This window comes from Neovison vison, chromosome 3 (genome assembly GCF_020171115.1).
Source record: "Neovison vison isolate M4711 chromosome 3, ASM_NN_V1, whole genome shotgun sequence".
NCBI lineage: Eukaryota > Metazoa > Chordata > Mammalia > Carnivora > Mustelidae > Neogale > Neogale vison.
In genome coordinates, this window is record NC_058093.1 from 2684881 (window position 1) to 2810209 (window position 125329).

General features: G+C 41.7%; 3 protein-coding genes across 4 annotated transcripts; all 3 read left to right on the forward strand.

The window, feature by feature from the left end:
• The first annotated feature begins 44722 nt into the window (after positions 1-44722).
• On the forward strand, positions 44723-48240 carry ASDURF (ASNSD1 upstream open reading frame). Its single transcript, XM_044241145.1, has 4 exons — positions 44723-44861; positions 46138-46191; positions 47409-47484; positions 48152-48240. The coding sequence occupies exons 1-4, from the start codon at positions 44772-44774 to the stop codon at positions 48229-48231; spliced, it is 300 nt and encodes a 99-aa protein (XP_044097080.1). The 5' UTR covers positions 44723-44771; the 3' UTR covers positions 48232-48240.
• A 3-nt stretch (positions 48241-48243) lies between these two features.
• On the forward strand, positions 48244-53168 carry ASNSD1 (asparagine synthetase domain containing 1). Of its 2 annotated transcripts, XM_044241144.1 has the most exons (4): positions 48244-49710; positions 49997-50178; positions 51110-51153; positions 52800-52933. In XM_044241144.1, the coding sequence occupies exons 1-4, from the start codon at positions 48244-48246 to the stop codon at positions 52835-52837; spliced, it is 1731 nt and encodes a 576-aa protein (XP_044097079.1). In that variant the 3' UTR covers positions 52838-52933. The 2 variants fall into 2 exon arrangements, with proteins under 2 accessions (XP_044097079.1, XP_044097078.1); XM_044241143.1 differs by lacking the exon at positions 51110-51153 and having other exon boundaries at positions 52800-53168.
• Positions 53169-58566: 5398 nt separating this feature from the next.
• ANKAR (ankyrin and armadillo repeat containing) lies at positions 58567-121668 on the forward strand. Its single transcript, XM_044241146.1, has 22 exons — positions 58567-59167; positions 63134-63571; positions 65363-65526; positions 66160-66263; positions 71453-71633; positions 73552-73771; positions 81479-81680; positions 84208-84416; positions 87732-87836; positions 91043-91284; positions 95266-95434; positions 103155-103396; positions 104531-104684; positions 104769-104930; positions 107187-107293; positions 108984-109106; positions 112995-113153; positions 113836-113953; positions 116313-116422; positions 117930-118126; positions 119992-120038; positions 121421-121668. Exons 1-22 carry the CDS (start codon positions 58567-58569, stop codon positions 121666-121668), a joined length of 4302 nt encoding a protein of 1433 aa, XP_044097081.1.
• The last annotated feature ends 3661 nt before the right edge of the window (positions 121669-125329 follow it).

Consider the following 125329-nt stretch of genomic DNA (forward strand, 5'->3'; position numbering starts at 1 on the left):
GGTGCATGGGTGGGTACGTCCAGCCGCACTGGTCCCCGACTGCAGGATTCGGGGTACTCGAAGCAGAATGAGAGTACTAAAGCCGAATCCATCGTCTTCTTCCTCTTTCTTGTCAGGAGGAAGACAAAGAGAGGGAGAGCAGGCTGGGAAGGAAAAGAAGACCTGAAAAAGCAATTTGTATTTACTGCCACGCAACACTCAGGTCACTTTCCACCACCGAAGTGTGAAATGGGATTCCAAGCTTGACGCCAAAAGCTAAGTCCTGGCCTGGGCTCTCCCTACCTCATCTCTACTTCCCCATCCACATACCAAGAGAGCCCAGCTCTGAAGTAGGTGAGGGACAGAACATTTTTCCTGAAAACTGTGGCTTTTTGCATTTTAGACATCATCTCCAGTGTCCCTGAACCCAGAGCTATGTACACACCAGGTGGGCATTTGTATGGTAGGGAATATTCTATTGCTGTGTGGGATCCTGGGCTGGCTCAGAGTACAACCTAAGATTAGGGCAAATTCACCTCAGAATCTGCCATGTCTGTGGTGAAAATATGTCTGGAAAGCAAACTTTAAACATGACACATAGGTCTCCCTCCGGAGTAGGCACCCCAGGGAAGGAAAGCCCCTTTCCAAGTCTTCAAGGTTCCTGATACGATGACGCATTGCTGGGTTCCCGTATTGTCCTGCTATCAATGGCCAAAGTCATCATGGTGCAGCCTCTCTGCCTGGGGGAAAATGAGGCAAAAAGTGAGAAAACAGTTTAGACTTTGGTAAATAAGGAGAAAGAAACAATAAAACGGGAGAATGATCCAGCTGGTTGGAAGGAATGGGAATGTTCCTGTCATCCTCAGCCACGCGCCTCCCCCACACACACACCCTGATCCAGTCCCCACCTTCTGGGTTCTTGAGGCTTGTCAGGCACTGTGAGCACACTCTTGCCATCCTGGAGGAAATGTACACGTATCCTCTCTCTGAGCACAAGATAATGTTTGTAGAAACACTGTCATGCAGGTATCCCTCTTTCCCCAATCTGGGGGATGCAACCTGAATGTGCTCCTTCAGGCCACGCTTGCTATCAGGCAGGATGTGCACACAGTCTGATGACCGGGGCTGAGGTACTGTCTTGTGATTTTCAAGCTCCTGGTAGACCCTGGTACATCTCCAGGGACGTCCATGGTTCATACAGCAAAGTTGAATCTGACACGTCTCTCCCCAAGCACAGGGGTTCGACAGATTGCCTTGGCCCCTAATCCAGTGCTCTGAAGCCAGAATGGTCAAGGATACCAAGCAGGTCCTCATCCAGGCACATCCATGTCATCTTGATCAAAGCCACAGACTTGCACAGGGGAGTGTCTGGACGCAAAAAAAGACATCAAAGAGACAGTACCACAGAGAAAGAGGCTAAGGTGACTTGTGGGGCCCAATGAGAGGTAAAGTGAAAGGATCCCTCTGAGGCACCTGATGTGCCGCCACCAAATCGCAGGCCTGGACTGAGAAAAACGGCTCAGCACGTCTCCGTCCCAGTCTCATCCCCTTACCCAAGCACCCGATTCACGGGCCTAGAACAGTAAACTTCCTCTTACAAAGAATGCCCGTCTTGTAGGGGAAGCACAGCCCACGGATGGTCAGGATTAATTCCAACTCTTAATATAGCAAATAAGAGTGCACATCCCTCATTTTGCTTGATTCTCATAACATTCAGAGAAACTGAGTCAACCCAATGAATGAAAAATCCAGTACTACAGAAGTTCAGACGTGACCGTCAGTCTGGGGACCTTCGCCATGAATCCACAGACCAAGAACACCTCGCCAAGGGCTGAATGACATTCTGAGGACAAATCCAAAGATCCTGCTCCCCAGACTTTTCCTTATCTCTAAAGATACACAGCAGATGAAGTGCCCGGACAGGACTGAAAGACACGGGGGGCTAGTAAGAAGGGATCCCCCGATCTTACTCTGCTTCTAAAGGACCAGGTTTCTCCCTTCCAGGACCCACCCCATATGAAAAATCAGGAGGGCAAAATCCATTAGCTGAATAGTGAAGGACCTATTGCTCTTTAAAATAATGTTTTCAAATACTCTGGGCTCACTCCTCAGGCTCCCAGTGCCGCCCAGGGTTCCCAAGTGTCAGTGTGCACTTTGTTTATAGAGTTGTGCTCTGGGAGGCGATACTGGTACAGAACACAATGAGAATGGGGCCCGTAGAATGAGAGAATCCCAAGCCCTGTTCCCTACCGAATAATACCGCTAATACAAGGCCAATCAAAATGCATCAGTGGAATGGTAGCTTGGAGTGGAGGGACTCTGGTCTACACATTTTTGGAGACTGGTGTTTTAATGTAAAAACTTGTGGAAAAAAAAAGATGTACGTTGGTGTTTTAAATTATAGATCCCACAAGTTTATTAGCCATTTGTACTTTTAAATTAATTTCTTATTCATTACTTTTAGCTTATTTTTCTTCTTTAAAAATTTTTATGGTAACTCAATTTAATTAACTTATAGTGTATTTTTCGTTTCAGAGGTAGAACTTAGTGACTCATCAGTTGCATGTACACCCGGTGCTCATTACTTCAAGTGCCTCCTGAATGTCCATCATCAGCACCCAATTACCCGATCCTAACCCACCTCCCCTCCAGCAACCCTCAATTTGTTTCCTATAGATAAGAGTCTCTTATGGTTTGCCTCCCTCTCTGTTTTCATCTTCTTTTATTTTCCCTTCCCTTCCCCTCTGTTCACCTGTTTTGTTTCTTAAATTCCACGTATGAGTGAAATCATATGGGATTTGTCTTTCTCTGACTGACCTATCTCACTTAGTAGAATGTCCCCTAGTTCCGTCCGCATTGTTGTGAACGGCAAGATTTCACTGTTTTTGATGGCGAGGAAGATTCCACGTCCTGCCTCTTCTATGTTTCAAGTACTTTTCCCTGTGTCATTTGTACTTAACTTCTGTTTCTGCAGTATTTTTGCCTTGTAAGTACTTTACGTTTTTTGGTATCAATGCTGCCAAACATTATCTTTTTAACATTTGGCAATGTTAAAAATTCAGATGGTTTTAAACACCAGACAGATAACACCACTAAATGAACTAAAAAGCAACTTTTTTGTAGGAGGCAGAAAGTATTTATTTAATCAGAGGGAGAAAACTCTTAGATTATGAACATGCCTGAGGAGGTTTACATGTGCTCTAAGAGTTTTAGCGAAGACGCCACCGGCCTTGATAGAGGCATTCACGATGAGGGCTTGAGGGTTCAAACTGTAGCTCTGAAAGGAACTTCTAGTGACTAAAAGGTCGAAGATGGGGACGCCTGGGTGGCTCAGTTGGTTGGACGACTGCCTTCGGCTCAGGGCGTGATCCTGGAGTCCCGGGATCGAGTCCCACATCAGGCTCCCAGCTCCATGGGGAGTCTGCTTCGCTCTCTGACCTTCTCCTCGCTCATGCTCTCTCTCACTGTCTCTCTCTCTCAAATAAATAAATAAAATCTTTAAAAAAAAAAAAAGGTCGAAGATGTTACTTGCCCAAAGTGGGACTGGCCAATTCTCACATGTCCACTTTGGTGAAGAAGTCCTTGTTGTTCACCCAACTTTCCTGCTCCAGGTAGCAGGAGAGCAACGTGAGGGCAGATCACCAGGAAATACCCCAGAAGCAGAGAAACCGCATTGTCTGTCTGTGGTGATTACGAGCAAATACTTCTATTCTCCCTTCCTATGAAACCCATTCTTTCATCCTTTGCCTAGCTGATTTGTACTGATTCTAGTCTCATCTTAAGGCTTCCTGAAGGTTTCCCTGACTTCTCTGTGTCTGCCCCACGGGCCATCTGTTTTGTTGCTTCTCAAATGTTCCCATAGCAAACCGTGCTTCCCACGTCACAGCATTTATCACTCCAGAAGATAATTATCTGCTCACCTCTCTGCCTCCCTAACTACATCACATGCTACTTGAAGCAAAAACAGCAGCCTATCTTGTTCATAATTATGTTCCCAGCACCCAGCCCAACACAAGGTAGAAGCCAGCATTTATCTGTGGCACAAACAAAGGACGTGTGTACGGCTCGGTAGGAAGTGCTGCATCGGTCTCGTGTTTTCTTTCTGCACAGGAACTTAGCAGGCTGGATTAAAAGTTGTCTTCCACGTGGGCCAAGAAATGCCTCTGGTTGGGCAATAGCTCAGCATTTGTCTCCAAAAGAAATATGGAGAACTATGAAAACAAACTTGTGGTCATTTGAATCTATCTCCTCGTTAGCTGGGGAAGCTCAATTTTCATTCCAGAGAATCATTCCTCTTGTTTATTTATTTTGTTTTAACTTGAAAAGGAATCAAAATGCTAACATGGAATGCAAATTGTTAAACAACATCAAGGGGTAGGGGCAGGGAGGAAGAGATGGAAATAGAAAAAAATAACAGTAAAAATAAACTGAGTAAAACAGCATTTCAAAACACAGTCTTATTCTGAGACAACAGAGAGCTACCTGATGGTTCTTATGATGTAAAATTTCGACAAATTTTTGAACTTCAAGAGGAAAGCATAAAAGCAAATACTTGGTTTGAATTGGGAGTTTTTCTTAGATATCAAACAAAACAAAATACTCCTTTCTTTTTCCTCAGTAGGGATCTCAGCCAAGAAGGCAGAAGGAAGGAAGGAGGAGGGAAGGGCGAGAAGGAGGGAGACAGGAAAGGAGGGAGGGAGGGAGGGAGGGAGGGATGGGAAGGGAGGAAGGGGGGAGACGAAGGGAGGGAAGGAGTGGGCAGGGGAGGGGGAGGAGAAAGAAAAAAAATCTTGAAATTTAGTCTTCTTGAATACGAGTATGCCATATAGGCTGAATATAAAACTAGGAATAGGGAAAATATTGGACGAACAGACCACCAACTCCGGAACAAAAAGAAAAACTGTGCCTGTTAATCTTAATGATTTTTTTTTTAATGTTCTCAATCCTGTTAGGGAGAAAATGGACTTCTCTACTTAGGCTGAGCAGTTAATATTATAGGCATTTCAGGGGTGTCTGTATAGCTGACCCCAGCCCATTCTCTCCCTACCCACCCCTCCCAAACACACACCCATCTGCTACCACCATAGCCCCATTGAAAAGACGAATCTTGGGCGGCACATCATGTCCCTTTCCTGACCACAGATGACTGAACCAAGGTCAACTTCTTCGCCCACTATACCAATCAAATAGAATCTCTCAATTTGAAACAACAAACGCTGAAGTTAATTTGGCTTTAATTCATCCTCCTTTATGGACAGAATACATTTCCACCGTTCAAATTACTAATTTCAGTCTATTCCACTGCAACACAGCAAAGACAGACAGACGTGGGAAAGAAAGACTGAAGGAGGAGGAAAGGAGGAAAAAGAAACACACTCAGGAGTTCCACGGAGTTAAAATAATAGTACATTAACCCTAGATATGTTTTCAAAGTGATTCAAGAGATTTTGACTTATTGAAAGCCAAACCTTGTTATTGGGATTGAATATTTATAGATACTGAAAATATATACTTCAAAGCAATTTACTGGTCTTAACATTTCTAAAATGGGTTTCAACAGCCTCAATTAAAAAACTGCACTACCTCGGGGCACCCGGGTGGCTCAGTGGGTTAAAACCTCTGCCTTCGGCTTGGGTCATGATCCTAGGGTCCTGGGATCCAGCCCAGCATTGCTTTGGCGGGGGGGGTCTTTGCTGAGCGGGGAGCCTGCTTCCCCCCTCTCTCTGCCTGCCTCTCTGCCTACTTGTGATCTCTGTCAAATAAATAAATAAATTTTTTTTAAAATTGCAAAAAAAAATTGCACTACATCATTCAGCCATTATGAAAGTAGCTATGAATTTTGAATTTAGTATAAATCAAGACAGAAAGAAAAGATATAACTCACTTTCTTTGGAAAATATGGAATAAAACTGAAGGAAATAAAGCCATTTTCAAGAGTATTAAACAATTTTTTAAATATAGAAATCCATTCTATACAATTATATCTATGTACAGTTATAGCACATTAGTAGGTAACGATAAGAATTAACTGATAAGAACGATAAGAATTAACTGAATTCTAGGTAGTCTAATATAAGTAATTACAAAAATCATGCTCATTTATTCAACACTTACTGAAATCTCCTATACCAGGCCTCTGCTAGGCACTGAAGATACAGCAGGGAACAAGATAGATGTAAATTCTGCCACATGGAGCTCACATTATTCTGGGAGAAAATAAGCAACAAAATTAATAAAATATGCAATGTAGTCTGTTAGATGGTGATAAAAGAAATATAAAAAATGAAATTAAAAAGGGGATTGCCAGGGAAACCCTTAGAGAAAAATCCACATTTGAGGAAAACTCTGAATGGGCCTTTTCAATGTATCCATTTAAATTATTAAATGAAAGCAATAGTGGTTTTATGAGAACCAATACACGAAGGGTACATTTTCTGTTCCTAGAGTGAGCAGCCTTTCAAGGTGAGGTCACTGAGCCTTGGTCCACAGTCCTCAAAGTCCTGTGATGCCTTCCCACACTCCCAGACTCTCTCCCGCAGTTAATAACCCCTCCTTGCTATGTACAAATATTTGTGAATACCAGGCTTTCTTCCCTGGTATAGTGCATTCTTCCTGGGTTTTTGTTTTTTGTGTTTTTTGGCTCTATTTCCCCCATGTGTAACACAAGAACTTATTCATTATAGGCACTTAACATTTTTTTTAAGATTTTATTTCTTTATTGGAAAGAGAGAGGGAGCATGAGGGAGGGGAAGGGCAGAGGGAGAAACAGACTCCCCACTGAGCAGGGAGCCCCACGGGGCCCCATCCCAAGACCCCAAGATCATGACCTGAGCTGAGGGCAGACGTTTAACCCACTGAGCCACCCTCAATTCTTTTTTTTTTTAAATTCAACACCATCTTTAGAAAAATAGCAAAAAGTAAGTACAATTGGAAAACACACATCTCAGCATTGGCTAGACTATTCCTGAGCCAGAGAATAAAACTTTTTCTGCCTATAAATCCTTCAAAGGCTTCTCTTGGCCAACAGGAAACAGGTGTCCGGAGACCTCAAACAGCCGTTCCAGGCCTGGAGCCTCTGGGCCTTGCTCCCCAGCCTGTCCCCCGCCAGCACCCCCTCCGCCCACGCCAGACCTGCCGACCTGCTTGTTTCCTGAAAGCCCAGGCTCTGAGCTTCTGCAGAGGCTGTTCCCTGTGCCAGAACTTCTTGTTCTCCTCCTGCGTCTGGCAAATTCCTACTCATCTTAAGAGTCTGTTCTAGTTTTACTTACACTGAAAAGCCTTCCTTTATTTCCTCAAGAAGAATTACCCTTTCTGTTTTGTAATCCTCAGCTACCACATTTATCACGTTATGGTGTAACTGTTTTCTTATCTGCTTCTCTGCTTGACCGAGAGCTGTCAGAGGTTAGAGACTGTCGCACTCACCTCCGCGCGGCCAGCGGCCCGCGGTCGTACAGGCGCACAGGAGTTACTTAGTGAGTCTCAGATGAGTGAATGTTGAATAGATTTTAAATATTTGCTTAAGAAACTTCAGCAAGACACTGTCAGAGGGAACACAAGAGAACAAGTCTCTGTTGTCCTTTTCTCTCTGTATCGTTCTGCACATGGAAATGGTAAGGCTTCCACTGTAGAAGCGTACACGTCCAAACCGGGCACATTATCTCTTGAGAAGCAAGGATCTCTTGAACCCTTGGTGATAAAACACATATGTAGCAGGTGCTATTTCATATGGTATTAAAGATTTAAAACACATTCAAAATTAGCATTCTGAATCACTAAACGGAAGAATTTAAGTACCTGGTTTTCAGTGGGGACATCTGGCATCATCTGGAGTTTTTTTGGTCACATTTTGGGGGATGGAGCTGCTACCATCACTTAGTGGGCAGAGGTCAGGGATGCTGTTAAACATCCCACAAATCACACGACAGCCCCCACAGCAAAGATTTATCTAGCCCTAAATATCAATAATGCTGAAGTTGAGAAACCCTGAAATACCCCATTTACCTCAAGAAAATATAACTTCCTTTTTTACAAGTTACTATAACGACACTGAAAGTTATTCAGGCTCTTACATGGATATGGCTGCTTCCTAGCCTACTGCTGGGTGTTCAGCTTCGAAGGCTAATTATAAAACATTGTACTCTGACCTGAGCAAAAGGTCAGTGTCAGGGAAAAGGGAAGGGCCTGGTGTTCGTGCTCCACATTCCATCAGCAGCCGTCTGAACCCCGTTGAAACAATTATGTGGTAATAATCATCACACTCAATCTCGGAAACATTTCGATGAACTATTAATACACAGTAATGAAGGCATTAATGCTGATCAAATGGGCAGAAACTATGGAGAGAATCCCTGGGCCACTGCGCCATGAGATCACCAACCTTTGTAATATTTTAGTAAAGCAGACAAGGCCGAAGTAGTTTTAAAATAAGGAAATACATGGAAGCAGAACCAGAAAATATAAAAATATTCTAAACGAAGACACCTAAGGGTGACGAGTCACCTAGACCCCAGAAATAGGTCAGTAATAAGATGAGGGGGACAATATTCCAACCCTACCTGCTTCATGCAGTGACACAATAGCAATGTGGCGCAAAAACAAATTCCTACTTCCGTCTTCAACTTCTCACTTACTATATGTTGATTGTCTAGGGGTGATCTTCACTGAGATTTCCCTTTGACATACAAAGTCTAACATTTCAAAAACTGAGCTGATCATTTTCCAGTCATAAAAGGAAACTTGTGTGTTACGTTCAGTGGCGTCACCCAAGTTCTGAGCACCGGGGGTCACAGTCCTGTTCTCTCATGTGTCAGTCTGTACCCGCACGTCACACCACACTCCCTTCTGGATTTGCAGGACGCAGCATCTTTTAGATGTGGTCTATTCCCTTCTACGCCTGCCTCTAAAGCCGCTACCTTAATATAGATCCGGATCATTTACGCCTAGATTTCTGTAACGGCCTCAGACTGTCTCTCACGTTTAGAGGTTCCCTAATCCCTCTGTCTCACACGACATCGTGAGAACGACAGTCACAACAACACTAATGACGACCCTAGCTGTAGTTTGGGTGTTTGCAGCTGAAGGTCGGAGTCAGACTGCCCAGATGTTAAGCACTTAGATATGAAAGTCATTTCCTCTTTCTAACAACCCAGTGAAGGAGCTACTATGATTTTCCCCATTTTAAAAATGAGAAAACAGAAAGTAGAGGCTGGAAATCCCTTGCCCGAAAATGGCCCATCTACTAAGCACTAAGCCAGGGTTTGGTCCGAGTCTATCTGACACCACAGGCCGAGCCCTAACCACTGCCCATCCCCCAGCCTGAGGCTACCAAAGAGTTGAAGTTCTCCACCCCCCGTGAGGCCGCACTTCCTGTAACTGGGTCTTATGAAAACGTCCTTTGTCCTTCTGTAGCCCTTCCACGTGCCCGCGGCCAGCCGCCTTTATTTCATTCGTGTGGGCAGTGATGGTGCCACTGCCCGCAGACCTGCACGCGCTTACATCCACGAGGCGCAGGTCTCTTCAGGGCTTGTTACTCTGCCGTGTTCTTCCACGGTCGCTGCCGACACACTCCTGAGTATCGCGAGCTCCAAGATTAATCTTTCAATCACTCACGTGAAAACCTTTCACACATCAAACATATAGTGAATATAGGTGGATACTTTATTCTAGATATTATGAATGTAAAGAATCAGACTGAACATTTCCTAACAGATAAGCAAAGCAAGCCAGATTTAGAGATCCTGAAAATGGAAAAATCTTAAAGCTTCATTTATTAATTCCACATATAGGGACTGACAAACCAAAGACTTTATTTTCCCAGTCGTCTAAGACTGGCCTAGTCATGTCAGAGTGCGGCCCCGCTTAGAGCATGAAGTCTCCCAATTCTTTCGGTTCCATACGCCACGGAAACTGCAACCTGGAGTGGAAGTCAGTGGGGGTAGGTATTTCCTATTCTTTGCAAAATAGCAGAACTTGGGCAAGCGTGCAGGAGATGGTAGAGATTAACAACTCGTCCATTCAAAACCATGATCACCCCTGTGGCTTCCATTTAGAAATCTCTAATTGTTATAAACTGCAACGAGTCATTATCATAAGTCTTTGGTTTGGTTTGTCCGTCTTCAAAAAGGGAAACATACAAGAGGCCTAGCTCACCACTTAATGGAAGCTAGCCTTGCCCATCGCTCTAGTAAGTTGATATTTGCCTGTCTGTGAACTTAGACCTGGCGCAGAGGCACTCAATTTGTTGAATTGATGGGCTCAGAAATTTATATTTGCCTTTGCACAATAGTAATAACAGCAGCAATATCTATCACATATTGGATTGACGATACAGGTGGTTCCAACCAGATCTCTAGACCCAGGCTGCCGGAGTCCGCACACGGGCTTTTTGCCATCAGGTCAGTCACCCAACTTTTCCGACTCCTAGTCTCTTTACCTGGAAAGTGGGCTCCAGGAATGTAGCTGCCTCCCACAGGACTTTTGGAAGGAATGATGTAGAAAATAAATGTTACACACTTAGCATTATCTTCTACAAATCAAGTACTTTAAGAATTGTAGCTATTTTTGTTTTTGTTTTTTAAACATTTTATTTATTTATGTGACAGACAGAGATCACAAGTAGGCAGAGAGGCAGGCAGAGAGAGAGGGGGAAGCAGCTCCCTGCTGAGCAGAAAGCCCGATGCGGGGCTCGATCCCAGGACCCTGGAATCATGACCTGAGCCAAAGGCAGAGGCTTTAACCCATTTTTTTGAGTGCCTCATATTTTTGAGTGCCTACTCTAAGCCAGGCGTTACACCAGGGAATCTCGATCTTAGCATGACTGACACTTTGGGCCAGGGAATTCTTCGTTGTGAGGAGTTGTTCTGTGCGTTGCAGGATGTTTAGCACATGCCTGGCCTCTATTCATCAGATGCCAGCAGCACCTCCCCAGGCATGATGGGTGAGCAGAATCAGTCCTGGTGGAAGCTAGTACACAAAACTGAGCTCTTTCTAAATATTTTATTAATTTCTCAAAATACTCTGACAACCGAGTACGTCGACGCTATTACCTCTACTTTACAAGTAAAGAAATGCTGGGGGAGCTGGCCGGGGGATGGGCTAGACGGGTGATGGGATGAAGGAGGCACTTGGTGTGGTGGGCGCTGGGTGTTCCACGTAAGTGATGAATCACTGAACTCTACACCTGAAACAATTATTGCACTGTACGTTACATAATGGAATTCAAATGCAAATGTGGAGGGGGGGGGAAGAAATGTCAGCTCAGAGATGTTACCAACTTGCCCAAGATGACCCAACATGCTGAGGGTCAGCTGACCCCAGAGTACTGACTGCATTACATCCCCATATGTGACTCTTGACTTCATGCCTCTCCCTTGGCTTCTCACCCAGAAAGGCACTAACTGTACGTAGAGGTCACAGGAGGACCTCTGGAGCATAACAGTGAAGCAAAACTTCACTTCTACAGAGTCATGAGATAATCTTAGGAATCCACATCTCACATCCATAATCCTTGAGCCACAGGATTTCTATGCAGAGCAGAAAGTTTTGGTAAATCCCAAAAGTGGGTAAGCAAGCAAAAATGGCATTATTCTAAAAACACACTCAAGAATGTGAACAAAATATATATATATATATATATATATATATATATATATATATATATATTAGGACCCATCTTTTATATATATATATATATTAGGACCCATCTTTTATTCCCCCTCTCCCTCCATTTCCCTGTCAAGTTCCTCTCCAATGACACAGATGCCCTTCCACTCAGCTCTCCTTTCCGATTCTCTGAACTCCACCGTATCCCTGTCCTCACTATAACCCTTGTTCAAGATGCTTCAGGGGTCCTCCCTGTCCTAACCCAATTCATTCGGCATCCTGCTACCAGACCAATCTTCTGAAGTAATTAACTGCACCAAGTTACAGCCCCCACTAGAAAAGCACTAATAAATCCTTGTTTTCTGAAGCATCATGTTTAAATTTCATGATCTAACATTCAGGACTTCTGAAATGCTATCTCTCTCTACCCCTTGTCAAATTGTCTCTCACAGGCCTCTCTTACCCCCTGAAACTCCTCACTACCTTACCAGTTGGCTGAGGGGAACCTGGCTTCTCTGTGTCCCTCATCCTGGGCCTTTCATGTTCAGCGATGCTTATCCCTCTCTATGCCTCTCTATCAAAATCCTGGCCTTTCTTTCAGGCCAGCTCAGCCTGAAGCCCCTCCATGAAGCATTCTCTGCCTACTGGGGGTCTCTTCAAAACCTTTCTATTTAAAGATATTCACAGCCCCGGCAGTCTGTCCTAAAAACCCAGCACTTAATTTAACTCTTTGGTATCTGCTGGAGTTTCAGGTTTGCCCCAGTGGATTATAATTCCATTAGATGCTGTTACTACATCTTAACTATATGCGCTGTGCTCAAAGAAGGCCCACTGTGAGTCCCTACAAACTGACTCCATGGAAGGCTCCTGCTGGTGTAGGAACACCGGCCGTCCTTCACAGAGACGCACACTCCTGATCTTATCCGAACACAGCCTCCACCCTACCTGAGGTCACCGCACAGGGTTCAGTGCTACTTGGAGGCACAATCACCAGCACACCTGTCTTTTGCCAACTCATTTCCAGTCCAAGCCCTCTGTTGGCCCTTTGCTTTCAAGACTCCTGATCTCGGTTTCTTATCAGCACAACTTAGCTTACTTCTGCATCATGGTCTTTGACATCGACCTTCCTTGGGAGTAAACCCAAACCACCATGCTGAAGTTAGCTCTTATGGCCTCATTACTGCACCTCTGGAAATGGAAATTATGACTTCATTTAAGCCAATGATTCCCAACCGTAACTGAGGATAAGATCACTTATGGGATTATAAACCATTCCGATTCCCAGGCCCTGCTCCAGACCTACTGCTTCAGAATGTCCAGGATATGGGTGTGGGAACTGGAATGTTTAACATGCATCCCAGGCAGTTCTTGCATCAGAAGAATTGAGGAAACACTGATCCAAGCTATTAGGTTTATTTTACCAAGTGACCTAATGAGATCTTCAGGCTCGATTGCCAATCAGAAATTAGACATCTTGAAGAAGGAAATCATTGATTTCAGGAGCTTAGCAACATTCTTCTGTATCATTGCCATTTTTATTTTTTAAAGATTTTTAAAATTTATTCATTTGAGAGAGAGACAGAGAGCATGAGCAGATCTGAGCCACCCAGGCACCCCTCAATTTCCATTTTTCTAGCTGTTAATATAAAGAAATACGTTCTATTAAATGGACCACTAATACAGACACTAACTGTGTGGCCTTGAGCAAATCACTTAAGAACTCTAAGCTTTAATTTCCTGTTTATTGAAAAAGGGAGGGTTGGGCCATATCAGAGGTTCTCTTTCATGGATACACATTAGAATCATTTCAGGAGTTTTTAGAACATACTGTATCCAGGGATTCTAATCTAATTGATCCAAGTGATTATGTTGCTTAATTAAGGTTAAACTAAAGAGAATGGGTGATTGTTAAGATGCCCTTTGGCTCTGAAATAACTCTGATTTAATAACTCTATCACTTTTTAATTCTTGTGTCAACTCTCAAAATTTACTTCATGCTATATATAAAAACATATATATTCTTTATTCCATTTTTTTCAATAACATCTTAGGTATTGATATTCATGTAGGAAAGAGACTGAATAATTCTAACATATTCTTATGAGTTATTATTACCACATAAAAATATTAGGGAATATAATAAAGTCTTCTAAAATCTGTAGGCCCAGACATGTGAAAAGCAACAACCCAGCTGCTAATTCAACCAGACATCAGAGTACACCTATCCATTCCTTCAGCATTTCAAGTAATATTTATCACTGAGCTCCTGCTCTCCATCAACCCCCGTGCGGGTTACTGGGGATACAGAAGGGTCTAAGAAACACAGCCCAAACCCAAGTGGAAAGATAATCATCGTACAGATAATACAACTGTGATTAGAACCACATGGCGTACCGAGAGCTACAAGAATGCATAAAGGGGACTTAACCTATTCCACACAGAAAATGCTTGAAAGAGGAAGTAGGAGTTGAGGTGAAAACCGAGAAATGAACTAGAATTTCTTGCACTTGTTGGTGCAGGGTGAAGAATGCCGGAAGGAATGGAGGGGGAAGGAATTGGATTGTATTAGGAACAGAAAAAAGACTGGAGGCTGGAACTAGTAAGCCAGAGGGGAAGTGACCCAAATGAAGGGCCATGTGAGAGAAAAATTTATTCTAAAATACCATATTCTAAAATGCTAAAGTGCGAGAGTTTAGAATTTACTCTGAGAGCACTGGATGTTTCAAGCACGGGGCTGAAGTGATCTGATTTAGTGCTTGGAATGCAGAGACGGCAGAGATGCCTGAGTGGCCCCGGAGAACGCAGGCTAGGGCAGTCGTCAGGGGAAATATTATGGACTGAAGTGGTGTTTGCAGAGAGGGGAAAGGTGAAGAGACCGGAGGTATCCGTCTGAGGCTGAGGGACTCTGAAGGAATTGGTGATTGATAAGCCGTGGGACGTCAGGGAACTTCATGAGTCAAGTTTCGGGCTTGAGTAACTGGGTGAGTGGCCACACCGCTTACTGAGATAAGGAACCTAGAGGAGGAGCCGGTGCAGTGGGAACGCGAGTTCAGTCTGAGACACAGTGAGTGTGAAACACCTGTCGGGTCACCAAGCGAAGATCTTGAATTAAATGGGTCTGCAGCTCAAAAGGGAGGCCCAGACTAAAGTTACAGATTGAGAGCTGTTAGCCTACAGACAATAAGAGAAGTCACCAGAGGTGGATGAAATCATCAACTGTGTCAGCCACCACGGTAGGTAGGAGGGCAATAGATCCACCACATTCAAGTGACTCATAGTCCAGTCGATGCAAACATGAATGACCAAAGCCTGAATTTTAGTTTCACTGCCATGAAAATGACCCTGAATATCCTAGTAGGTGTACTTTTCTCTGTTCTACTCCCTGGAAGTCTATCTCCCAATTCAACCTCAAACTATAAATTCATCTAAAAGTAGACTAGTCTATACTTTATCCTAATTAAATGGGGCTTCAACCAAGAGTACTTCTTAAGCCACTAAGAGATTTCACTTAAATCTTAAAATTAAAATTTACAAGTTGAAATACACTTAACATCAACATCACACCCTTTTAAATATCATTGCATACGGGGCTCCTGGGTGGATCAGTGGGTGAAAGCCTCTGCCTTTGGCTCGGGTCATGATCCCAGTGTCCTGGGATCGAGCCCCACATTGGGCTCTCTGCTCAGCAGGGAGCCTGCTTCCTCACCCCTCTCTCTCTCTCTCTCTGCCTACTTGTGATCTCTGTCAAACAAATAAATAAAATCTTTAAAAAAAAAAAAGATATCACTGAACATGAAAATCCAAGAAGCAAACAGCAGATTTTGTGCTTGGTCATTGTCATGGTGCTGTGAACTTTACAGTTTACCGGGCTGTGGTCACAAAGCCCAAGGTCTGTCAGGCCTGTGCCACATGTAAATAAGTCCACAGTCTAAGGGGTTCTTGGAAAAGAGCACTGCACCCATCAGCTAAGCTTTCTGTTTGAAAGTTCACTTGATACCAGGAATAATTACCAATAAACATAATGGAGATTGACATTTCTCAGATTTGACCTTTCTCCAATTTTTTTCTTTCCTCCTTTCTTTTCTCTTTCTTCCACCACTTCTTCCCTCCTCCCTTCCCTGTTTCTCCCTTGATTGCCTGAATCCTCCCTCCCTTCTTTCCTTTTCTCTCTCTCTCCTTTTTTTCAGTTGTCTTTCTTTCCACAAATAGTTTCTCCCTCAGAGCTTTTATGGAATGAGACAAGGCATACATACATCATCTGCGCAGCACACACAACAGTGTACGTGGCTCCTCTCCATGAGGCACTTCCACAGAACCACAGCGTTGGTCTCAGACATGAAAGAGAACTTGCCCGAGTCACTCATTCTACAAATCAACACGGTGAAACTTCTGTACCTCTGATGTGTTTGAAAATCATCTTAAGTTTTATTTGACCATCACGTTAGACTTCACAAAATAATAACAGACACTCTTTTGTATTATTTTATTAAGTCAGCAGACCTAGAATTATACTGACTAATAGTTAGCCCCTAGGCACATATGGCAATCAAACCTTGAAATGTGCCAAGTCTTAAGTGAGATGTGTTGTAAAATACACAGTGGATTTTAAAGATATCATAGTTTAAAAGGAGGCAAAATACCTCATTAAGATTTATATGGATTATGGGCTTTGAATATCTAGGTTAAATGAAACATACTACCAATATTAATTAATTAATTAATTTTACCTTGTCTCTATTTTTTTAATGTGATTACTAGAAAATTTTCTATTAAATATGTAGTTCATATTTGTGACTCATTAAAGTTCTACTGAACAGAGCTATTCCAGAATAATAGTACCTATCTCATAGAAGGTTATTTATTGGTAAATTAATAATATCTATTATGCTAATATTTCAGGCCCAATACTGTAAGTTCCTAAGCTCATCCAACATTGATAGATAAAAATTCATTTATGAACAAATATAAACAAATATAAACAAGTGGATTACATGTCCTAGAAGGGCCCATGTTGAGAATCCACTGGTCATAGCTCAATAAAGCCAAATAATTTAATGATTTGTCCAAGGTCACATAGCTTATTAGTACAGAGATGATACCAGGACTCAGGACTATTTGCTCATTGACCTTTTATCATAGAACAGTTCAATAAACAAAATTGTGAAATGGTTTTCAATGGCTGAAAAACTGATTTCAGTTGACTTGAACAAATATTTGAATGTCTCATAAGTGCCAGACAGTTTGCTACACAGATTGGAGGGCTTAAGTTTTTTTTTTTTATTTAAGTTTTTTGATTTTAATTCCAGTGTAGTTAACATACGGTGTTATATTGGTTTCAGGTATACAGTGTAGTGATTCAACAGTGCTATACATCACTCAGTGCTCATCATGACATGTACTCTTTAATCCCCATTACCTATTCCACGCATCCTACACCCGCCTCCCCTCTGGTAACCACCCCTTTGTCCTCTATAGTAAAGAGTCTATTTCTTTAGTGTGGAGGTTCCTCAAAAACTAAAAAGTAGAGCTACCCTACAACCCAGAAATTGCACTGCTAGGTATTTATCCAAAGGATACAAACAAACACAGTGACTTGAAGGGTAACCTGCACCACAATGTTTATAGCAGCAATGTCCACAATAGCCAAAATATGAAAGAAGTCCAGATGTCCATCAACAGATGAATGGATAAAGAGGATGTGACATATATATACACAACGGAATGTTGTATATATCAGCCATCAAAAGGAATGAAATTTTGCTGGGGTGCTTGGGTGGCTCAGTTGATTGGTATTAAGTGTCTGCCTTCAGCTCAGGTCATGATCTCAGGGTCCTGCAATTAAGCCCCACAACGGGCTCTCTGCTCAGCAGGGAGCCTACTTCTGCCTCTCCCTCTGCCAGCTGCTCCCCCTACTTGTGCTCTCTCTCTTTGTGTCAAACAAGTAAATAAACTCTTTTTAAGAAATAATAATAAATTTTGAAAAAGAATGAAATCTTGACATTTGCAACAATGTGGATGGAACTAGATGGTATTATGCTAAGCTAAATAAGTCACAGAAAGACAAATACCATATGTGGAATTTAAGAAACAACACAGACTAACATAGGGAAGGAAAGGAAAAATAAGATGAAAATTGAGAGGTAGAGGGAGGCAAACCATAAAAGAAGCTGAACTCTAGGAAACAAACTAAGGGTTGCTGGAGGGGAGCGGGGGAAGGGATAATGGAGAGATGGGCATTAAGGAGGAGACTTGATGTAATAATGAGCACTGGGTGTCATATGCAACAGGAGAGTCACAAAATTTTACCTCTGAAACTAATAAAATATTATAAGCAAAAAATTTTAAGAGTCACAAAATCATTGAAATCACATTTTAGCACTAACTACACCATTTTTCAAAATGTTTAGCAAGCCCATTCAGTATAAACCTTTATACTGAAACAGTGAAATTTTAAAATAACATGAGTTTTCTAAGCCAGCATTGTCAAATAGAAATAAATGAATCACATGAGGTACTTTTAAGTTTTCAAGTTAACAATAAAAATGTAAAAAGAGGTAAAATTACCTTGATTTTAATAATATATTTTACTTAACCAACAACAAAAGAGAATCTGTTTCTTGGTTTGTCTCTCTTTCTTTCTCTCTTTTTTTCCCTTTGATCATTTGTTTTCTTATATTCCACATATGAGTGAAATCACATGGTATTTGCCTTTCTCTGACAGATTTATTTCACTTAGATTATACTCTCTAGCTCCATCTATGTTGTTGCAAATGGAAAGATTTCATTTTTTATGGCTAAATAACATTCCATTGTGTGTATGTACCCCTTCTTTATCCACTCAGCTATCAACAGATGCTTGGGCTGCTTCCATATCTTGGCTATTGTAAATAATGCTACTATAATGCTACTATAAATACTCTTTGAATATACCCCTTTGAATTAGTGTTCTTGTGTTTTGGGGGTAAATAACCAGGAATGAGATTACTGGATCATAGGGTAGTTCTATTTTTAACTTTTTGAAAAACCACTATGCTGTTTTCCATAGTGGCTGTACCAGTTTGCATTCCCACCAACAGTACGAGAGGGTTCCCTTTTCTCCATTTCCTCACTCACACTTGTTTCTTGTGTTTTTTTATTTTGGCCATTCTCACAGGTGTGAGGTGGTATCTCACCACAGTTTTGGTTTGCATTTCCCTGATGATGAGTAATGTGGACCATCTTTTCATGTGTCTATTGGCCATCTCGATGTCTTCTTTGGAGAAATGTCTTTTCATGTCTTCTGTCCATTTATTTAATTGGATTATTTGGTTTTGGGGTGTTGAGTTCTTTATATATTTTGGATACTAACCCATTATCAGACATATTATTTACAAATGTCTTCTCTCATATAGAAAGTTGCTTTTTTAGTTTTGTTGTTTCCTTCACTGTGCAGAACTTCTTATTTTGATGTAGTCTCAATAGTTTATTTTTGCTTTTATTTCCTTGCCCCAGGAGACATATCTAGAAAAATGTTGCTATGGCTAATGTCAGAGAAATTACTCCTCGGGCTCTCTTCTAGGATTTTTATGGTTTCAGGTCTCACATTGAGGTCTTTAATCCATTTTGAGTTTATTTTTTTAATTTAAATTCAATCAGCCAACATACAGGACATCATTAGTTTCAGATTTAGAGTTCAATAATTCATCAGTTGCATATAACACTCATGCTGATCACTTCTCAAGCCCTCCTTAATATCCATCAGCCGGTCACCCCATTCCTCCCCACATCCCCTCCGGCAACCCTCAGTTTGTTTCCTATAGTTTAGCATCTCTTGTGGTTTTTCTCCCTGATTTCTTTCCATTCAGTTTCCCTCCCTTTCCCTATGATCCTCTGCGCTATTTCTTATATTCCTCATATAAGTGAAGCCACATGATAATTGTTTCTCTGGCTGACCTATTTGGCTCAGCATAATACCCTTCAGTCCATCCACATTGATGTAAGTAAGATTTCATCCTTTATGATGGCTGAGTAATGTTCCATATGTATATATACCACATCTTCTTTATCCTTCATCTGTCAATGGACATCTGGGTTCCCTCCACAGTTTGGCTATTGTAGACATTACTGCTATAAACACTGAGGAGAAGGCACCCCTTCAGAGCACTACATTTATATCTTTGGGGAAAATACTCAGTAATGCAATTGCTGGGTGGGTCTATTTTTGTGCATGGTGTAAGAAAGTGTTCCAGTTTCATTCTTTTTTCTTTCCAATTTATTTATTTTCAGAAAAACAGTATTCATTATTTTTTCACCACACCCAGTGCTCCATGCAAGCCGTGCCTTCTATTATACCCACCACCTGGTACCCCAACCTCCCACCCCCCCGCCACTTCAAACCCCTCAGACTGTTTTTCAGAGTCCATAGTCTCTCATGGTTCACCTCCCCTTCCAATTTACCCGAATTCCCTACTCCTCTCTAACGCCCCTTGTCCTCCATGCTATTTGTTATGCTCCACAAATAAGTGAAACCATATGATAATTGACTCTCTCTGCTTGACTTATTTCACTCAGCATAATCTCTTCCAGTCCCGTCCATGTTGCTACAAAAGTTGGGTATTCATCCTTTCTGATGGAGGCATAATACTCCATAGTGTATATGGACCACATCTTCCTTATCCATTCATCCGTTGAAGGGCATCTTGGTTCTTTCCATAGTTTGGCGACTGTGGCCATTGCTGCTATAAACATTGGGGTACAGATGGCCCTTCTTTTCACTACATCTGTATCTTTGGGGTAAATACCCAGGAGTGCAATTGCAGGGTCGTAGGGAAGCTCTATTTTTAATTTCTTGAGGAATCTCCACACTGTTCTCCAAAGAGGCTGCACCAACTTGCATTCCCACCAACAGTGTAAGAGGGTTCCCCTTTCTCCACATCCTCTCCAACACATGTTGTTTCCTGTTTTGTTAATTTTGGCCATTCTAACTGGTGTAAGGTGATATCTCAATGTGGTTTTAATTTGAATCTCCCTGAGGGATAATGATGATGAGCATTTTTTCATGTGTCTGATAGCCATTTGTATGTCTTGATTGGAGAAGTGTCTGTTCATATCTTCTGCCCATTTTTTGATGTGTTTGCCTGTTTCGTGTGGGTTGAGTTTGAGGAGTTCATTATAGATCCTGGATATCAACCTTTTGTCTGTACTGTCATTTGCAAATATCTTCTCCCATTCCGTGGGTTGCCTCTTTGTTTTTTTGACTGTTTCCTTTGCTGTGCAGAAGCTTTTGATTTTGATGAAGTCCCAGAAGTTTATTTTCGCTTTTGTTTCCTTTGCCTTTGGAGACGTATCTTGAAAGAAGTTGCTGTGGCTGTTATCAAAGAGATTACTGCCTATGTTCTCCTCTAAGATTCTGATGGATTCCTGTCTCACATTGAGGTCTTTTATCCATTTTGAGTTGATCTTTGTGTACGGTGTAAGCTATGGGCATATTTTCTTAATTTCTAAAGTCTAAACTGTGTATTTGATCAATGTAAAAAATAGTCATTAAAAATTCCCTAAAATGCAATTATATTTAATAAAAATTAATTTTGACTTTAAGAAATATACATTAAAGCCATTACCAAATGTTTTCCCAAAAAAAGTTTTCTTTCTTTTCATTATAATTTAAAGTTTAAAACTGCATTGTACTGGGGTGCCTGGGTGGCTCAGTAGGCTAACCCTCTGCCTTCAGTTCAGGTCATGATCTCAGGGTCCTGGGATGGAGCCCCACATCAGGCTCCTTGCTCAGCAGGGAGCCTGCTTCCTCCTCTCTCCCTGCCTGCTTCTCTGCCTACTTGTGATCTCTGTCTGTCAAATAGATAGATAAAATATTTTAAAAATAAAAATAAAATAAAATTTCACTGTACTACTATATTCTTTCCTTAAAGGGCCAGATATTTTTTTAAAAGATTTTACTTATTTATTATTTTAGAGAAAGTGAGTGGGGTAAGGGGAAGAAGGAGAAAAATCTCAAGCAGACTCCAGCTTAGGATGGAGCCCAATGCATGGCTTGATTCCAACCCCAAGATCATGACCCAAGCCAAAATGAAGAGTCAAACACTCAACCAATTGAACCATCCAGGTACCCCTTAAAGAACCAGATAGATGTTGATACCGTTATATGGCCATGTGGCTTATAAATGTTCATCTGTTACTAAACAGTAAATTTTAGACTTTTATAGGCAATTTTTCCAAATATCCTTGATGACTTTATATTAATTGCATTTTACCGAGGTCAGTTCTTGGTTGTAAGCATATTGAAGGAATTACTTTAATGACTTGCTTTAAACCCTGGAGACTGTTACTTAATTCTCTAACATCTGGGCTTTATCCACTTGACATTTAGGTTATCAACAAGGAAACCCATTCTGGTGAGCTTGGAACAAGTTCTATTTTGCTATGGTCTTCTTCCAGTTTAGTGATGGATTGAATTTGTTTATACTTACATATTTATCTCTATATTTTTAAAAATCAGGTTTTATTATTTAAGCCATACTAAATAAATATTCAAATTTATTGCTATTGAATTACAAATAATATCCGCTTAAAATACTAATTGCTGGGGTGCCTGGGGGCCACAGTCAGTTAAGTGCCTGACTCTGTTTCAGCTCAGGCCATGATCTCAGGGTCCTGAAATCCACCCCATGCTGTCTGGCTCCATGTTCAGCATGGAATTAAGACTCTCTCTGCCCCTCTCCTCCACTCCCCTGCTCTCTCTCTCTCTCAAATAAATGAATCCTTTAAAAAATACTAATTGCCTTGCCCGTGATAGCATTGTTGTAAGGATTAAGTTAGTTAAAATATGTTGTTAAGTTCTTATATTAGTGCCTGATCTGTAATTTTAAGTCCTAATAAATTTGGCTATTGTTATTTCTATGTGCACATTCAAATATCAAGTATAAAAGCACATTAATTGTATAGTTGGGATTGATCATTCCTGATTGCTTTTGAGTGATTTTATTGGCACAGACAAATGAGAGTACATTATAATTACTGCTTAAGTGTCTCATCATATTTTAGTTACTAAGAAATAAAATACTACTACACATTGCATTTCCAATTATTTCATTTGGTAAAAACAATAGATTATAACAGACAATTGATCTTGAAAATAAATACTGTAAATATATATTTTTCTATTCTAACACTTTCCTTATTACCTTCAATTTGTTATACAATTTAATTTTATATTAGAAAACCCAGTAATTCCAAAAATAGAAACTTCTGGCAAAATTATATTATCTTACTCTCTCTGCTCTAAGAAAAGACCCCGAAATCTAATTATATGCACATGATCCTTTGCCATTAAATACAAAAACACCAGCATTCAACTGCTTTCCAGTTGCACAATAAGAATAGCAAATATGTTTGCAACTGTGTGGACTATTCCATTCCTTCTGTCTTCTCTTGTCCTTTCTACATATTGTTTTTTTTCAAATACGTTAATTTTAGCAACACAGAATTGTTAAGAAAGCTGTTAAGTTGCTTGTAAAATCTAGGTTATATTTTCCTAGCAGTCATATTGGTATATCAAATCTACTCAGCTGTACTTGAAACACTTTGGTTGATTATTTAAAAACATATCCTAATAATTTGTTTTAGAAGCTCTAGGTTCTCTCTGGAGGGCTTTTTTTCTTTCTTTTTAAAACATGCTTTTCGCCCACCAACCTGTCTTCTTTCCAAATCCCTACCGCTACAAGTATAAAATTCAGGTCGGTTAGGAAATAAAACTATTTACTCAAACTTCTGGCAAAGGGTTAACAATGACCTATGTGCCAGACAGAACAGGTACAATCTCTGCCCTCATGGAAGTAAGCTAAACAAGTGAGCATACATATAAACGTGTCGTGACCAACTTCTGTAAGTGCACAGGAAAGAAAGGGAGTCTAATTTAAATCAGAAGGTCAGGAAAAACCTCTCTGGGTCTCACATTTAAACCCAAACCTAAAGAACAGGAATTAGCACTGAAAAGAATGACCGAATGCCCTGGTCCAGAGTGAGTAAAAGCCTTGGGATGCTGTGAAGCTCAATTTGTTGTAAGAAAGAAAGAAGGAAAAAAAAAACAAAAACAAAAACAGTTCAACCAGAGTATAGAAAAGGAAACGTGTGGTGGAAGTGAGTCTACAGCCATAGGTGGGACCTTGTAGATCATGAAGGATTTCTTATTTTATCAAAAGCTATTAAACGGTTTTGAGCAAAACAAGAACGATGCTGGTAGTGAGCGATGGCAACCGTATTCCCGTTGCCCCACTAAGTGCTTTAAATGAACCCTCTTCTTTGGTTCTCGTCACCTCTCTGAGGCTCGGCTATTCTCACCTCCGTTTTACGGTTGAAAAAAAACTGAAGTTTCAAAGGATTTGGTGACTTGCCCAGTAAATAACTGGCTGGAATTCAAGCCCAACTTGAAAATACCTCGCGGGGTATATTGCTACATTATGTACCATACGTGGCGTATAGAAGTCTATAATCCCATAAATAATGTAGTAGTATTGTTCATAAAAACAAAATGTGCCAGCACACTGGGTGGCTCAGTTAGTTAAGTGTCAGACTCTTGGATTTGGCTCAGGTCATGATCTCAGGTTTGTGAGATCAAGCCACATGTCAAGTTCTGTGCTGGGCATGGAGCCTGCTACAAGATTCTCTCTGTCCCTCTCCCTGCTCTAAAAATAAAATTTAAAAATAAAAAGCAAAACATGCTCAAGATGATCAAGGAAACTATGTCAATCTAGTAGCAGTTATATAAGCAAGAAAAAACAAATTATATGAACTACACGTGTATGGGGACGTTGTTGGTACATGAAAACTCTGGAGTTAGTTTTGTTTTTAAAAAACTGAATATAAAAATAATGTGTGCAAACTAGCTACAAGCACTTAATATATTACATAGTCATACATATATACACAGGCATATACATATAGAATATGTTAATTAAAATGTTAAATGTTCTAAGTGTTAAACATATAAATTAAAAAATCAAAATGAACTCTTTCTTAAAATTTTACACAGCAAATTAATAAGATAGAATTCTTTTTTTTTTTTTAAGATTTTATTTTATTTATGTATTTGTCAGAGAGAGAGGGAGAGAGAGTGAGCACAGGCAGACAGAGAGAATTCTAACAACGTGGAGACAATAATCGAGGGACTATTCAGTGCTGGCTCCTCAGGATATTTTCAATGCTTAAAAGGACACTATTAAATAGGAACTTTATGCCCATTCTCCGGAGAAGAAGACATAGATTTAAAGAGCTTAAGTAACTTGCCCAAGTTCACACAGCAAGAACGTCAGTAGGGGTGTTGGGTACAACGCTGGTCTTCATAGCTCTGCTCAGCTATTGTGCCCCACGCTGCCGTACATGCCGCCACTCAAGTTACTCCTTCCCATCTGCTAATTTAAGGCTGTATGAAAATGCTTTTCTACTGATGTGTACATTCCCTTTGCCTTCATAAATCGTGTTTACATTATGGCCTTAGTATTGCTAACAAGACTACATCATTAGAATATATAATTACATGCCCTGATACGGACATTTACAAATAAAAATAAATAATTTCTCCCAAGGAAAATAAAAGACTTGACCTACTCATTCCCTTTGCAGTATGCTTTTGAATGAGTCACTGAATCTATTTGAGGTACAGATTCCTTATCTATAAAACAAGGAACGTAATACCTAGTTCAATTAGATGAAATGACATGTGTTAAAATGCTTGTAAACTGTGAAGTGTCTTAAAAATTTACAATTATTAGGGTTAGTGTTGTAGTTTTCAAGATCATTATAAACTCTTTCTACCAAGATCACTTAAGTTTTCTTAGTCTCATAATTCATCTCTTCAAAATAGCATTATAACAAGAAATAAATATAAAAAGCCTTTCTTTAGAGTCAAAGAGGATATGTTGGGTTCAATATATAAAATAAATGAGAAGGGGCACCTGGGTGGCTCAGCATCTGCCTTTGGCTCAGGTCATTATCCCAGGGTCCTGGGATTGAGCCTCACATCAGGTTTCCTGCTCCACAGGAAGCCTGCTTCTCCCTCTCCATTCCTGCTGTTTGTGCTCCTGCTACCGCTGTCTCTCTCTCTCTCTGGCAAACAAATAAATAAAGTCTTTTTTAAAATAAAATAAAATAGGGGCGCCTGGGTGGCTCAGTGGGTTAAGCCGCTGCCTTCGGCTCAGGTCATGATCTCAGGGTTCTGGGATCCAGTCCCGCATCAGGCTCTCTGCTTAGCAGGGAGACTGCTTCCCTCTCACTCTCTCTGTCTGACTCTCTGCCTACTTGTGATCTCTGTCAAATGAATAAATAAAATCTTTAAAAAATAAATAAAAAATAAATAAAATAAAATAAAGTAAATGAGAAATCATTGAAACTAAAATAAATTTTGGATGTAATATGCCTTCACCTAAACAAAATTTAAAATTTTTCTGGGACATTTTCCAGTCTCTATCCCTCTATATATAAAATTTTCACATAATTATAAAAATTTCAGTCAACATTGTTTTATATCTCCACAGTAGTCCATGTGTCTAGACATCCTATGTGTATTACAAGGACTGATAGTGTTTCAGAGAGATAAACCTATAAATCATTAACCAGTCCTGACCTGTAATTTAAAGTATTTTCAGTCCTTTTTTTTTTTTTGCAATGAATAATTCTGCCACATTTCTTCAGGCATAACTTTTTTATTTTACCTTTAAATTATATCATAAAAAGAACAACGGCGTGTTAATATTGTTTAAAAACTGCGCACTGTGAGGTGGGGAAGGGAGGAGTGGAAGAAGCTCTGATTTGTTTCATTTTCCAATTTATGGAGTGTACTTACTTGAACCATGGCCGATTTCAAGTTCCAACGGGCAACCAAACAGTGAATAGAAATCAAGGCAAGAGCAATAGTCATACAGTAAAACTTAACAGGTAACAAGAACCTGACAAAATAAATATGAACCAAAAAATTCCCATGCCCTTTGATCCTTTAATTTTATAACTAAAACTTCAGCCTCGGGAGGAGAAGTGGCTGGGGCCAACCCAACCTGGCTGATTGTTAGGTTTTCAGAACTTTTATAACCTGAGAGTCAAACATGACCATTATTTAAAATTAATTATGTAAATTTACAATGAAATAAATTATATTCAAAACAAAGAGTAAGTACTAAAAACTCATCACATCCTTATTTTTTCCCCTATATTTTACTGCTATCCATGCTTTTTAGCTTTTTACATCTATAGTATGCAACTGCTCCTCTGTCTCCAACTCTGCATTCAGTGCTGTCATGCTGGTCATAAGGAACAAGATATTAATAAGATTTTTTTTCCCTTTCTCCACATCCCCTCCAACACATGTTGTTTCCTGTCTTGCTAACTTTGGCCATTCTAACTGGTGTAAGGTGGTATCTCAATGTAGTTTTAATTTGAATCTCCCTGATGACTAGTGATGATGAACATTTTTTCATGTGTCTGATAGCCATTTGTATGTCTTCATTGGAGAAGTCTCTGTTCATATCTTCTGCCCATTTTTTGATATGATTGTCTGTTTTGTGTGTGTTGAGTTTGAAAAGTTCTTTATAGATCCTGGATATCAACCTTTTGTCTGAACTGTCATTTGCAAATATCTTCTCCCATTCCATGGGTTGCCTCTTTGTTTTCTTGACTGTTTCCTTTGCTGTGCAGAAGCTTTTGATTTTGATGAAGTCCCAAAAGTTCATTTTCACTTTTGTTTCCTTTGCCTTTGGAGACATATCTTGAAGTTGCTGTGGCTGATATCGAAGAGGTTATTGCCTATGTTCTCCTCTAGGAGTCTGATGGATTCCTGTCTCACATTAAGGTCCTTTATCCATTTTTAGCTTATCTTTGTGTACGGTGTAAGAGAATGGTCAAGTTTCATTCTTCTACATATAGTTGTCCAGTTTTCCCAGCACCATTTATTGAAGAGAATGTCTTTTTTCCACTGGATATTTTTTCCTGTTTTGTTGAAGATTATTTGACCATAGAGTTGAGGGTCCATATCTGGGCTCTCTACTCTGTTCCACTGGTCTATGTGTCTGTTTTTATGCCAGTACCATGCTGTCTTGGTGATCACAGTTTTGCAGTAAAGCTTGAAATCAGGTAACGTGATGCCCCCAGTTTTATTTTTGTTTTTCAACATTTCCTTAGCGATTCGGGGTCTCTTCTGATTCCATACAAATTTTTGGATTATTTGCTCCAGCTCTTTGAAAAATACTGGTAGAATTTTGATCGGAATGGCATTAAAAGTATAGATTGCTCTAGGCAGTATAGACATTTTAACAAAGTTTATTCTTCCGATCCAAGAGCATGGAATGGTTTTCCATTTTTGTGTCTTCTTCAATTTCTTTTATGAGTGTTCTGTAGTTCCTCGAGTACAGATCCTTTACCTCTTTGGTTAGGTTTATTCCCAGGTATCTTATGGTTCTTGGTGCTATAGTAAATGGAATCGATTCTCTAATTTCTCTTTCTGTATTTTCATTGTTAGAAAAAACATAAGATTTTTTAAAATTTATAATTTCAAATTTTGAATTTAGGAGTTTCAAGAATTGTCAGTAGAGTAGTACTGTACTCCACTGGACTGAGAAAGTGATTACACGTATAAGGAAGTAAGGGGATGGAAGGTGATTTTCTAGCCTAATAGAATGGACTCAGAGTTGAGACTTTGGGGTACAAAATGGCAGAAGGATAGCAATAGAAAATGAGAAATGATGTGTGACCATTCTAATATGTTCAGAAAGTAGAATGTTGTTGCTAAATTTAAGAGGACTATCCTAGAAATGGAAGTGATGAGAGGGCATAGGTTTTTAAATTGTCTATGATGACTATAGCAGCAACATGGCAAGGCCTACATTCCCAGACAGTGCACTAAGGTGCTCCAGGGTGTCAGACTGAACTCACAGGGGCACTGTACAATGTTTTACATTTTGGAGAGAAACAGGGGTATATGACATCTGTTGGACATGGCTTGAGTTAGTCACTCAAGGTATTGACAGTTTCTTCTTTTTTTTTTAAGATTTCATTTATTTAGCTGAGAGAGAGAGTGTGTGTGTGAGTACAAGGAAGGGGAGGGGGAGAGGGAGAGGGAGAAGCAGACTCCCCACTGAACAGGGAGCCTAATGCAGGGTTTGATTCTAGGACCCTAGGATCATGGCCTGACTGAGCCATCCAGGTGCCCTGTCTTTTTTTTAAAGATTTTATTTATTTGAGAGAGTGGGTTGTTGTTGTTGTTGTTTTTTAAGATTTTATTTATTTATTAAGTATTGACAGTTTCAACATTACCTTCTACTATATTTCTTTTGATGATGCCAATTCTTTGCTCAGTTGTTTTGGTGGCTGCTGGGATGAAAAACAAGTATCTCATGAAAATCAGTGCAGAACAGGAAGAGACCCTATGAGACACCATAGAGTTCAAGATGGAGAATTCAGCTAACATGTCCATGAATTGCTAAAAGGCAAATGGGAATGAGAATGAGACTATAAAACCTCTGGAAGCCATAAATAGAAGGGAAATGCACAACCACCAGTGCTCACAAGTAAGATTTGAAGCAAGGCTGAAGGAGGAACTCGTTGAAAATAAAGACAAAGCCCAAGAAGAAATATATAATTTGAACAGTCCTATATCTATTAAAGAAATTGAAATAATAGTTTTTTTTAAACTGTCCAGAAGAGAAAACTCTGGGCACAGATAACTTCACTGGCAAATTCTGCATAACATTAACAGAAAAAAATAATATTAATCTTATACAAATGCTTCCAAAATACAGACAGGAAAGAACAATCCCCAACTAATTTCATGAGGCCAGCATTACCTTGATACTAAAATCAGGCAAAATAGGTTGCAAAGAAAATACAGCTTTTTACAAAGTGACCAGCAGCACTCATGAACCTAGATTTTTTTAAATCCTCAACAAAATATTAGCAAATTACATTAAAATACATTAAAAGGTAATACTTATCAACCAAGTAGAAATTATCCCAGGAATATAAGATTGGCTTAACATTTAGAAATTTAATTCCTTATAATGACAGACTAAAGAAACACCATATGATCACCTTGAAGAATGCAGTTGATAAAATTCAATATCCATTCAACAAACTTCCAGCTTTCTCATTCTGATTTTAAAAACCTATGAAAGGGGCACCTGGGTGGCTCAGTGGGTTAAGCCACTGCCTTCAGCTCAGGTCATGATCTCAGGGTCCTGGGATCGAGTCCCACATCGGGCTCTCTGCTGAGCAGGGAGCCTGCTTCCTCCTCTCTCTCTCTCTGCCTGCCTCTCTGCCTACTTGTGATCTCTCTCTGTCAAATAAATAAGTAAAATCTTCAAAAAAAAAACAAACTATGAAAGTTCCTTTTGTTAATATCACACTTAATGGTAAATAACTGATTGCTTTCCCCCTAAGATTAAGAACAACGAAAAGATGTGTGTTCTCACTATTCCTATTCAGCACCATACTAGAGGTTCTAGCCAGTGCAATCAGACAAGAAAAAGAATGAAACTGTTTATTCACAAGAAACATAATTTTCTACATAGAAAATCCTGAAGGAGCTACAAAAAGGTTTCTAGAATAAGTGAATTTAGTGAGGTCACAAGACATAAGATCAATCTACAAAATCAAACATTTGCATATATTATCAAGTGATCAATTAGAAAATAAAATAATAACCCAAACTACATTTACAATACCACTAAAACCCATAAGATATCTATGCATGAATAAGTGTAAAAATATGTATTGTCAAAAGGTGCAAAATATGTATGTGGAGAAATAGAAAATATTGATGACATAAGTAAAAAAGACCTAATCACTTTACAGCATAGTAATTTAACTATACTTATTTAGTAAGATATTCCCAAAAGGCAAAAATAACTCATATTCTTGGTAGCAGCATTGGTATTTTTATTCTGAGACCATAAGGTTAATGAGACTAAGTTAAAAACCTATAATCATGAATTAATTGGGAGCTCCAGGTGTTAACTTTGGGGTTTTTGATTCCACGATGCTTGATGCTTCAGATATCTATATTATAAAACTTGTCTTCCCAGATGGCATATGAAATTGTGTCCTTAGAGATGAACTGAGTCCTCAATTACAGAAGAGGTTTTAAAACTTAATTCCTGGAAAACTTATAAATGACTTTCCTTTCAGTATTCTGTATCCAAGAAAGTTTCAATGTAGTTTCTGTTTCTTCTTTTTATTCGAGTTATGTTTAAGTTACCCTTTAGGGAGCTTCATAACGCACTTATAATGCAGGTGCTTATTATTATCCTATTTTGTAGGTAAGGAAACTGAGGCACAGAGTTCTTGAAACTTATTCAATGAATTAGAACTATTTAGTAAACTAGCAAATTGGAATTATCTCAGCTTTAGAAGCTAGGATTCCACATTTTAGACTAGAACTTACTTATCTGGGGTGTTGAGTATTTCCTAAGTACATGAAAGAGGAACAATGAAATACCATAAGATTTTATTAATGCTGTTGTATTTTGTTTAGCTAATCAATAGGGATCAGATTTTTTGATGAGGCCCTTTAATCAGAATTTATAATTTTAGAATCAGAAGCAGCTAAGCACAAAAAGTAAAGAAAAAAAGTGAGATACTATAGAGCTCAAAAACAGAGCTTATCACTCTAATAAAGGGCTATAAAATATTACACCAGTTTGAGATAGTTGGTTGCAGGAGCATTTAGTTCTCAGTAAGGATATTCCTTTCCTACCAGTTTCTTTCTGGTTCTTTCCTTAATAGTAACCTTCTTCATATATCATAAGGATATAATATTTAAATTACTACACTTAGGAAATTTATGAAATATTTTGTTCTTATTTTTTAAAAAATTAAATTTATTAATAAAAGAATTCCTAAGTTGAAAAAATGGTTCAGGGTCCTGTGAGTCTCATGATAGAAGTTTTCATGCCAAGCTAAGATGGCAGAGTAATAGGAGGACTCCAGGCTTGCCTTGTCTCTTAAACATGGCTAGATAAATATCAAATCATTCTGAATACCAAAGAAATCGATTTGAGGACTGACAGAATGAACTGCACAACTAGAGAAAGAGAAGAAGCCACATCACAGAAGGTAGAAGATAAAATGACATGGTTTGGGGGAGAAATGGGTGGTGGGTGTTGTGGAAGGGAGGAGGCTCTGGCCAGGGGCGGAGGGAGAGAGAGGAGGAGAGAAAGGAACACACAGGGGATGGCACAAGGAAAATGCTTCCCTAAAGCCATTGACTGTGAAAGTGAGAGGGGCTGATTTTCACAAGTTTTTACAACCAGCAGGGCCCAAAGACTGGAGTTTGAGAAGTTCACACTGTGGCAGGTGTGGAGACTGGCAGGCATAGCAGTGTTCCTGTGAGGAAGGAAGGCAGATAGTGGGGAGGGGGAGGGACAGACTGTATAATCTGAGGATCCCCTAGGTAGCACTGGAAGAGACAATTCCCCCTTCTTGGAGTGTACCTGGGAAAAGTGGCATTGCCTCTCCTGGGACAAAAGAGCTGATAGCTGCCATTTCCATCACTGTCCCTCAGCATAAGGACAGAGACACCTACTGAGGTTGGTTAACCTGTATACTGGCTCTTTGTTCTGCTTTACTACAAAATCCTCCCACTTATACTTTGGTGTGACTAACCTTCTGGAACAAACCGGCACCAGCCCCAGTATGGCTGAGACCCTCCCCAGGGGACTAGCACAGGTTCCCACCATAACAGGTCTTGAAAGTTTAGAGTTTTAAAGCTCAGCCATCCAGTCTGGGATAGAGCCCAAAGTTCACGGTACTGTCAGGCAGGCAGACAGCTTAGACACAGACAGGGTGAAGGCAGGGATCTGAGGAAAACCTGGGAACATGAGGGGAGATTGTTGGCTCTTCTGGGAGACTTCTTAGACACCAAGTCCCCTCTCTGGGATGAGGGAGGAGGCTCGTGCCATTTCTTTCCCCTGTCCCTCACTATAAACTAACTTCAATAGGCAGTGCAGTGCTAACAGTGGAAGCTCCTGCACTCTGCTGGTATTTCTTTACAGGACAAGTGTGTCTGAGAACCAGATCAATAGGCCCCTCCTGCGGAAGAGCAGCACCAACATCACCCCTCCCCCACCCAACACACACACAGTCCACACCGCAACTGCCCAACCCCTCCCTGCCCTGCATGCACCACATCTACTGACCACAGAGTTCTGCAAAGCTTCAGCTCTGGTGGAAATAGTATCAGGTCTCTTTGAACAAGAAGACCAGAACACACCTAGTTAAAACCTGTCACACTCTGGCCAAGGTCCAAACACTCCCAACTACAGGCAAGGGGAAACTCCACAGAGGACTGACTTGAGGGAAAAAACAGACCAAAAAAAGCAGCAGAGTGCACTGAGCATATGAGGGACATTTCTTGAAGCACCAGGCCCTGTACAGAAGACAGAGACCTAGACAAAAATGCCAAGATGGAGGAATTCATCCCATAAGAAAGAACAAAAGGTCATGGCCAGAGATCTAATTGAAACAGATATAAGTAATACCTGGGCTTGAGAAAAGCACAGAAGATACCAGAGAGTCCTTGGTATCAGAGATAAAAGACCTAAAAACTAGATAGACCAAAATGAAAAATGCAAAATTGAGATTTGAAACCAACTGGATATAATGGCCACAAAGATGAAGAAGCAGAAGAATGAATAAGTGATATGGAAGACAAAATTATGGAAAATAATGAAGCTGAAATGAAGAGGGAAAGAAAAATATTAGATCACAAATGGAGGCTTAGGAAAATCAGGGACTCCATAGCACATTCATATCATAGGAGTCCCAGCAGAAGAAGAGAGGGAAAAGGAGGCAGAAGGTTTATTTGAGGAAATTATAGCTGAAAACTTCCCTAATCTGGGGAAGGAAACAGACATCCAAATTCAGGATGAACAGAGAAATCCCATCAAAATCAGCAAAAGCAGGCCAACACCAAGATATATCACAGTTAAATTTGCAAAATACAGAGATAAAAAATCCTAAAAGCAGCAAGACAAAAGAAGTTCCTAACTTATAAGGGAAGACAAATAAACTTTGCAGCAGATCTCTCCACAGAGAGTTGTCAAGCCAAAGATGGTGGCATGATAAATTCAGTGCACTGAATGGGAAAAATATGCAGCCAGGAATACTCTATCCACCAAGGCTATCATTCAGAATAGGAGAGATAAAAAGTTTCCCAGACAAACAAAAACTAAAGGGGTTTGTAACCATTAAACCAGCCCTACAAGAAATATTAAAGAGGATTCTTTGAGGGAAAGAAAGAATAAAAATGACAAAGACTAGGAAGGAACAGAGACAACAACAACAAAACAAGTAATAAAATAACACTAAATTCATATTTATCAATAATTACTCTGAATGTAAACAGTCTATATGCTCCAAAAGACATAGGGCATCAGAATGGGTAAAAAAAAACAAGACCCATCTATTTGCTACCCACAAGAGACTCATTTTAGACCTAAAGACACCTGAGATTGGAACTGAGGGGCTGGAGAACCATTTACCAGGCACATGGATGTAAAAAGAAAGCCAAAAGAGCAATACTCATATCAAACAAACTAAATTTTAAACTAAATATTGTAACAAGAGATGAAGAGAAAATTATATTATATCATAATAAAGGGGTGTATCCAACAAAAATATCTAACAATTATAAATATTTGTGCCCCCAACCTGGGAGCACCCAAATATGTAAAACAATAACAAACATAAAGGAACTCATTGATAATAATACAATAATAGGAGGGGACTTTAATACCCCCACTTACCTCAATGAACAGATCATCTAAGCAGAAAATCAACAAAGAAACAGTGGCTTTGAATGGAATGCTGGGCCAAATGTACCGTACAGATAAATTTAGAACATCTCATCTTAAAGCAGCAGAATAAATAGGCTTTTCAAATACACAAGGGACATTCTCCTGAATAGATCACATATTAGGTCACATACCAGGCTTCAACAAGTACAATAAGATTGATATCATAGTGTGCCTATTTTCTGACACAATGCTATGAAATTTGAAGTCAAACAAAAGAAAAGAAAAAATTTGGAAAGACCCCAAGTACATGGAGGTTAAAAAACATCCTACTAAAGAATGAAAAGGGCAGAAATTTAAAGCAGAAAGGAAATTAAAGCAGAAATTTAAAGTACACAGAAAGAAATGAAAATGAAAACATGGTCATCCAAAACCTTTGGGATGCAGTAAGAGCAGTCATAAGAGGGAAGGAAGTACGTAGCAATACAGGACCACCTCAAGAAGCAAGAAAAGTCTCAAATACGTAACCTACCCTTACATGTAAAGGAGCTAGGAAAAGAACAACAAATGGACCTAAAGGCAGAAGAAGAAGGGAAATAATAAAGATCAGAGAAGAAATACATGATGCAGAAACTAACAAACAAAAAACAGTAGATCATATCAATGAAGCCAGGAGCTGGTTCTTTGGAAAAATTAATAAAATTGATAAACCCCTAGCCAGACTTACTCAAAAAGAAAACAGAAAGGACCCAAGTAAATAAAATCATAAATGAGAGAGGAGAGATCATAACCAAAACCCACAGAAATACAAAGTTATAAAAGAATATCATGAAAAATTATATGTCAACAAATTGGGCAACCTGGAAAAAATTGATAAATTCCTAGAAACACACAAAATACCAAGAATGAAACAAGAAGACAAAAAAAAATGTGAACAGACTGACAACCAGCAAAGAAAATGAATACGTAATCAAAAATCTCCCAACAAAAGTCCAGAGCCAGATGGTTTCACAGGGGAATTCTACCAGACATTTAAAAAGAATTAATACCTATTCTTCTCAAACTATTCCAAAAGATAGAAATCAAAGAAAAATTTCCAAACTCAGTCTAAGGGGCTGGCATTACCATGATTCCAAAATCAGACAAAGACCCCATTAAAAAAAGATAATTACAGGCCAATATCCCTGATGAACATGGATGTAAAAATTCTCAACAAAATACCAGCAATTTGAATCCAACAATACATTAAAAGAATCATTCACCATGATCAAGTGGGAATTATTCCTGGCTTTCAGGGGTGGTTCAATATCCACAAATCAATCAATGATACACCATATTAATAAAGGAAAAGATAAGAACTCTCAATAGATGCAGAAAAAGCCTCTGACAAAGAACAGTGTCCATTCTTGATAAAAACCATTAACAAAATAGGAATAAAGGGAACATACCTTAACATCATAAAGGCCATATACAAAAGACCCACAGTTAATATCATCCTCAATAGGGAAAAACAGAGAACTTTTCCTCTACAATCAAGAACAAGACAGAAATGTCCACTCTCACCACTGTTATTTAACATTATACTGAAAGTCCTAGGCTCAGTAGTCAAACAAAAAGAAATAAAAGGCATCCAAATCAGTAAGAAAGAAGTCAAACTTTCACTATTTGCAGATGACATGCTACCACATATAGAAAACCAATAAAAGTCCACCAAAAAATTGCTAGAACTGATATATGAATTTAGTGAAGTCACAGGATACAAAATCAACATACAGAAACCTGTTGCATTTCTATACACTAATAACAAAGTTTCAGAAAGAGAAATCAAGGAATCAATCCCATTTACAATTGTACTAAAAACCATAAGATATCTAGGAATAAACCTAACCAAAGAGATAAAAAATCTGTACTCTGAAAACTATACAACACTTATGAAAGAAATTGAAGATGAAACAAAGAAATGCAAAAACATCCCATGTTCATGGATTAGAAGAACAAATAGTGTTAAAATGTCTATACTACCCAAAACAATCTACACATTTAATGCAATCCCTACCAAATTACCAATAGCAATTTTCACAGAGCTTGAACAAACAATCTTAAGATTTGTATGGAACCACAAAAGACCTTGAGTGCCAAAACAATCTTGAAAAGGAAAAGCAAAACTGGAGGTATCACAATTCTGAACTTCAAGCTATATTACAAAGGTGTAATGATCAAGACAGTATGGAACTGGCACAAAAACAGACACCTAGATCAATGGAACAGAATAGAGAACCCAGAAATGGACCCATAACTTTATAGCCAACTAATCTTTAACAAAGCAGAAAAGAATATCCAATGAAAAAAAAGATAATCTCTTCAACAAATGGTATTGGAAAAACTGGACAGCAAAATGCAAAAGAATGAAATTGGACCACTTTCTTTCACCATACACAAAAACAAATCTAAAATGGTTGAAAGACCTAAACGTGAGACAGGAAACCACCAAAATCCTAGAGAAGAAAACAGGCCTCAGCTGTAGCGACTACTTACTAGATATATCTGCAGAGGCAAGGGAACAAAAGCAAAAGTGAACTATTGGGATTTCATCAAGATAAAAAGTTTCTGCCCAATGAAGGAAACAATCAACAACACTAAAAGGCAACCAATGGAATGGGAGAGATATCTGCAAATGACCAATGTGATAAAGGGTTGGTATTCAAAATCTATAAAGAACTTCCCAAACTCAATACTCAAAAGATAAATAATTCAGTTAAGAAATGGGCAGAAGATATGAATAGCCATTTTTCCAAGGAAGACATCCAGATGCCTAATAGACACATGAAAAGATGTTCAACATCATTCATCATCAGGGAAATACAAATCAAAGCTATAATGAGATATCAACTCACACCCATCAGAATCGTCAAAATTTAACAGGAAAAAACAGAGGTTGGCAAGGATATGGAGAAAGGGGAACCCTCTTGTACTGTTGCCAGGAATGCAAACTGGTACAGCCATTGTGGAAAACAGTATGGAGGATCTTCAAAATGTTAAAAATAGAACTACCCTATGATCCAACAATTGCACTATTAGGTATTTACCCAGATACAAAAATACTGACTTGAAGAGATACACGCACCCTAATGTCTATAGCAGCATTATCAACAATAGCCAAATTATGGAAAGAGCCGAAATATCTAACTACTGATGAATGGGGAAAGAAGAGGTGGGGTGTGTGTGTGTGTGTGTGTGTGTTGGAATATTACTGAGCCATAAAAAAGAATGAAATCTTGCTGTTTGCAACAACATGGATGGAGCTAGAGTATATTATTCTAGGCAAAGTCAGTTGGTCAGAGAAAGACAAATACCATATGATTTCACCCATATGTAGAATTTAAGAAGTAAAACAGATGCATATTGAGGGGGGCAGAGAGGCAAACCATAACATAAACTCTTAATTATAGAGAACAAACTGAGGATTGCTGGAGGGGAGGGGGGTGGATGATGGGTTAAATGCATGATGGGTATTAAGAGGGCACTGGGTGGCTCAGTGGGCTAAAGCCTCTGCCTTCAGCTCAGGTCATGATCCAGCCCCGCATCGGGCTTTCTGCTCTGCAGGGAGCCTGCTTCCCCCTCTCTCTGCCTGCCTCTCTGCAAACTTGTGATCTCTCTCTGTCAAATAAATAAATAAAATCTTTAAAAAAAAAAAAAAAAAGAAGGCACTTGAGATGAGCGTGATAAATCACTAGATTATACTCCTAAATTATACTCCTGAAACTAATATTACACTGTATGTTAACTAAATGGAATTTATCTTTTTAAAAGATTTATTTATTTATTTGAGAGAGAGAGAGTTAGCATAGCGGGGTGGGGAGATGCAGAAGGAGTGGGAGAGGCACAAACACACCCTGCTGAGCATGAAGCCCCAACGGGGCTCCATCCCAGGACCCCCAAGATTATGACCTGAGCCAAAGTCAGATGTTTAACCTACTGAACCACCCAGGCATCCTAATAACTGGAATTTAAATAATAACTTGAAACTAAAAAAAAAAAAGGAAATAAACAACAACAACAAAAGAAATTTTCATGCCTTGATAGAAATTTTCTTTAGTTGAACTAAACACTTTAATTAAACCACATAACATAGAAAAAAAGCCAAGGCCCCATTATAGGTTTATATTAATAGACAACTGTACGTAGTTACATTTTGTCTTCATTTACTTAACTCTTAAGTAAAATTACAATTAGTTCAAATATTACTACCACTGGTATGATCATAATTTCTATTCTCTGAACACCAGTCTCTCAAGTTCTAACTGCCCAACTACCTCCATATTCTCACCAACTCCCTCTTCCCCTGTCCCTTATATAAATTCTTTCTTCTGCAAAAATTATCTTCTGCTCCTTCTTTCAAGAAGGCTCAACCACACAGGCCCAGCTGTGGTGGCAGCCACACCTATGACACAGTCCATCGGCACTGAGTACAGCTTTAGTCATCCGGGAGTTATTCTCAGGCTTGCACACTCAACTTCCACTATAAAACCCCTGGGAGCTGTGGACACATACCCATGTGTTGTTTTGTTTTGTTTTACTAGGGCCAGCCAATAACCACAGTGTAGCAATGCTTTTAATACTAAAACAACAGAACCTACAAGCAAAATAACTGATAAATTGAACTAACTTGAACTAACTTGTTTGCTTGTTCATACTGTGATAATACAAATAGAATTTTCCTGGTAATTGCTTCATAAAGAAAGGAAAAATAAAAACAAAAACTTAAGACACCAAGGAAGAGTTGCACTGTTACCATAAACAGATCTGAAGTAACAGCTTTATAAAACTTTATTACAGCTAACAATCAGAACTGGGGTAAAAATACCTAGCTCTGCATTATAAGGAGGGCATATAAAGAAACACTATGCAAATATATAAATATATATTTTTTAATGATTTTTAAGTACACAGTTTAATGGTATCAACTACATCCATATTGTCATGTAACCATGACCACCAAACAACTCCAGAACTCTTTTCATCTTGCAAAACTGAAATTCTGTACCCATTAAACAGTAATTCCCCATTCCCACCCGCCCCCCCAGCCCTCAGCAAATACAATTTCTTTTTTTTAATTTTTGTTTCATTTATTTATTTTCAGCATAACAGTATCATTATTTTTTCACCACACCCAGTGCTCCATGCAATCCGTGCCCTCTATAATACCCACCACCTTGTACCCCGACCTCCCACCCCCCCCACCACTTCAAACCCCTCAGATTGTTTTCCGAGTCCATAGTCTCTCATGGTTCACCTCCCCTTCCAATTTACTCCAACCCCCTTCTCTCTAACTCCCCATGTCCTCCATGCTTTTTGTTATGCTCCACAAATAAGTGAAACCATATAATTGACTCTCTCTGCTTGACTTATTTCACTCAGCATAATCTCTTCCAGTCCCGTTCATGTTGCTACAAAAGTTGGGTATTCATCCTTTCTGATGGAGGCATAATACTCCATAGTGTATATGGACCACATCTTCCTTATCCATTCATCCGATGAAGGGCATCTTTTATTAATACATCATTTAGACTTTATTTGTTCCTATGGATTCACTCAGATGGATGCATTTCTGCATGTTTTAAAAGCACCTAAATGCAAATTTGGTAACAATAAATGACTAATCACTTTAGCACTCTCCAGATATTAAGCATTTCATAACTTTATTCAATTGACTTAGCCATTCACTGTAATCTAGCTCACAGAGATGGTTACATTTAACCTTGCTTCTTCAATAATGTAGAACAAAAATTTTTAAGCATATCCCTAGTTTTGAGAAATGAGGTGAACATATCACAGAAATTATGGCAGAAGCTAAGATCATTTTAATCAGCCTTTTTCTTAACTGTCAGAGATGGAAAGATGTATGGGTACCATAAAAAGCAACCTCCACTGCTGTCACTGACAAGCCACACTGAGCCCTGCACTGTAAGACTGTATCACCAATAATGAGATGTTCAAACCCAGTAGATACAAGAGCTGGGCCCACCTAGAATGAGGAGTACAAGATACCTAGGGATGAAATCTACAGAGGTGCTCACTGCAATACCCTGAGTGTGTGTGCATCCTTAAATTTTCCACCTGGGTGTCTCATTTATCTTCCTCCAATCCCTGCCCTGCACAAGAACCCCATAGTGATGCAGCTGTAAGAGTCAAGTGTGTCCAAGCTCCACATTCCATACCTGAAACTAAGTTGCAGAACCCACCTTCTCTCTAGTTGAAAGGGTTTACTCATCTCCTGCCCAGTGCTTGGGGACTCAGCCATTCCCCTTAAGTGACCAAGATCAGGCTGATGTGGTTCTCTACAAATCTAAGACACTGTCTCCTCCCCCCAGTGCCTGTATGATAAGACCCAGTAGTCTGCCTTCTGATACTAGAACCCTGCTTATAAACACCAGCCGTATTTCAGGCCTTGTCACAGTCTGACAGAATTCCTGATGCAAATCACCTACTTGTATTACAATATTACCTCATCCTTGATTTTCTCTCTTTGTTATTTAGAGCCAGGCCAAAATCCCACCCCATGCAATTTCCAGTGCTGTCTCCTTGCTAAGACCACTGTTTAGCCTGCTAGTCTAGACTTCTTAAAAGTCTGTGGGTCAGTCTGTCTTCTTTCAGTTGGCTTCCAACTAGTCCTACCTCATCAGAATTAACAGAACCATCCATTTATTGTGACAACCAAGATAATCAAAAACACCTTCAGCCTTAGCCCTGTTGGGGTCACTGGAAGTAGAAGAGAAGACAGACGTTCAACGAAAATCAGGCCAAGCATCTGGAACCTGGTTCTTTCCGTTCCATCGCTTGTGTCAAATTCACCTGGGGTAACTTCTAACTTATCTTCTTAACACACACTTAGATAGTGCTTACTATATGCCTATATATAAAAACATCTTATAAACACTAACTCACCCAGTCTTCCTAACAACCCTTTGACTTAAGCACGCTTACTACTCCCATTCTACAGATTAGGAAACTGGGGTTTGAGAGGTTAATGACTTATCCAAAGTCACACATATAATAAATATAAGCCTAAATTCAAGCCCAGCCATTTTGATTATAGGGCAAATCGTAAACACTAAGCGATGTAGCAGACAACCATATCCCCGTTCCAAAGATTTGATCCAGTAAATCTGAGGAAAGGACTGAGAAATCACTATGTATATGAACAAAACTTTCAGATGATTTCACATAGTTAGAAGGGCACCCAGCTCCCATAGTATGTGGGAACCACAGCACTATTCCACACTTCATTTGGGAAAGACAGAGAGGACACTTCTGTGTCTAGAAACGATTGTGTGTTGCAATATACCAAGAAAGCAAGGGAAGGCAGTGGTTGGGGAACCATCATTCAAAACCTTGGAAGGAAGAGTAATAATGCTTTATGCTTTCATAAAAAGGTCAGTAGTGAATTATGTATTGTTAAACAGAATGAAATACATTAAGAATGCAGCACCAGAGCAAGAGTATCACAGCTTTAATAAACATGAAGTTATCTTACCAGGTAGGGTGCATGACAGGAATGGACTTAAAGGAAAGAAGGAAGCAGAGTCTACTTCATTCTGTGGTGGGCTGCACATGGTCAGTCCTGAGCCAGTCACACACGACAAATGATGCCAGGTAACCCCAAAATGTTATTTTAAGCAGTGTAGGAATTATAGCAGTTGAGGGAGGAAATAGAAACAATAGGGTATACATGAAAAAAAAAAGATAAAATGTGAAAGAACTTTGAAAACAGTTTCTCACCACACAAATATGAATACCACTCCTTTGTTAAGTGGTATGCCACCTTGAGAGGCCCCCAGAAATTTAAAAAAAAACCAAAACACAAAAAATATCCAAGCCAAACACAGCCATAAGCAACAACCCACCACCAAAAGGGGGTAAGCAGCTATAGACTGGCCTGCGGTGTTTCTGACCACTCAGTATGGACAAAATCATGGATCAAGGAGTCAATGCAAAGCAGAGCTAGAACACCCACCCTGCCAGCCGCTGCTACCAACCGCGGAGTACGAGGAAGAACAATGTCCTGGGAAGCTCGGTCTCTAGCTATAGAGAAAAGCCACAACTCTGCCTCGGAGCATGAACGAAAATAACACCCCATGTGTCAGGAGAGGTGTGTTCCCAGGTTCCCACCAGCTTAACTGTATGTAACCCTAAAGGTTTTGGGGAATGCAACCAGGAGTTGAGTTACAAGAATGCCAAATTTTAGTTTTTTAATTAATACAATAGTTGGTAATAAAAATAAAACTGTTAAACACTGGGCGCCTGGGTGGCTCTGTCAGTTGGTCTGCCTGCGGCTCAGGTCAAGATCCTAGGGTCCTGGGATCGATCCCCCATCGGGCCGCTTGCTTGGCAAGGAGTCAGCTTCTCCCTCTACTCCTTCCCCCTGCTTGTGCGCGCGCTCGCTCTCTCTCTCTCTCTCTCTCATGCGCGCTCTCTCTCAAATAAAGAAATAAAATATTTTTAAAATTGTTAAATATTATTATCTTGTGCTAATGTACTTTGCCAAAATTTTAATATATTTCATAGCTTCTTTTCGGACCCAGGTATTATAAAGCAGGTAAATAAAATCCACCTTCATCAAATCTTGTCCAGTTTACTCCATCTCCTCAAGTCTTGCCTTTCACTGTGCTCCTTCGCATTCTGGAATAAAGCAACACTGTACCTGGAACTCTCTTTTTTCTTGCAAAACAAGATTCATCCCATTACCTTGCATTCTCCACTACTCTTGCCTCTACTGAGATCTTCGCCACCCATACTAATTATAACTTTTAAGCAATTTAGTAACTTCTATTTCATAGAACTGGAGGTAGGTAATTGAGAACTGTCATATGCAAATATTTTAGCAGACAAATAATGCTCATAAGTAACAACAAAATACAACTATCTACAGCCAATCACTTTCTTTTTACACCTTCTGAAAATGGCAAACAGAAGGTGAGTTAAAAGAATGCCAAATGTTAGGGGTTTTAGTTAATATAATAGTTGGTAATAAGATTGTTTAAAAATGGGCATCTGGGTGGCTCAGTCAGTTAGTCTGCCTTTGGCTTAGGTCATGATCCTAGGGCCCTGGGATCAATCCCATATTTGCTCCCTGCTCAGCGGGGAGCCTGCTTCTCCCTCTGCCACTCCCCCTGCTTGTGTGTTCTCTCTCTGTCAAATAAAAAATCAAATTTTAAAAAATAAATAAATAAAACATTTTTTAAAAAGACCCAAAAGGACATCCATTCTAAAGTGTATAAAAACAAGAAGCAAAAGTATATAAAATTAAAATTATGTTTCTACTAATCAGTGTTTCTGTATTCAATTTTTAAAAGTAAGTTATCTACTTACCTAATGATTAATCATTAAATAACCCAATTTCTTATCTCAGGATTTCAAGTTACCTAAGGATTTTGGAGTTATGCATAAAATTACATGATACGGAACATAACTATGTTGATATAAAAAGTCTGTCTGAATAATTATTCATTTTAGTAGATATAAATATACATTTTTCATAAATTTCCATATTTTATAGCCATAATGCCAGCTTATTTCATCAGTAAATCAATAAAAGAGCTTGGGAAATTCAGATTAGCTAATCTCTTCATAAAAAGACAAATTTAAATGTCATTAAAAATGTATCTGTATTTTATTTATCATTGACAAATCAGCACAAAGACATATAAGTGCTTTTTTCTTTCTTAAACCAAAAATTTAATCTAACTTGATTTCTCCAAAGACTCACATTAATTATATAAATTTGTATTCTTCAAATTTATCTAAGCTAGCAGTTTTTCTAAGAAGAAATTTCTCCCATAATAGTTCAGCACATGAGGAATTTGAGAGGCAGGTTGGGGGGTCATGGGGGAAGGGAAGGAAAAAATGGAACAAGATGGGGCCAGGGAGGGAGACAAACCATAGGAGACTCTTAATCTCAATAAATAAACTGTGGGTTGCTGGGGGGTCAGGGGGAGGGATAGGGTGGGTGGGTTACGGACATTGGGGAGCATGAGTTCTGTGAATTGAGTTCTGCGCATCCTTCCTCGCCCCATCACCGCGGTCCTTTCCGCCCCGCTTCCATTCTCCCGCTTACCACTGGAGGGCGCACGGGACGCACAGTCCACCGGGTTCGCGGACGTGCGGAGGCCGCAGGAGCCTCCCGGCTCCACTAGGGGACCCTCCGGAAACCTCTCGAATCGCACAGCCGGGATCACGCGCTCCCCGAGCATCTGTGCGCACGCGCACAACTCCTGCACGCTCCATCGGATTGCGCAGCCGCTCTCGCTGAGACTGAGGGGAGGGGGGCGGGGCGGGGCCCCGGGAACGCGCACGCGCGGAGGCCGAGGCCTGGCGGGAGCGGGCGCCGGTGCGGCCCGCGTGGCCCGTGTTCCCCGCGCCGTGGAGATGCCCAGCGGCGGGTGGCGGCCCGAGGACGGCGCGGGGCTGCGCTCTGCGGACGGCGCGGGGCTGCGCAAGGACGACCTCGGCAGCAGGGTGAGTGCGGCCCGGACGACCGCTGAGCCCCGCCGCTCGCCCCTCGGTCGTCGCGTTCGGCGGCGCGTTAAGCGGAGACCGTGAGGTTCGCCCCGGATAGACGCGGGCGGCGCGGGCACCGAGGCGTGCCGGGGTCTCTGCGCTTTCCGAGCCGCTGGCAGCGCCTCCCCCGACCCGTGACCTCGCCCCCGACCCGTGACCTCGCACCCCGACCTGCGCCGCGGCCCGGCGGCCGCGCCGTGTCGGTCGCGAAGACCCGCGCGGTCCGTGTGGAAGCGCCGTCGTCGAGCCCGTCCGTCCGCGCACCCGCGCCCCGCACGCGCCCCGCCTCGCCCACCGGGGTCCGGCCGCGCGCTCGGTCGCGGGCTGCCAGAGGAGGGGCGCGGAGGCCCGGGTGCGGGGGCGCGGCCTGCGAGCGGCCTCGGGGCGGTGCGGCCCCGTCCCGGGCAGCGACCGGTCCGCCAAGCCGGACCCCTCGGGGCCGTCCCCTCGTTAAGGGACGAGCGCGCCCGCCGGCCCAGGGGGACGGGTCTGCCCGACGCGGGTCCGAAGCCGTCCACACGGGCTCGCCCGGGAGTCAGTGGCCGGTCAGTGGCCGACGCGGGGACGGTCACGCCGCGGGGACTCCGCCTCGGAGCGCAGCCGCCGCCGCCGGAACGAGCGTTTCTGCCTTCGGACGAGGGTCTCCGCCGGGCGCCGGGCGGACCGGTCCTGCTGGGGAAGACGCGGCCGCCGCCGGGACGGCTCGGCCCGGTTCCGCCTCGGAAACGGGACCAGGAGCAAAGCCCGGACGGGAAGCGCTCGGCCTCGTGCCCCGTGAGGGCGATCGCACGACCTCCTCGCGCTGGGCACCCGGCTCCGCGCGTCTACACAAACCGCGAAACCATCGTAGTCCGTGACGCGCTCCTTTCTTAAAAAGCAGAAGTGTGACTTGAAAGAAGTCATTGAAAACGGATACTATTTTTGATGCATATTGTCTGTTTGAAACAAAAAGCACAGACTTTGTTGAGTAACCGGGGCCCTTGCAGGAGTGCTGGTGACCCTCGCGAAACCCCCGGTCTGGGCTCAGGGGCTCTCGAGCACCTGTCAGGTGTAGTCACGGTTTCCTCTCCCAGCTTGCCCGGCTGCAGCCCACACGCTGCGGTTCAGAGAGAGTCGTGTGTTTGCGCCACCGGCGAATTCTAGCCCCTTGTCCCATCTCTCCAAGTTTAAAAGGCCCTCAGTTGAGCACACGTCACTAGGCTCTGATTTAAGAAGTTTTTCTTTATTTCAATAGATTAAAGAACAAAAAATTGTGGTGGATGAACTTTCTAACCTGAAGAAGAACAGGGTGAGTTATGAGGATAATTCTGAATTGTAAGTGGGAAGGTTTGGTTGTATCTTATTAACTGTATCCTAAAGTAAGAAGAATTATATGTAAGATTTATATTTACATTAAAATTTGCAAGGTCTCAGCATCTTTTTTTACTTACATTGCCGAAGTGTAAAGTGCCCAGTATTTTATACACGTATGTGGATGTCTGTGTTGATTATAGTTGATAACGTTTTCTTCGCATCATATGAAACTCGCAGTACCTTTGAGCCAAACGACATTAATTATGCAGTGCTATCTTGGATCTGTAATCACTTATGGCATTGACTTATCCTTGAATTTGGTGTTTTCTTTTGAAATGAATAACTTTTAAATATATTAAGAAAGGAAACTATGCCTTTAAGTGACTGTAGATAATTGTTGAAAAAACAAAAAGCATAAATTGCTTCCCCCTACCTGAAATTATTTTACACAAGTCTTCCATATATTTAACATGGCTGTTTTAGGTCATGTGCATTAACGTATTCATAAACAAGCAAGCTACTGCTGTATGTATAGTTATACTGTCAGAAATTACATTTTAAAGGTCAGGAAGAAATTATTTTGAGCCCTTTAAAGCCTTTGATAACTAACAGGTTGTTTAACATTTCTGGTATTGTTCCTTTTGGAATTTTAGAACTTAAGTCACAACTGATACAAACTTTCTAGAGGGCAAGTTGGCAGAATGTATCAAAACCTTAAAACTATGTAGCACTTTTACCCAGTTCCATTTATAGTAATTGAGTGAACAAAGATTTAGTTACAAAAACTTCATTGCCACATTGATTTATAAAGTTGGTAATGTTTTAAAGGTCTAAAACTTGAGGACTTACGGAATAAACTGTAGTATTACACCCATACAATAATGTTGTAAAAGAATACTTATTGATAAGGAAAAGTATTCCCAATATATTGTTCATTGATAAAAGCAAATAATAAATCGATTTATAATAAGAGCTGTTTTGTTCAAGGAAACTGATAGTTTGATACACGCAGACAAAAAACATTTCAGCTCAGTGTTAATGGTAGCAGTTTCTAGGTTGTAAGATAATGGGTGACTTTTATTTACCTATATTTACTAAGGTATTGTTCTGAATATGTTACTAAAGTTCAAGAATATGCAATAAAAGGATTCAAAGTTTTGACATAGGCTTTTTAGATCAAATCCTGATATTAGTCTAAATTATGTTTTGCAGAAAGTATATAGGCAGCAACAGAACAGCAACATATTCTTTCTTGCAGACCGAACAGAAATGCTTTCTGAAAGCAAAAGTAAGTTTTTTTTTGGTATATTATATAGAAATGCATGAAAAGCCTTTTCAAAGTTTTCTGTAGAAACTCATGGTAGTGCCTAAATTATGCTGTCTACATCTGAGTGCTCAAATATATATCCGAAGATCAGATGGCGGTATGTTAGATGAAAGTAATACTGTGGTCTGGTTTTTCTTTAAGTTAGCTTTCCAAAGATGGAAGTCTACAGTAAAAAAATGAAATAAAAATATATATGATGTATTAGAAAGCCATAATTATTAATGTCTGCTTTAGAATTTTTTTGGCAGATCTAGGTATGAAAACTGCTCTGCCACTTTCTGCCTTTGTAACTTTGAGTGAATTACTTTGAGTCTCCGAAGTTTTTTGGGATTCAAACAAGAAGGAATAAGGTGTCTCCGTGGCACAATGAGTAGAGCATTGGACTTCTAGAGGCTGAGGACATTCAAACAAGAAGGAATAGGTAAAGTTCATAGCCAGTGCCTGGGCCAAAATAAGCATTTAATAAACAGAAATTATCTTCCCAAAAGATAGACATCCGTTATTAGAAGCCTTTTGAATGCAGTGCGTATACTCTAGTGGTTTGATCTTGGTAAGTGCTGCTCTATGAATTACTAGGGAAAAGTCCGAGAATTTTAATTTTACTTATTTTTTCTCCCCTCCCCCACAGATATACTGGATGAACTGAAAAAAGAATACCAAGAATTAGAAAACTCAGAGAAGACCAAAATCAAGAAAGAGTCAACTTGATTTCACATAACAATGTGTGGCATTTGTTGTTCTGTGAGCTTTTCTGTTGAGCATTTCAGCAAAGATTTGAAAGAGGATTTACTGTATAATCTTAGCCGACGGGGACCCAGTAGTAGTAAACAGTTGTTAAAGTCCAGTGTTAGCTACCAGTGTGTGTTTTCTGGGCATGTCCTTCACTTAAGAGGTGTTTTGACTGCCCAGCCTGTGGAAGGTGAAAGGGAGGATGTTTTCCTGTGGAATGGAGAAGTGTTCAGTGGCATAAAGGTTGAAGCTGAAGAGAATGATACTCAAATAATGTTTAATTACCTTTCCTCCTGTAAGAATGAATCTGATATTTTGTCACTCTTCTCAAAAGTCCAAGGTCCTTGGTCTTTTATGTATTACCAAGCGTCTAGTCATCATCTGTGGTTTGGTAGAGACTTCTTTGGTCGCCGTAGCCTGCTTTGGCATTTTAGTAACTTGGACAAGAGTTTCTGCCTCTCTTCAGTCGGCCCGCAGATACCCGGAGAGGCCAGTCAGTGGCAAGAAGTTCCAGCATCTGGAATTTTCAGAATTGATCTCAAGTCTGCTTCCATTTCCAAATCTGTGGTTTTAAAATTGTACCCTTGGCAATCTGTTTCTGGGGAGAATGTTATCAAGGAGTGTGTTAATAGCCTAATTCAGGTTTCAGCAGACTTGCCAACATTTGTATCAGTGGTAGCAAATGAAGCTGGACTACATCTGAAAGATCCTGTTGTTCCTTTAAATAGGACGTTGCGGCAAGCTCCCCTCGAGATGCCTCGAGGAACCATCGTCAGTGTCCCTCCCACAAGGGAAACGCTTCAGATGTTTCTTACTGACAGACACATGAAGGAAGTCGTTCAGCAGTTCCTCGAGGTCCTGAGTCTTGCAGTGCAGAGACGTGTCTCGTGCTTACCCAGGGATACAAACCTGACCCCCAGTGCGGCTTTGGAAATGGGCGCCAGGAGAGCAAACGTCGCAGTCCTGTTTTCGGGGGGCGTCGATTCCATGGTTCTTGCAGCCCTCGCAGACCTCCACATACCCCTGGATGAACCCATTGATCTTCTTAACGTGGCTTTTGCGACTAAAGAGAAGACCGTATTAGCAGGTTTTAACCAAAAGAGGAAAAACCAGAAAAGTCGTTATGAAACACCTTCCAAAGAATCCTCTGGAGATGATGCTACTGGCGGCGGGGACGGGGGCGTTGACAGACGATTCGGTGTGCCAGATCGTGTCACAGGAAGAGCGGGATTAAAGGAGCTACAAGCCGCTAACCCTTCCCGGATTTGGAATTTCGTTGAAATTAATGTTTCTTTGGAGGAACTGCAAGAATTAAGACGAGCTCGAATACGCCACTTGGTTCAGCCCTTGGATACAGTGTTGGATGACAGCATTGGCTGCGCAGTCTGGTTTGCTGCGAGAGGAGCTGGTTGGCTAGTGGCCCACGGCGACACGGGATCCTATCGGAGCAGTGCGAAGGTAGGGGATGCCAGGCACGCTGGACTCGGAATTTCCGAGACCTGATTTGGACCCTTTGAAGGTACTCACATTTAGGTTGCAAGAATATAGCATATCTTAATTGCATTTAATCTACAGTGCAATGTGTAAGACTTTTTAAAAATTGGGCATATTTTACTATTTTATGACTTCCCTTGTTTTTGTCAGAAAATGTTATGTTTAAGATAAATAACTTTTAAAGCTTTTCTTTTATTTGAGTTATTTCCTTTATCACATTGGGAGTGTGGTTTTCCTTAAACCGTCACAGGTGGTTCTTTCTGGAATTGGTGCCGATGAGCAGCTTGCGGGTTATTCTCGCCATCGTGTCCGCTTTCAGACACACGGAATGGAAGGATTAATTAAGGAAATTGAAATGGAGCTGGGACGAATATCTTCTAGAAACCTTGGTCGTGATGACAGAGTTATTGGTGATCACGGAAAAGAAGCAAGGTAATTCTACTTCCGTGAGTGCTGTGGGTAGTTCCGTAGAAACTCTAGACTGTAAGAGAAGATTTTAACGTTCCTTCTCTTTGGAGACCATTCACACGAATAGCAGTAGAGACAATAATGTCTCGGCCTCTGTCACAAACACTGTCCATCAGAGGGAAAGCTGGGGAGCTGTTGGGGAGCAGTTGTTTTCCAGAACTCATTGTCTGAGAAATGTCTTTTTGGTAACTTTCAAAGATAATACAATGACGTGATTGTTTTCCATGTTACAGTGGAAAAGACTGTAAAACTGAGGTAATGAAATGCTGAGAGAGAGTATTTCTAAAGGGTTGGGGTTTGTTTCAAATGTTTGCTTTCGTCCCAGTAAGAGCATAGGCCCTATTCCCACGCTTTCCCCTCCAGCGTGAGCGCACTGGGCTTTGTTGCCATGGACAGTCTGAGTCTGTGAGTAGCGATCCACACCCTCCGCTCGTCGGACGCAGTCTGGTCAGACATTGCAGATTACCTGAAAGTGTCAAAGAGATCAGGGCACTTTCATATGTATATTCTTTTTTTAATTCAGGGATTTATTTTTACCTCCAATGAATGTCTGATGGTAGTAAACAAATGCTTGAAGACAACTTTAAATTATGAAGGATAAAGAAAGAGATACTGTTTAGTTACAAAAAGCAGAAGGTTGTTCAAGTAGGTTAATTTATTAGGCGGTAGCTTATTTACAAGTGTGTAAGCACGTGAGAACAGAGAGTCCAGTAAGCTGTGGGAGAACTGGAGCACCGTAGTACAACACTCTAACACTTCCCTCTTAGCCCTGCTTCAGCTCTTCAGTATATATAGAAAATGTGTAAATTCTATATATATCGACTCTACATATATACAGACGTAATTTATACTTGTTACCATAATATAAAAACTATAAAATGTTTTCCTTTTGAAGGGTGTATGTATTTGAGAGAGAGACAAACTCAGTCTTTATTTCAGGTAGGTCATAGAAAATAATTTATTCTGTTTAGTAAAACTTAATATGATACCCTCATATAAAAGTGCATATGAAGAAAGTTTGAAACAACGAATACAGACTTGTGCTTTAACAAATAGGATAGTGGCTGGATCTAAATAATTCATTAATTATGTATCTTGGCATATATATTAACAGTGATCAATTAATTAGATTATCTTATAGAGAGAGATGTTTTTACAATTGATTCACTTTTATAAAATATTCCATATAACAAGTGCCTTTATCCTTTCTGGTCTCTCTGTGTAAGCTAGAATAAGATACAATAAAACAGAAACACTAATGTAACAGTATTGCATTTAAAGAATTGGAGGGAGAGTTTCAAAGTGTTAAACAAAAACGAGAATTTTATAGGAAGCTAGGGAAACCAAGAGGCAGAAAGTTTTTTTTTTTCAATCTAATACTTTGTTCTGTTACACCATTTGTCTCCGTTTAAAGGGCATACACGTACTCAAACAATTTTTTAGAAGATTTATTTATTTCAGAGAGAGAGCATGAGTGAGGGAGACGCAGAGGGGGAGAGAATCCTCAAGCAGACTCCCTGCTAAGCTTGGAGCCTCACATGGGGCTCAGTCCCCCAACCAAGCATCTCCTGAGCCAAAACCAAGAATCGGACACTTAACCAACTGTGTCACCCAGGCACCCCAATTTTATTTTAAGATTTATTTATTTCAGAGAGAGTGTGTGTGCAGGAGTGCAAACAGGGGAAAGGTGGAGGGAGAGGGAAAGCAGACGCCCTGCTGAGCACAGAGCCAGACTCAGGGCTCATTCCTGACTGAGAGATCATGACCTGAGCTGAAACCAAGAGTCAGACACTCAACTGACTGAGCCACCCAGGCGTCCCTAAATCATTTTGATGCTATAAAATTTTATCCTAAGTAAATGTTTCACAAGTTCAGGATTATAGAACCCTTCTATATTGATTTCATACCTCTAAAGTTTGTTTTCTTTTGACGTGATAGAGAGCACACAGATTGAGTAATTGAGTCAGGACTATACTTGTGGGACATCTGGGTGGCTCAGTCGGTTAAGCCTCTGCCTTCAGCTCAGGTCATGATCCCAGAGTCCTGGGATCCAGTCCTGCATTAGGTTTCCTGCTCAGCAGGGACCCTGCTTGTTCTTGTCCCAGCCCCCCCAAGTCCCCCCCCATCCCCGCTCAGGCTCTCTATCAAATAAATAAATGAAATCTTAAAAAAAGAAAAAAGACTGTACTTATTTTCAAGGTAAGGCATCCATCCCCAAAGAAACCTTGTGAAATAATTTGAGATTATTTGTTACCATAGGCCTAATTTATTTATTTTTTGAGGCAGAATTGAATTTATGTATTAGCCTATGTATAGCCTATGAATTTGTGTATAGCTTATGAAATTGAATTTATGTGTAGCCTATGTATTAAAATTAGTCACATGAAATATTTGTTAATGTGATTAAGTTTTAGCTGTAAAATTGTGTAAATAACCAGAATATTTTTAATTGAGAAAAACAGTGCCATCAAAAATTAATTTGATGCTATAAATTTTAACGTTGAATAAAACGTAAAAGAAAAATCATAACTTTTTTTAATACTTATGTGATTATATTTATGGTTCTATTTATCTGTTTATTTTAGATTTCCTTTTCTGGATGAAAATGTTGTCTCCTTTCTAAATTCCCTACCTGTTTGGGAAAAGGCAGACTTGACTTTGCCCCGTGGAATTGGTGAAAAACTAATTTTGCGTCTTGCAGCAGTGGAACTTGGCTTAACAACCTCTGCTCTTCTGCCAAAGCGGGCCATGCAGTTCGGATCAAGAATTGCAAAAATGGAAAAGAATCATGAAAAGGCATCTGATAAATGTGAAAGACTCAAGTCGTTTCCTTAGAAAACCTTTCTAGTGAAAAGGAGATTAAAGCATAATCCTTCACCATGTAACATTTACTGAATGATGATTATGTAAAAAGAAAACACTCTGTTGTCCTTTTATTAAATAATGCAATGATATGAAGGTTCATTACATGAATTTTTTACTTAGCTATAACAATATAACCAGCTGAGTCAGATTGACACTGGAGGAAAAGAGAGAATACTTGAACAACTTGGATATTTGAAGCTGTGACACTAACATCGCGCTGGGCTCTTTCATGGTAACGTCACACAGGCAACATTAAAGAAACCAGCTTTTACCAACTCTTTTCTTGGTAGCTATACCCAGAAATAACTCAATTTGTTGTTGTCCGGGGCCTGGTTAAACAGTGCTCTTTGACAGATGAGAAAACTAAGGTTTAGAGAGGCTGAACAATTTGCTTGAGGTTCTCACTCCTGGGCAACACTGGTTAGTTCTGTTACATCTCCTTAGGCAGCTGATTTTCCCACTCAGAACTTCAGAAGATTTTTAGCATTCTCCCATCCCCCAAATCTCTAGCCTCCCTCTCTTGGCCTCATTCTCAGCTCATGACCTGAGCTTTTCACAGAGAATCAGTCATCGGGACAGGAAATGCCTCCACTCGCCAACACCAGAACTTCTACCTTACCTGTAGGTACCCCCATCCTTTTCTCCCTTCTGGTCATTAGAAAGGGAGATGCGTCCACCCACCCATCGGATGGCTGTGTGGCCACCTGTTCTCCGTATCTCAACCCTTCTTGCCTTACAGGACCCTTACGCTCCTCTCTCCAGGATCTTCCACCTCTTCTCTGTAGGATCCTTCCTATCCTCATTTAAGGTGTTCTGGTCTACCCAACTTCAAATGCACATACGTGGTTCTGTATCTTCCTTGGCTTGTCACTTCAAGCCTCCCATCCACACTCACCATCTCCCTGTGTCATCTCCACTCCAGCCTGACATCCACCCACATGAGCTACGACCACCATACCAAGGTCATGGGTCCATCCCCAATTAGAGCTGACATCCTTCCTGGATCTGGACACACTTTGATTCTTTTCATCTCCATGGGAAAGCAGTTTTAGGATACTGACAAACAGAGGCCTGTGAGAGACTTCCACATGCCCTGAATTTATCCCCTGGGAAAAACCATATTTAGATACTAACCTTAATAGCTTTCATCCCTCTACCCGAGGGCAGACAACTTCCAAGTGTCTTTGTGATCCTGAGCACCAAATTGACATTGTTCCTATGAGAAATAAACTAACGGCTTTGCCCAGCAGCCTAGATTGAATATAATGAAGTAACTGTAGAGTTCAACACTAAAACATCTACCGTTGAGACGCTGATGACCATGTGGCCGGGACTCCTTCAGCAACTCTGCGTGGATCAACCCAGCTGAACTGCTAGGGAATTGCCAGGTCGTCTCTAGCAGAATGCTGTGTGTGCGGGTTTGCTGTGCTGTTCTGTTCCTGGAGAGCCTAATCTTTCAGAACCTCTTAGGACTTCATTCCATAAACCCTGGGATGAAGTTCTGTGTTAGTCCTTAGTTTTTCCAAGATTTGAAACACAGAACAAACCATCGGGTACCTGAGCAAAAAACATGTCCGTAGAAGAATTTATGTTGTACAAGTGCAAAGACGCAAATGTGTTACAGAAGCGGTGATATCTTTACGTCCCTGCCCTGGAATAGCAATCGCATCTAGCGTTCTCCCCACAGCAGCTACAATCGTGACGTGGTTGGACTAAGAAATGCTGCCCCCAAACCGTCACTAAAACATGCATGTTGGTACCCTCGGTCAAGAGTTTAAGTTGTCCCCCTCGAGGTAACAGCAGCAGTGAGGCTGGGCATTCCCTTACGAAGCGCTTCTCTTGCTTACGGGGGGATCTTGGTTCTCCTCCCGCCTCCCTGACTGCCGCCCTTTGTGTTCGTCGCTGTCTCTGTTCACTCCACCTGAACTTGAGACAGTAAAACCCTCAGGTTTACATCCTGGGTTCCGAACTTCCCAGTTTTCTCCCTTGGTGATTTCAGCCACTCCCCTGGTTTCACCCCGCTAAGCCTGCCCAGAGGTATGCACCACCGCAGCCTGCCGTTCTAGCCCGAACCCGACCTGTGCCGTCGAAGTATGTCTGGCATCTCTACTTGGTTCTCTCACACGTACGTCTGGGTCAACATGTCCACAGCTGAACTCTTCATCTTGCCCCGATTCCCCATTTCTCCGGACAGAATTTGGGTGTCATCTGGATAGCCACTTTCTTTCCGGGCCACCACCCCCCAGTCCGTTGCCACCGCATTGTTTCTGCAGGCTGCCCGCGCCCGCGCACCTCCGCCGCCGCACACGCGAGCTGTACCTCGTGTCTGCTGACACCCACGTGGCCTAAATCTTTGAAGTACAAAATCAGTACCTCGGTGACCTGGGTGATCAGGGCCTAATTTTGTGCCCATTGTCTCTCTAGTTCTTTTTTTTTTTTTTTTTCAATTTATTTATTTTCAGAAAAACAGTATTCATTATTTTTTCACCACACCCAGTGCTCCATGCAAGCCGTGCCCTCTATAATACCCACCACCTGGTACCCCAACCTCCCACCCCCCCGCCACTTCAAACCCCTCAGATTGTTTTTCAGAGTCCATAGTCTCTCATGGTTCACCTCCCCTTCCAATTTACCCAAATTCCCTTCTCCTCTCTAACGCCCCTTGTCCTACATGCTATTGGTTATGCTCCACAAATAAGTGAAACCATATGATAATTGACTCTCTCTGCTTGACTTATTTCACTCAGCATAATCTCTTCCAGTCCCGTCCATGTTGCTACAAAAGTTGGGTATTCATCCTTTCTGATGGAGGCATAATACTCCATAGTGTATATGGACCACATCTTCCTTATCCATTCATCCGTTGAAGGGCATCTTGGTTCTTTCCATAGTTTGGCGACTGTGGCTATTGCTGCTATAAACATTGGGGTACAGATGGCCCTTCTTTTCACTACATCTGTATCTTGGGTAAATACCCAGGAGTGCAATTGCAGGGTCGTAGGGAAGTTCTATTTTTAATTTCTTGAGGAATCTCCACACTGTTCTCCAAAGAGGTTGCACCAACTTGCATTCCCACCAACAGTGGAAGAGGGTTCCCCTTTCTCCACATCCCCTCCAGCACATGTTGTTTCCTGTTTTGTTAATTTTGGCCATTCTAACTGGTGTAAGGTGATATCTCAATGTGGTTTTAATTTGAATCTCCCTGAGGGCTAATGATGATGAACATTTTTTCATGTGTCTGATAGCCATTTGTATGTCTTGATTGGAGAAGTGTCTGTTCATATCTTCTGCCCATTTTTTGATATGTTTGCCTGTTTCATGTGTGTTGAGTTTGAGGAGTTCATTATAGATCCTGGATATCAACCTTTTGTCTGTTCTGTCATCTGCAAATATCTTCTCCCATTCCGTGGGTTGCCTCTTTGTTTTGTTGACTGTTTCCTTTGCTGTGCAGAAGCTTTTGATTTTGATGAAGTCCCAAAAGTTTATTTTCGCTTTTGTCTCTCTAGTTCTTGAAGCAAGGCTTTGTTTGGTTTCTCAGAAAGTTCGAGGACCCTCTCGGCCGGGTGCTTGAGCGCCCGTTGTTCCCCATCCCCCGACGCCTGCTCCTCCGACTCTGCTGGCGCAGCTCTCGGCCGGCCCCGTTTAAAACTCCCGCCTCCCGCCGCAGCCTTTCCCGGCCCAGGGTCTCGGTAGGTTTCCTTCATGGCTGTCCTGACACCTCCCAGTCGTCACCCTGTGTAAATGCAACCGTGTGGTTATCCGAGGGACGGGAAGCTCCCGGAGCTTGGGTGTGTCCCGCCCTCCGGGGTCTCCACGCCCCGGGCCTGGCTCATAATGCGCGTCGCAGAACCCCTCGCCGCGTGGAAGGGCGGGGATGCGGTGGGATTCCAGCCCGGGGTCCTCCGAGCCCGGCGCCGTCACCTCTGCCCCTTGGTTCTGGGTTTCCGTGGAAGCGAGACGTGATGGGGGAGCGCGGGGGCGGTCGCGGGAAGCTGGGCTGAGTCCTACCGGCCGCCGGGGCAGGGACACGTGGCCCGGACAATTCGGCAGCGCCCAGTGCCCCAGGCACTGCCCGCGGGCGCAGAGGGGCGGCCCCTGCGGCGGGCCGGGCCGTCGTCGCGAGGCCCCGGGGCTTCCACGCGTGGGCCCGGGCCGGAGGCGGAGGGTTCCCGGGAGCCTCCCTCTCAGGTCTCACGTGCCACGGCCCCCTCGCCCACGCGGGATCCTGAATGTGAGAGGCCGGTCCAGGAGACCAGACTACTGCCCCCGGCCCCGTGAATATTCTGGGGACCAGAGTGGACGCAGCTTCCTTCTCCTGGACAAGAAAACAATATTCCAAAGTAGGTTTCTTCCCTTCCCTTGTCCTCTCCCCTCTCTCGTGTCCCTATGGGCGTAGGTCTTGGGCCAGACCTGGGTTGGTTCTGATGCTTTAGGTGTGACACCCTAGGTACCTTCCGTAACCTTCCTAGTCTTCATGTCTGCGTCTACACAGCGGGGATACCAGTGCCTCTCTCGGAGGCTTGGGCTCTCCAAGTGTCCCCTCCGAACCAGCAGCATCAGCATCAGCGCTGACTTTTCAGAAATGCAAATTACCCAGCTCAACCCAACCGACTGGATCAGAAACTCTAAGCAGGGTCCAGCTGTGTTTCAATAAGCTCTAGATGGTTCCACTGCAGGGTGAGTGTTGAGAAGCACAATAAGAGAGGGGCCAATTAAATGAGATAACTAAAATATTATGTATAAAGAGCTGGGCAAGTAGTAGATGCTCAAAAAACAGTGGTTATGGTCATTCTTATTCCAAGAACAGAAAGGCAGTTAGTGACATAGAAACAGAAAGTTAAATCGGCTCTTCCTGTCTTTCCTTTTAAGCAGGTCTTTATTTTCTTGCTTTAAAAAAAAAAACTGAAAACAAAATAAAAATATACAAAAAGGCTTATATGTAGAAGTTTTAAAAACACACAAGCTCATAAATCCAGGGAACAGATTGGTGGTTGCCAAAGGGGGGTTGGGGGTTTGGTGAAGCTGGAAGGAAGTCAAAAGTGTAGACCTCCAGTTATAAAGAAAAGAAGTCATGGGGATGTAATGCATAGTGTGGCAACCATAGTTAATGATATTGCACTGCATTTTGAAAAGTTGCTGAGAGAGCAAATTCTTAAAAGTAGGTATCATAAAAGATTTTGTAACTATGCATGTTGATAACGTTAGCTGGACTTTTGTGGTGATCATTTAAAAATATATACAAATATTGAATCACTGTGTTGTAGACCTCAAACTAATGTTTATGACAATTACACTTCAATTGTTTAAAGTGTTACATGTTTAAAAAGATTGAAAACTATCATGGTTGACCATGAAGCAACCTACTAAAGACAAAGGTGCAGACGGATCTGAGAAATCCAACTTCATTAGCATGACAGATTTCACAGCCTGTCTTTTCCTTTCTTTCATTACAGAAACTTCAGAAAGGCCACCTACAATTAATAAGAAATGTTAAGACTGCCCAAAAAAGGCTTACCTAGATTTGATCAAATTCAAGATGAAGAAACCTACCTGGAAAACTTGGCGGTACAGAGAAACGCTTCTGCTTTTTTTGAGAAGTACGACCGGAGTGAAGTGCAGGAGTTGCTAACCACGGCCTTGGTCAGCTGGCTGTCGGCCAAAGACGACGTCCGCTCTCAGCTCGACCTCCCGTGTGGAATTATGACCCAAATGAATAATGTGGGTTTCTCCACTGCCATCCTGCTGACTCCTGTGGACCCAACTGCCCTCTTAGACTATAGGGAAGTCCATCAAATCATAAGGGAGTTGGCTGTTGGAATTTATTGCTTAAATCAAATTCCCTCAATCAGTTTAGAAGCTAATTACGATCAGAGTTCCTCTTGTCAATTACCACCCGCTTATTACGATACCAGAATTGGGCAAATTCTGATCAATATTGACTACATGCTGAAAGCATTGTGGCATGGGATATACATGCCCAAAGAAAAACGAGCCAGATTCTCTGAACTGTGGCGTACTATTATGGACATTGATCCAGACGGGAAGCCTCAAACTCAAAAAGATATTTTTGCAGAGTTTAGTTCTGCAGGTAAGAGAATCTAACATGTTTTATTTTTATTAGAAGCCATCTTTTTAATTTAAAAGTTATTTATCTTTGTCTCAGTTGGAGTTTTCAGTTTATACCTTTTGTTTTGCAGAGCCCACGTAGGAAAATCAGCAATAGAGCCAATAGTAGAATTAAAGTGCATGAGAAAAATCTCCAAACTTGGAAACAAAATGACTGTCAGATTGGATAGTCATTTACATCGCCGTTTTTATAAATCTCAAAAATGAATGATAGGAGAATTGAAGTTAAGGAGAGATGTGCATCAGCGAATTAAGCTTTGGTGTTTTAGTAGAATTTGGTTTAATGAGTATTTGTTCTTGGTTCACTAAATTTTTAAGCTCCTTCCTTCTTAGGCCATATTTCTCTAAAGTCTGTATATTCACAACAGATACCACTAAATCCTGGAGCATCTCCCCAGCAACTGACCACATCACTGCCTTAAACACTGGGCTAACGTGGATTTGCAAGGGATTCTGCAGGAGGAGGCAGACGGCTAAGAATCAGTCTGGCCACGTTAAACTTCATTTACCTCTCTGATTTGCAATTTACGAAACCATCAGCGAACACCACTTTTAAAAAACAGTCGTAGCCGCTGTAGAGAACAGAGCGTATCAAAATCTGGTCATATTATCTAGTTTTCTGTAGGGGATTTTAATTACGGAGGGTTTCTTATCTGAGTAATTCTTGGATCCTTTAATTTATTACATCAGGTTTGTGGGATGAGAGGATAGAAGGAAAACATATTCTTGCGATAGAAAAATGTGGAGGGGATAACTTTTAGTTAAAATACAAATAAATGTATGTATTTATTACTACAAATATATATATATATACTATATATACATATATTGTATATATATATGCTCATTTCACAGCACAACAGGTAAAATGGAATGGTTTTTGTTGTTTTCCTTATGCCTCTCCTCATCCCCCGTCCTTTATGTGCCACGGCCTTCTCCCCGCTCTTCCGCATTCCTCCCCAGGCTATAGCTCTTCATTTCTCACGGCTTGGATCAGACACAGCCTCTTCTCTTCTACACACCCTCTGTCGTTTTGTATTGAAATTACTGATTTCCTCTGTGCCCCTTATTAGCCCTTAAGCTCCTCTTCAAGAGCACAGAAAAGTATGTCTTCTCCTTCTTCGGAGTCCCCAGCACCTCACACTGTGGACGGCACAACGTAAACGTTCGGTGCCCGTGGAAATTAAGTGTTAATAACAACAGAGTGTGCGGGGAAAGGAACTGAAGAGACTCTTGGGTTTCTAGTTTGAGGCCCTGAGAGATAAATAGTTCCCTTAACCGCGAACGAAAGAAAGCGCATTTCAGGGACAGGGAAGGTGTTTGCTCTGGGAGTGTTTCTGGACCTTCAGATAAAGACATGCATCGGGCACAGAAAGAACGGAGTTCGGGAGCAAAAGCAGGGTAGGAGGCCAGACTAAAAGAAATTAACGTAGAGGTCGACACAACGGGATCGTGTGTTTCCCCTAATTCATCCTCCAGATTTAGTTATAACCAGTTTTTTAAATTAAATCCTTTCTCATTTTTTACTTTCTTATGACTTTGTACATATGATTTGCATAACATGTGATCACATTTCCTTTCTTTTTTTAAATTTTTTATTTTGTTTATTTATTTATTTGACAGAGTGAGAAAGATCACAAGTAGGCAGAGAGAGACAGAGAGAGAGAGGGAAGCAGGCTCCCCGCTGAGCAGAGAGCCCGATGCGGGGCTCGATCCCAGGACCGAGATCACGACCTGAGCTGAAGGCAGAGGCTTTAACCCACTGAGCCCCCCAGGGTCCCCCACATGTCCTTTCTTTAATACCTTCACATTCTTTGTGCCATGAGCTGCCTCACGTAAGACATCAGCTCCGGCTCCGGCTCCGTCCGCAGGTCCCCGCGGTACCGTCCGACGTCCGGAGCAGCAGGTGCATCTCCGCTGGGACGTCCCTCTCCCCCGCCCCCGTTTCTATGGGAACCGATGCTCCTCGCGACCCTTCGCTGTCTGGCTCTCCCGAGTCCTTCCCCGCGCTCCGCCCTCCGCCGCTCTGCCCCGCCCTCCGCCCCGCCCTCCGCCGCTCTGCCCCGCCCTCCGCCGCTCTGCCCCGCCCTCCGCCCCGCCCTCCCCACCCCTCCCCCGCCTTTCCTCGTCCCCCTTCCTCGTCCTCCCGGTTCTCGTGGCCGCACAAGCTCGGGGTCGCTTCGGGCCGTCCAGGCGCGGCGGGGGCGTCGCGCTGCGGGGTCGGGCCGGAGCCTCGGCCGCTCGCGGGGAGCGTCTCCCCAGACGCCGCACCTGCCGTCTTTCCGCTTCGGTCCATCCGTCCCGCGGCGTCCGGCCTGGACCGAGGGGGGGCCCGGCCAAGGCGGGGCAGGAGCGTGGGGTCTCCCGCGCGCAGACCCTCCCCGCGCGGATTTCCGCTCGGCGGCTCCAGCCCTGCCGGGGAGGGGAGGGGCGGGGCGGGGCGGGGCGCGCTGGGGGAGGCGGCCGGGGTTCGCTGCGCCCTAATCGCGCTCGGAGCCGACCTTTCCTGCCCCTCCCCCCTTTTTTGGTAATTCTAACCCGGGGACCCGCCCCCGCAGGTTCCACGCTCCCACCGCCTCCTCCTTCCCCTGCTGTCCTTGGGGGCGGGGGCGGCGGTCACTCCGGCTCAGGGACCCGCGGGCCGGAGGGTCCACGACCGTCCGGGTTCCCGGCCCTCGTGCTCGGCCGGCGAGAGGCCCCGCGGCCGCCCCGGGCCCGAGCGTGCGGCGTCAGCAGGTGCGCGCGCTCACGTGCGGATCTTCTTTTTAGAAATACTTCAGTACTTTTCGGGAATACTTCAATTTCTTTGTAATTTCTTAATTTAACCTTTGCAAGAGGGAAGTGAATCATAGTAGCCGTTTAAAAATCCAAGTATATTCTGGGGCGCCTGGGTGGCTCGGTGGGTTAGGCCGCTGCCTTCATCTCAGGTCATGATCCCAGGGTCCTGGGATCGAGCCCCGCATCGAGCCCCGCATCGAGCCCCGCATCGAGCCCCGCATCGAGCCCCGCATCGGGCTCTCTGCTCAGCAGGGAGCCTGCTTCCCTCTCTCTTTCTCTCTGCCTGCCTCTCTGTCTACTTGTGATCTCTGTCTGTCAAATAAACGAATAAAATCTTAAAAAAAAAAATCCAAGTATATTCTAGCTTTTATCGTCTGTTTCTTTGTTTTGTTTTGTTATTTTGTTTGTTTGTTTTAATACCTTTGGGGAAGGACAAAAAGGAGAGAGAAAAGGAGGCACATGGAGGTATTGTTTGCATTTTTAAGGCAGAAATGTTAGACTCCACATTTTCTACCAAGACATATTTTATGATTCCATGCAGTTTTCTCAAGCTTAGATGAAGGGTAGCGTTAAAAGTGTACCTGTCCTTAAAAAGACAATTTGACAACAAGGAAGTGCTTAATTTCATCATAAATAGGAAGAAAATGTAATACGAAATTTGTCACTTATAGAGTAAAATCAAGTTTTAATTCTTATTTGTTTCATCCCAGTTACCAAGAAAGCTCTCTATTATGTATATTTAGCTTCTGATATCAGCAAAAACAAGAAATATGTAATAGAAGACTTGAAACAGCCGATTATACTTTCAGTCAAATGAAAAGTTGAATCTCTGCTTAAAGAGGGATCACATTTTTTTGTTCTTCCATAGTTACTGTGATTAAATATGAGACATTGTATCCATGGTATTGGGTTTCATGCTTCCAAAGGGAATGGGAATCTATCCTCAATCTACAGGCTTCCGTCTTTCTTTACTCTGCTGAGTTCCCACTCATCCACTTGCTTTTCATCTTTAACAAATTTTTTGGCATCTCATTATCCCTTTATTGTCACTTTAGTAGGATTTCAAGATGAAACCCAGTGTTCAGTCTTCTCTGTTTATCCAGAAGCCAAGTACGATGTTTCACTATCTACTTTTTTCTTTGCTGTCAAGGCCTGACTGATGTCACGAAGGACCCAGACTTCGATGGGATCTATGACGAAGACATGAATGAGGATCCCACGTACGATCCCAACAGCCCTGAGGAAAAAGCTGTTTTTATGAAATATGCTGAAAGCATTATGCTGAAATTAACGTTCAGTACCACACAAGTTCAGCAGTATGAAAATGTTTTTATATTTGAAGCAGCCTATTGGCTTACAAATGCTATAAAATGTACTCAGGACTATCTTGATATTTGTACCTACCAGAGGCTACAGCAAAGATTGTATCTCCAGAAAAAGATTATTCAAAAACACTTTGAGAAGAAAAAAGAAGTCAGAAGAGGGATAGGATACCTAAAGTTAATATGTTTTCTGACTCCATTTTTATTGAGTTTAAAAAAGAAGATGAAAGTTCCATATTTAAGTAGTCTGCTTCCGCCTTTTTCTGGTAAGTGTATCAATAAAAATCAAATATAAAATAATTACATATATATACACATATATATATAAATTTTATATTTAAATTAAACTTTGTAGTAGGTGTGTCCAGGCATATAACCTTGCTGTAGCCTGTTAGGAAACAAAATAAAACAAAATTCAATGTCTCCAAGGTAGTTAAAAATATTTGCCATATGTACATAGTGCTTGGTATATATTTATACCAATTATAAGGCCTATTAGGAGACTTAAAACAAATTCTGAGAAGAATAGGGAAATATGCGTGTTCATTATGGGCATATGATACACTGTGACTGTATCATATCTGATCTGTAAACCTATAAATTCAAGGCACTTCTATTAAAATCCCTATCATGTTTTTCATGGAAGTTTATAAATTGATTCTGAAATTATTATGGAGCAGTAAAGGATCATGAATGGTGTTACATTTCTGAAAAAGAGACAAAAACATGTTTTAAAACTTTACTAGTGTGTTAGCACTGTTATGCACAAACCGATGTGAGAGACTAAAGAACTGAAATAGGACCATACTTGCATTGACTCTGACACGTCGTGCAAACTGTTCCCTGCACCCAGAGTAGCACACAATTTATATATTTCCATTGGTGCCCAAACATGTAGGCTTATTATGGTGGACTTTCTACAGATGGCAAGTTTTCAGTAGAAATTTTGCAGGTCATTTAATGAAAATTTGTCTCCTGAGCATTGAAATGGTAAAAATTATTACCCTTATCCGTGAACTACTTAAAAATGGGCTCATGACCATTCTGATCCTGGGGTGGAGGTAGGAGGGTGGGGCGTACGGAACCAAGAAGCCCTTGATTAAAGAGAATATTAGCTGTAACTGTAATGTTTTATTACTTAGATTTTTGGAAGCAAATATGACTCAGTATTAATAGTTCAAAGTGGTAATATTCAGATGTTATATTTATTCCTTGAACTTTTCTGTGCCGTTTACATTTCTCAAAATACATTGTATGCTTTACATTGATGAAACCATATTCTGCTCTTAAATCAAAATTCTGGACAAACCTAATCATTACTGGAGTTTTAGAAAATTATTTTTGTAAAATAAATGTATGTGTGGTTTTATGACTTTCAAAAAAGTGAGCTGGTTATTTTTGTCCATGAGAAATACTTACCTATTTCTTTTTAATGTCTCTTTTTACCTGAGCCAGCTCAGGTTACGTGTTTTTGTTTTTTTTTTTACACTTAGCCCAAGATTCTCTGAGACATAGTTTCAAATTTTTCTGACAATTGGAGGTAATATATAAGTCTTGAACTCACACGTAGAAATCATTAAGTAGAATAATGTTTTGGCTGTTCTCTTGAAATGTCTTTACAATGAAACTATAGAAAATGCCCAAAATGTATGATACAAATATATTTTCATGTTTTAAATATATACTAAGGTAATGATTTTAGAGACTAAAATTGCCAAGATATTCATTTAATGTGGATTTTTTTCCACTTGGTTTACGTAAATTAGAATCTAAATCTTTGGGGTGCCTGGGTGGCTCAGTGGGTTAAGCCTCTGCCTTCAGCTCAGGTCATGATTCCAGAGTCCTGGATCGAGCCCTGCATCGGGCTCCTTGCTCGGCAGGGAGTCTGCTTCTCTCTCTGCCTCTGCCTGCTTGTGCTCGCGCTCTCTCTCTCTCTCTCTCTCGCTTGCTCTCACAAATAAATAAATAAAAGCTCAAAAAAAATCTATTTATTAAAAATATGATTGTATATATGCTGTTTTCACTTTTTAAATTAAAGTTTGTTTTCGTTTTTGGAGATGACAAGGTCAAGACAGAACGAGAATTGCCTCCGTTTATTTATGGACGAGATTTTAAATGTCAGCATTTTCACTACAAAGAGGATCAATATTTTCATGTTCATGGAGGAGTTGAATTTGATATCAGCACACCTTCAATTGAGAATGCTTTAGAAGATTTTAAGGTTTTAATAGTTATTGTTTCTGAAATGGTTTGTTACTTCACAACTCCTTTATCTTATTCTCCATCAACAAAAAGTCTCTGTTGGTACCGGCACTAGGCCAGTCTCCAAGTGATTATCTACCTAACTCACGAATCTTTTCATGTATCATGTAACATACATGAATTTAAGTGCAAACTATATCCGAGGTATGTTAGGTGTCAGAGATGACACGATAAATAAGCGAAGTGCACCTCTCCTTACAGAATTCGTAGGCCTCTAATGGACCATATGTGCCCTAAAATAATCAGAGTATAGTAAAAATCCTCAACATTCACTACATATTCCTCCATTTTCCTCAACAGTTAGTATTAGAAAAGAGATCCTCTAGAGTTTGGGAACAATAATTTAATCTAGAGTTTCATATAAACATAACATTTGAATTATCATTGCTTTTCTACCTTCTTTACATTACCTTTTATATTTTTTTCCTCACTCCTGAAGTAAGAATTGGATACATGCAGTTATCATTAAGGTCTGGTGGGATATTATATTTAAAAAATTAACATTTACAAGTATAAAATTTTATCTGAAAGAAACCATAATTGTTTAGACTTGTTTAACGATATATCTTTAGTAACAGAACCTATATTTTAGAACAATTTAGAAAAAATACGGAATTGTGCTGCCAATGCATTTGTGGAAGATTCGGTTTACAAGGAACATTACTCCATACCAGTCCTGGAACTTAATGGAAAAAGGTAAGGAACTTTCGGTAATCATTCACAGTAGCACAACTTGTTGAAAGTTAGAAGAAAACAAGGAAAGTGTCAAAATGCCAAGGCTAACTTAATACCTCAGCACAGAGATGCTAGAACAATAACTTCCATGAATGAAATCCAGACTCAACAAAATATTAAATAGTGTATTTATTACGTCATGCTCTTTGGTATTCTGTATAACAGCCCTTAGCGATGGGGACTGGTTCTTGAAACTATCACTGCATTTACATGGGGATGGAGGTGGGGATCAAATCCTGTGGGTCCGTGGAAGGGCAGTGGACTCAGCACAGAGAACAGGATTTATTTTTTTTTATTTTTATTATTTTTTTATTTTTTAAGATTTTACTTATTTATTTGACAGAGATCATAAGTAGGCAGAGGCAGGCAGAGAGAGAGAGAAGGAAGCAGGCTCCCCGACGAGCAGAGAGCCCGATGCGGTGCTCGATCCCAGGACCCTGGGATCATGACCTGAGCCAAAGGCAGAGGCTAAACCCACTGAGCCAACCAGGAGCCCAGAGAAATAGGATTTAAACTCCTCTTCCTGTTCTGGGTCTTGTTATGCCTGTCATCTTTTTTTTTTTTTTTTAAGATTTTATTTATTTATTTGACAGAAAGAGACACAGCGAGAGAGGGAAAGTAGGAGAGCAGGGAAAGTAGGAGAGGGAGAAGCAGACTCCCATCGAGCAGGGAGCCTGATGCAGAGCTCAGTCCCAGGACCCCAGGGCCATGACCTGAGCCAAAGACAGACACCTAATGACTGAGCCACCAGGCGCGCCTGTGCCTGTCACCTTTTTTTTTTTTTTCAATTTATTTATTTTCAGAAAAACATTATTCATTATTTTTTCACCACACCCAGTGCTCCATGCAAGCCGTGCCCTCTATAATACCCACCACCTGGTACCCCGACCTCCCACCCCCCCGCCACTTCAAACCCCTCAGACTGTTTTTCAGAGTCCATAGTCTCTCATGGTTCACCTCCCCTTCCAATTTACCCAAATTCCCTACTCCTCTCTAACGCCCCTTGTCCTCCATGCCATTTGTTATGCTCCACAAACCTTTTGAAGCTGGATGTTTCTCTAAGTTTTGCTAGGGTCTTTTATGTATTATGTCTTGGATTTTCCTATCTTAGACGCTGAAGTTTGGAAATATGGAAGGTAGAGCTGAGGCATTGTCATTAGGAGGTAGAGACTTGAGATTCAAAAGCATATAGAAGAAGTTTTTTCACCTTTTTTTTAAAATTTCATTTATTCATTTGACAGAAATCACAAGCAGGCAGAGGCAGGCAGAGAGAGAGAGGAAGGGAAGCAGGCTCCCTGCGGAGCAGAGATCCTGATGTGGGCTCGATCCCAGGACCCCAGGATCATGACCTGAGCTGAACGCAGAGGCCTTAACCCACTGAGCCACTCAGGTGTCCCTCATCTTGTTTTTTAAGTCGTGAAAGTGATTTTTTTTTAAAGATTTTATTTCTTTATTTGACAAAGAGAGATCACAAGTAGGCAGAGAGGCAGGCAGAGAGAGAGGAGGAAATAGGCTCCCCGCTGAGCAGAGAGCCCGATGCGGGACTCGATCCCAGGACCCTGAGATCATGACCCGAGCCGAAGGCAGAGGCTCAACCCACTGAGCCACCCAGGCGCCCGTGAAAGTGATTTAGAGAACAGGACCAAGTCTAGAACTCTGAAGAACAGCCGCTTTTAAATGGGGTGGAGAGAAGCAGGGGAAAGAGCAAAGGAGACTGACAAGGAAAGATGCAGGGAGCACGACCAGGAAAGCATGGGAGCATGGAAGCCAAGTGGGGAGAATTTTCAAAATATGGGAATAGTTGAAAGCCTCAAATTCAGGAAAAGGCCCAGTCAACTTAAGATTGAAGAGAGCACTGAACTTAGCAATGCCTCGGTAAGGAAGCTGGTTCTGGTTATAGGCTCGGTGTGGTGGGCCGAGGGGTGAAATCGGGGAGAGTTCATGGGATGTGAAGAAGTAAAGACAACGATTTGAAGTTTCTGCCAGGACGCGTGGCAGTGAGGCAGGGACCAGAAACAAGGCAGAGGGAGACGCAGGGTAAACAAGGAGAGGTGGATCATCCCATCAATTCTGCCTGAATGTGCACACGGTGCTAGGGATGAACTCAAAGGGCCTGGGGCTGGTGGCCGCCCTGGTTTTGGAGGGAATCAAGCAACAGAGCTCGCGCCTCTAGAATCGACAGCTGGTGTGCGTCTCCCCGGAGGAGGAACCCCCTCGCTCAGGGACCCAGCACCTGCTGATAGGCTCCACGTACAACCCTCGCGAAGCTGGACAGGATCCCGGAAGCCCCTCTGAATAACACTCGATTCTCCCGGGCGTGGGGTCTGGCTGGGCGCTAAGATCCTGGGAGCGCAGGGCGTCGGGGGAGAGGAAAGCTGCGCTTGGGAGAGGCTGTTGGGGGTGAGGGAGCCTGGCTGGCATCAGCACCCTGACTGCTGCTGAGCCGGAGGGGACCAGTCCCACTGTTGCCCTGGGATGCCGTGGCGGAATGAGCTCTGCTTCTGACTAATGCAAGCATCTGGTCAGCAGGGTTGGTGACCCGCAGTTAGCTGGATTTGAATTTGCAGACTTGCAAAACCAGCAGGAGCTCCTTTCTCAGACCCAGGCGAGTGCACTAATAGTATTTTCCCGGTACCCGTACCAGGTACTAGAGAACACTCAGTTTCAGAATTCCCCCCCCACCGACATAGTGTTTCCTCGAGATCCCAGATGCTCATTCAGCGCTCAGGTGCTGTGACGTCCCCTCATTCCCGTCTGAGCTCTCCGTAGGGACCCGCTGCTGGGACCCGGATGCTCAGCAGGCCCCGTGAAGGCAGCTCAACCCGAAGGCCCCTGCATGAACGATGCAGTTTCTCCTGGTTGTGGGTTCGCGTCCCCTCTGGCCAGGCTGCTGCTCACGTGTTCTGAAAAGCGGCGTCAGCTGTGAGACGTGTTGAGGCCCATCCACTGAAGTAAGGAGAATTTCTCTCCTAATTTTCTTGGTTTCGAGGAAGTGCTGCCTTGAACCCCTAATAATTTGGTGCAAAAACATCTTTTTTGGTCATTTTGCTTATAGTCATTCTTTTCTGTGATGTAGAGATCATTCTGTATTGGCGCTGGACCAGAGAATAATCTGAATGAATGATTGAAAACAGGCCACCTTATCTCCCCTCTTTGCTTTTAAGGGCCTTGTTACTGGACTGAACTCGCGTGGGTTGATATTCTCTTTCCTCGGAGTGGTTGATCTCCTAGGACACCCCAGGTCCCTTAAGAAAATAGGATCAGTTCCACTGGCCTTCCAGGCATGCCTGCAAACATTTCAGTCCTAGACTGTTTGGGCTCAGGTTGGGTTCTCCTGCCATACCAGAATCAAAACGTAGGGACCACAGTCAGATACTCAGGACTCGGCCACCCATAAAAGTACAAGAACTCATGAATTATTAAGGTGACGATGACCAAAGCAAAAAGATTAATTTATACCAGTACTAAAACATCCTATTTTATCGATACGGAGAGCAGACCAGCCTTGTGACACTGCTGTGGGTATTAGGAAGCAGGTGGCAGGGGTCTATCAGGAAACTGTGGTGCAGGAAACTCCTCAGAAGCTGGGTGCCGGTTTCCAGGGAAGAGCATGAATGCGGTCATTGTATGAGGCTCCGTCGTAGCCGTGACGGCACAGAAGGTCTGAGTAAGAACAGTGGTATGTCGCTCTGCAGGACCTGGACGAGGGCTCCCTTGTGGCGCTGGCCTTGTGGGCTTTCTGTGCTTCCAAGGTCATCTTTTTTTGGGCCAGTGCACACTGTGGATCCACCCTTGGGTGGGGAGGGTGGGTCACGAAATTCTGTGGTAGAGACCATCTCAGGGTATAGCCACCTTCACCCCCTCTTTCTTCTCCAGTTTCTAGGGTAGGATAGGCCCCTGCTGATTCTCGATTTGTATTGGATAAGTAAATTGAATTTCTAGAAGAAATCAACCCACATTCCCCTGGTGTTTGTTAAATGTATAAGTCTGTTGCATTGCCTCAGCAGTGATCGAAGAGTACAGCAGTGAGTACGGGGGCCCCAGGGGTAATCAGCAACTCCTAACCCCATAACAGTTTACCACAGCTAGAGCCGGCTCTGGGGAATCATAGAGAGAAGAGGTGTAGGCACTGGGACTCTATGGTGTGCCACTGGGCCACTCAGAGACCAGAGGATATCCTCAGTGTGATCCCCTATGACTACATCTACGGAAGCAGGCATCTGGGACCTGGCGTATCTCTTTGTGGTGTCTACTCTGAGCGGTGTATATGACACCGAAGGAAGGTGAGCTATTTTCTTCTAGAAATTTAGTTTAGTTATCCACTGTAAATCAAGCATCCGAATGTGACTCATACAGCTCCTTAAGGCTCTAGAAGCTATCCTTACTGTGGTGTGAAAGCCTTCAGATCCGGGTAAGATTCAGAGCGCCTGTCCCCGATTCCGGAGGCTGGAGGCCAGGGAGTCAGGCCAGCCCTCCGTCATGAAGGCGGCACCTCTGCAAGCCAGGGCCCACGGGCAAGGTGAAAAGTCCCATCCCCGGACCGGCACTGTATTTGCAGGATGTGGGTGAGGACAGCCTTAGTTTGTATTTGTGGTCTAGTGTCCTCGTCGGAGGAGAGCGTGGTGGCTGGGGAGAATGACAACCTCAGATGAATGTGACTAGGTCCTCAAATATGCACCACGCCTGCAGAAGTCTGCTGTGTTCAGAAAGCTGGGATGGAAGTGAAGGTCAAGGAAGAGAGGATATTAACCTCTGGCTAGTTCATAACATAGTATTTCCCTAAGACCTTCCTTTTCAATCAAGTACAATTTAAACTACAGTTTTAGGGGCGCCTGAGTGGCTCAGTGGGTTTAGCCTCTGCCTTTGGCTCCGGTCATGATCTTGGCGTCCTGGGATCGAGCCCCACATCTGGCTTTCTGCTCGGCAGGGAGCCTGCTTCCTCCCTTCTCTCTGCCTGCCTCTCTGCCTACTTGTAATCTCTCTCTCTGTGTCAAATAAATAAATAAAATCTTAAAAAAATAAAAAATAAAATAAACTACAGTTTTATATTTAATTATTATAGAAAAAATATGGTTTAGTCAGCATAGAAAAAAAGTAGCAAATTACTTCAAAGTCAGAAAGATTTATCTTTTTTCTTCATGTTTTTATAGCTACTACGTGATCTGTTTTGAACTTGAAGCTTTCTATCATCAACTCTATAAGACAAAATGGTGGGGAGCCATAAATGAAGTCGTGAACAGTCTGAAACCAAAAAGGCTTCCACTAACAGATGCTCAATTACATGAACAATTTAAGAAAAAATTTGGCTTCAAAAAAGCTATGAAATGCAAGGTATTTCAGTAATTATGACATAATTTAGTGTACATAATGTGTTATAGATAAGTGTATGTCTCAAATTTCTATCTTAGGGATAAATATTAGGTTAAATAAAGTTTTCGATGTGAAATAAAAACTCCACATTTCAGCAGCTTAGAAGCTATATAATTTTGGATTATAGATCTCTGGTAGGTTACAAAGTAATCTGTTAATGAACCGCATCGTGGACAATCCTCATAAAGGCTCGTGCGCACTGACTGCTGCTTTTGTGTGCCAGGCGCTTCCTAAATCCTTTTAACAAAGTTTCTCAAGGTACTCGGACATTGTTATCATTCCTGCTTTACATGTGAGAAATTTGACATGCAGCGAGTTAAGGATCTTTCCCAAATCACACTAAATGGCAGAGTCAGGCTTCAGTCCTGGGACCCAAACTTGAGGAACAAACTTGTCATCCTGAATCAGATTTCTGTACCTGTTTCAACAGGCCTTGAAGGACGGCTTCTGGAACTGGAAGTGGTGAGCTCACCCACTTTAATGGATCCACTGGCCTTTATTTACCATGTATTTGTCTCAATGTCCATAAATTTAAAATTTTAATGAGCTCTTTTAAAACATTTTTTATTTTTTTCATTTCTTTTCAGTGTTCCAGAATTCGTTGTTTATGCACCACACCCAGTGCTCCATGCAATCCATGCCCTCCTTAATACCCACCACCAGGCTCACCCAACCCTCCACCCCCTCCCCTCCAAAACCCTCACTTTGTTTCTCAGGGTCCACAGTCTCTCATGGTTTGTCTCCCCCTCCAGTTTCCCCCAACTCCCTTCTCCTCTCCATCTCCCCATGTCCTCCATGCTATTCCTTATGCTCCACAAGTAAGCAAAACCATATGATAATTGACTCTCTCTGCTTGACTCATTTCACTCAGCATGATCTCCTCCAGTCCCGTCCATGTTGCTACAAAAGTTGGGTATTCATCCTTTCTGATGGAGGCATAATACTCCATAGTGTATATGGACCACATCTTCCTTACCCTTTCGTCCATTGGAGGGCATCTCGGTTTTTTCCACAGTTTGATGACTGTGGCCATTGCTGCTATGAACATTGGGGTACAGATGGCCCTTCTTTTCACGACATCTGTATCTTTGGGGTAAATACCCAGTAGTGCAATTGCAGGGTCATAAGGTAGCTTTATTTTTAATTTCTTAAAGAATCTCCACACTGTTTCCCAAAGTGGCTGCACCAACTTGCATTCCCACCAACAGTGTAAGAGGGTTCCCCTTTCTCCACATCCCCTCCAACACACGTTGCTTCCTGTCTTGTTAATTTTGGCCATTCTCACTGGAGTAATATGATATCTCAATGTGGTTTTGATTTGAATCTTAATTTTAAAATATTAAGTAGTCAATATGTCTCAAAGAAGAGTGTCCTGTTTTTACATTTCTATTTTGAGACCTAGAGCAAAGAAGAAAAATTTTATTTCTGTAGCTATATGTTTCTAGTTTCTAGGTTTCTAAATCAGATTGTTATTAAATCAAAAAAAGAGCCCAGTGATCTCCCTTTGTTTAAGTATTTCAGAAAGAAAACTGTCTATCCCGTTTTAATTGTCTTCAAAGAAAATTCTACAACTTCTCCCTAAAAAGTAGTGGAGGGAAAAAAAACTTCCCAAAAATATTTTTTAAATTTCTCAGAGTTTTTTATAGTTCTAATAATTTTAATCATTCTTCAGTGGAGACACTTTCCACATGGATCTTGTGAAAATTCTACCCTAACTGGGTACCAATCCTGTGATAATATTAATATATATTTATTTTGTTATATATTAACATTGTACTTATTGTAAGTATGTTAGTATGTTTATTGTTCTTTTTTTTCTTTAAGCTACACTTGAGGTGTATTTTGAAAAAATTTACTCTGACCCTCTTAATCATTTTAGAGCATCCCATTTGGGATGAAGTCTGCTGTCGAAAGAGGATTGTCTGCTGTTTTCCATACATTTAGCCGTAAAACCTCAAGCTTGACCATCAACATTTCAGACGAATCAGGTTATGCCATTTTCCATCACGCTGCCCTGCACAACCGAGTGGCTATCATATGTCAGCTGCACAATGCGAACTTCAACGTCAACCAGAGACGCTTTATTATGTTTAGCCAAGGTACCATGAAGTTTCTACATTTGAAACTGGTTTTCTTTTACTTACTTGCCTGATTCAGAATGAAGAATGCATGTTGACGTTGGCGCACGATTAAAGTGTGGCATTGAGACCCAGAGCAAAGCTGAGGTTTGGTTTCCCTTATTTCAGAAGGGGTCCTTTTAGTTTTCTAAGCGTATCCCTTATTGCTGTCCTGTATAGTATTATTCATTGGTTTATTGTGTCTCCCTCACTTGACCATAAGCTCCTCACAGGCAGTGATTTGGTTTACTTCGTTTGCCATGTTATTCGAGTGCCCAGAAGAAAGCCTCAGGAAGTGGATGCTGGGTGAGTGCCTGGTTGGACGGATGCAGGGTAGCACCTGGTAATCACTGGGATGATTAATATACAGTGGTGTACTGTAGCAATTCAGAGAAAAGGTAGATAAATGGAGAACCCAGCAGGACATCCATTTCTTATCCTCAAGTTCTCAACCAGGGAACAGTTTCTTCATGATACCTAAAAAATTATAATGAATAACAAAAAATTCATCCATAATAATAATTTTTTAGATTAATGGGCCCCTTAAGGCTAACTTAGTTTTGACTTTAAAAAGCCATTTTTCCTGAGTATTAGATATGCATACCTATATATGTGTTCGTTGGAATAAATTTAACCAGTATAAAAATGATAATGTTGAAAATGAAAGCAGAAGTCCTCCATAACTGAAGAGGGCATTAGAGATAAAACATCAGGAACAGCTGATACCACAATATTGGCAGTAAGAAGCAATGATTTTATATTGTAACCAGCTATCTTAAAAAGTTTTGTTGAATTTTCACGCACCAAAACAAAATGTTCCGCTTTAATCCTGCTGACTAATAATTAATTCTGTAATTAAAATGTTTTGAAATTAGGATACTTCTATAGATTAAAACAGAGCAGACATTCAGTTAAATTTAAATGCAGTGAGTACTCTGTTCTTTAAAGATGTGTTATATTTTAAGTCTTTTTTGGTGTGAAAAAAAATCTTTTGTAAATTGAAGTCTCTCTTTTGTGTTGTGACTACTTGAATTTCCAGTTGCTAAGAACTGGATAGATTTTGAAGTATGGAAAATGTGTGCCTCTACCTGCAATGTCTGCGCATTATGACTTTGCCACACAGAACAGCCCGAAGTGTCAGTTTTGACCAGACACTGGAGAGGCAGCACCCCAGGTCTGCTCTGCCATGATGGCGGGGGCGGCCACCAGGCCCAGATGGCTTGACCAAAGCTTGAACTCCGTCCTGTTGGACGTAATCCTGCCTTTGTGGTGTCCAAACACAGGCATTTTGTTCCTATTCATATGAGTTTATTTTGACTAATTTAGGCAACTGCTGCATATTAATAATCATACTTCTGTGTGTATTCCCCTTTAAAACAGAGTCATCAAAAATGGACATGAAAAAAGAAAGAAATGGTAAGACATAAATGAAATATTTGGTGTGTTTGGAAAAGTTATTGCATATATTAAAACTCTCCTTATAGAATATAATCTCCAAAATGTTCTGTCCCATGAGCATGTCACGTGATGATGTTTTGTCTCTGTTTTGAAGTGTGCACTGTATTTTCTAGTCGTGGCCATTTAGTCACATTCCTCTTAAGTCTTGGGGATTTTTTCTTTTTTCTTTTTTTTCCCACTGTGGGATTTGCAGTTACCTCCCCTTATTTGCATAAAATCAGACCCCTTGAACTTGGAGAATCACAATCTTAAAGGCCGTGTCTTCTGTATCTACAAGACTGTGCCTTCGTACTCTGCGTAGAGTCATTCGGGAGGGTCCGTTGTTTTGGGCTTGCGTCGTCTTTGGTGGACCTGTCACAGCCACCTGCAGCTTGGCTTGTCGCCAGAACACGGGAGACTGGACAGGAAGGTCTGCGCCGTAGCATGATCTAGCCGTTCTTCCAGCTCAGGAGTTTAACATCTGTTTTTAATTCCAGTGTAACTCAGTACAGTTTGCCTTAGCGTCAGTGTGTGACGCGTGATTCAGCGATCTGCCCCGCACTCGGTGCGCAGTGCCCTGGGCCTGCTTCACCCTCCCTCTGGTAACCACCAGTTTGTCCTGAATGTTTGAGTCTGTTTTTTGTCTCTTTTTTATTTGTTTGTTTGTTTTGCTTCTTAAATTCCACATGGGAGTGCAGCATTTGTGTTTCTCTGGTCACTTGTGTCACTCGGCATTACGTCCGGATCCAGCCATGCTGGAGCGAATGTTAAGATGCCCTTCCTTTATGGCTGGGTAATATTCCACGATACACACACGCACCACACATTTACCCATTCACCTATCGACGGACACTTGGGCTGCTTCCACATTTTGGCTATTGTAAATAATGCTGCCATGAACATAGAGGTTCATGTATCCTTTTGGATTATTTATTTTTAGTTCTTTGGGCAAATACCCAGTAGGGCGATAACTATATCATATGGTAATTCTATTTTTAATCTTGTGAGGATTGTTTCCACACTGTTTTCCACAGTGGCTGCACCAGTCTGCATTCCCGCCCACAGGGCATGAGGGCTCCTTGTTCTCCACCTCCTCACCAACACTCATTGTTTCTAGTGTTTTTTAGTCATTCTGACAGGTGTGAGGTGGTCTCTCATTGTGGTTTTGATCCGCATGTCCTGATGATGAGTGACATTGAGCATCTTTTCATGTGTCTGTTGACCACCTGGATGTCTTCTTTAGAGAAAAACTATTCACATCTTCTGCCCATTTTAAAATTGGATTGTTTGTTGCCCGAGTGTAGAGTTTTATAAGTTCTTTATATATTTTGGATACTAACCCCTTATCAGATGTATTACTTCCAAATATCTTTTCCTGTTCAGTAGGTTGCCTTTAGTTTTATTGATTGTTTCCTTCGCTGTACAGAAGCTTGTTATCTTGATGTAGTCCCAATAGTTTATTGTTGCTTTTGTTTCTTTGGCCTCAGGAGACACATCTAGAAACCTGCTGTTATGGCTGATGTCAGAGAAATTACTGCCCATTCTCTCTTCTATGATTTTTATGGTTTCAGGTCTCACATTTATGTCCTTAATCCATTTTGAGTTTATTTTGGTGTGTGGTGTAAGGAAATGGTCCAGTTTCATTCTTCAGCATGTGGCTGTCCAATCTTCCCAACACCATTTGTTCAAGAGACTGTCAAGATGCTTCTTGCCAAGGAGAGTTTACTTTTATTTTTTTAAAGGTTTTATTTATTTATTTGACAGAGAGAGACACAGTGGGAGAGGGAACACAAACAGCAGGGAGCGGGAGAGGGAAAAGCAGGCTTGCTACTGAGCAGGGAGCTGGATGAGGGGGCTCGATCCCAGGACCCTGGGGTCATGACCTGAGTCGAAGGCAGAGGCTTAACAGCTGAGCCACCCAGGTGCCCCAGAGAGTTTATTTTTAAAGAAACCATTTACAAAGACCTGAATCTAGTAGGGCGAAGGCGGTAGTTAATCAAACCAGCCGTCTTCTGTCAGTGGAGGAATGTAGCTAACCCGAGATGATCGTGGACACAGAACGTGCGCTGACCCCATTCTTCTCCCTTCTGCGTCTCCTGTCGGCAGTCCCCACTGGCGGACGCTGACAGAAAGCCAAAAGGACAGGGACTGTGAATTGTGCAGCGTGGGCAGGAAGGGGGGGTGGGGCGGGGGGGCTGCAAGGAGCTTCTCTGACCCACCCATACCGTAGGCATTTGCCGCTGAGTAACAGTAGTGTGCTTCCTGCATTCTGCTGTCTTTGTTCACTTCCTAAGGTTCATTTATCCTGCCTTCTATGATATCGTCCCTCTAATGTGTCTCCCTCACTTCAATAAGCTCCATAAGGGCAAAGATTTGGTTCACTTCGCCATGATACTCCGGTGGCCAGAAGAAAGCTTGGCCCTAGTAAGTGATTACGAACTAGTTGTAAAGTGAACGCACGAACGGGTGGGTGCGGGCAGCATTAGACCATCACTGGCAGGTTCATAGAGTCCCGTGATACAGATATTCAGAAAAAAGACATAAATATGCCTTTCAGGTCCCAGAAGAGCATCTATTTTCCAGACCAGGATTCCCAACCCGGGAAGGGTTTCTTCAAATACACCAGCCCCTCCAGAACTTCCCTAATTCTGGCGTGTCGCAGGTCCGTGTTTTCTGTTGACCTTGAGCGCTGGAGAGTTCCTTGCTGTGCGGGGCCTGCCTTCCTGTGCACTATAGGATGTTTAGTATGAAACACTGAACTCTTCCTCTGAAACCAATAATGTGCTGTTAATTAATTGAATTTAAATTTTAAAATGTTAGGGGGAAAAAAGAATGTTTAGTCTTACTCCTGGCTTCTAACCTCTAAATGCCAGTAGCAGTCCCCACCCTAGCGGTGTCAAACGAAAATGTCGTCAGACATACAGATGTTGGGGGAGAGCACTTTACCCCAGGATGCTGGGATAAACCTTCAAGTACAGGGGAATCGTCCAGGGACCTTGCTGAAATGCTGATTCTGATTCAGAGGGCCTGGGTGGGCGCCAAGATTCAGCATTTCTAGGAAGCACACTTTAAAGTCATGAGAGGGAGTAGAAGAATAGTACTTCTGCCCTCAGGCTGGGCTGCGAAAAATCTTTTTTTTTTTTTTTTTGCCTTTGCAGGAGGGTAGAAAAGAGGGAGACGTCGGGTAGGGGGAGGCTTGTGTGATTTTTAAAAAAACCTCTTCAGGTCACAGTGATATGTTGCTGCTGCCGAGAGCAGCTAACAGCCTTTTGCTGACTGAAATGAGCAACCATGTTCTCTAGTCCCATGATTAGGTCTCAGTCTTGGGGAGCCTGTGCTCCAGGACTGTGAACTTTACCTGTCAGTCCCCGCCCCCACCTTAGGTACGTCAGGGTGGCTGGAGAGGGCCTACGGTTGGGTATTTTCCTTCCCCAGGGCAGGTTAGGCTCCAGTAAAATCCAGCAGGTTTGGCTCAGAAAACACCATTTCTCCAGAGGGCAAGCCTTGTTGAGAGAAATGGAGTGATCCGGCATGTCTCCAAATGGTCCCTTTTCCCCTGATCCCCCACCCCCAAGCACGAGGGGATCTTTCTCTGATACCCACCCTGAGGACTTGGTCAAACGCCTGGAGTTAAAACTCACTGAAGCATGGGGACCCCCTGACACGGGGTCGCCCTGGAGTTTTTAACTCCCCAACTTAGCACGATGGGTCTGCAGCAGGTGTCCGCTACATTTCAGATTTTCCTTCTGTTACCAAAACCCGGTTCAGCCGCCCACTGCTCAAGAAGCCAGTGCCCCGGAGATGAGCTTTGACTGGAAAGGAATATATAAGCTTTACTCAGGAGGCTGGCCACCTGCAGAGAAGGCAGACTCTTGTCCAAAGGCCAACTCCTGGGGGTATAGCTCAGTGGTAGAGCATTTGACTGCAAAGGCCAACTCCAAGGTTTTTCTTGGCCCAAGAAGGATTTTGAGGGAGTTTCAGGCCGTTAACTGTCAATCAGCTGCAGCGGTCTGTCGCATTTGTTTAACTACAGGCAGACTCAGTGGTGTCAGATTTAGACGTTATCACAGTGCAAGGCCCTTGTGCAAAGGGGTCTGGTTCCTTAGTGCCAAGGGTTGTGCAAGAGGGTCCGGTCTCTGTGTTGTGTTGTGTAAAAGGCTTCTGTTCTTTCTGGGAAAGGACATGTGATCCACAGGTCGACAAAGAAAGGCTCATCGATCAAACGACGAGGGCTGATTGCTACAACTTGAAGACCGCCAGGATGGCTGCAGGGGCCGAGGCGGCTGCACTGCTCTAGCCTGGGTGCGGTGGACGTTTGCTTTCAGCCCGTTATGCTTGTCCGGATCAGCCTCTCTATATCCCATCTCTGGGGGCAGCATTTGTGCCAAGATCTCACCTTTCCGTCATATCTAAGAAGAGTTTTTGATCTCCGAGTTTGTTCGGTTTTCTACTTGCTTAGGACGGAGTGGTGACGGAAGTGTCGGTCCCCCATGCCTGGCCAGCCTGGAAGACCAAGCCATGATTTTAGATCGATAAGGTCAGGTCAGATATTACAGAGGATCGAAGGCTACGGCGTAAACTTCGACGAGTAAGGCAGACTGGAGGCCACTGGAAGTGTCTGAGTTGGGAGAAAACCAGTGCTTCCCTGAGGAATTACCACTCAGACTGAGAAGTAGGAGTTCGCTGGACCTGGTCAGGAGAGCGTTGTTTGGGAGAAGGAAGCTGTCAGACAGCAGGACTAGACCAAATCCGCGACATCAGGGAGGCTTGAAGTGGAAGAGGCACTGTGCTCAGCGCTGCGGCCCCAGGCGCCAGGAGCACCTTCCTGGGCCAGCTGGGCCACGGGCTGGCCACCCTGTGTTTGAGGAGCTGCGGATGAAGGGAGCAAGTCGTGTATGTCCTGGGAGTTTTGGCGGGAGGGGACAGCTCGCGGTTCAGGCTGAACTGCAGCCAGTGGATCCGTTTCCTCTACCATGATCAGGTGGCCTGGAGAAGCCCCTGGAAAGATGATCAGATTTCTATTTTGAAATAAAGCGTTGGTGAAGGGCAAGAACGACGTGGGCACGGTGTCGGCGTGCCGGCTGGGGAGGCGGTGGCGGCGAACGTGGTCGTAGAGAGACGTAGCCTTGGTGGCGGACTGGTCGTGGAGATGCGATGACATGGAGATACCAAGGAGTCTTCCAGAACAGGCTGGTTGGGGATCCCTTCACTGATTTAGGCAGCAGCGGAAGGATCAGGTGTGGAGGGAAAAATAATTTGACTCAGAGCACGTGAAGTTTGAGGTAGAGACACCCAGTGAGATGTTGGAGATAAAGATGTAGAGCCTGGTGGAAAAACAAACAAACAAACAAACAAAAAACAGATCTAGGGACATAATCCTAGGAAACATCAACGTTTCGGTGGTAAATGAAGTCCCTGCAAAGCTAAAAAGGCCCAAGATGGAGCCCGAAGGCTCACAGAGGCGTCGAGGACGTCCCGAAAGAGACTGTGGAGGAGTAACCACAGGGAGAGAAACAGGGGGTTATGATGTCACAAAAGCCAAGGAGAAAAAAGCTATTTTAGAGAGGAAGAACTTTACTGCTGAGAAGTAGGTAAGAACTGAAAACCACCCACTGGATTTTGTGACCTAGAGGGCTTTTGTCAGCCTATTTTTCCTTCAATTTCAAAGGATCTTACTTCCTACTACAAAGCAGTTAAATGAAATGAAAAATAATTTAAACAAGAAACAATTTGGTCACAAGACTATTTTATACATTGACTTAATTTTTCAAACAAGAAACAACTTATTTGATCACAAGGCTATTGTAAACATTGACTTAATTTTTCAAATATGTAATATTTTCAATGTTATTTATTCTTAATTTATGAAGAAGGATTGATTTTTAATGGTCAGACATTCTGAGTGAAAGAAATATAGAATTGCCTAAATTAATCCTTTTAGTGCTTTTCTTGGGGCTTTTATATCACAGTACTAACTTCTGTGGATGGTTATCAAAAAGACATCTTTTGGTTAATTATTTAAATTATTTATTTTTAAAGATTCTATTTATTTATTTGAGAGAGAGAGAGAACAAGGGCAGGGAGAGGGAGAAGCAGACTCCCTGCTGAGCAAGGAGCCTGATGCTAAGATCATGACCTGAACTGAAGGCAGAAGTTTAACCCACTGAGTCACCCAAGGGCCCCCAAAAGATGTATTTTTTTGGATAGACATGACAGAAATTGATCACTTAAGTAACTGTCCATCCATTTTAGGTCCGACACCTCTACACCTGGCAGCGCAGGCTTGCTCATTGGAGACAACCATCTGTCTACTCTGTTTCAAAGCGGATTACACGCTTTCTGAGAAAAGAGGCTGGATGCCCATTCACTTTGCTGCTTTCTATGACAATATTGGCATCCTCATTGCCCTTTATAGGAAGGATCCTAGTTTGCTGGAGGCAGAGGCAACAGCTGAGTAAGTTATTAAGCATTTGTAAAAATATAAATTTCTGCTTTTTTGACTTGCCCCAAACACTAACAGTAAAGGAAGGGTTGGTATCATTGACGTGAAAGGTGTAAGGCTTACTCTGTTCTTCTCTGTATCTTCTTCGCCTACCACTTACCTTTAGAATGTATAAAGGCAGAACTTCTACTAGCCTACCGCATGCCGTCTCAGTGGTGTGGCTCTGCAGACTAGTTTATCAAGTTTCATACTTAACACTCTGGAAGAAGCCCGAGACTGGGAAGGAGAAATGTGCTCTACCTTGGAGCTTAACCAGGGGGCAGCTCAGTGCTCCAGACCAGTGTGGAGAGGCCTCAGGTCACAGGAGGAACATCCAGTGGTATTCGGAAAAGAAACACATTAGAAAGAAAATAACTTTGGGGGCACATGGTGGCTCAGTTGGCAAAATGTGTGGCTCTGGATCTCAGGTGTAAGTTTGAGTTCCAGGTAGGGGACAGAGATTCCTCAAAAATAAAAGCTTCTAAAAACAAATTTTGGTTTTTTTTTTTTTTTTTTTAAGAAGAAAGTAACTTTGAAATAGGGAAACATTCCAAACACAGTTTCACAGGTTAGCTTCTATTTCACAATTTCTATTTCACAATTCTATTTCATAATTTCGCAGAGGACCAACCTTTATGATGGAGGTAAACCTTCTCCTGAAGGTACATTCTTGGTAGTAATTGAAAGACAGGGTCTCATTTGGAATCTGAACATGATTTAGGCATTGTTTCTTTAGATATTTCTGGTTCTCCATACAACCTGACCATTATTATTCAGTGAAGAAATTAATTCTCCCTCTAGGTTGGGGCAGAGATGTGTATAGAAAGAGCTTTCATGACACCAGGGTCTCTTGCTAATAGATTCTCTAACTAATAGATTCTGGAAAGAGCCAAGGAATGTAGAGACCCCAGTCAGCTCTGACTCTGCATATTGTGACAATGTGGTTTTTTTTCTTTTTTTTTTTTTTTTAAAGATTTTATTTATTTATTTGACAGAGAGAGATCACAAGTAGGCAGAGAGGCAGACAGAGAGAGAGAGGAGGAAGCAGGCTTCCCGCTGAGCGGAGAGCCCGATGCGGGACTCGATCCCAGGACCCTGAGATCATGACCTGAGCCGAAGGCAGCGGCTTAACCCACTGAGCCACCCAGGCGCCCCAACAATGTGTCTTTGAGCAGAAGGGGGTTTGGGGATAAAGACTAGTGGATTGCAAAAAGCCAGTTGCACATCAGAGGTAGAAGTCAGACGCTATCTGTGAACATAAGGAAAAGGAAAGGCTTCATAGAGAGGACAGTTCCCGACGTTGGGATCTCTGCGGAGCTGATGTAGAGCGCACCGGCGCGGGCGTGTGTGACTGCGGAACATGCATGAAGGCAGGACAAAGAACGAGAGATCAGCACAGACGGTCGTTAGCCTGACCTTCAAGTCAAGTTGGTGAGGCAGTTCATGAGCTAGTATCCTGGAGAAGGACCCTGCAGGGCAGGGGGAAGGCCAATATGGAACTGAAAAGAGAAATATCATTTATTTGATAGTATAATTTTTCAGATGAGGAAACTCAGAGTGATGCTGTTAAAATAGAAGTAGTCTTTGTTCCTACTACCGACTAGGATAAAGAAAGCAAGAGAACAGTCTTGTTAAGTACAAAAGGGAGAATGTGAAGAGATGCATGTGTACTCATTAAAGACAAGAGTTTCCCCAAGGCCCAGGAAAAAGGGAAGGAGGGGTTCTAGGGCCAACTGGACAGAGGTGAAAGTTCGAAGACAGAAAACAAGATAAGCGGGGCTTCATGAAGACAGGAAAGCCAGGGTATAAGGGTAAAGTAATAACATTTGAGGCATGTGACGTGGTGACAAGAGAATGAGAGGGGAACACGTGTCAAGACCAAGCGCCTTATTCACCCCGACACTAATACTGTGAGCTGAATGTTGTTCCCCTCATCCTCGACAGATGAAAATGTAACCCAGTTCGCTTCAGATCACATTGTAGTCAGCAGATCTGATAGTTCAGATAAGGTTCAAGTTGCGGTGACAAAAGTCTGCCAAAACATCGTAGTTCAGACAAGGTGACCGTGTATGTTGCTTCTTCCCATGCGGTTTCCATGTCCTCATACAAGACGGACTCCTGCTTTCATTGTTAGGCTATGTTTCAGCCATGAAGGGAAAAAGAAATGAAAAGTGATAGCACATTCTTTTCTCCTCAGGGAGTTGCCCCTGTAACTTCTACAGCATCCCACTGGCCAAACGTGGGCATGCGTCACAGCTTTCCATAAAGGAAGCTGGGAAATGTAACATCGTAGCCTTGTGCCCAACCCAAAGATCTTCACTATCTAAAAAGTAGACAGTGGGATTTTGAGAAACTCTGTTGGTTTCTGCCACAAGAAGGAAGCTGGGATTTGAGAACCGGACAAAATGGGTTGGAGCATTTCCTGAGCCTCAGTTTCCTCATTTGTAAAATATGCGGATAATACTTGTGCTTACTTACTGTGATATGTCCTGATTTTTAGGAATCAGTGCACTCCCCTGCTGCTCGCTGCCACCTCGGGAGCACTGGACACTATTCAGTACCTATTTTCTCTTGGTGCTAATTGGAGAAAAACAGACATCAAAGGAAATAACATAATTCATTTATCAGTGCTAACTTTTCACACAGAGGTTCTCAAACATATAATAGAGTTAAATATTCCTGAACTCCCAGTTTGGAAAACGCTCGTAGGTGAGTATACAACACGTAATTGCTTTATAAACAAATGTTTTGATTATCACTCAGCTTAGTCATTGATGCTTACTCTGAACTAGAGCAAATAAAATAATACGTGCATCATATTTTAAAGTTAAAAATCGTAGGGGTGCCTGGGTGGCTCAGTGGGTTAAGTCGCTGCCTTGGGCTCAGGTCATGATCTCAGGGTCCTGGGATCGAGTCCCACATCGGGTTCTCTGCTCAGCGGGGATCCTGCTTCCTCCTCTCTCTCTGTCTGCCTCTCTGCCTACTTGTGATCTCTCTCTGTCAAATAAATAAATAAATAAATCTAAAATTAAAAAAAATAAAGTTAAAAATCGTAAAATAAACATTTTTTAGTTACAACCAGAAATAAAAATAATACTGAGCTTTATTTTGTGTGTACAAAAGTAGTTTTATTTCCAAAATCAAAGAGTCATGACCCAGACTGTATCTTATACAAGTATATTGATTTTTATTTTCCAACATTCTCCAAAGTCCATCTATCTTGTTCTCCATCAAAAAAGTAAATTAAAAAACAACAACAACCAAACAAGGAAAGAAGAAGGAAATTAAAGTTCAAGTGAAAAAGATTCCTTCCAGTTTATTCCTTCTTAATTTAAGAGACAGATTCAGCAACATTTTTCCTCATATATTGATAAATGTGTGAAAATTTTTGCTGGAGATTTTTTTCCAAGTCTGGGTTCAGTGTAGCCAGAAATATTATAAAGGTCAGGGCTACTAGGGCAATTGAATGCACATGTCTAATCTGACTGTCTCCCAAGACCCCGCTAAGTCACACGAGCTCACAGAAGAACGTCGGCAACAGCAGGAGACACACACTCAGGAGGCGGCGGGGAAGGATGCCGCAGCCTCAGCATATTGGAACAGCGAGACGTGGCCTGAGCAGGCTGGAGAAGTCATCCCGAGCTAACGTGGGGAAGCTGAGGACTTCTCAGCCCTCCACCGTGACTCTCCTGGGGCTCTAGGACCCACAGTGCCCATCGGGAATGTTCTCTGCTGAGGCTAGCCAGAAGAGACCTAGAGATGCTACAGTAGGGACTCTCAACAAACAGGAAATTGGGAGTCTGACCCAAGAGAAAAGCAAGGGGATTTCAAAGACCACGGCAAAGGGAGGTCCCAGAATGGACACTGTACTCAGGCCAAAGGGAAACGTGGGAGGCATTCCCCAAAGGTACAAAGAACCCTGAGGAGATGAAATAACATAAGGAAATTATTACCTCCAGGAAAGATAAAAGTAAGAAAGGAGCCAAAACAGTAGTACTTTGCAATGCTTACCTGTGAATAATATCGTACAGGCGTGAGAATGTAAGTCTGGAATATTAATTTAACTGAATACTATAAACATGGGGAAAGGGAGACAGGAAATTGCCCTGCAGTGTTGGAAGAGCTTCTCACTCACCGTAACATGAAGTCAACCGAGGATGTCTCAGATGGATACGGCGCCGGGACCCCCGGGGGGCTCAGTCGGTTCAGTGTCTGCCTTTGGCTCGGGTCATGATCCCAGGGTCCTGGGATCCAGTCCTGCATCGGGCTCCCTGCTCAGTGGGGAGCCTGCTTCCCCCTCTGCCTGCCGCTCCCCCTGCCTATTCTCTCTCTCTCACACACACAAAGAAAGAAAATCTTTTTAAAAAATTAAAATAAGATAAAATTGATACAGGAAAAATAAATGTATTTACAAATATGGAGATATGTAAGTCACAGAAGGTATAGAGGAGTCCAAAGTGGTTAAATCTGGAGAGATGAACTCAGAAAAATGGAGAGGGTGAGTCAGGGAACCACTATATTTTGTTATAGGCCTTTCAGTAATATTGAACTCGGAATCATTTTACTAAAATAAAACTAAAACAAGAATGAAGCCAATTGGGGAATGTAAACTGATGGCTTTCCCAGCAACTGATTTTAGGATGGGATAAGATATATTTAGGATTTTTCAATTCCATTCCACTGACTCAAGAAGTTGGAATAATTAGTTTCAAAAGCACTCAATACCTGATTTTGGAGATTACTGGGTACTGGGAACACATTCCAATTGCATCAGCCCCGAGATACTGGAGAGGTTCCAATGCTTATTTGCATGTGTATGTGTCATTTTATCCCAGGCTTCTTAGGAGGAACTCAGAAGACCATCCTGTTACTTTTAAGAGAATAACTCATTTGAAATACCTCAATAGTTGGAGGAACCAGCCCCTGACAGGAAGAGCCTCATGGCACAAAAAATTCCCGACAGCCACTCCTTCCTGCAGCCTTTGTTGGGAAGGGCGGATACTGACCTGAACACTGAACACAGCAATGACCGGAGAGAGTGTGGCCATCGCCTCGTTGAGCCCTGGAGTAGGTCTCCTTGCTCACACAGTGCACTTCCACGACGAGGAAAGGAAGCATTAGTCACAGTTTATTGGACATTGCCAGGGTTAGCTCCTGCAGAGCAGCTGAATGTTAAGAGATCTGAATTTTGAGTGATCTAGCAAAGCCAGGATTAGACCAGATTTGCTATTACAAGGGAAAAGAGAGACCAGGAAAGGATACTTCCATAAGGTTTTTTTTTTTTCTTGTACCGTAGATGATGTTTAGAAGCATATATATTTATTTGCATTATCTCCTGTCTAGAGTATAAGTTACTTAAGATTTTTTGAAATGTCTTCTTTATCCTCAGGCGATGTGTAAAACTTCATATATGATCTAATGAGTATTAAATTTTTATTGACAATAACGTGGCTTACTTTGCCATCCTTGAAACTTACACTCAAAATTTTTTCTAAAGATTCATTTGTTTTAGAGAAAGAAGGCACATGCAAGTGGGGGGAGGGGCAGAGGGAGAGAATCCCAAGCAGACCCCCCACCGAGCATGGAGCAATGCGGGGCTCAGAGTCGCTACCCCTGAGATCATGACCTGAGCCGAAACCAAGAGGCAGGCACTTAAGGCACTGAGCCACCCAGGTGCCCCCACACTCAAATTTTGTTCAGCAACGGATGTCAGCCAAGAGAAATGTGCACTGATTTCCCAGTGTATCTGAACCTCATGACCCGTCAATCTAAGTCATTCAGACCAAAGATAAAAAATTTCAGAATTTGTGGTGCTAACTCTACAGATTAAAACCTTAAAGACGGTGGGCATTTGCTGCCCATTCAGCACCTCATCGAAGGCCGTGCACAGAGGGAATTTAATGAACAGCATTTGGTGGTGATAGTGGTGATCTCCACGCACAGCTTCACTTGGCCTGTACAAAGCAGATCAGTCATTCCTACTTGTAAAATTATAACGTGTGTTTTCCTGTTAACACTTGCCAGAAATGTTGCAGTGTGAAAGCTACAAACGACGGATGATGGCTGTGATGTCCTTGGAAGTAATTTGTTTAGCAAATGATGGATACTGGAAATACATTTTGGATGCAGGTGATGTAAAGTCTCTTAACTGTCTTTTGCTTATGGTATTTTATGTGGGGCTATAATTATGTTCAGTCACTTTAAAATCTATTTTTTTAAGCTTTTATTTCTTTATTTGAGAGGCAGAGAGAGCAAGAGAGTGAGTGAGAGAACAAAAGCAGGGAGAGCCGCAGAGGGAAAGAGAAAAGCAGCCCTCCCCCCCACTGCCCGCCCCTCCCCTCTGAAGCCCAGTGCAGGGCTCAAGTCCAGGGATCCTGACCTGAGCTGAAGGCAGATGCTTAACTGACTGAGCCACCCAGGTGCCCCTTAAAATCTATTTTTAATTGTAGAGGAAACTTTTTACTTGATTTTAAGTTTCCATTTTTCTTTTTTCTAAGATCACTTCCTTTACCTGACAAATATATATAGATATAAATATTTTTATATATTAACTTATAAATATATAACTATATTTTAAAAATTTGAACGTAGTTGACACACAATGTTATATTAGTTTCAGATGTACAATTAATGATTCAACAACTCTATACATATATTATGCTATGTTCCCCATAAGTGTAGCTACCATCTGTCCCCATGCAATTTTTTTCAAATTCTTATTTAAATTCTGGTTAGTTAACATACAGTGCAGTATTGGTCTCAGAAGTAGAGTTCAGTGATTCATCACTTACATACAACACCCGCTGCTCATCATAGCAAGCGCCCTCCTTAACGCCCATCCCCCGTCCAGCCCATCCCCGACCCGCCTCCCCAACCCCTCCGTTTGTTCTTTATCATTAAGAGTCTCTTGGGGCACCTGGGTGGCTCAGTGGGTTAAGCCTCTGCCTTCGGCTCAGGTCATGATCTCAGGGTCCTGGGATCGAGCCCCGCATCGGGCTCTCTGCTCAGCAGGGAGCCTGCTTCCTCCTCTCTCTCTGCCTGCCTCTCTGCCTGCTTGTGATCTCTGTCTGTCAAATAAATTAAATCTTTTTTTTTTAAAAAAAGAGTCTCTTATGACTGATTTCCCTCTCTCCTTTTTTTCTTTTCCCCTTCCTGTGTGTTCATCTGTTTTGTTTCTTAAATTCCACGTAGGAGTGAAGTCATAGGATAATTGTCTTCTCGGACTGCCGCATCTCACTCAGCATAACACACTCTAGCGCCATCCGTGTCCTCGCAAACGGCGAGACTGCATTCTTTTGACGGCTGAGCAACTTGCACGCTGCACACACACTCCCCCACATCTTTATCCGTTCATCAGTCATGGGACATTTGGGCTTTTTCCATTATTTGGCTATTGTTGACAGTGCTGCTATAAACATCTTCTTTCTATATTCACTGATTGGTATTTTACAGGCACACACCCCTTTGAATCTGTGTTTTTGTATCCTCTGGATAAATACTTAGTAGGGCAATTGTGGGACCACAGGGTGGTTCCACATGTCACTTTCTGAGACAACGCCACACGGTTTTCCAGAGTCGCTGTCCCCAGCCTGCATTCCCACCAACAGTACCAGAGGGTTCCCCTTGCTCCGCATCCTCGCCAACACTCGCTGTTGCTTGTGCTGTTAATGTGAGTCATTCTGACAGGTGTGAGGTGGTATCTCATTGTGGTTTTGATTTGCATTTCCCTGATGATGAGTGATGGGGAGCATCTTGTGTCTCTTGGCCATCCAGATGTCTTCTTTGAAAAATGTCTATCCTTGTCTTCTCCATGCAACACTATGACAGTACCATTGACTATATTCCCTACACTGTACCTTTTATTCCTATGGTTTATTCATTCCATATGGAAACTTGTATCTCCCATTCCCTTTTACCTATTTTTTTTACCCACTCTCCCCACCTCCCTCTGCTCTGGCAACCATCAGTTTGTTCTTTGTATTGAGAGGTCTGAGTCTGTTTTTTGTTTGTTTATTCATTTATTTTGGTTTTTTTTTTAGATTTCACATATAAGTGACATCATATAGAATTTGTCTTTCTCTGATAACTTTATATTTTATTTTTACATGAAAATTGGACATGATCAAAAAACTTTCTAAATTCCACTTCTCTAAAAATTTATAAACTCAAAAATGTTATTAAATTACTTTCTGTTCTACCATTTATATGTACTTTCACTTAGAAATTATTCCTATTCTGTATTTACACAATTTATTTTTAAAATTAAAAATAGCGGGTGTTTTGTGATGAGCACTGTGTATTGTATGGAAGGTTGACTCACTCGCTGCCTTGTATGCCTGAAACGAATACTACACTGTTAACTCACTGGAATTCAAATAAAAACTTTAAAAAAATAGCCATTCCTGTGTTTGGCTGGGTTTGTAACTAGACCTGCATTTAGAATTTAGGCTAATTTCTTGCCCTCTCTAACCCTAATTTCCTCGTTAATCAAATGATTCCTACCTCACTGGGTTGTTTTGAGAATACAACATTCTGAAATGATGGTATGTTCTATTTGCACTTTCCAGTATAGTATCCACAGCTCTGATGTGGATATTGGATACATATGAGATGCTCCATAAATATTTGTTGAATGAATAAAGGAATGAATAAAAAATACAGGTAGTACCCAAAAATCAGCCTTTAGTGTTCCTAGAAACATGTACACAAAGCCATAGGTAAGTCGTTTCATTTCAGGTGGATAAATAAATAAAAGCCTAATTATACCCGTTATATTTTCTGGCATTTACAGTGTGCTCTAGGGGGTGTTCTGTGAGATCTTTCACGCAGAACTGATACATAACCATCAGGTGAAGCCAGATTTTTTATTTTTCACCATATCTGGTGATCTCCATCCTTGAACCAATAGTTATTCATGAAGCTAAAGTTGTTTTTTTACTAAATTCAACACTTGTTTTTAGTTGTTTGTAAAAAAAAATGTAATAAAATGTTCAAACAATTGCACAAACACGTCACAAAAATTGGATGAAATACCAAAACTGAACTCTGTCATATGCTCAAAGAATTTATTCATCCATCATGTTCAGCCCGAAGTCCGCGGTTCCAAGGCTTCGAGTGGCCTCTGGGCAACGTGGGCTCGTGGGCTGTGGCTACCCCGTGTGTGCGCGCGAGGAGAGTTGCCTGAATCGTGGAAGACAGAAAAGTAGTCCTATAGTTGCAAGTAATTTTATCAAGATTTCATAGAATGCCTTGCTGACTGTTTCTGTGGCAATGGCCATAACCACCCTAACTAGAAACGCTTACGAGTAAGTCACCTCTTGATTTCTCCGCGGTAGGCACCATTCCTGCCCTAGTCAACCTGCTGCGGGGCTCCGGAGTAAAACTGCAGTGCAAGACGGTCGGGCTGCTGAGCAACATCTCGACGCACGCCAGCGTGGTGCGGGCGGTCGTGGAGGCGGGGGGCGTCCCGGCCCTGATCCACCTGCTGGCGACCGACGAGCCCGCGCTGCACTCCCGCTGCGCCGTGGTCCTGTACGACGCCGCCCGGCTCGGGGACAAGGACGCCATTGCCAGACACGTGCGTTTCCTCGCGGGGCCTCGCGGAGCCGGACGGTTCCCTCGGGGGAAGCTGGGCGGGTCCACGCCCGCGCCACGCGCCCGGGGGTCTCCGGGGACGGGCTCGGGCCGCAGGACGGCGGCGGGACCCGACCTGCCCCGGCCCGCGTGAGCCAGAAGCCGCGGCGGCCCTGAGCTCCGGCCGGGCGGGCGGGTCCCCCCGCCGCTTCCCCGCACCGAGCCCGCGCCCGCGCCCGCGCCCGCACCCGCACCCGCACCCGCGCCCGCACCCGCACCCGCACCCGCACCCGCGCCCGCACCCGCGCCCGCACCCGCACCCGCACCCGCACCCGCACCGAGCCCGCGCCCGCACGCCGGGTCTGCCTCGCGCCGGGAGAACCTGCAGCTTCAGAGCCGCGCCCCGTGGGCAGCGGCCGGCCCGAGGGCTCTTTCCGGGGCGGGGGAGGCTCCTGCGCCTCCGGGACCACCGGCCGCGGGACCCTCGGGCAGTGGCTCGGGGGAAGGAGCCGCCACCGGCTCGACGCGCTCCGGCGCGGGTGGGCGCGCAAGGGGCCCCGGGGACCGCGTCTCACCGACAGCACGTGTGAGGCTGTCCCCGGCGGTGACACGGGGAGGGCCGCGACCTCCTCAGCGCCAGGGTGTCGTGTGTCCCCGAGATTCCCGGAGACACGCGGCCGCGGGCTCTGGCTGGACGCGGTGGCCCGACGGCGCGCCGGGAAGTCCCCTCTTGCGACCGCGGCGCCTCCGCCCCGCGGTGTGTCCTCAAGTAAATCCACCTCAGTGTCTGCTCCTGTCCACGGAAGGTCCCCGTGGCCTTCGTCCGGCGACGCTTCCTCACGTGGACGGAGCTGTTCGCGACCACAGGTGCCGTTGGGCAACGTTGTACCCCGGCCTCGGTTCTGTCCGGTCCGGAGCAGTCCGTGATCTCGGTTTCCTTTGTGTTCTCAGGAGTAATTCGGCGTCGCCCACCCGTCCTAACTTTTTGAGTCATTTCCTGTTGGTCGGTTTGTTATCATTTGGAAAATATATTAGAAATAGGGATGCCCTGGGCCCACCTCTAGAGTTCATCTTCATGTAGAACTCCGAAATCTCCAGTTCATCTGACAAGTAGCCAGAGTTAGGATAAGTGTGTCCTTGTATACAGTGTAGTTAAGTTTTGCTTTGTCATTCACTTTTTTTGAGTATGGCTCATTTACATTGATTGACACGATGTTTAATCTTAGTCCTATCATTTTGTTAATTTTATTTTTTAATCTTCTACTGGATGGTCAGTGTTTTCTTTCTCTTTTTATCTTTAAAGTCCAGGACTGACACATCAACAGTAGTTACCTGTTTTTCCTGGGATCTGCTATAACTTCTCAACATGTCTATTCATCTTTTATTTTTGGAATGTTTTCCTAATTCGTATGTTTAATTATTTTTTTTTCCTGTAGTAGTCATAGTCCCTACACACGAGTACTTTTTGTGGGTTTCTTAGATGGAAAATTTTATTCTAGATGCTGGGTGACAGCAGTGAGTGAGACAGACCAAACTCCAGTGTCATGGAGCTTGTAGCTGGGAGCAGCAAGACAATAAACAACGCAGATAAACCAAATATATAGTACGTTAGGTGAGCAGAAGTGGTGAGGAGGAAAGTAAAGCAGGGAAATGGGAAGGGGCAGCTGGCATTTGAGGACAGACCTCAAGGAGGTGGGGGAGTGGGCCATCCTTCTGCATCCAGAAGAGAACTCTAGGCAAAGGAGACAGTGCACAGTTAACGGAAGGCGGGATGTGCCTGGAATGTTCAAGGAACAGCGGGAATGCGAACGTAGCAGAGGGAAGGGAAAAGGGAGATGCTCAGCTGGGCGGTGGTGGACGGTCACGTAAGGCTGTGTGGGCAACTGTGAGACACCTTAGCTTCTGTGCTGAGTATGTTAAGCCACTGAGCAGTTTTGTTCTGGGAAGTTCCACAGAGAAATTTACATCACTTTACCTTCTGTTCTGAAACAGGCAGGCAAGGGTGGATGTTGTGAGACTGATTTAAAAACTGTAATGGTAATCCAGATGACATGTAACGCTGTCTTAGACCAGAACAATAATTGTGGAAATGATGAGAAGTGATCACATTCTGTGTTACATTTTGAAAGTTGAGTCACCAGGATGTGTGGGAAAGTTGAAAGATCTTGAGGGACCTCAAAGAGACTAAGAAAGAATGGCCAGTGAGGTAGGAGGAAGCCTGAGGAATCTGTTGTCCTATCAGCCAAGTGAAGAAGGTGTTTCAAAGAGGAAAAAATGATCAATACTGTCAAAGCTCTCGTAAGGTGAAAGTCAAATACTGACCACTGAATTCACTGATCTGAATGAAAGGACCACCTGTCTGTGCAAACACCAATTATTTGTGTATTGTATCACCTGTTCCTGTCTCGTGCAACTGTCTGTATTCTCTATTCTGTAGTTGTCACTTTGTTTCTCGTCCTTGTCCACTCTTCAATTTATTTCATTTTTCTTTTTTTCTCAATCCTATCATGTCACTTGCTATGTTTTTCAGCATCGATTTATTTTTGTGTTGATTACAATTTGGTTTTTATATTTCTCCACATCTTTCCTGAGCTTTTTCAGCTCTCGTTTCTTCTCCCCATCTCAAAAAAAAAAACCTTTCCTGAGCTCTGATGTCTCTCCTGTGCATTACTGTTTTATAGAAGCAATTGCCTCATTAATTTTTTTCATTGACAATAATATGCCACTTTTGGTCACAGTTTCATCTATTTTGTGACAATATTTTTTGATGAGCATTCTTCATCTGTTGTAAGTTTTTCTATTTTTTTCTTAAATATATTTAGACAGATACTGTTCTAGTTCCTTTATGATCATTACTCGTCTTTGAATGAGGTAAATTCTTTCTGGTCTGGCTATTTGCAGGAAGTATAGGTGGGAAGGAACATATTTGAAGTGAATTATGAATTATGAATTATGCCACAGAGTTGTGTGCATGGATCCTTTCTGCTTTCCTTTTCCTTGAGCCAACAGAGACTGGTGCATAGTACCTCGCAACGTAGATTCCGTTCCCTCCACAATAGGGAGTCTGTCTCTTCCATTGTACCCACCACCAGATTACTTCTTCCAAACATGTCTTTTCAGTATGATTTGATGCTAATCTTTGCTTTCCTTAAATTTTGAAATTTTTTTCTCAATAGACCCAGGAAAGAGCCTGCTGTCATCCTGCATACCCATTCCTGTTGTTTCAGACCGAGAATTGTGTGTTTCTTTTTCTGCCCTCAAGGTAGAGGCAACTTGTTAGGAAAACTGTGCTCTGCTAACATTTCCTGTGGACAGTGGCCATGGGCTATCTCGCTCCTCTCTTCTGGTAACTCACACCTACTGTTTGCGACTCAACATTGTAGATGTCTCCTGCTTTTATTGAAAATGACATTACATTTCTGTTGATCTTTCTTAATACTTTTGCATTATTTCTGTTAATAGAGGGAAATGCTATCTTTATTCCATTTAAAATTAGGAAATTATATTCACATTTTAAAATATTTTGTGTTGCACAAATATAATCACCAATTACCAGTACAATGTCTGCAATGGTGAATATTTCCAAATTGGCAGTGTATTCAATTAATCTTAATCAGTTGCTTTACTTTTTAGAGATTTATTAAGTGTTACAGTGAACTCTACTTCAGTGTAGAGGAGGCTACTTTATGCTCAAACTTATATTAACTGTCATTTAATGTGACATACCGGTAGACATATTTGTTTGTGGGCATCCTCTCCTACATAAGCAGATATTTATAGTGAGAGAGATTATGGACTTATGTTTTTAGATAAAGACTGAATAAATCTTATAAAATTCAATGTTTTTTAAATTTAAATTCAATCAGCCAACAGATAGTATACTCTTTGTTTCAGACGCAGTGTTCAACAGTTCATTAGTTGTGTATACCACCAGAGTTTATCATGTAACATGCCCATCAATTAATTTTTGTTCCTTTATTTTTAGAATGGAATCCCAGCTCTGATAAGTCTTTTGAGGCTAGACATAGAAAATGTGCTAATAAATGTAATGAACTGTATACGAGTGTTATGTATGGGAAATGAACAAAACCAAAGAGCAGTGAGAGACCATAAAGGCATCCAATATCTTATCACATTTCTGAGTTCTGATTCAGGTGAGCCTCAATTTCTGTTTCATTTCTAAGCGATCAGATATATGAACTGAAGCAAATACAGGTTGGACTTGTCCAGTAGGAATGCATGTCCTAGAATGGATCTAGACATGTATAATGTAAACTAAATACCCAAAACACTCAAGTTCAAATACTGGTTTATAAAAGGAATTGACTCTCAGAGTTACAGTTTAAAAATGAAGTTTAATTAGACTTTTTTTAATAAATGGAACTACTGGCATAAATCATGAAAAGAATGCAGTTAGTACACCCAGGGACTTGAGTAAACAACGCCTTGTGTGAACAACACATATATTGGTCATTGGGAACCATATATAAGTTGCCACGAAAGCTTCAGATTCGCTGTTAGTTATTGGATATCAGAATTCTAGGTCATCATGTCATTAGGCCAATTACCACATTCTGAATTACGTATCGGCACAAGAGTCTCACAAGCTGTGAGGGAGGTCTAGTCTGCACTGCGGTGATCTCTGCGGTTCTGTAGGAATTAGTTCATTGCAGTGAGCAGACACGTAACAGGGTAAGCCTCAATTCCATAGTTCCCCCAAATTTGAGGGGATTAAAAAATGGGGGAAAGCTTGCCCATTTTTCTTCCTCAGTTTATCATCTTTCTGTTCTAGTTTTCCAGGAATAAAGATAGAAAAAATACGTTGGTCAGCATGTCAGTCGGGGTATGGATGAGGGGGTGTTGCACAGAGCTTGCTCTTACGTTAGCGCTTCAGAGTTAGTAATTCGGGTCTGCTGGGCACACCTGGCTGGCTCAGTCAGTGAAGTGTCTGCCTTTCACTCAGGTCATGATTCCAGGGTCCTGGGATCGAGTCTCACATCTGGCTCCTTGTTCAGTGAGGAACCTGTGTCTCCCTCTGCCTGCCACTCCCCTTGCTTGTGCTCTCTCTCTGACAAAGAAATAAAATCTTTTAAAAGATCGTCATCTTCTAAGAACCCCTCTCGTATGGGGAGATCATTTGAAGTCCTTTCCCTTCATTAAAATTCCAAGGTCGTCTGCTCTAATCGGCCCCATCAGTAACTAGGCTCTACTTTATCTTTTTTTTTTTTTTTCCCTAAGTAGGCTCCACACCCACTGTGTAGCCCAGTGCAGGGCCTGAATTCAGGATCCTGAGATCCTGAGCTGAGATCAAGAGATAGACACTAACCAATCGAACCACCCAGGTTCCCCAACTGTATCATTTTTAGGAACAGCGTTAGAGACAATGCATAGAATTATCCAATCACTATGTTCTGTGTTATACAGCCAAAATCGATACAATATTGTACTGCAGTTTTAAAAAATAGCATTATAAAAATAAATTTTAAAAATAGCATTATAGCGGCACGTGGGTGGCTCAGTGGATTAAGCATCTGCCTTCAGCTCAGGTCATGATCTCAGGGTCCTGGGATCGAGCCCAACTTAGGGCTCTCTGCTCAGTGGGGAGCCTATTTCTCCCTCTCCCTCTGCCTACAGCTCCCCCTGCTCATGCTCTCTTCTCTCACAGAATTAAATAAATAAAATTCTTTTTTTTTAAAGAAGTTTAAAAAAAAAAAGCATGAGAGAGCCAGCTTTTAAAATGCTTATTTCAGCCATAGAATTTTTTACTTGTTTATAATTGTTCTTTATTTTATTATTTCTGTCTTATCTCCTTAATTAAAATGTAAAGACAGAGCAGGGCAGGCCTGGGTGGCTCATTTAGTTAAGCATCCAACTCTTGATTTCAGTCCAACCCTAATCTCAGGGTTGTGAGATTGAGCCCAAGTCCAGCTCTGTGCTGGGTGTGAAGCTGCCTCAAGATTCTCTCCCTCTCCCTCTGCCCCTCCCCCCCTAAAAAATGTAAAGACAGGGACTAGTTTTTCCCTATCCTTTCTCATCCTCCAAATCCTAGATGCTAGAGCAAAGCACAAATTATAGAGACTGTTTGAACAAATACAGTAAATAAATGCATGAAAGAAAACTGTAGAAATAAATTGTTGAAATTCTTTCTTTTGGGCTCTTGTCTTATCTTAATGAATGTAACTTATCCTAATCTGTAATCTATTTTATCTCCTCATTCCAAGGAAGATAATTTTGGGGAAAAAAGTTAATCATTTTTTTCTCTTCATTTATAATTTATAAATGCCTCATTTATAATTTTAGTGCTTTAACAAATAATTCTCTTGGCTGTTAGCTGGGTTGTTAATGTGTAGGGGTTCAAAAAGGAATTTTATTAATTCCAGGATCATCTTAACCATTCTCACCAACCCTAAGATTTCACTCATTAAGGTAAAATGGCCCCAGAGCAGAGTCACGGGCAGTTTCTTGAGACGACGGATTTATTACTATCTCCTCGGTCTCACCCCTGGCTCCGGGACTTCCTCCCTTGCCGGCTTTGGTTGGGTGTAAGCCGTTGCCTCACCCGTCTTCAGCTGCTTATTTCTTACTCTGCCGCCTTCGGCCGCGCCTGCCCTCATCCCTGTACGGCTTCCCAGTTCATCCTTCTTCTGGCCCTCGATCGTCCTGTGCTGTGTTACTGACTAGGATTCGCAGGACCCCACCGTGGAAGGAGAAAGCTGTATGGAAAGTACACACAGTGCTTTTCACCTGCGAACTGTCAGCAAAACTTACGGAGCTCGTCATCCTTCCTAGGCTGAGCACCGGCACGGCTCATGCAGGTGCGCCCTCCCCTCTCCTGCTCGTGCAGGTGCGCCCTCCCTCTCCCTCTCATGCAGGTGCGCCCTCCCCTCTCCCGCTCATGCAGGTGCGCCCTCCCTCTCCCGCTCGTGCAGGTGCGCCCTCCCCTCTCCCGCTCATGCAGGTGTGCCCTCCCTCTCCCGCTCGTGCAGGTGCGCCCTCCCTCTCCCTCTCATGCAGGTGTGCCCTCCCCTCTCCTGCTCATGCAGGTGTGCCCTCCCCTCTCCCGCTCGTGCAGGTGCGCCCTCCCTCTCCCTCTCATGCAGGTGTGCCCTCCCCTCTCCCGCTCATGCAGGTGTGCCCTCCCTCTCCCGCTCGTGCAGGTGCGCCCTCCCCTCTCCCGCTCATGCAGGTGTGCCCTCCCTCTCCCGCTCGTGCAGGTGCGCCCTCCCTCTCCCTCTCGTGCAGGTGCGCCCTCCCCTCTCCCGCTCATGCAGGTGTGCCCTCCCTCTCCCGCTCGTGCAGGTGCGCCCTCCCCTCTCCCGCTCATGCAGGTGTGCCCTCCCTCTCCCGCTCGTGCAGGTGCGCCCTCCCTCTCCCTCTCGTGCAGGTGCGCCCTCCCCTCTCCCGCTCATGCAGGTGTGCCCTCCCTCTCCCGCTCGTGCAGGTGTGCCCTCCCTCTCCCTCTCATGCAGGTGTGCCCTCCCCTCTCCCGCTCATGCAGGTGTGCCCTCCCTCTCCCGCTCGTGCAGGTGCGCCCTCCCCTCTCCCGCTCATGCAGGTGTGCCCTCCCCTCTCCCGCTCCTGCAGGTGTGCCCTCCCTCTCCCGCTCGTGCAGGTGCGCCCTCCCCTCTCCCGCTCATGCAGGTGTGCCCTCCCTCTCCCGCTCGTGCAGGTGCGCCCTCCCTCTCCCTCTCATGCAGGTGTGCCCTCCCCTCTCCCGCTCCTGCAGGTGCGCCCTCCCTCTCCCTCTCATGCAGGTGTGCCCTCCCCTCTCCCGCTCATGCAGGTGTGCCCTCCCTCTCCCGCTCGTGCAGGTGCGCCCTCCCCTCTCCCGCTCATGCAGGTGTGCCCTCCCTCTCCCGCTCGTGCAGGTGCGCCCTCCCTCTCCCTCTCGTGCAGGTGCGCCCTCCCCTCTCCCGCTCATGCAGGTGTGCCCTCCCTCTCCCGCTCGTGCAGGTGCGCCCTCCCTCTCCCTCTCATGCAGGTGCGCCCTCCCCTCTCCCGCTCATGCAGGTGCGCCCTCCCTCTCCCGCTCGTGCAGGTGCGCCCTCCCCTCTCCCGCTCATGCAGGTGTGCCCTCCCTCTCCCGCTCGTGCAGGTGCGCCCTCCCTCTCCCTCTCATGCAGGTGTGCCCTCCCCTCTCCCGCTCATGCAGGTGTGCCCTCCCCTCTCCCGCTCGTGCAGGTGCGCCCTCCCTCTCCCTCTCATGCAGGTGTGCCCTCCCCTCTCCCGCTCATGCAGGTGTGCCCTCCCTCTCCCGCTCGTGCAGGTGCGCCCTCCCCTCTCCCGCTCGTGCAGGTGCGCCCTCCCCTCTCCCGCTCATGCAGGTGTGCCCTCCCTCTCCCGCTCGTGCAGGTGTGCCCTCCCTCTCCCTCTCGTGCAGGTGCGCCCTCCCCTCTCCCGCTCATGCAGGTGTGCCCTCCCTCTCCCGCTCGTGCAGGTGCGCCCTCCCCTCTCCCGCTCATGCAGGTGTGCCCTCCCTCTCCCTCTCGTGCAGGTGCGCCCTCCCCTCTCCCGCTCATGCAGGTGTGCCCTCCCTCTCCCGCTCGTGCAGGTGCGCCCTCCCTCTCCCTCTCGTGCAGGTGCGCCCTCCCCTCTCCCGCTCATGCAGGTGTGCCCTCCCTCTCCCGCTCGTGCAGGTGTGCCCTCCCTCTCCCTCTCATGCAGGTGTGCCCTCCCTCTCCCGCGGGGCTCGGTGGGAGACACTACCTGCGGTGAGGACCTTCCAGAATCTGAAAACTTCAGAATTCAGTTCACAGAACTTGAGACACAGACCATCTCCATTCTTAACTCTTATACAGACCGACTCCATCTAAACTCTTAAAGACGGGGTTCCTCAGCCTCTGTTCTCGGTCTGTCTTGATTGGTTGGTTGGTTGGTTTTTAATATACCACACTCTCCTTAGCAGTTGTATTTACTGTTCAGAACTTCGTTGTGGTTTGAATCCACTCTTGCTGGCTCTCTAACCGAGTCCCTGCTTTTCCTCTAAGCATTTGAGACAGTTTGGGCTATTGAGGTGCTAAGACAGTCCCTCTCCCTTTAGAATTGGGATCCAGTTGGTAAGTAGACACAGGAGTCAAATAGATCAAAATTTCAGCCTCACTTTTGGAAAGTTTGCTTCAAGAAAAGAGGAAAAAAAATAGTGCCAAAAGAACCCAAGTCATGCATTTGTGATTACTGATTCTCCAAATTAAGAAATTTTGTAACTCACTTTTCCTTTTTTTTTAAAGATTTTATTTATTCATTTGACAAAGAGAGACCACAAGTAGGCAGAGAGAGAGGAGGAAGCAGGCTCCCTGCCGATCAGAGAGCCCAATGTGGGGCTCCATCCCAGGACCCTGAGATCATAACCTGAGCTGAAGGCAGAGGCTTAATCCACTGAGCCCCCCAGGCACTCCCTCACTACTCCTTTTATGGAAGAAATGAGCAACACAGCTGAGTATAGGAATTTCCACTTTTTGGACTGACTTAGCAGTACAAGGTTAAAAAATGATCCCCCCCCACACACTCTCTTAATTTTAGTAACCTACTGGGTTTAACATTCCAAGTATTGCTAGAGTTATATAGGTAAATGCAAAGTTGATCACATTTTTACCCTTTTTTAAATCATTCACTTGTTCTTTGTCACCTAAGATAAAGCCCAATTTTCTGTCATAGCTTATATGCCCTTCTAACCTAATTCCAAATAGAAATGAGCTTCCCATCACTTCCTGTCACTTCCCTTATTTTACTCTGAATTAGTATGGAACATATTGCAATTTTATACTTCTGGCCTTTGGCTTGTCCCACAAGGTTCAAGGACTTTGTCTCGTCAGTTCATCACTGTTTCTCTGTGCCTAAGACAGTGCCTGGCATGTAGTAGCTCCTCAATAAAGTACTTGCTGAGAAAACAAATGATTGAATGATGAAAATATTCATAACAAAAAGTTAATATATTTGATATGTGATACACACACACATGCACACACACACACAGGCACACCCACACATGCACAGAAACATACACATACACACATATATGTACAGTCAGCCTTAATAGAGAGAACTAACCTGAATAGTCTGTGAAAGCACAAGCATTAGGTTTTGAGTCTGCCCAATTGAATACAAAGACACTTTCTGTACAGTTTTGACTTCGGGAAACGTGTGTCTTACATATTACAAAAAAGCACATTAGATCTATAAGGCGACTGGGGGAAAACAAAAATTTAAAACAAGCAGAAACAAACGAACCCAACTAGATTTCAAATGAATTATGTAAAGATTTTATTTTTTATTTTTTAAAAATATTTTGCTTATTTATTTGAGAGAGAGAGAGGGAGAAGCAGGGAGCCCAACAGGGGCCTTGATCCCAGGATCCTGAAACCATGACCCGAACCGAAGGTAGATGCTCAACTGGCTGAGTCACCCAGGGACCCCACATGAAGACTTTAAAAGAAGAAGAAAAAAATTAATAACCTGTGACTTTTGAACATAGCCCTTCACAGGCACCTGGGTGGCTCAGTCGGTTAAGCATCTGACTATCTCAGATCAGGTCTTGATCTCAGGGTCGTGAGTTCAAGCCCCACATTGGGCTCCAAACTGGGTGTGGACCCTGCTTTTAAAAAAAAAACAAAATGGGTGAACATAGCACTTCATTATATAATCTCAGTCTAGAGGAGGAAAAAAGATAACTGCAAACATGTTTTGGATTTGTATTTCATAGTGATGTGGGTGAAACGGCCCTGAACCTGTGTTTTGAGTTTGTAGAACTGAACAAATGAAGAAATACGTTGATAGTATTGTGGCCTCGCTGTGAAAAGAAGTATACAGAATACGGGAAGGCAATAAAGAATCCTGTAGGGTTGGGCTGGAATTGGAAAATTGGAAGCATATTTATTTTCCTAGTTTTGTCTGCTAGGAGAGTCTAGAAGCAATGATATTTCAGTAGAAATGAACATATCTAGTACCCAAAAATCTTGATTTCTAAGTACCATTCCTCATTAAAAGAAAAGAGAACTTGAAGAAATGGTTCATTTTAGGGCTGGAGCAGAGCAGGTATGTGGTAAGTTTGAAACATCATGACAGAAAGTAAGAAAAGGCTAAAAAAAAAAGTCTTTAGGGAGTTCTTGGACTTTTATAAATTTTCTGTAAGTTTTAAAGAGAACAAATACAACTGGATAATAAGCATGTATGAAACTATTTAGATTCAACAGTATCCAAAAATATGAAATAAAAAGAGACACAGTTTTTTGCTTATCAAATTAACTAAATGTATGTATTTATTCTTAATGCTGGTATCGATATCTATACTTAAAAATGTACAGTCACATTAGAACTCTCATACTCTGATTATGAAAGGGTAAAATGAAATTGTCATTTTTGGAAACTAGTTTACTGTGATATATTAAATTATTCCACTAATACCTGGGACTCTATGTATTAAGGGAAAATCCAGGAAAGAAAAATAACTTTCATGCCAAGATTTCTCCTAAATATTGTTTAACAGTGAAAAGTTGGAAATGACATCTATTTTTTTAAAAGGTGAACGGATAAGGAAATGTAATACACTCATTAATGGAACATTTGGGAGACACTGATGTTCATAAGGAATGAGAAAATGTTTTACTGGTAAATTAAAATGTAAGGTATTGTGCTTATAGTACAATTATGTTAAATATGTCTGTAACACTACTTAAATATATCTTTTCCTTTAAAAAGTGAATAAGACTAAAGGAAATACTTGCATTTGGGTTGGGAGAATCTGGACAATTTTATTCCTATTTCTCTTATTTTCTATACACTCTCTGAGTTGGATTTTGTTAATAAGGAATCTAATGATAAGTTGCATTTTTGTATTTTTAAAAAGTTTGTTTAACTGTTTCTTGAATTCATTTGAAGATGTGCTGAAGGCTGTATCTTCTGCCACCATCGCTGAGGTTGCCCGTGACAACAGGGATGTCCAGGATGCCATCGCTCTACAGGGAGCCATTCCTCCTCTGGTGGCTCTTTTTAAAGGGAAACAACTTAGTGTCCAAGTGAAGGGAGCAATGGCTGTGGAATCACTGGCTAGTTACAACCCGTATATACAGAGAGCATTTCTGGAACAATCATTAAGTAAATATCTTTTAAAACTCCTCAAGGTAGGAATTTTATGATAACTTATCATTTTTCTTAGACAAAGTATTCAATACTGAATTTAGTAAAGTGAAAAGAAAACTAAAACCAACTCTTTTTTTTTTAAGATTTTATTTATTTGACAGAGAGAGACTGCGAGAGAGGGAACACAAGCAAGCAGAGGTAGTGGGAGAGGGAGAAGCAGGCTTCCTACTGAGCAGGGAGCCCAATGTGGGGCTCGATCCCAGGACCCTGAGATCATGACCTGAGCTGAAGGCAGACGCTTCATGACTGAGCCACCAAGGCGTCCCTAAAACGAATTCTTGAATGAACTTTTTTTTAAAGATTTTACTTATTTGTTGGTTGGTTGGTTGGTTGGTTTTAGAGAGAGTGCGTGAGCCTGTTGCGGGGGCCAGGGAAGAATCTCAAGTGGACACGGGGCTTGACTCATGACCCTGAGATCATGATCTGAGCCAAAACCAAGAGTTGGACACTTACCCGACTGAGTCATCCAGGCGTCCTTAGAATGAATATTTTATAAAACATCCCTACAATGTTCAATAAATGTGCACAATTGCACTACTGGGTATTTACCCCAAAGATACAGATGTAGTGAAAAGAAGGGCCATCTGTACCCCAATGTTTATAGCAGCAATGGCCACGGTCGCCAAACTATGGAGAGAACCAAGATGCCCTTCAACGGGTGAATGGATAAGGAAGATGTGGTCCATATACACTATGGAGTATTATGCCTCCATCAGAAAGGATGAATACCCAACTTTTATAGCAACATGGACGGGACTGGAAGAGATTATGCTGAGTGAAATAAGTCAAGCAGAGAGAGTCAATTATCATGTGGTTTCACTTACTTGTGGAGCATAACAAATAGCATGGAGGACAAGGGGCATTAGAGAGGAGAAGGGAATTTGGGTAATTGGAAGGGGAGGTGAACCATGAGAGACTATGGACTCTGAAAAACAATCTGAGGGGTTTGAAGTGGTGGGGGTGGGAGGTTGGGGTACCAGGTGGTGGGTATGAGAGAGGGCATGTATTGCATGGAGCACTGGGTGTGGTGCAAAAACAATGAATACTATTATGCTGAAAGGAAATAAAAAATTTTTTAAAATGTGCATTGTTAGAATGGAATTTTTTTTTAATAGGCATTTCAAACAGATGTTAAGGAACAAGGAGCTGTAACCCTTTGGGCCTTGGCAGGACAAACCCTGAAACAGCAGAAGTACATGGCAGAACAGATCGGATACAACTTTATAATAAATATGCTTTTGTCGCCGTCAGCTAAAATGCAGTACGTGGGTAAGTTATTTCCTGTGCATAAATCGGCACCATGTGGAGCAGCACCTTGAAGTAGCCGACATATTTCTTGCTTTTCTTGACCAGGAGGTGAGGCAGTCATAGCCCTAAGTAAGGACAGCAGGATGCATCAGAATCAGATCTGCGAGGGCAATGGCATCGCCCCGTTGGTTCGCTTACTGAGGATTAGTAAAATCGCTGAAGGCACACTTCTGAGTGTCATCAGAGCCGTGGGGTCCATTTGTATTGGTTTGTGAAGTTTTTCTTAATTCTTAAATTATCAGTAAGATACTTCCCTTCTTCTCTGTCTCCACTGATAAAGCCCTAAGTCATACTCAATCTATAAAAGGCTTATCATTGTTATTTATTTCTCTAAGACCTTAATGAGTAAAAGTGGGGTGGGTTGCTCAGTGGGTTGAGCCTCTGCCTTTGGCTCAGGTCATGACCTCAGGGTCCTGGGATCGAGCCCCACATGGGGTGCTCTGCTCAGCTCGGAGCCTGCTTCTCCCTCTCTGTCTGCCTCTCTGCCTACGTGTGATCTCTGTCTCTCTCAAATAAATAAATAAAATCTTTTTTTAAAAAATAAAAGTGGCCAATAAGTCTAATTGTTCCTTTCATTGCAAAGGAACTAACAATTGAGGTTGTCTATAAGAGTGTATAGAATTGTCAGTGATTGAGCTACCAAAAATAAACATTGGAGTTCTTTGCTGACCTTTGTGAATGCATGAAGCAGATTGTAGACTGTTTCTTATACATAAGAAAAAAAAATCTTTATTTGTAGTTGATTGTATTTCCTCGAAAAATAGTCTAGCTGAATGAAGAATGTAGGAATTGATTCCAAAAAGATTTTTTTTCTCCTTGCTTGAAAAAGCTACTTTGCTGAAGTACATTAAAGCTCCAAGGCAGTAAGTCAGACAAAATAATGTTTCTTTTTTTTTATCCAGAACCTATGGTATAGATTATAGAGGTTTCTAAAATTCTAATAGATGACAACATATATACAAAACTACTGTGTGTGTGTGTGTGTAAATGCCCATGCACAAATGCAATTTCTTCTCATTACTTCACTTAGAAGCTGTCTACAAACCATCTACATTTGCCACAGACAAGGGGATCTCCATGAGAATTGTGGAGGAAAACTCTTGATTTCAAATTTGCTGGTTTAGAGTGGTTATACATACACACACACCTCCCTTTTTCTTCCTCCTCATGTTCATTTTTTCTCCTACACTCTTGAACATATGTAACATATTTAAAATAGCTGTTTTAAAGTCCCTGTAATGAGCTCCAGCATCTGTATAATTTCTGGGTCTCTACTGGCCAATATTTTTTCCTGATTATGAATCATATTTTCTTACTTCTTTGCATGCCCAGAAAATTTTAAATGAGGGTTTTGAAAGACCTATTGAAATAGTTTACATACAATAAAATATTTATTTATTTTTAAAGATTTTATTTCATAGAGAGAGCATGTTTGTGTAAGCGCAAGCGCACGGGGGGCAGGGGCAGAGGGGGAAGCAGACTCCCTGCTAAGCAGGGAGACCCATGTGGAACTTGATCCCAGGACCCTGAGATCATGACTTGAGCTGAAGACAGATGCTTAACCAACTGAGCCACCCAGGAGCCCCACAATAAATATTTAAATAAAATATACAATAGAATAAAATATAAAAATACATTAAACCATACAATTTGGCGAGTTTTAACATGAGCATTCAGCTGTGACACCATCACAGTAGTCAAATAAATGAATATAGTCATCACCCCAAATGGTTTCATTGTGTGCCTTTGGAATCCCCCCTCTTGGCACTTCCATCCCCAGAGAACCACTGATGTTTTCTATCACTATAGATTAGTTTGTATTTTCTAGAGTTTTCTGTAACTGGATTATACAGATATGCCTTTTTCTTGCTGCTTTCACTCAGCATAGCTATTTTGATATTTATGCATATGTGTTCACTTTTTAAATGCTGAGTCATGTTCCATTGTGTGGTATGACGGATGATTTTATGACTTATGATACCTGTAGTTATTATCTGCCTCCCTACATGCATACACACGCTGTTGCTGTTCCTCTGGCAAGCCTGCCGAATGCACATGGACATACTATGACCCGTTCGTCCAGGTGCCCACTCATGGGCATTTAGATTGTTGCCAGTTTCCTGCTATTGTACATGAAGCTGCCATGAGCATTTGTGTGTAAGTCATGTAATATTCCATTGTATATACACCACATCTTCTTTATCTATTCATCTGCCGGTGGACATCTGGGCTCTTTCCATAGTTAGGCTATTGTGGACATTGCAGCTATAAACATTGGGGGGCAGGTTCCCCTTTGGATTACATTTGTATCTTTTTGGTAAATACCCAGAAATATGGTGTTTCCTTTTGTAATTTATTAACCATATTATGCTAGAAAACTTAATCCAACATACCAAGCTGTGTTTGACTTTATCATTTCCAAGATGGAAAGAAATATTCTTACTGTTATGTATATTCTTATAGGTGTTGCCCATACAAGTAATCCTATCAGTCAACAATTTGTTGTAGAGGAAAATGCCTTTCCAATACTTATTCAACTGCTGAGAAATCACCCTTCTCCTAACATCAAGGTATATAAAAGGTTTTAAGGTTTTTTCTGATTAAGGGTTTTTTTCTGATGTAGTAAAAATTAACAGAAATATGACTTTTTGAGAATAATTTGTATCTTTATGTAAATTCAGGAGTATAATTAAAAATTTAACATTTTAAACAAAATTCTAGAAGTTTTAAATTAAAAAGTTGCTATAAAAATAGTAAATTTTATTAAAATATTACATTTTCAAATAATTAAGTCTTGGGTCTTTACTCATTAAATAAGTTTTATTCCTCAGATATCTGATTATTCACAGAATTTCTTCCCTTCTTTTTCGGATATTGGTTGCTAAAATGGTGGGGATAATGAGGATGTGTGTGACTTATGTAGCGAAATTTCTCAGATATAAGTGATTCCTATACTATTGCACCACTAAAATAGCTTTACCTTCTACCAAGCAGTCTGTGCTGGGCAGCAACAGCAGTTTTCTTATATAAATAATTGATGAGTTGTTTAAGAGTCATTCGCTCTTCTATTTACTTCTAGTAAACTGCCCTTAATAAAATGATGCTCATGTCTATTCAAATCCTCTACCAAAGCTTTGGAAATTTAGGACATCTAGAGTTAGTCAGGCAGGAAATTATAAGGCCAAAAAATATATTTTGTCTTCAAAATTTGGTATGAGTTCTGTCAGAAATGAGAAAACACAAATATGTCAGTAAATACAGTATTATTTCTTTTAAGGAATGTGTTATGAGAGAAGATGTTCTAAGTTATGCAGCTTTTCTGGCTATGAGAGAGAATATTCTTTCATAGGAGCTGATGGGGGAAAAAAAGGAAGGAGCCTACACTAGCAATTTTTTGGCTTGAATTATATGTAAAACCTATGCTGACTTTCAAAGTACAAATAAATTTCATACGACTATGGAAAATGCCACATAAAAATACATTTTTATTTTAAAACATGCAATTTCATGGCAAAACGGTTTACTTCAATTGCGTCCATCTGTATTTCGGTATATGTTTTCAGTGAGTCCTTTAACTTGTTAAAAACAGAGCACAAATATATTCCAATACTTTTCTTCAAATATGATTCTGTAGTAAATAAAGTTTTGTAATAATAATCATGCTTTTCAAGTTCATAATATTCTTCGTAGAAACGCATAACGTAATACTTAAAGAACATTACCTGTCGAGTCCCCACAATAGATGAGGTTCGTCCACATCCCCTGAAAAGGCTTCAGAGTGTGCGTCAGGTGACTCCCGAAATACAGTATTTCTCAGACTGCTCCCCAGGGCTTTAATTCAGAGGCATTCCATGGAAGCCTTCCAACTCAATGGTCAGTAGCCAACAAGCGATTCAAAACAGCTTTTATCCCCATGCCAGGAAATTAAAAAAAAATTGTTTTAGATGTGGAAGGGATACAACTATGCACTTAAGATAAAGCCTCCTCCCATTTCTGGCTCCTTCTCCCGTGCTCCCCGCGGAGTCGTGTGGTTGTGCTGACGGCTCACAGCTGGTAAAAATTATAAGGGACATTCCTCCAAACATTATAAATACCACCTCTAAATATTAGAGAACTGAAAAAAATAAATATTAGGAAACTGGAATCAATGAATTATATATTACCGTTGAATAAGTATATCCCATATGAAAGTCTGCATAATGAAATATGTCATTTGATAAACCATGAGTGGAAAATAATTTCTGAAAACCACATATTTAGGTTGAAGTGGCATTTACCTTGGCATGCATCGTCCTAAGGAATGATCTGTTACAGAACGAATTGCATGAAAACGAAGGATTTAGGTATGCCGATGTCCTTCAACTTCTGCACTCACCAGATAAGGTAATATCTTAATAAAATGTTAGAGCTCATGTGGAAAGGTTTTTAGACCCACTGTCAAATTATAAATGTTTCACAGCAATACTTAACTATATTACATAAAAAATGTAAAATCTCTTTGGTAGGTCATTAGTTTGTAATGATGAAATACTACTGTTCCATATTTTTCATAGTTGTCATATTTCTTCTTTGAAATGTAGCAATTTTTATGCTCAAAGAACAAATAAATATTTTCTGCCCTGGATGTGTTGAAACTTTTTCCTAATTTTATGACCTTTCAACTTTCAATCATCCATTTCTTACCCAGTAGTCCAGAGTGGTAGCTTCTCAAACTATTTGTGATAAAGGAAAGCTTTTCCCGAGCAATCTGTTATGGGCAGGATAATTCTAAACAAAGAAACAAAAAAATACATCAAAAACTAATGATGTACTACTATATGTTGGCTAACTGACCATAATAATAAAAAATAACAAAAAAACCCAAAAACTTTAAATTTTGAGATAATTTTAGATTTTCCAAAATTTTGCAAAAATAGTATGGAGTATTCTAGCATATCCTTTATCCAGCTTTCCTGGATATCAATAAGGAAATCAACACTGATACCAAATAACTCATCTGCAAATTTTATCTAGTTATGCCAATTTTCTCACTAATGTCCTTTTTCTCTTCCAAAATCCAATCCAGGATCTCCTATTACATCTAGCTGTTATGTCCCTTTAGTTTCCTTCAATCTGTGAAACACTGTCCTTTGTCTTTCATGATTTTTACATGTCTTCCATGATTTTGACATTTTTTGTGAGTTTACACCAGTTACTTTGTAGAATGTCCCTCAATTTGAATTAGCTGATGTTTTCTCATGATTAAATTGAGGTGGTGCATTTTGGCCAGAATACCACAGAAATGATGTGGTCGTCGTCGTCTTCTTCTTCTTTTGTTAAGATTTTATTTATTTATTTGACACAGAGAGAGAGAGATCACAAGTGGTGGGGGGGAAGCAGGCTCCCTGCTGAGCAGAGAGCCTGATGTGGGGTTCCATCCTAGGACCCTGAGATCATGACCTGAGTCTAAGGCCGCAGCTTAACCCCCTGAGCCACCCAGGCACCCCTGATGTGGTCTTCTTTACTCACCTGCCCAGTGCATTATTTTCAGGAGGTACATGCTGCTGTTACATCTTATAACAGGCAGTGCTAACTCTGGGTACTTGGTTAAAGTACTGTCTGTCATATTTCTCCACTGTCAAGTCACTGTACTTGCCTCTTTTAATTAACAAGTTTCTTGAGGTGAGACACTTTGAGCCGATGCAAATAATTCTGTTTTGCATGCGCTTTTGCTCACCAGTTTTAGCATCCACGGATGCAACAATGATTACATGGTTTGTTAGCCTAATGGAAATTTTTAAAAAAATTCTTTTTTTAAAAAATCAAGTGTTATTTAAATTCCAGTTAGTTTATACAGTGTCATATTAGTTTCAGGGGCACCATTTAATGATTCAACACCTGGTGCTCATCACAAGTGCCTGCCTTAGTCCTGATCACCCGTTGACCCCATCCTCCTATCCCCTGCCCTCCGGCAACCACCAGTTTGTTCTCTCTAGTTGAAAGTCTGCTTCGTGGTTTTCTTCTTCTCCCCCACTTCCCCTGTTTGTTTTGTTTCTTAAATTCCACATATGAGTGAAATAATATGCTATTTATCTTTCTCTGACTTACTTCACTTAGCATAATACACTCTAGCTCTAACCACGATTGCAAATGGCAAGATTTCATCTTTTATGGCCGAATAATATTCCACCGTAAATATATACCATATCTTCTTCATCCATTCATCAGTTAATGGACATCTGGGCTCTTTCCATAATTTGGTGATTGTTGATAATGCTGCTATAAACATCTTCTTTGTATATTTATTAATTAGTATTTATCTATAAGGAAGAGCTGTTCCTTTTATTTATTTTTTATTTAAGATTTTATTTATTTATTTGTCAGTGAGAGAGCATGCACAAGTAGGGGGAGTGGCAGGCAGAGGGGGAAGCAGGCTCCCTGCTGAGCTAGGAGCCCAACGCTGGCTGGGCTTGATCCCAGGACCATGGGATCACGCATGACCTAAGCTGAAGGCGGAGGCTTAATGGACTGAGCCACCGAGGAGTCCCAAAGCTATTCCTTTTAGATGCTAATTCCCAGTTTCTGGAATCCTGTTGTCAACCATTTTGTGGACTATCACTGGTCCATGGGCCACACTTTGAACAGCACCAACCCCAGAGAATTTTGAGAACTTTTGTTGTCTGCAGTGCATTTAGCAATCAGGGAAGAAAATTGCCAACTATCTCTGTCAGTTTGGTTCTGGGGGATTTGGGAGGAACAAAGGAGGGCTAGAAGAGGAGAAATGAACTCACTGCATTATTATTTTTTTTAATAAAGAATTGTATTCTACTGTAGTATATGAAAAATGGAGATGAGCTGCTGGAATAACATGAGCAGTGTGTGAGGAGACTGAATTTGGATCTAACTTTCTAAGCCACCTTTCTTCTCTCTGTTCATTTCACATTTTATTCTCATCACCCTATTCCTCAGGGACACCCTTCTCCTTTTTCTTGACTAATTATTCTCCTCCAAATCATTCCCCTTTTCTTCCCGGCCTGTTTCCACCTGCTTCACTTACTCTGGACCCTATTCCTTTGTGAATTCCTAAAAATACCCTTTTTCTTCCTTTATGGCCAGGTGGCTCCTTGTGTGTACATAATTTTTTTATGGAACATTTCAAACATGAAATTATGCAGAAGAGTAGCATAATGAACTTAAATATTTCTATGACTCAACTTCTGCAATTATCAATCCTGGCCAATCTTATTATACCTATATACCCACTTCATCTTCCCAAGTTGTTGTTATTATTTTTTAAAGGTTTATTTATTCGAGAGACAGAGAAAGCGTGCAGATGCATGAGTTGGGGGAGGGGCGGAGGGAGAGAATCTCAAGCGACTCTGCTGAGCGTGGAGCCACTGGGGGGCTAAATCTCAGGGTATCAACCCTTATCTGATACTTACAACATGACTTAAGCCAAAACCAAGAGTCAGACGCCCAACTGACTAAGAAACCCAGGAGCCCCTCGTCCTACACTACTTTTGAAACAAATCTCAGGCATCGTATAGTTTTATTGGTAAATATTTTGGTACATACATATAGCACTTTTACATAATGATTAACAGTGGCAGAAGAAAACTCACTTCATTAATGACTTTTTTTGTACTATACTGTTCAAACAAAATATTAAAAATAAGATTTAGTGATAAAATTCTTTTCAGGCTTTCTGGCAGATCTACTGTATTTGTTCATCTTTGCCAAGTAAGTAAGAATTGGCTTTTGCTGTTTGCCAAATCCCAGAATTTTAAAATGTGATTTTTAAATCATCTTTCTTTTTATTTCCCCTCAGGATACAGTACAGAATTTTACAAATGAACTTATTTTAAGAGATGATAGAGATCATCCCACAATGCATAAAATGTAATATATAGCATGCTAGAACAAGGGAAGTTTTGACTTATCAAGTCTACTTTGAAATGTTGAAAATAAAAATAAAAATATGTTAAAACAAAAAAGTTGAAGGTTAATGAAATTATGCAATTTCCTTACTATTTATTTCCATAATCACTAACCTAACTTTCCCTCTGAAAATTAAAATTACTTCTCTCTGATACTGCAACCTACTTCTCAATTTTATCTGTTCAATAACATTCTGGGTTAACTCAACTACCTATTTTCCCAAGTAATGTCAAATTTTACTCCCAAAGATAAGAATGCAATATATTTAGATGGCCAAGAATTCAAAATTCATTACCTTGAGTAACATAATAGATGAACTGAGTTAAAGATAATACATGTTTCTCCTATTTCCAGGATATCTGTTTAAGGGCGGGCTATGCATTATCCCTTTTTGCCTTCAACAATCGCCTTCAACAATACTTAATTTTAGAAAGTGGAATAATGACTATATCAATCTTTGAACCCTTTCTTGAATCAACAGTTGAAACTGAGAAGGCAATGGCAGCATTTCAGGTATAAAACTGGAAATTCAAACTTCAAATCAATAAATTAATCTTTTTAGTCAAAACTTAAAAAATGAGAAAAAATTTTGATCTGGAAAAGCGTTCACCAATTTGTAAAATGTACAGTATTTTTTACACTGGTCCCTTCCACCTATAGAAACTCCATTATTTATGAGGATTCCTCATTTATCTGCAGTTTCACATGTTACAAGGCACTTTTTGCCTCTACCTTATCTGATACTTACAACATCCCCGTCAGGCTGGTGGGCACACAGTACCATTTTCATCATCCCCATGTTACAAGCAGAGAATCACGGTAGAATACAAGACAAGCTTTCTAACGGCAGACCTTTAGCTGATCACACTGATTCTTCAACCTATGACACCCAGTGTATCTGGGTACTTCTTTTTCTATCCATTGACCTTTAGGAGAACTACTTTCAATGAACCCATACTTCAAGGACGCAAAAGCTGTGAATATTGCAGGAAGAACACACTGGCCTGCCATGTCCACCACAGTGATCAGACAGTGAAAACTACTCTGATTCAAACATTTGCCACTTGCTTTTCTTGTACTGCACCATTTCAAGTTACTCCCCTTACCTTCCTGAAAAGTACCAAAGAACAAAAAGCTTAATTAGAGGAGCAGAGTAGAAAACATTCGGTAATTCAATGCTCCTTTTTTTTTTCAGATTATCATCTTAGCTAAAGTCATTATAGATGTGGACCATATTACTTTGTCTGCAAGAGGTGTTACTATTTTAGTCGATAGTCTGTATTCAGTTCATTCCACTACTATTATCTTGACAGGTAAGAAAGAACTGGAAGGTGGTTACATAAAACTACATCTGCATGAAACTGTTTTCAAAAAAATTTTTTTGTAATCTGAACAATAATAAAATAATACGCTTGATACTATGTCACATGGTTTGAAGAATGAACTGGTGTATGTCTACGTGCAACTGCACACAAAGTCTACATGGGACACTGGGCGTCTACTCCGCATCCCAACAGAAGCCAGGCAACTCTGACTGTGGCCTTTTTGATTTCCTAGTTACCTTTTCAATCCCCTAATTATTTTTTGCAAATATAAAATGAGAATCCAACTCTGAGCTACTAACCAGAAAATTTACACACTGATTTATAATAGTAATGGCAGATTTATATGCTATTCCTCTGTCTGGTTTTCTTTTGATCAACTTCACATTTTGCTAACATTCAAGAGTTCCTTATGTTGCTATGCGATATAGCAAAGCAAAATAGTCCAATAGAGTTCTTGGCACACTTAATGCTAACCGTGTAACTATATCTACTCTAGAGCTAATTTTTGAGATGAATAATAAGGTAATTGACTTGATATATCACTCTCAACACAACATGAAACAGTATCAAAATGACGACCACATGAAGTGACTACTACCGAAAAATAAATAAGGTCTCTGTTTGTTTTTTTAAAGATTTTATTTATTTATTTGACAGAGATCACAAGCAGGCAGAGAGGCAGGCAGAGAGAGAGGAAGGGAAGCAGGCTCCCTGCAGAGCAGAGAGCCCGATGTGGGGCTCGATCCCAGGATCCTGGGATCATGAAGGCAGAGGCTTTAACCCACTGAGCCACCCAGGCATCCCATAATGTCTTTGTTTTTTTAACTGAGATGGATCACTGAAGGTGGGAAAGGAAGTTACACTTGCTGCTACACTTATATTTTTACTTGGCATGGAAGGAAAATTCATGCAAACGAAAACTTTCTGATGGAAACTAGCTAGGAAAAAAAATGTTTAAATTATTAAATACATTCTTATTTAAATAGCATTCTTAATTCAAGTCATAGTAATTCTATGACTCTGAAAAACAATCATCGTGGTTTTAAATTTTACTGCACAAACTCTTGTATGCAAGAAATACTATGTTATACTATCCTTCAAATATTAATTTTCTCAGGCTGGTTGGAACTGAATCTCAAAAATTTCTGGGCTTTCTTTGCCCTCCAGCATCACAGTCACATGCATCTCCAGAGTCACGTGCCTGTCCGGGGTATCCCAAGCAAAGCAGGATATTTGGGCCTCGGATATAATGTAAAATAAAGGTTGTCCCAGATGTCTAAGTTGACAAGGTTCCCATACATGGCTCCAGAGGTACAGAAGTTTCACAAATACTAGATTTCTGTTGCCAAGGGTCCAGTTTTCCTGTGTCCACCACAGAACCGCTCTCCACATGCAGCTCCTGCCCCTCGTGTGTCCTCCTTCATCTGGGATCCTCTGCCTGCCTCCGCCGCCCCTTCCCTACTCCCCATCTTTAAAGAACCCTCTCTCCCTCTCTCCCTTTCACCTAGAACAGTGCCTTCTATGTTCACAGGCTTTTAAAAATATATGCCTGAAAAAAAAAAAGGTTATTTTTAGACATTTTTTGCTTTAAGCCACATAAGCCATCCCTCCCCATCCTGAAACAATAAATACAAAGGTCTTGGTTTATAAAGAAGGCAAAAAAAAAAAAATACAAGAACAAAACCCAAGTGAATACCTCAATAGAGCATCCATCCACATTTATATTTTGAAAATCTGTGATGCGCTTATTCCACCACAGCAACAATACTGTGAAAAAATATCACATGAAAGCTCTAAAAATAAAACACATATTTGAATGAAAGAGTTTTAAATTGGTAGTTGCAAATTTATTTAATTACTGAATTACTTTATTATTTTCAATCTCCAAACATTTCTTTTTATGGCAAAAACATCAACAATTTTAAATTTAAGTAATACATTTTTTTGGTTCAAAATACCATTAAGCTCTTAACTCAAAGTGATCTGAATTGCAAAAAGGACAAACTGAATTTTTTTTATGGTAGTTCAAACATGTTCACGGTCATTAAAAAAACCCAAAAGCTCAAAACAGAATATATTCTGAAGCCACAGGAAAGAAAAACTCCGATTTTCAAAACTCCCCACTTTTAAATAAAGCTAATTAACTTTTACTGTTTGTGACAGAAAACCAAATCATAATTTTGGGGAAAGAACTCCACATTTAATATATACATGCTTTTTCTGAGTCCTTCATTAGAGATGTCTTGTGACTCAACCCTTTTAATAATATGTGCAAATGAACAGAAGTACAGTAGATCAGTTTATATCAATCAAATAACACAAACTTGTTTTCTTGTTTAATTTTCAGGGAATTTAATAGCTAGCCTGGCTCATTCTAGAGCTGCTATTCTAGAAGCATTTACCACATTAGGGACAATCCAACAGCTCTGCTATCATTTGTATTCTGGAAAAGAAGAGGTAAAAACAAAACCAATTGTATAATTGAATATTCTAAAAATGTAACTGCTCTCACATTTGTGTGCTACTTTCTCTACAGGCTGACTATGTTATATAATAGTTCATGTTACTGACTCAAAATTGGATTTTTCTAGTACCACATCTGCCATCCATAATTCTGGTTTCTACAAAGTATGCATATTTGTTTCAACATCAGTACTTAAGATTCAGTATACAAATAAGTACACTGATGATAGAGAAGTTTGTAATTAAGATATTTATAAAATATCTCACAAAAACTGGTGACTAACTTATTAACTTAGTAACTAAGCAGTTTTTGTGATCTAAGTCATTTCTATGATTATTTGGAATGCGTGGAAGTGGGATCCACTGGACAGTTTGATCTGCCAAGCAGGATCAGAGGCGACAGTATGAAGGAGGCCAGAGTCGTGGTCTGCTGCTGAGATTCCCCCGCCCCCTTCCCCAGGTGTGAGGCAGTGTTTCTCCAACTTCAGGGTACGCAGGAATCACTGGAATCTGTTACACCGTAGATTCCTGGGCTCTATTCCCAGCATTTCTTACTGAATACATCTGGTTTAGGCCCTAAAACGGGCGTTCCTAACCAGCTCCTAGAAGCTGGTTAGAAATGGTATTGGGACCATACACTGAGAGCCACGGTTCAAGGTATGGAAGATACACGGGCATATGCAGCAGTCACATGCCAGCGTAGAAACTAGAATATCAACTCTGGCTTATGTTCATTCTATGACATTTCTTAGGCCACCACTAACAGGTTTTCTAAGAACTTCCCAGGAATATACTTTAGTCTTATGAACAACCTGATTACTTCCGGGTCACAGGCAGAGGATATTTTTTTCTGCAGTCCTGTGACTGATAATTAGTTTTTGCCAGTGGAAAACTGAATTGCTTTCTTGAGTGTGTGTGGGGGGGTTTTGTTGTTTTTCTTTTTTTTTTTTTTTACCTTATTTTTATCCTCTAGTCTCTTGCCTGGTTTCCTATTATAATCAACTGAGCAGTTTTGAAAAATTCCAGTGTCCAGGCTGCAGCCAAAATAATTAAGAGTTTCTAGGGGTGGAACCCAAGCACTGAGCAATTTTAGTAACTATCAAGGGGATTCCAATGCACAATCAAGACTGAGACCCTTAGTTCCAACTCAATGGTTCTTAATCTGCTGCATATTAGAGTCGCCTCTGGCACTTTTAAAGACAATGTGAATGCCCAGATTCTAACCCCAAGACAGTTGGTGGGCTTTTTTTCTTTTTTCTTTTTTAACTGCTGGTGATTCTAAAACGCAGTCAGGACTGAGAACAAGTACTAGAAACCAATGGCAGTGGACAGCTTTCTCTAAAAATATGGCTGTTCTGCTCCCATCTGTAGATTGCCGTGGGTGGACATCCACGTTTGCTGGGTATAGCTACAGAGACTGATGAACTGTTCAGTGAGAACAGTTTGTTAGATATTTTAAAAATAAAGCTCAATGAAGGGATTGAACTGCTTCTTCACTTAGGTTCGCACAGCTTGTTCCTGTGCTCTCGGCTACTTAACCTACAACGCAAATGCTTTCCGCATCCTACTAAAGGAATGCAGAAATAAGCCTAACCAGTTCCACCGTATAACAAATAATATCAACAGAGATGCAAGTATCAACCCAGCTTTTTTAAAGGAATTTCAAATGCAGCAACGAGTGGGACTTCCTTCCTTGAGGTATTGTGCCTGTGTCTGTGAAGTTGCAGTAGTGTATGATCGACAGAGGAACTTGTGAGAAAGCTCAAGGAAGATCAAACAAGGGGAACTGTTCCTGATGTGAATGAATACCAAGAGAGAAAACTCACCCCAAATGTCCACTACCAAAGCCTATTATACTTCTGATTTAGCAACAAAACTACCTGTGGAGGCAATCTTGGGGATCCCATTTGGCCAAGTTATTCATGTTTCAAAAAAACTTTCTGGGGTTCTGGTTGCTTCCAAGTCTGATCTGGAAAACCACTTCTGGGATATTACTTGAGAGTCCTGAGCCAGCCAGGAATACCACCTGACTTTGGCATCATCAAAAAAGGTTTAAAAGACCTTTGAATTTCATTCAAAGCTAGGCCAGACTCCCGGGTAGAAACAGGGCTAAATCAGACACAGTGCCTGCAGTTATGGCGAAGGCTGATGGGCATTAATTTATCCATAGGATTTTGCTGGATTTTTCTTAAGTTTCTGCAAACAAAGAGGAGAATCTGCTTAGAATGGGCATCTTTTCTGTAGTCGATGTAGCTGAATTACAAGTTTTCTCCGCAATTGCACTATTTGTTGGAAACAGAATTACTCAAGATACAGTATTAACTCTATGATAATAGTAGAGAATAGGATCCAATATTGTATTGTGGTTCCATAAATCAATTTTCAGTATGGAAAAAAATGAGTACATCTTCATTTTAATTCTTGGAAAACCCAAAGACGCAAAACTGCTTACCTAATTTTATATGATGAGACAGGGAAATCTAAATTCCTGTAACTGACAGTGTTAAAAAATATTTATTGGTTCAAAAAATTAATTTAGGATAAATAATAGGAAGTATTATTTTACACAATTACTCCCAAAACTAGCCCATGTGGCAAGATTTCAGGAATTAGAGAGATACCCCTTCCTCAGGACGCATTACTGTCCTCTGCTGGAGAACAGGTGTACTAACTATACAAAGCTACAGTGGCCAGGGTGAATGGCAGCCCCTGGAATTGTGAACACTCAACTTCTAGGACTGTGAGCAGTGACCAGTGCTCACCACATTTATAAGAATGGTTACCAGGTGAGGTGGAACGGTTAAGTAAATAATAATTACTCCCATAACTAGTAGTATTATGAACTCATAGAGTATATACATGGACTATTCCTTTAATTTTCATAACCATTCATCGGTTAAATGAACTATGGGAAAAGTGCTAAAATATCACCGAGACATGTTTGGAAACTTTGGCATGGATACCAATACCCTTCCGCCAAATGCTCCTTGATCCCACTACTGGCAAGTATGCTGACTGTGGTTGGGGTCACGACAGCATGTTCTCGGCCTATATACCGTTTCTCTCTTCCCATGCCCCTATGCAGCTCCCAGAACAGCAGATTAGAAGCGTCGCTGGATACGCAATTTTTGAAGTATGGAGAGAGACATAATTCTCCTGGTGTTAACTGACCCTGTATGAAAGCATTCAGCCGAAATGCCAGCTAGTTTCATGGTACCCTCTGGCCACGAAGGTGGTATATGGACAGACTGAAGTCTACGCCTCACTAAGGTGGCCAACAGCAAATGTTCCTCATCAAATTAACCAGCTATACATTTGAGATAACCACCTTTACTATATTAACTTTAAGCGAGACTTAAATTTTATTACCAGGGAAATTCTGTAACTGTATTATGTTACATGTACAGGATGACGTTTTAAAATAATACTGCTTTTAAAAGCCACCCGCCCCACCCCCCAAGACACACACCATATTAACTAGGTACACCTTGTTATTCTTTGGCTTGAAACATTGGTAAATCATTGCTTTGAAAATTTTTGTGATCAACATGTTTTCCTTTTAGTCTAGAGAAAAATGGAGGACCATCCATAATTCCTGTCTTTAAAAAAGGTAATTGATTTTTCTTTGGTCTCTGAGGTAATGTCTAGCCCTGACACCTTACAGTTCTGTGTTTCATTTCTAAAAATTCAAAATGTAGAGGTTACCCCCCCAAAATTTACCTGTAAACTCTGCTTTTGCCATTCTGTATACTTAAAATCTCTTCCTATTTAAAAGACTATGGTAATCATTTCTTTTAAGGCCTTCCTTACCATATCACTTGTCAGAAATCCCTCTTAGTTTTTTCTTATAAGCCATGCATAGAAATAGGTCATTACTGAAACATGTAAGTGTGGCTTAAATTATGATCTTTTCATTCTATTGTTCCATGTACAACTTGTCTGTAAGTTCTTAAGGTAGAGACCACATTTTTTCCACAGATACACTACTGTTTTATACGTATTTGGTAGATGTTGGCTGGATGATTTTAGGCCTGCAAGAACAGAGTCCAGATCTTTTAAGGTTACCCATCAATTCCTATCAGACATGTAATAGGGAAAATAAATTATTTTTTGATTTAATTTATATGCTTAGTGCTTATTCACGTGTGTTTAGTGTAGGACCAGTATCAGTCTTACTCGGTATATTATCCTATCACCAAAACCAAGGATAGAACCATTCCAAAGCCAGGAGCTGTTTTAAGAGTCACATATGGAAAGGGAGTGAAAAAAGGGAGAGAAGTTCACACATTCAGGGAGTCTCTGAGGAAAGCTAGGTTTGTGTGGGAGGCTATATATATGAATGTTATGAGTAGAAGAATATTTTTTGTATAGCTTCTTTAGTGTCAGAGTTAATTTACCTATTCTTAAACAAGATTTTATTTATTTGTTTGACAGAGAGAGAGACAGACAGACAGACCCCAAGTAGGCAGAGAGGCAGGCGGTGGGGGGGGTGGGGAGAGGCTTCCTGCTGAGCAGAGAGCCTGACTCGGGGCTTCTTGTTTTGTTTTTTAATATTGGTTTCTAAATAGCAATCTGTGTAGCACTAATGGTATAAATAATGTTTTCATAGGTTTACGGTAACATAAGAAAAAATAAGGACAATATAGCAAGTTCCTGAAAAAGTTAGTTTCATTCAATATAAAACATGTCATTTTGAGATAGTACCTTTTATACTTTCTTTTGGGTGTTAAGATATCCCTACTTTTACAAATGACCTTGGCATTTGTTCTTTTATTAGTCCCAACTTGGCATAATAAAAAGTTGACAACCATATATCAGCCCCACAAATTTTTGCTCTCTGACATCTAAAAGTCTGGAAGTTATGGATCCATTCTCTTAGTATGTTTTAGTGATTTGAAGAAAATACAAGTATACAGAACCAAAGGCAATGAGACTATATCTAGGGCTCTTGGGCTTAAGAAAGACATTTAATTGTGGCTCTCTAATTTTCAGGGAAAGAGCACCGAAGAAAACTAAAACCTAAAATTCAACCAAGAGATTCTTTGACTTTAATACCTCCTGTAACCAACTTCATGGGACTCTTCAGAGCAACAAAAAAGGCCCCTGTTTCTCACAATATTTTTTCCTTTTCATCTGCAATTTCATCAGATATCACAGAAGTTTCAAGACCAAGAATAGTGTTTTTGAGCCAACTTGGAAAACATGTACAAAAAGCTAACCCAGAGTCTACAGAAGGCTAATAAAACCATTAATATGAAAGTATGAAAGAATTCCTGAGCAATCTTTTCAAATTCTTCACTTTACTTAAAAGATTTTATATTTAAGTAATCTCTACAGTCAATGTGGGGCTCAAAGTCACAACCCTAAGATCAAGAGTCACATGCTCTACTGACTGGGCCAGCCAGGTGCCCCCCTCATTTTTTACTTTTAATTTTAATCTAATTCTAGTAAAATATAAAAAACGGAGTATTAACATTTTGAATGGAAGTTCTTGATATTGATACTTAACAGATTTTCTCTAGCCTGTTTACCAAAGTTTAACATCAGGTCAGACTCATAGTTTCAAAAATAAATAGAATTTATTAAATAGAATTGATATTTTATTAAATAGAATTAAATAGAATTTTCCTGCACTTAACACTATTAAAATACAGCAACTGACACAAGTGGCATAATTAGTATCTCTATATCAAGTGTCAGAAACATGTTTAAATCAGTATGCTGGGCTAAAGAGGCCTGATTCAAAAGAGCCCACCTGTTAACATGCACTGTAGCAACTTGAGATAGTTAATGATAAATACTACAAAGGCACAAGGCTTTTAAAACCCCAAATGTAGAAATGTATACTTTTGAAAAAGACTTAAAAAAAAAATCTGAAATCACTGCTCACCAAGTACAAAAGTCTGGCTAAACACTGTGGCTACCAGTGTTGACCATTCCCCATACTTACAAGTATTTTTGGTTTACAGGTAGAAAGTGTGACACTCTGTGGCTCAGAATCACATGATGTCTTTGCCCAATGAGCACTGTTTCCAGTGGGCCCAAGTTTTGCGGTATGTCTGCTTCTATTTTACTGCAGCAGGTAGATTTGATATAAAATCAAGCTGGGCTTCACTGTAGCCTTTAAAGCCCTCATTTTTCTCTGACCACTTTGCTCCGGCTGCACTGAGCGTAAGAACTAACAGCCGTTCCTTTCTCCCGCACCTTAACACAGTAACGATGGAGGTGATGGCAGCCATAGGCAGGGCTTTCCAGGCACCAGAGTCTAAAGCCTAGGCTTTTGGCCATTGGACAGTAGGAGACCTCTCTCATCTTCAAATTTAATTCGACTTCTGGTAGATGCTCTAATATAGGAATATTGGGGGGGGAGGCTTATTCCATACTATGAAGGGAAAAGTAGTTCAAGTGATAAGAAATGAGTCATTTATTCAGCACGGTTAAGGACAAGAGTTCATATTAGTGGAAATATTAAGCTTCTGTAGATGTGAAACAAAACAAAACCCTCTAGACAACAAACTTTGAGCTTTGGAACTGGCTTTTGATGGACTGAAGACTATATTCTAAGAACACCTTCAGGGCTGAGGATCAGGGATTCTTTGAATTCAATAATATAAGACATTCCTGAGTTTCTTGGCCTACCAAGGCCATCCTACTATGCCCAAAACTTATAGTACTTTTCCTGAAGTACAGGTCCTCCTGTTAAGATTACTTTTATTACCCTGCATTTTTTTTTCATTTTTTTAAAGATTTTATTTATTTGACAGAGAGAGACACAGCAAGAGAGGGAACACAAGTAAGAGGAGTGGGAGAAGGAGAAGCAGGCTCCTCACCAAGCAGGGAGCCCAATGTGGGGCTCCATCCCAGTATGCCATGATCATGACCTGAGCTGAAGGCAGACGCTTAACGACTGAGCCACCCAGGCATCCCCGTTTTTTAAAAATTATATATGAGTGGGGCGCCTGGATGGCTCAGGTAGGTGGCTGCCTTCGGCTCAGGTCATGATGCCAGGATCCTGGGATCGAGCCCTGCATTGGGCTCTTGGCTAGATGGAGAGCCTGCTTCCCTGCCTATTTGTGTCCTCTCTCTGTCAAATGAATAATAAAAACAAATCTTTAAAATGTTAATAAATAAAATACGACATACGCCTCAAGATACAGAGGATTTCAGCAAATCGTCTGCCTTTTACCTGTACTATTAGCTAACTGGTACATATGTTTGCCCAAATAGAGTTCAGTGTTTCTCCCTTCCTTATCCTTTCCCTCTTTCTCTCTCCTTTTCCCTCCCTCCTCCCTTACTGCCAAGTACAAAAGGCCTACAGATATGGAACGCGCCCCCAAATTGCTCATTTTCTTTAACTGTAGTTTCTCTTATTTATAGCATGAATTCAGTTTTGACATGTGTGCTTGTAACACCTGTGGCAATTTCGATACTTAAAAATTTTAAGAACACAGATTACAGATACCCCATTTTAAAATATTTGTGATGAGGGAAGAATTTTTGGTCAATTTCCTTCCATAGTTTGAATGCACTCTGACTATGAGATGCACAGGAAATACTTATATTACTTCTCTATGAATTTAGGTTCACATGATACAGAACACAAATTCAAATGAAAAGTGTGAGTTCATAAACTAAGTTTCTTCTAAATAATATATACACATATTTTTAAAGATTTTATTTATTTATTTGACAGAGATCACAAGCAGGCAGAGAGGCAGGCAGAGAGAGAGGAAGGGAAGCAGGCTCCCCGCTGAGCAGAGAGCCCAATGCAGGGCTCAATCCCAGGACCCTGGGATCATGACCTGAGCTGAAGGCAGAGGCTTTAACCCACTGAGCCACCCAGGCGCCCTCTCTAAATAATATTAAAAAACCAATTCTATCACAGCTATACCTCAACAGCAAAGAATACAGTTTTTTAAAAAAATATTGGCTGTTTCTATATGTTCCCTCACATAAATTATATTTTCTATCTCCAAGTGGGTGATCATAAAGGAATACCCTATGATCACAATTCTTTAAAAAAAAAAAAAAAAATTACTTATGGAATTTCCCAAAATTGAGGTCACCTTAAGTTAGGATTAAAATAAGAAATCTTTTCACAGTTTAGATTTTTATCCTTACCCCCTATTTTCTGAAGAAAGCAAGTCATTGACTAGAAAATTAAAAACCTGGTCCAGTATGATGATGTAATACAACTCTTTACTGGTAAAATCTCTCGAAGGACATTAAAGTCAGTAGCATTGTCTTTTATATTAAAGGACAGTACATTCAGTTACTTTATTTATTTTTTAAAAAGATTTTATTTATTTTTTTATTTGACAGAGAGAGAGATCACAAGTAGGCAGAGAGGCAGGCAGAGGCAGAGAGAGAAGCAGGCTCCGCACTGAGCAGAGAGCCCGATGCGGGGCTCGATCTCAGGACCCTGAGATCGTGACCTGAGCTGAAGGCAGCGGCTTAACCCACTGAGCCACCCAGGTGCCCTCATTCAGTTACTTTAGATAGAAAAAAAGGATAAGCAGGTATAAAGTTTCAGATTCAAAGAAAATTGCAAAACCTTTACATCTCATATATTTTCATTGATTAAATACAATTTCTAAAATAGTGGATATAAACATATGTGGTCAACTAAAAGCACAATACATACTTGAAGGATTACTTGCCTACCATATTTCTTAAAATCTCAGATGGATTTTAAGAAACATATAGACATTCCAATTGTTCCAGGGAAGATACCTAATAACATATATTTTTATCATTAATAACATCCACTCTGCTAAAGTCACCTTTTCAGAATTCTCCGATTTGACATGACTTTGACCAGGCTACTTTTCTAAAATCGTTCTTATTAGAAAAGTTAGACGAATGTTTCAAAAGGAGCTAAAAAATAGCTTCTACTGATAA

Coding starts and splice junctions, on each gene's coding strand:
- ASDURF (XM_044241145.1), top strand. CDS start 44,772: ATGCCCAGCGGCGGGTGGCGGCCCGAGGACGGCGCGGGGCTGCGCTCT. Junction 44,862..46,137: donor AGGACGACCTCGGCAGCAGG/GTGAGTGCGGCC, acceptor TTATTTCAATAG/ATTAAAGAACAAAAAATTGT. Junction 47,485..48,151: donor AATGCTTTCTGAAAGCAAAA/GTAAGTTTTTTT, acceptor CCTCCCCCACAG/ATATACTGGATGAACTGAAA.
- ASNSD1 (XM_044241143.1), top strand. CDS start 48,244: ATGTGTGGCATTTGTTGTTCTGTGAGCTTTTCTGTTGAGCATTTCAGC. Junction 49,711..49,996: donor CCTATCGGAGCAGTGCGAAG/GTAGGGGATGCC, acceptor AAACCGTCACAG/GTGGTTCTTTCTGGAATTGG. Junction 50,179..52,799: donor GATCACGGAAAAGAAGCAAG/GTAATTCTACTT, acceptor TGTTTATTTTAG/ATTTCCTTTTCTGGATGAAA.
- ANKAR (XM_044241146.1), top strand. CDS start 58,567: ATGTTAAGACTGCCCAAAAAAGGCTTACCTAGATTTGATCAAATTCAA. Junction 66,264..71,452: donor CTGGAACTTAATGGAAAAAG/GTAAGGAACTTT, acceptor ATGTTTTTATAG/CTACTACGTGATCTGTTTTG. Junction 104,685..104,768: donor AGCTAAAATGCAGTACGTGG/GTAAGTTATTTC, acceptor TTTCTTGACCAG/GAGGTGAGGCAGTCATAGCC.